General features: G+C 41.4%; 1 non-coding gene and 1 pseudogene across 1 annotated transcript; both read left to right on the top strand.

The window, feature by feature from the left end:
- The first annotated feature begins 36,203 nt into the window (after positions 1 to 36,203).
- Positions 36,204 to 126,943, top strand: LOC101672203 (annotated as a pseudogene).
- A 7,442-nt stretch (positions 126,944 to 134,385) lies between these two features.
- On the top strand, positions 134,386 to 134,528 carry LOC123391069. The gene has a single exon (XR_006605698.1). It is a non-coding gene; the product is annotated as a U4 spliceosomal RNA (small nuclear RNA).
- The last annotated feature ends 9,651 nt before the right edge of the window (positions 134,529 to 144,179 follow it).

The raw sequence follows: 144,179 nt of genomic DNA, 5'->3' as shown, positions 1-144,179 counted from the left end.
AATGTTAGAATTTTGAGTTAAATATGGATTGAGTCTCTATTTCACTAGACTTAGCTAATGCCCCTGGTCAGAGTCAACGAGTAAACACAAAACAACCACACACAAAGCTGTTTTCATATCCAGAAAGCTGGGAGCCAGGGATTCAAGTCCACACGAAGCCCACAAAGGTGGTCACTACAAAGCCACAAGGGATGAGAGATAAGAGGCACTAAAGGTCAGAAGCTGCAGAATTCCAGTTCCATAGCATGACCACCTGCGCAGGGGTGAGAATTCTGTCTCCACTAGACCCCTTGGTTCAGATCTGGTTCCTCCTTTCCTCCTTTCTTCCCTTCCTTCCTTCCTTCCAATTTTATTTATTTAAAAGAGAGAGTAAGAGGGAGAGCAAGCAGGGAGAGGGAGAGGGAGAAGCAGGCTTTGCACTGAGTGAAGAGCCCAATGCGGGGCTTGATTCTCAGGACTCCAAGATCATGACCTGAGCTGAAATCACGAGTCGGACACTTGACCGGTGGAGCCATCCAGGCACCCCTCAGATCTGGTTTCTTTCTCTCAGGTCAGCATGTCCCAGTTTCAGCTGAGAGCAGAGGAGCACTTAGGCCCTGTGTTTGTTACGGGAGAGCGGCTGGGTTGGCTCCAGGCTCGGCTCCAGGCTCGCCGGAGCGCAGTATTTCTAGGCACCCATCAGCATTCTTTCAGTCTTGCCTTTTACCTGTAAGACTAGGTAGGAAGAATTACCACTGAAGCTTTGTTTGAACTTGACCTTTATGGGAAATGCAAAGAGAGAAGAAATTCGAAGCTGGGCTTTGGAGGAAAGGAGTGGATGATTCCATTGTCTATGCTCTTAGCTTATAATATCCCTATGACACAACAGTTTCAAATCTATGTATAGAGCAGCCCATTCAAAGCCATTTAGAATATAGGATAACAATGCCAAAATAATTTCAGTGTAAGTCTTTGATCTCCTCATTATAATGCCATTACCATACCATTATTAGCTAAGATTACAATGACAAATCAATTTTAATTGAAGTCTTTGGAGATGCCATTTATAATGCTATTATCATGTGAATTTGCAATAGAAAAGTTACTTGAGTAAGCTTGTTGAAACAGAGCTATAATGCCACTATAATGGAAAATTTTGATGGTGAAATTATTCCAAGTCCCTAGGGACTGGTGATTATCATATAAAACCACTAACCATGAAAATATCCCCCCTCCCCCCAATAATAAATCATGCTATGGATAGTATCTACTGATCAAAGAATATCTTTCTCATAGAATGAGTTCCCCCAAATCATACAATCTTAAAGCAGATAAAAGGCTTTCATTTTATAAATGAGAAAACCAGACATAGAGGGAAGAGACATGAGACGCCCAGGGCTAAGCAGTGAGTACTAGAGCCTGGACTCCTCTGCGGGCTTTTGGCTTCCAGTCTTCAAGCCTTTGACTCCTAGGCAAGACTGTCCAGTTTTTGGCCACAGAGATTTTTTTCTGGTTCTATGGCTTCCTATGAGAGAACGCTTCTTTCCTGGAAGGGAAATGTGTCCCCCTCACTCCCCTCCGCAAAGAGAAATTTAAACTCTTCTGGCTTCCAGTAGAAAAAGACAGAAAAGAAAAGTGATCATATTGCACCACGGAGTTATAAAATTCAGCCAACCAAGGACTTGGTAAACAGAAAAAAATCAGTTACACTAGTTGTTTGACTGAAGGGAGTGTTTAATTTAATCACCCTGGGAAGAAACTGCCTCAAACTAGGTCCTTGTTAGAGAATCTTCCTTCCTGAGAGCCTGTCTTGGGTTGGCGCCCTTCTTTATCTTAATTTGTCCAAAGCACAGCCAGTGCTCTCTCACTGAAAAACCTTCCCCTGTTCCCTGGTCATGGCATACCTCTGCTCCCATTTTTCTCCTGTCTTGCTCACTCTTTAGTGGACTGTGTATGGGGAAGGCATTCTTTTCCCCATATGCCTTGGTCTACTCTACCGTGGGCCAGAACTCTTGGCCCCTTTGGTCTGAACTTGTTCCTTCCTTAGAATGAGCAGCTTACATTTTTGGAGGGTTCTCAGGCACGGTGCTAATGACTTCATTCAGCAAAATCTAACAGTAATTGTTACAACATATCAACCTGGAGCCTAGTAGAGCATTCTATTCAAATGGATTAGGTAGGGTACCTGGGTGGCTCAGTCATTAAGCATCTGCCTTCGGCTCAGGTCATGATCCCAGGGTTCTGGGATCGAGCCCCACATCAGGCTCCCTGCTCAGGGGCGGGATGCCTGCTTCTCCCTCTCCCACTCCCCCTGCTTGTGTTCCCTGTCTTGTTTTGTCTCTGTCAAATAAATAAATAAAATCTTAAAAAAAAAAAAAAAGAACCACAACAAACCATGCAGGTAGCCAGAGCCTTAAACTCTTAGCAACTTCCTGTCCCAGAGACAGTTTTAGCGTAGTAGGGGAGCATTCATGTCTGGACTCAAGCAACAATATTCACATCTGGGCTCTGTTATTTTCTGGCTGTGTTACATGGGGCGAACAACTTAACCTCTGCATGTGTCTGTTTCCTCATTGCAGACATAATGCTAATAATAATAACTTAGTTCAGCGTGTTGTTGTAAAGCTATCATGCACAAAACACTTTGGATAGGGTGCCTCGGTGGCTCAGTGGGTTAAGCCGCTGCCTTCGGCTCAGGTTATGGTCTCAGGGTCCTGGGATCGAGTCCCGCATCGGGCTCTCTGCTCAGCAGGGAGCCTGCTTCCTCCTCTCTCTCTCTGCCTGCCTCTCTGCCTACTTGTGATCTTTGTCTGTCAAATAAATAAATAAAATCTTAAAAAAAAAAACAAACAAAAACCACTTCGGATAGCCCCTGATGTGGGGACACAGTCTGAAGTGACAGGTTTTGACGCTTTTCTTTTCAACGACATGACTATGTTTGCCAGATTCTTTTGATTTGGGGTGAAGGACGAGAGGAGAAATGAAATCAACTGGTGATTTTACATGAATGCCATCTCCATGGCAGGTGTGGATGTAGACATTTGACTTGGATGCGTAATTTAACCTTAAGGGAGGCGACTAGCTGTTTCTGGCGGGCGGATGCCCGTTTTCAAGGGGGCAGGATTCGAAAGGATGAAATGAGTTACCATTCTGATGGATGGGAAACTGATAAAAGTCAGTTTCATAGAGTCAAGGCCAAAATGTGTGTGTGTTACCAGCTGTGGGAAAAGCCGTGTAACTAATTATCCTTGGAGGAGTGGCAGTCAGTTAAGCTTTAGGTAATCTCAGTAAAATTCCTTAGGCCTCTGTCCAGCAGGTCACAGGCTGAACAATGGCTCTGGAATGTCAGAATTCTGGGTTCTCATCCTCCCTCCGCTGCTGATCTGTTCTGCCATCACCCCCCCTTAATCCCCCCATGCCTCTACTTCCCTCCTGCCAAATGCCAGAGGTCTCCCTGGGAGATTTTGAGGGATAACCAATGAAAAGGATTAGGGACAAGAACCACCATCCAAATTGTTAATAAAAGTGGCATTTTGTACTCAATTTTTGCATCGAAACCCTTTATACTCTCTCTCTGGCATACCCCCCCCCCCTTATGCGTGGACTTTTCTCCCCACCCCCATAGAGAAGCAAAAACATGACATATATGGTACGATATCTTGCAATAAAATGGCAATCTGGGTGAAGGAGAGAATTAGCTATGCCGTGACATTTCAAGCAGTTTGCAGTCCAAGGGAGAAATTCACCTAAGGGATGCCCCAGTCCAGCAAACAAAGAAGTAATAGAAAAAAAATGCTGTAGGAGCTGTGGGTCTCGCGATGGGACTCAGATGTTGTTGTCTCTGTTAGGTTGGCCAGTGCCTGAGCAAAGGTAATGTGAAGATTCTGGATGCTGAGAAAAATAATAAAATTGCCAATGTGTTGGAAATTAACTGCATGAGCATAAATAATGAACACAACATTGATTGGAATAAATGATGTACTCTGCTTTAGAAATGTTATTTGAATAACTGATATTGTACTTTGTCGGGCTATGGTTTCAAATGCATTCGATTATACATTTTAATGTTTCCCCCCAAACAGTCTTTCAAATCAGTATAAATTGCTGTATGTAGCAGGCATGTCTTGATCTTTAGCTGCCATGACAACGGGATACAGAGAAATGCATTTTCATAACAATTGCTAGCAATGTTTAGTATCACTGTTACTTTGTGTCAGGGAAAGGCTGGCTTTGGGAAGAAAGCGGTATTGTTTTCTTTAAGTTGAAAGCTTCTCTTGTAATAATTGAAAAAATAGGTAGAAAAATTGCTGTTTAGGGGAGATGTAGGTAGATGGAAATAAAGCCTGGAGTGGGAGGTGGGGAGAAGCAGGGAGAGAGAGAAAGAGAAAGAGAGAAAGAGAGAGAGAGATCCTTGTCTGGAAAGACGGCTACATCCATGGGTGCATAGTGTAAAGCTACCTAGCGAGTAACTGGGTAATCAAATTAGCAAATGGAGTCAAATGATGTGATTTTCAGTGATTTCACAAACTTGGAGAAATATACATGTATTTCCTTCCCCTACCTGTGTGTTTTAACCCAAATCTTCTCAAATAGCTCAGAGAGAACGAATCTGAGGATTTGTAGTAAATAACATGTTTGTTTGGACAACGGACATTTAAAAAAATTGCAGATACACATGTTCCACAAAAAAGGCAGTGGAGGTGTTTTTTCTCCAGGTCGTCTGAAATCCATGACGTCTCCTGCCTAGAGGCGCCTTCTCACTTCTAGGGTAAGGAAGAAGGCTGCATGGAGAGTATCAGGAGGTAAGTTTAGCCCCGGGGCAGGTAGAACTGGGATGATACTCTGGCTCTGCCCTTCCCCAGCTGGAGAGGTTATTTAACCCCTCCAGATCTCTTTATTTTAAAATTAAAGTTACTAAGCTCCTTGTGTTTGGGGAGGGTAAAGAAGATGAGGCAGAAAAAGGCTTAGCAAAGTGCCTGTCACAGAGTGAACCTTCAAAATGTGTTAGCCAGGGGCGCCTGGGTGGTTCAGTGGTTTGGGCTGCTGCCTTTGGCTCGGGTCATGGTCTCAGGGTCCTGGGATCGAGCCCCGCATCGGGCTCTCTGCTCCGCAGGAAGCCTGCTTCCCTCTCTCTCTCTCTCTGCCTGCCTCTCTGCCTACTTGTGATCTCTATCTGTCAAATAAATAAATAAAATCTTTAAAAAAAATGTGTTAGCCATCCCTGATATTGCTGTGAGATAATTTCATGGATAAAGAAAGTCTGGATCATTCTGTTATTTTCTACATCAGGTTCTTAATGTTTCTTAAGGTAGCTTTTAGAGATATTAGAGGAATTCTCAGATGACTGGTGTCTTAGAGCTCTTGGATCAGTCATGGCTCTGGCAGGAAACAGAATTTCCTCCAAATGATTTAACTAGAGAGAGTTCAGTGAAAGGACTGTGTACAGGAGCGTGAGCAGAGGTAAGGGACCAATAAAGGACCGTGGGATCTCTAGAGACCCCACCCAGTGGGGAGCCCGAAGTGGCAAAGGGAAAGCAAGTGGCCAGAGCCCAGGGGCGCCAGAGTCATAGAAGGGAGGCGGCTTCTAGAAGCACAGGTACAGCAGGAAAGGTGGGGAAGAAGTGCCCTGGCCCTTCTCTCCTCTCACCTGCTGACCTCCTGCTGGTGCTTTGGCTTGGTTGCTTCTCACTGGAATCTAGAGAGCAATGGATTGGGGTGAGGTCAACCCCAGGGGTTAGCTCCTTGGGGGCACAGAGCATGGAGAGAGGGGCAAAGAATAGATTCTTGGAGGCAAATCGAAAGGAGAGCAACCAGCCAGGGTTTATCTTAGTGTGATTTTTAGTAACTAGGGTCAGCTTTTTAAAAATTGCTATAGAACTGGGCGCCTGGGTGGCTCAGTGGGTTGGGCCACTGTCTTCGGCTCAGGTCATGATGTCAGGGTCCTGGGATCGAGTCCCGCATCGGGCTCTCTGCTCAGCAGGGAGCCTGCTTCCCTCTCTCTCTCTGCCTGCCTCTCCGTCTACTTGTGATTTCTCTCTGTCAAATAAATAAATAAAATCTTAAAAAAAATTGCTATAGAACTGTTTCCTTTTATTGTCTTGTGTGCTATTCACCCACCTCTCCGGTGAAATTATAAGTTCACTGAAGGCAAAGACTGTGGTGTATTCCTCTTCTCGTTACCACCAAAGGCAAAAGGCAAAACAACAAACAAACAAACAAAAAACAACCAATGCTGGCCATAAATAACCATAAACCTAACTGACGGGAATGCAATAGGAACAATTATTCTTAGTATAGCAGAAACTTACATAATATCTACTATGTCCCAGCTATTAATCTAAATATGTACTTTGTATATTTTAACTGATTTAATTCCCACAGCAACCCTGTGGGAGGCTCTATTATTATTGTCATTTTGCCAATGAAGAAATCAAGGTCCAGAGTGGCGGAGGAGGCAATGAATCACCCTTCTGTGCAATGTCTGTGTCTGCAGAGATCAGAGACATCCAAGATGGAGGATACTACAGAAACTCAAGGGCAGTGAGGTGGGTAGATTTTTGGAAACTCCTTTTTGCTAGGGGCAAGGATTCCTAGACTTCCTTTTTAAAAAAAAGATTTATTTTATTTATTTACTTCAGGGTCAGGGGAAAGGACAGAGGGGCAGAGGAGGAGAGAGAATCCAACTGAGCATGGAGTTCAATGGGGGGCTCAATCCCAGGACCCTGAGATCATGACCTGAGCTGAAACCAAGAGTAGGACGTTTCACTGACTGAGAGATCCGGGCATACCACTCTCCCTGTCCCCCAGCCAAATTTTAAGAGTGCTGTGTGAATGCTAGAGCTTGGGAAATATTTGCTTTAGGGAAAGAGACTGAGTGGATGAACTGTATCATAAAGTCTGGGCCCCTCCAGCCTGATGAACACTGCTTGGGGATAAGTTGCAAGTTTCTTTTCACCATTTTTGGGTCATTCTTACTTACTTCCTAGATGGTTTAAAGTAGGAATGAATAAATTCTTTCTGTCCTAAATCCTGAGGGCCATATCAGAATTCCCAGACATCTCAAAAACTTTTGTCACAGCCTTTTGTAGACTGCAATAATGGCCCCCAAAGCTATTGGGTCCCTGGAGCCTGTAAACATCACCCTATATGGCAAAGATTTCAAAGATATGATTACATTAGAGACTCTGAGATGGGTAGAACATCCTGGATTATCTGTGTGTGCCCTAAATACAGGCACAGTGTTATTTTTTTAAATTAATTTATTTATTTGAGAGAGAGAGTGAGAGCACATGAGCAGGAGTGGCAGAAGAAGAGGGAGAGAGACTCTCAAACAGAACCTGACATGGGGCTCAATCTCACGACCCTGAGATCACAACCCGAGGTGAAACCAAGAATCAGACACGAACCCGACTGTCCCAGCTAGGCATCCCTGGACACAGCGTTCTTAGGAGAGAGAGAGGCAGAGGGAGATTTGCTACACACAGGGGAGAAGGTAAGGTGACAATGTGTCAGAGAGAGCTTTGATGATGCTGGCCTTGAAGACTACCGTGATAGTGGCCACAAGCCAAGGAGTGTCGGTCACCACCAGGAGCTGGAAGCAGCAAGAAACCAGATTCTTCCCCACAGCCCCTGGAGCAGGCACAGCTCTGTGGACACCTTGATTTTGGCCAAGTGATACAGATTTCAGTGTTTTGACTTCTAGAACTGTGAAGGAATAAACGCCTGCTGTGTTAAGCCCCCCAGTTTGTGTAACCTGTTATCCTAGGAAACTACACCTATTGCCCTAGGAAAATCAAACAAATCTTGCTGCAGGAGCAGAGTGGTCAAGATTCCTTGGATACAGTGGTAACTGACTTCTATCCCACTTTTCCACCTTTTCCTGATGCTCTCAAGATGAAGTCCCAAGTGTGAATGATGGGCGGGACTGAGCGTAGGTCCTAGGCCTGCCCTGCTCCCTCATCCCCACCATCCTGGGATAAGGAAGGAAGGAACTGGAAATTTTTGTTTAAGCAATCATCCAGAGTTACACTTTCTTATAGGGATTATTTCTATTATATAACTATTCTTACATAAACTATAAGCAACAGAAGATGGTAGGGGCTGGGACGAATAATGTCAGGATTAGAACAGGTAAGAAAAGCTTCACAAAGGTGCCACTTGAGGTCTGGGTCCTGAGCCACGAGCTGAGTTCATAGGGTAGAGGCAGGAGAGGAAATGAGCTCAGTCACAAAAAGGTGACCAAGAACTTGGAAGACAGGCACTCTGTGTCTTACAAGTTTCAGCCACAATACACATCCCATGGGTCTCTATATTTGCCTTCTGAATACTCTTTTCCCCAGAGGTGGTAAAAATAATACTGAATGTTTAAAGTGTACTTTTTTCTCCCTCTCTTCTTTTGCCTGTCTCCCTCGTGGCATTCAGAAGTGGACCGAAAAATGAAAAGATATAAAAATTAAGGGAGAAACTTCTTTGCTGTCAAGGTTTTCAAAAAATCAAGATGATAAAAGGGAGAGAAAATCTGATAGATTGATAGGCCAGTCCTTACATTTTGGTTTCTCTTTCCTCTACAAAAGAGATGATCTAAGATTGCATGATGTCCAGTGTTAAGTGACGAACAGAATTAGGAGTCAAACAGACATATCCCTGTTCACCTAAAGGGCTTTTACAAAAGATATAGAGCTTCACTGCTTTTTGGGGCCACCTGCACTACGAAGGGGAAAATTCTAGAAAAGCAGTGTTATATTAGGCCTCAAGTTTGCCCAACTTTAGTGATTTAAGGACCACCATCAAGTGTTTTGAGATACCCCATATCACTCAAGCAATTCATTTCTTAAAATATTAAAAAAAAATAATCAACTTTTCTTCTTTGGTATGGAAATCCATCATGTTTTTGATATTATGGCACATTTTCTATGCCTTGAAAGGAATTTTTAACATTTATTTTATTTCTTGATGAATATCAAGAAATATTATTTTTGAAATATAATATTGAATTATTGAAGTCTAATATAGATATTATTAAAATATAATATGGATATTTAAAAATGTATACAAATCATCTATGTAGAGCTTGATGGCTTTTTACCAAGTAAATGCACCCATGTAACCAGTGCCAGACAGGCAATAGAACAGGACCAGCTCCCTAGAAAGCTTTCCTCCCACCCCCTCTGCTCCTCTAAAAGAAAACACTTTTCTAATTCTATCTTCTCAATCCATTTTTTAAAAAAGATTTTATTTATTTACAGACAGAGATCACAAGTAGGCAGAGAGGCAGGCAGCGAAAGAGGGGGGGGCGCAAGCTCCCTGCTGAGCAGAGAACCCAATTTGGGGCTAGATCCCAAGACCCTGGGACCATGACCCAAGCCGAAGACAGAGGCTTTAACCCACTGAGCCACCCAGGCACCCCCCTATCTATCCATTTTGACAATATTCTGAATTTTATATAAATGGGATCTTACAGTATGTACTCACTTGGGCCTAGCTTCTTGCATTTGGTATTATGTTGTACTGTATTATAGTCTTTCTTTGCTGCATAATGTCTATGATGGAGGTACACCAGTCAAAGCTCCTTGAAGGAAGAACTTTTTGCTAGGAATGTGGTCTGTGAACAGCTTTCTGTCCTCAGATTCTTCAGGATTTGCCTCAGCTGCAGAAACCATTGGCATGCCATTCCCAAGGTGGCCAACGTTCCATGACTATCATGGCAGGATATGAAGGTCCAGCCACTTTGGCTCACCAGGGGACAATTTGGACACATGTGGTATATATTGTCCGGGCTTCAATGAGCCTATATTGTGGTTCAACCTATTCCTCTACTTCTTCCCCCTCCCTTCTACACAGTTCCTTCCTAATGAATATTCTGCATATCAAACTCTATTTCTGTGTCTGCTTCCAGGAACCCAACATGTGCCGGTTGGTCTGAGAAAGTCTGAGAAGGCAGGCAGTATGATGGAATCTGGGAATTAGGTCACTTGCCATTTGGCTGGCAGTGAGGACTTTGTCACCGGTGGTCACTGGAGCCCAGGTAGCCTGTGGAACAAGGTGGGAGGTCCTACTGTGAAAACTCTTACCAGTGATGAATTAGGAAGGATGACAAAGGAAATCTACTACCTTGTGTCATGCATCAGGTGTTTGGAAAGTGCTGGAAATCAAAACTATAACAACAATGCAGTTGGATGACTATTTCCCGTGCCAAGTGGATACAATTGTCATAGACAGTAGCAGGTTTGGCGTGCTGGCAGAGAAGCGACTATGGGAGTTGGGGGGATGGCAAATAAAACATGGCATTCCTACAGACTGAATCAAAAATATGCAGAATCAAAATATGCAGCCAACACAAGTACCATTCAGCTTGTATCAACCACCAGAAGAAATCATAGATGGGTGATCAGAAGGAGGCTGAGGTAGAAATAATGATTTCTTGCTTTGTTTCCAGATTGGAGCCAGTTTTTTGTCTCAGTATTCACTGACTAAAGAATATGTGAGGTCTCCAAAAAGAAATAACACTAGGGCAAATATACTTAGGAAGGATTCTCCCAGTCTTCCTCCAAATGGATGTATAGCCACCAACTAGGGTGACTGCACGTTGGGGAAAAGGGAACACCCAAACATTTTGATTAATGCTGCATGTAGGATCTAAGTTGACCTTGTTATCCAGAGACCTATGTCACCATCTTGGTCCTCCTTTTAGAGTGGGGGCATGTGAAAACCTGGTAAGGGAAATCCATTGCTTCAGCCAACCCACCCAGTGGTTATTTTTCTGGTCCTTGGATGTATGACTGAGACTGATATACTTGGTAGTTGGGTCCTTAATCTGTGGGGTATGTGGGGCAGGCCAAGTGGAAACGGCTCCCTTTTCCATCCCCGGCCAAGATGGCAAATAAACAACAATATGACATCTCAGGATAAGGGGGAGGGTGGGAATTCATGTCACCCTTCAAGATCTAAAGTTTGGAGATTCTATCATATTTCCATTCAGTTCATCAGTCTGACCCCTGTGGAAACAAGATGCATCCTTGGGGATAACAGTAGACTTCCACGAAAATAACCAAGGGCTCCTCCTGGTTGCAGTTACCATGTCAAAGTTTTATCTTTGCTGAAACCAAATATCCTGGTTTCAGATATGCAAACTGCAGCCGTTAATTTGGTGAATGTGTCCCGTTTCTGATGAGAAATACAGGGCATTAAAAAACAATAGGCAATGATACACACTTGGAGTTTTGCCCCAGGGCTATTTAAACTCTCCTGTCCTCTGTCATAATAGACCCTGGAAAGATCTGATCATTTGGACATCCTACAGAATATCACATTAATCCACTATTGATGATTGGGATGATATTGATGACATTATGCTAATCAGGCTGGATGAGCTGAATGTTGGAGGATCTGTTCCAGAGCATAAGAAACCAGACCTATGAAGATTCAATAAGGGCCGGCGGGGGGGGGGGGTGGTGGTTCTAGGGACTTGTGAATAAGGGGAAATGCCAGGAAGTTCCGCCAAAGCAAAAAGATACATTTTTGCCTCCTATCATGAAGGAGGAAGCCCAGGTCCTGGTAAACCCCTTTAAATCTGGAGGAAGCTTATTCCTGCTATGGCCCATATAACAGGTGTCACAAAAGGCTTCCAGCTCTGAGTGGTGCCCAGAACAGGCAATGGCTCTGCAGCTAAGTCCAGGCTGTGGTGCAATCAGCCATGTGACCATACAACATGGCCACCCCCATCCTTGATGTCAGAAAAAAATGACACAGCAGGAGTCCCATCGAACTGTAAGCTATAGCAGCTGCCGGAGAACTTTAAGGCTCCTTGTGTTCTAGAGAATGTTGTGGCAAGGAAAGGAGTCACCATTTGGGGAAGAGTAATGGACCTCAGTATCAGGAGAAGGTAGGGTTGCTTCTTCCACACTAGGCAGGAAGGAACAAGTGTGGCACCGGGCCACCCACTTGATGCCTCTTGCTACTCCCCTGCTTATGTTAAAGGGTCAAGGGCAACAGCCCTGGCCTGAGAAGGGCATGGTGACCAGAAGCTCATATCCCTCAGCATTGAGGGTCTGCATTCTGCCACCAGGTGGGTCACAGAGACCAGTGGAGGTGTTAGTTGGGCGTGAGGGCAATCTAGGATGGATAGTGGTGGAGGGAGAGGGTCAGTATCAGTGTGGCTCTGAGACCAGCTGTCGGGGAGGGTGGAGTCTGTATTCCATCCACTAATCTTCATCTCTGAGGTCCCCCGGGAGGCCCATTGGAATCCTGGAGGAACAGCATCTTGAACAAAACCAAAGGAGTGGAACGGAGCAGCGTCATATGTGGTAGGTGGTGAATACTGACATTTCCTGCCGAGGGACCCCTTCCCCCTTTCAGAGGACTTGTTTCCCCGGTCCTCAGAGTGGTGGCATCTAACTGCAGACAGCATCTAACTGCCAGCTCTGTCAACAGCAGAGAGCCACCTCACTTTTCCCGGGGCAGCCTGCACCCAGTGACAGGGGACGGCAGGTGTATAAAGCATTTCAGCTCACTGTGGGACCACACTGAGCGGCCATACACTCTCCAGGGCTCCCCACACCCTTGGCCCAGACTCTGATAGGTCTGCCCTGCACTGTGCTCCCCCATCTCCTCAGTCCTCATGGATGTTGATCCCTGAGGCTCTTTGCAAGATACAGAAGTTTCCAGGGGAGCCATCCTGATGAGGCATTTCTCACCAGTGACCGAACCCCACTTCAGACAAAATTTGGGAGAGGAGGTCAGCTGATTGGCATCCCAACTGGGATTTGTGCTCAGCGAGATGTTGATATAGGAGACACTTATCCTTAGCGCCCAGTAGACAATTTGACTGCATTTAGTGTTCTGTGAATGCACAGCGAGCTCAGACGAAAGACAATGGAGCTGGACACGGGTTTACATCCTGACTCCTGGGCCAGTGACTTGAATTTTCTACCTCAGCTTCCTCATTCGTGAAATGGGTAAATGAAATCTTTAGACAGTTGTAGGAATTAGAGAGTACAAACAGCCCCTAGGGTATGTGGTAAGGAATTAGCTGTCAAAAAATGATCATTTTAAAATTTTATATTTTTAGCCCCTCCCTTTCATTTTTGTGTGGCCAGCCCATCATTTTAGGCAAGAAAACAGTTAGTTGTGGTGTGTGTGTGTGTGTGTGTGTGTGTGTATGTGTGTGTTTAAATTTCTATTTAAATTCAGTTAGGTGGGGCCCCTGAGTGGCTCAGTAGTTAAGCATCTGCCTTTGGCTCAGGTTGTAATCCCAGGGTCCTGGAATCAAGCCCCACATCAGGCTCCCTGCTCAGCAGGAAGCCTGCTTCTCCCTTTCCCACTCCCCCCGCTTGTGTTCTCTCTCCCGCTATGTCTTTCTCTGTCAAATAAATGAAGAAAATCTTAAAAAAAAAATAAAGTCAATTAGGTAACATATAGTGTAGTATTAGTTTCAGGGGTAGAATTTAGTAATTTATTAGTTGCCTATAACACCCAGTACGTGCCCTTCTTCTTCTTCTTCTTTTTTTTTTTTTTAAAGATTTTATTTATTTATTTAAAGAGGTCACAAGTAGGCAGAGAGGCAGGCAGAGAGAGAGAGGAGGAAACAGGCTCTCCACGGAGCAGAGAGCCCGATGTGGGGCTCGATCCCAGGACCCTGGGATCATGACCCGAGCCGAAGGCAGAGGCTTTAACCCACTGAGCCACCCAGATGCCCCAGTACGTGCCCTTCTTAATGCCCATCACCCACGAACCCCATCCCCTCACCAGTGTCCCTCAGTTTGATTAATGCTTGTTCATTAAGATTTTAGGGGTTTAATATATCTCATCTTCCCCGGGAAATTGCACTTTTAAAAAGGAGCTGTGAGGTCTAAGTAAAGGAATGACGGGCCGAAGGGTCGGCATTTGGGGAGACAGGAGCCCTTCATTTGGTCTTGTAGAGGAGAAGCTCTTTTTGCCTGTACAAGGCAGACTCTCCCCACTTGCAATGAAGAGGAAAGGGAAAACTTTCCACTTCGGGAAGACCGCCCCCTCCCCTGCCATGATCTGTGTGGAGAAGGGTTTGCCTACATCTTGCTTTTTCAAGTGGGACAACTAAAATATCTTCTAGCTATTTGTTCCAGTAGTTCAATATATATTCTTGGTTATATCAAATATTTGATATTTTAGGAAATCAGCCTTGTTAAATTAAAGTGGATAAGATGGCATTTTAAGGTCACCTTGCTATGATCAAACATGATGCTGACATTTACAATCCATTTCCATTCCTCCTCGCATGTTTCCTTGTCAGTTAAATCCAGACTCTTCAAACTTAAAGGAGTTTCAAATCTAATAACGCAATTATAAATACTGTACCCGAGTTGCTAACTGCCCACCGATCTCGAGGCAAGTTAGAAAATCTTCATACGTCCTTTCTCTTCATTTAAAAATTTTTCAAACTGAAAGTGGCTTTACTATGCTACCTGCCCAAGTATAAATCAGTATATATATAAAATATTTATAGATTCGTTCAGTGATTGACTTGTGTCCATATAACAATCAAAATAGATTGTCACATTAATTAGAAAGGAAACCACAAATTAAATGATGTTCCATGAACCCATGAATTCAAGGTGGTAGAGAACACAGTTTCACAGAAAACACATTGTCACACATAGAATGAATTTGGGCCACACTGCTGTGGGTAGGTTTTTTCCCCTCCCAACCATCTGCTTTTATGCCGACAGTATTTTTTGAGAATGAAGTCTGCCTCTACCCTTTCCTTGATAGATCACTATTATCATAATGCCTAAATGTCAACTTAGGCACATAAATAGTGTGGAAACAGGTAGGTCAAATGTGGTTATCTTGGTGACCGAGACGAAACCTGCTTACAAAACACAATTTAAAATATCGTAGAGATATTTAAAGGCTGAGAATATATCCACAGTCGTCTTCAGGAATCCATACAGCTTGTTTAAGAAATACTCATTTAGGGGCGCCTGGGTGGTTCAGTGGGTTAAAGCCTCTGCCTTCGGCTCAGGTAATGATCCCAGGGTCCTGGGATTGAGTCCCGCATCGGGCTCTCTGCTCTGTGGAGATCCTGCTTCCTCCTCTCTCTGTCTGCCTCTCTGCCTACTTGTGGTCTCTGTCTGTCAAATAAATAAATAAAATCTTAAAAAAAAGAGAAATGCTCATGTATAATGCAGAGGAAACAAAACACAATAATATAACTCTCAATGGGATATGCTGTGAGAAAAATATGGGACTGGCCACTGTGATTAGGAAAGGAATCTGTGGGAACTGATGGAAATGTTTTCAGAATTTAGTCACTAAAATTGTTTTTACATTGGTAAAATATATAATGCAAAATTTATAATTTTAACCATTTTAAGTGTTCACTTCTGTAGCACTACGTATACATGGTTGTGCAACCATTATACCATTATCACCATCCATCTCCAGAATCCTTTCATTGTCCCCAAATGGAATTCTGTCTCCATGAAACACTGACTCCTCCTTTCTCCTTCCTCTCGGTCCCTGGCAGCCACCATACCACTTCCTGTCTCTATGAAGTTGACTACTCTAAGAAAATCATAGAGGAGGAAGGAAAATATTTGTCCTTTTGTGACTAACGTACTTTATATTGTCTTCAAGGTTTATCCGCATTGTATCTTAGATCAGAATCTCTTTCCTTTCTAAGGCTGAGTAATAGTCCATGGGGTGTCTATTCCACATTTTGTTGGTCCACTCATTCACTGATGGACACTTGGGTGGCTTCCACCTTTTGGCTCTTGTGAACGATGCTGCTACGAACATGGGTGTCCAGAGATTCTTTTCCAGTGTCTGCTTTTACTTGTCTTGGATGCTTATCCAGAAATGGAATTACTGGATCCTATGGTAATTCTCTGCTTAATTTTTTTGAGGAATCACCATACTGTTTTCCCACAGCCAATGTATCATTTTACATTCCCACCCACAATGTGCAAGGTTTCCGATTTCCTACATCCTTGCCAACACTTGTTGTTTTCTTATTTTTTATTTTCTTGCTTTATAATAACAGCCTCCTAATGGGTGTGAGGTGGTATCCTGTGGTTTTGATTTGCATTTCCCTAATGACTAGTGATATTGAGCATATTTACATATTGGCCATTCATATATCTTCTTGAAGAAACATCTATTCCAGTCCAGATTCATTTTTGAATTGAATTTTTATTGTTGAGTTGTGGGAGTACTTATATGTTCTGGATATCAATCCCTTATTAGATATATGATTTTGAATATTTTCTCCCATCCTGTTTCTTTTTTACTTTGTTGAGAGTGTATACAAAGTGTTTAATTTGGATGAAGTCCAACTTATCTATTCCTTCTTTTGTTGCTTGTACTTTTGCTATCAGATCAAAGAATTCTGTGCCAAAGCCAATGTTATGAACATTTCTCTGGTTTTCTTCTAAGAGTTTTATCATTTTAGTTCCTATGTTTGGGTGTTCATACATTATGAATTACTTTTTGGTGTGATACAAGGTAAGGGTCCAGCTTTAACTTCTGCATGTGGATGTCCAATGTTCCCAACACAATTTGTTGAAAAGACTGTCCTTTCCCTATTGAATGGTCTTGGCACCCTTGTCAAAAGTTATTTGACCATGTGTGTGAGAGTTTATTTCTGGGCTTTCTATTCTCTTTCATTGGTCTATAAGTCTGTCTCTATGTCAGCACCATACTGTTTCAATTACCATGGCTTTATTGTAAGTCTTAAAATCAAGAAGTGTGATTTCTGGCTTTGCTTTTTTTTCTCCCAAGATCATTTCAGCTATTCAAGGTCCCTGTATATTCCATATGAATTTTAGGATGAAAGTATAGAGTTCCCATATACCTCCTGCTCCCTGCCATAGAACTCTTTCCACTATCAACATCTACCAGAGTAGGACATTTGTTACAGTCAATGAACATACATCCATGCCATCCAAATTCCATAGTTTATGGTAGCATTCTTGGTGTTGCATGTTTTATGGGTTTTGACAAAAGTGTAATGGTAAATATTCATCATTATGGTAGCATATAGAATAATTTCCATGCCTTAAAAATTCTCTATATTCAGTCTACTCACTCCTCCTTCCCTTCCCCTTAATCCTTGGCAATTACTGATCTTATTGTTTCCATATTTTGGTCTTTTCTAGAATGTCTAATATTTGGAATCATACTGCATGTGGCATTTTTAGATTGGCTTCTTTCATGTAATAATATGCATTTAAGATTCTGCCACATCTTTTCATGACTTAATAGCTCATTTCTTTTTAGCCATTGTCTGGATGTACCACAGTTATCCACTTATTTACTGAAAGACATCTTGGTTGCTTCCAAGTTTCAGTGATTGTGAATAAATCTGCTATAAATATTCATTTAGAGGTTTTTGTGTGGACTTGTTTTCAATTCCTTTGGGCAACTACCAAGGAATGGGATTGCTGGATAAGATAAATAAGAGTGTGTTTAGTTTTTAAGAAGTTGCCACATTGTCTTCCAAAGTGGAGCTAGCATTTTGTATTCCCACAAGCAATGAATGAGAGTTCCTGTTGCTCCACATCCTCACCAGCTTTTGGCATTGTCAATGTTCCAGATTTTAACCATTCTAATAGGTATGCAGTGACATCACATAGTTTTAATTTGAGATTCCTTAATGACATACAATACAAAATGTATTTTTATATGCTTATATGCCATCTCCATATTTTCTTTGGTGAGGTTCTGTTCCTATCTTGTGCCCATTTTTTTCTGATTAATTTTTAAAATTTTAACATAATTAATGTACAGTGTTATATTAGCTTCAGGTTACAATATAGCGATTCAAAAATTCTGTACATGGGCGCCTGGGTGGATCAGTGGGTTAAGCCTCTGCCTTCAGCTCAGGTCATGATCCCAGAGTCCTGGGATCAAGCCCCACATTGGGCTCTCTGCTCAGCGGGGAGCCTGCTTCCTCCTCTCTCTCTGCCTGCCTCTCTGCCTACTGTGATCTCTCTCTGTCAAATAAATAAATAAAATCTTTAAAAAAAAGAAAAAAAATTCTGTACATTGCGGGGCACCTGGGTGGCTCAGTGGGTTAAAGCCTCTGCCTTCAGCTCAGGTCATGTTCCTAGGTTCCTGGGATCAAGCCCCACATTGGCCTCTCTGCTCAAAAGGGAGCCTGCTTCCTCCTCTCTCTCTTTGCCTACCTCTCCATCTACTTGTGATCTCTGTCAAATAAATAAATAAAATTAAAAAAAAATTCTGTACAGTGCTCATTACAATAGGTATACTCTTAATCCACTCTTTTGCCCAATTTTTTAAAAAAGACTTTATTTATTTTTCAGAGAGAGAGAGAGAGAGAGTGAGTGCACAAGCAGGCAGAGTGGCAGGCAGAGGCAGAGAGAAGCAGGCTCCCTGCCAAGCAAGGAACCTGATGCAGGACTTGATCCCAGGACTCTGGGATCATGATCTGAGCCAAAGGCAGAGGCTTAACCGACTGAGCCACCCAGAGATATCTCTTTTGCCCAATTTTTAATCAGGTTGTTTGTTTTCTTAGAGTTTTAATACTTCTTTGCAAATCTTGGATAAAATCCTTTATTAGATGTCTTTACAAATATTTTCCCCCAGTCTGTGGCTTGTCTTCTCATTCTTTCTATATATAGGCTATATATGTATACATATGTGTGTGTGTATGTATGTATGTATATATATATATATGTTCAAGAAATATATACATATATATATATATTTCTTGAAAGAGATGCCCAAAGCAGGAAAAAATAAGAGTTGGCATATAACCTTAGCCCGTGTTTCCTCATCTGTAAAGTTCAGACAAAGGTTTAGATAATTTTCATATAGTATTTAGCTTTTCCTCTTCCTATATCCCTATTCCCATACTGGAATTTCATGCACATAGTATGATCTAACTTTTTTCAACAGCTATTACAGTGCTAGATTTAGATAAAGATTCTTTATCCCCAAGAATAATCTGAGTATATATGGAAAGGGACATGTTAATCCACATTTCAATGAGATAGATGGGCCCAAAGGAGAAACCAGGCTAAGATCCAGGAGAAATAAATTCAAGGCCAACCCGACATTTCGCTTTTTGTGTTGCTCTGTTAAAAAAAGAGCAAAATATCTACTCCTCCAGCACTTGGCTAACATACTGATGACTCACTCAAGTACATTTGTGAGGTTCTTTGAGCTCTTTGGAGGTTAGATAGGCCCCAAGTAATAGATCTGGAGTAAGGCCTCATGAAGAGCCGAAGGCAGTGGCTTAACCGACTGAGCACTTGAAACAGTTATGGTTTCTGCTAGTTTTAACATCAGTTGTCCTTTTGCTCTTCTGTAATTCTTTCTCTTACAGCAGAGTCTTTTGTATCTCAAACATTTAATGTGCTGTTTATTGCATTTGTTGTACATATGTAATATAGTTGAAGCAACATTGGCTTGAACTTTGAGGTGTAGTAATACATGAATTTTTTTTTATAATACAGGACTATAAATATATTTTCTCTTCATTATGATTTTTTTAAACAAGATTTTATTTATTTATTTGAGAGAGAGGGAGAGAATGAGAGAGAGAGAGAGAATGAAAGGGGGGAGGGTCAGAGGGAGAAGCAGACTCCCTCACACCCTTGGCTCCATGACTCATATCCCTATGTGTCTGAAAAACATCAAAATTTCCTGAGTGACAAAATTCCGGAGACCTAATGTAAAGCATGGTGATTATAGTTAATGACACCTATATTTTGAGATCTTAAGTTTTCTGACCACACACACACACACACACACAATGATGACTGATAGTTATGTTAATTAGCTTGATTGTGGTAATCATTTCACAATGGATACATATATCAAAATCACATTGTACAACTTAAATATATACAACTTTTATTTGTTAAAAAAAGTAGAACTTAGAGGACATAGTCCTCTATGTATTTTGATTAACTAATTAATGTAATTCTAATCTGTCCATTCTCAGCACCCAGGCATTGATGTGACCTCTGCTGCCCGCAGACCACAAAGGTTGACAGTAGCAGAACCGGGAATCCTCATAAAAAATTTGTATTTCCTGTATTTAATGTTCTCCACAAAACAATATTCATACATTCTGTTATGCATGTATAGAGTGGAGACAGCTGGCCATCACTCAGCTTGGTGTATCAAATAGGTACTTTTGAAAATACACAAGCTCTGAAAATTTTTATTCTTCAGACAACTTTGGCTTTGAAAACTCTGTATATCTTAAAAGAAGTTTCATAATGTCAGTAGTTTTCTGTGATTGATAGTCACAGCACACTGAGCTCATGGAGACATTAAAAATGTGGCATAGAAAAAGGGAAACAAGTACTTTCCAATATTGGATTCTGTAACAGTAAGTAATCTGCTCTTGGCTTTCCCTCCCTTAACTGAAAGATTTTTTTTTCCCCCTCTGCTTCTGAAAGGTCTGTGTTTTATTACATTCTAGTTTTGGACATCCTAATAAAAAAATATATTTTTTGATGCTTGCCAGAATCCTATTTCTCAACATAGAGGGAATTATTGCCTAAGTGCTGTAATTCTGTCTCTCTTTGGAATGCTGAGACTCCAAATTAAAAACAAAACCAAAAAATTGCCAATAAGCAGAGACGCCAGGTAGAACAGTGACATTGGCAGGTCTCTCCTGGGGTGATGGGGATGCTTGTATGCTACATTCTCACAAAGGCGGAGGTGTTTCCATTACTGGGTGTGGTGGCTGAATGCCAGGGTTAAGTGATACAGAGAAGCAGTGAGTCAATGTAGGGACAATTCTGAGAAGCACAAGTGAGGTTATCCTTTCTGAATGTGGAGGGATGTTATTATGTTTCCTAACTAGAGTGTCCTATGAATAAATGATAGTGGGATAGCTGCTGTAACAAATACATTTGGAAATGGAATGGCTCATTATGGAAGCATATTTCTTGCTCCGTAATTAGTTTTCTGGGAATTGGTGTTCATGTTGGCAGAGTGGCTTCCTTTGACCAACTCACTTAGGAACACAGACTCCTTCCATCTTGTGGCTCTGCCATTCCTTAGAACAGCGCTTAGCATTTTTTTTTCCCCAAGAACATGATAGTAAATATTTTAGGCTCTGCATACTGTACAGTCTCTGTCACAGTTATTCAATGCTGCCATTGTACCATGAAAGCAGCCATAGTCAATAAACAAGTTAATGGGGTGGCTGGTTCCAATAAAACATTATTTAGAAAAAAAAAGGTGGTGAATTGGATCTGGCCCTGGGGCATAGTTTGCTTATTCCTGCACCAGAGTCTGGTCATTCTCTTCTGTATCTAGTAGAGAAAGGGTAGGAGCATAGAGAAGCAAATGTGGAAGTTTTCCACAGGGCAGACCTGGAAGTAAAACACATCATTTCCCCTCATGTCCATTGGCTAGAAATCAGGTTTTTGATAACACTCAATTACCAGTGAGGTTGGAAAATAACAGTCGTGCGCCCAGAAAGAAGAAGAAACACATCGGTGAATGGGTGGCAGTCTTTCCTACATCTAGCGTAAGAGAAAATCTGAGAATGGAACTCAAGGTCCATTCTTTAAGTATTCTACCATGTTCTCAAATATGGGGATCACAGAGCATGGTTTTGCAATTAGACAGACCTGGACTTGAATCCTAGCTAGGCTGCTTTTTTGCTGTGTACACTTGGGTAATTTATTTAACCAATCTGTGTCCCAGTCCTCATCTGGAAAATAGCAGTAATGATACTCTAACCATCACTGGAAGTATTAAATAAAAGTGATGATGATCACTTCATATATGTTTAATAAATAGTAGCTATTATCATTATTATTCAAATAATGACTCTTCCTCCTAGTAAAGTGTAATTTAATGCTTTGCTGCTGGACTTGAATCCCTACTCCACTGTTTACTTGTTGTGTAATCTTAGACAAATTATTTACCCTCTCTGTGCCTCAATTTCTTCATTTGTAAAATTACAATAATAATAATTCCCATCTCCTAGGACTAGTGTAATGCCTAAGTGAACACATATGAAATCATAGATGCCTAGACTTAACAGCGCCCAACATGTGTTATCTATTACCTTGATATGCTGATCCCTGGCATCCAAAGAAGATACTAATGATAAAAGTCATCACCACCACATCCATATATTAATTTCTTCAGCAAATATTGAACACTTAAGGGCCAAATTTTGTGCTAATCCCCGAGGCCCTAGATGGTGACTAAGCCTGACATGGTTCTGGTCTTCATGAAGCGTACAATGAGTTTGCTAATAGTATTTCCTTTTTTTGAGCACTCCTTGCAGTGATCTCTTTTAGCATGTTATTTAATTTTATCCTTTGCCGTCACTCTGAGAAATGGGATATTGTTGTCTTTATTTTACAGACAAGGTAGTAGGTTTACAGAACTTAAATAATTTGAGTAAGGTCACGGATCTGATAAATGGAGGAGATGGTATTTGAAACTACGTCCCTCAAATTCAAATGCCAATGGTTCTAACAGTCACACTGGGCAGTCAGATCTGGCCACGTAAAAAGATTTGTCTGGAAAAATATATACTGTTTAATGGGAATGTGGGTTGGAGGTGGGGGAAGGGAGGGGCTGTAATGGTGAGGGTGGCCTCTTGGTCTGTCTGGGAATTCAGTTCCATCTCCAGACCATTTATGACAGCAAATGCTCTCTCTCCTTGGATGATTTCAAACATCCCACAGGATTAGAAACATGTAATCTTATCAACCAGGTTTGGTTCCCATCTGCAGGAGAGCTGGGCTTTTCAATTTAACCACTGGCTTAAAAAAATGAAAAAAAAAAAAAGGTAACACAAAGAAATCTACTGTCTCTACCCTTCTTTAAAATGATGAATGCTTTTTTAAGGCAAATCCATCATTGGTCACTTGAGGGAGGAAATGTCAAGAAAAGTTATGGTTTGTTAGCTTTTACTTCTTGACATTATACAAGAAAGTAATTGAAGTACAAGAAATGCCATGTTGTTTTACCTCATCTATTTATATAGCGACCTGACAAGATGAATATATATGTTACTGCGGATTTGGAAAAAAAAGTGACACAGGCTCTATGATTCGTTCTGTTGTCTTATCAGGGCTGATCAGATGCTCTTTCCTTCAAGAAACCACATGGCCGAGGATTTGGTATTCTTTCATGTGGATTCCTGGATATTAAACCCTTGAACTCATTTTACACTCTCAGCCCCATTAGGTTCTTATCTCAAGTTCTGAGAGCTTTAACACGGATGTATAATAAAACGTGCACAAATTCAATTCAATACAACAAATATTTATTTAGCACTCACTGTGCAAGAGATACTATGCCAAACAGAGATGCCATTAAGTCACAATCTATGATAATTCCAGTGCAGCCTGGGCTAAATGTTACCATTATGCCGTTTACGGGGCGGGGGGGGCGGGGGGGAGAAGGAATCTGCTAAGCAAATCAACAAGGTAGATCTCACTATATATTGCACGATGCTCCTGAAAACTCGTATGTAAATCAGATTTTGAATGCACTAGGAGAGCTTGCTGTTCAAAGAATTTTATACTAATGTTTCTGGAGAATATATAATCACTGAGAAATGAGGATTTTTAAGTTAGATATTTAAAAGGTGAGTGGCCACTTTATTGAGGGATATTAGGTGACTAGTATTATGAGAAATTCCAAGGCTTGTTTCTATGACAGCCCAATCTCTTTGTGGTTGGGTAGTCTGGTTGTCAGGGAACTTAAATAGAAGAGACATGTTAAATTATTTTTCTTTTTCTTCTGAAAGGTGTCAGCCACAAAACAAAGGTACAGAGCTGTTTATTCTGGGGTAAAGATCTCTTTAGTTTTCCACATAGATTGCAGGGGAAGAAAAGAGATAATAAAACTATACCTAATAGGAAGAGGCAAGGTAAGCTCTCAGTGTGTCTTAACCTTTTTATTTTGCTGAAATTGCCTTAGAAAACCAGCTGGGATCTCAAGTGAGTTACTCAGGGATATAGTATTAAGAATCATGAAACAATATCTACTATGGAAAGAATATAGTAAGATAATGGTACTTTGCATTTTGGTTACTCTGTTTTTTTTTTTTTTTTTAAATAGCACCTTTATCAAAACTGGTCCCTTTATCAAAACTGGTTCCTGTCCATATGTAAGTGGTCGATAGGTTGGACTCCAGAGAGTCTGAATTAAGAACCATCATTTATATGTCTGTACTCTGTAGTAAAGAATGTGGCCATGTCCAAAGAGATGTTGGGCTTTGCCCTCAGCTTCTGGGAGGTAATCTTCGTCATATATGATTGGAGTGTCTTTGTTTAGGTGGAGGCTGGCCACACTGGGTCTTAGCGTGAGACCAGCCATACCGATAGTCTTGGGGTCCGGGCTGGCCATACTAGAGAGATTTGTTTTGGGAATCCCTCAAACTTGTAATTGATGTCATAAGTGAAAGGAGTCTTGGGGATGATTTTCCCTTACCATTGCACTTTGGATAACTACAGTTAAGTACCAACCAAAAGGGGTCTATGGACATGCAAATGTGTCCCATTATATACAGCAATGATATCTGGTCTCAAAAGTCCTTCAAAAGAAGAAAATTTACTTGGAGGTACTTGTAAAATAGTCTAAATCTGACAAGTTTAGGAAAATCAGCATTAGGCAGACATCTTTTTTATGCATCCATTTGAAATTAGAACGATCTTAATGGGTTTGAGTGATTTCAGGGGTTGCAAAAAAATACCTTATGGGCCCAGGTAGATAAGCTAAGTGTAGCGCTAGGTAAGATCTGTGGTGGACTGAGGAACATATGCTTAGTCTAAAGAAAATGTAAAACACTATAAGGACGATTAAGAAACATCTGTAACAGGAGCTGACCCAGAGACCACCAGTTTGTTTTTTTCTCTACAATCTGGGCTGAAGACTCCAGTTACAGATTGGTCTTTTTTTTTTTTTAAGGATTTTATTCATTTATTTGACAGAGAGAGACAGTGGGAGAGGGAACACAAGCAAGGGGAGTAGGAGAGGGAGAAGCAGGCTTCCCGCTGAGCAGGGAGCCCGATGGGGGGCTGGATCCCAGGACCCTGGGATCATGACCTGAGCCAAAGGCAGACATTTAATGACTGAGCCACCCAGGTGCTCCAGATTGGTCATTTTTTTAAGTGAATGTTTTGAGATCATTCAACTTTTCTATTTCCCTCTCTTCTTAATTTTTTTTTTTTTTTTAGAATTTATTCATTCAACTAAATTTATTTCAAACTTACTGGCATAAAGTTGTTGGTCAGACCTTCTTATGACATACAATGTTTACAGAATCTGTGGTGATGCCTCATTTTAAATTTCTGACTTTGATTATTTGTGCCTTGTATCTACTTTTCCTGGTGTTTTATCATGGGTTTATTAATTTTGGTAGTTCCTCCCAAAAATAAATCTTGTTGGTTTCTTTTATTGATGTTTGTTTACTATTTTATTAGTTTATGTTCCTATATATATATTTTAAGCCCAGTGGAATGATTAGACTTATTTATTTATTTATTTTTAGGATTTTATTTATTTCTTTGACAGAGAGAAAGAGAGAGAACATGCACAAGCAGAAGGAGCAGGAGAGGGTGAAGCAATCTCCCCACTGAGCAGGGAGCCTGATGTAGGGCTCCATCCCAGGACCCTTGGGCTCATGACCTAGGCTGAAGGCAGACACTTAACAGACTGAGCCACCCAGGTGCCCCATCTTCCTATGTTTCTTTACCTGTCCTTTGTTTTTCTACCTTATTGACAAGTATGTTTAGCTATTTGTCCATCTTTTTCTTTTTCTTAAAAAACTATTTTTTCTTAAAGTATGGGTTTATCTGCTGCTCATAAATTTATGTCTATATATAAATATAATCTATTAGGTTTATTATCATTTGGTTAAAATATATGTGAATTACGACAGTAGTTTTTTGATTTACAGGTTATTTAGGAGTATATTTTGAAATGTTCAAACTTACAAGTTTTTTTAGCCTTTGTTTTGTAACTGATTTCTTGCTTCATTGTATTAGGGCCAGAAAACATAGTCTGGTGGTTTAAATCATTAGAAATTTTTTGAGACTTGGTTTATGGACCAGAAATACTTACAAATATTACATATATTCTTGGAAAGAATATGTGTTTTCTGTAGTCACTAGAATACGTGTTTTCTGTTGTCACTAGTTAGTCACTAGTTTCCTGTAGTCGATAGCTGTCCATTAAGACAACTTTGTAATTGTATTATTTAAATAGATCTTCACTGATTTTTACTTATTCTGTAAGCTATCACTGAAATCTCCCACTATGATAGTACTTTTATCTCTTTTGTATCTCGTCAATTTCTGCTCTATGTATTTTGAGGCTATTTTAGGTACACACATGTCTTGTTACTCTATCTCCAGGAGGAACTGAAAATTTCATCATTAAGGTTTTTGCTTTGTCTGATAATACAGGTATACCAGGTTTTAAAAATTTAATGCTTAGGTAGTATATTTTTCTTGCCCTTTTATTTGTAACTTTTTGCATCCTTACATTTTAGGTGTCTTCTTGTAAACAACTTGTAATTTAAAAATATTTGGCTGAAATTCTTTGTCTTTTAATTGGAATTATTGGTCCATCTACATTACTGATATATTTGAGTTTAAATCTACAATCTGAATGACACTTTCAGAGGTGCTCAGAGCCATTTAAGAGTAAACTGTCCTGAGGGCTCCAAGATGGCGGGGGCCTAGGAAACCTAATCTTGTCTGGTCTCAGGAATTCAGCTAGATAGTTATCAAACCATTCTGAACACCTGCAAACTCAATAGGAGGTCCAAGAAAAGAATAGCAGCAACTCTATGAACAGAGAAACAACCATCTTCTGGAAGGTAGGACATACAGAGACTTGAATCAGAGGCGATATACAGGAAGATGGGGGCGGGCACAGGAGCGGGAAGGGAGTCTCCAACAGCCATTTACCAGCAAGCGAGAGAGCAGTGGAGCACAAAATCGAAGTTTTTAGAAGTCTGCTGAACAGAGGGACGTTTCTCCAGTGACTAAGTGGGGGTCGGGTGGAATCCTAGTGGGGACAGTGTGGTCCCAGAACCCACAGCATCACAGAAAACCCCGGGGGTGTCTGAGTGCAGCAGAGCTCCCAGGTATCAGAGCTGGGACGCTGGCTGCAGAGATGGTGTCAAGGAGGTCTCTCAGCTCAGGGTTGCCATAAACTGTGATCTGAGGCACAGTTAGGCCACTACTATTTCAGCTGGGACACAACAAGCGGCTGGTTTGGGGAACTTCTCTTCCTCCCCTGGGAGAAGTGGTGTGGGAGCACGGGGCAGGAATCTGCTGGGTTTGGAGACTCCAGAGATGACAATGCTTGGTCACAGATCAGATGAGCTCAGAGCACAGCGGGAGACCAGGGAGAGAGGAGGGATTGACTGATTTTCTCTGAGGGTGCACTGAGGAGTGGGGCCCCATGCTCTCAGCTCCTTTGGGCGGAAGACTGGGAGGCTGCCATTTTCATTCCCATCCTCCAAAGCTCTAGAGAATGCTTTCAGGGAACAAAATCTCCTGAGAGCAAACTGAGCAGATTGCTTAGCTGGGCCCCCTGGCAAAGGCGGTGCAATTCCGCCTCAGGAAAAGACTTGATACTCATTGCAACAGGCCCCTCCCCCAGAAGATCAGTAAGATCCAGCCGAGACGAAGATTACAATCAATGAGAACTTCAAAACTCCAGCGCTAGGGAAATAGTCACAAAGAATTCATGGCTTTCCCCCCATGATTCCTTAGTCTTTCAAAGTTAATTTTTAAAATTTTCTTTCTTTTTTTCTTGAATTTTTCTTCTTCCCTTTTTCAACTGACTTATCAGTTTCTTTTAAAAAATCTTTAATTTTCATTTTCATAGTCATATTCTATCCCTTCAGTGTATATAACCTTGTTTTTGGTAAATATATGCCTTTCTTTCTTTAAAATTTTGGAAGGCAGGTTCTTCTAACAGACCAAATATACCCTAAATCTAGTGTATGGCTTTGTTCTGTTCACCCACCTGACCACATTCTCTCTCTCTCTCTTTTTTTTTTTACTTTTTCTTCTTACTTTTTTCAACAAACTTCTCAATTCCTTTTAAAAAATCTTTTTTAATTTTCATGTTTACAGTCACATTCCATCCTTTCATTGTATTTACCCTTCTCTCTCTCTCTCTCTCTGTGTGTGTGTGTGTACTTTTCTTTCTTTAAACTTTTGGGAAACAATTTCTTCTAACAAACCAAAATACACCCAAAAGTGTATAAAATACACCAAAAAGTGTGTGGTTCTGTTCTATTCACCAGCCTGATCATATTCTTCTCACCCCTACCCTGCCACTGGTTTCAGGTCTCTTCTGATTTGTTTAGTATATATTTTTCTGGGGTTCTTGTTACCCTTTAAGCATTTTGTTCCCTAATTCATCTATTCTTCTTTGGACAAAATGACAAAAAAAAAAAAAAAAAAAAGGCAGTAACAACTGCCAGGGAGCTAGTCAACAAACATGGACATTAGTAAAATATCAGAACTAGAGTTCAGAATAGCATTTATAAAGATACTAGCTGGGCTTGAAAAAAGCATGGAAGATACTAGAGAATCCCGTTTTGGAGAAATCTATCAAAGTCAAAATAAAAAAGGCTATTAATGAGATACAACAAAAAGTGGAGGCTCTAACTGCTAGGATAAATGAGGCAGAAGTGAGAATTAGTGATATAGAAGACAAAATGATGGAGAATAAAGAAGCTGAGAAAAATAGAGATAAACAGCTATTGGATCATGAGGGGAGAATGGGAGAGATAAGTGATACCAGAAAGCAAAACAAATTAGAATAACTGGGATCCCAGAAGAAGAAGAAAGAGAGAGTAGGGCAGAAGGTATAATGGAGCAAGTTATGGCAGAGAACTTTCCTAATTTGGGGAAGGAAACAGGCATCAAGATCCAAGAGGCACAGAGAAACCCCCTCAAAACCAATAGAAATAGATCAACACCCTGACATCTAACAGTAAAGCTTACAAATCTCAGAAACAAAGAGAAAATCCTCAAAGCAGCTTGGGACAAGAGTCTGTAACCTGCAATAGTAGAAACATTAGATTGTCAACAGACCTTTCCACAGAGACCTGGCAGGCCATAAAGGACTGGCATGATATATTCAGAATAGTAAATGAGAAAAGTATGCAGCTCAGAATACTATATCTAGCTAGGCTGTCATTGAAAATAGAGGGAGAGATAAAAAGCTTCCAGGACAAATAGAAACTAAAAGAATTTGCAATCACCAAACCATCCCTACAAGAAATATTTAAAGGGGTTCTCTGAGCAAAGAGAGAGCTTAAAAGTAACATAGACCAGAAAGGAACAGAGACAATACACAGTAACAGTGATCTTAGAGGCAATACAATGGGTATCAGAATGGATTAAAAAACAAAGACCCATTAATATGCTGTCTGCAAGAAACTCATTTTAGACCCAAAGACACCTCCAGACTTAAAGTGAGGAGGTGAAAAGCCATTTACCATGCTAATGGACATCAAAAGAAAGCTGGAGTGGCAATCCTTATATCAGACAAATTAGATTTTAAACCAAAGACTGTAATAAGAGACTATATCATACTTAAAGGGTCTGTCTAACAAGAAGACCTAACAATTCTAAATATTTATGCCTGTAACATGGAGCAAGCCAATTTTATAAGCAAATAACAAAATCAAAGAAACACATTGACAAATAATACAATAATGGTAGGGGACTTTAACACCTCCCTCACTGAAATTGACAGATTACCTAAGCAAAAGATCAACAAGGAAATAAGGGCTTTAAATGACACACTGGACCAGGTGGATATCACAGATATATTCAGAACATTCCATCTCAAAGCAACAGAATACACATTCTTCTCTAGTGCACATGGAACATTCTCCAGAATAGATCATATCCAGGTCTCAACTGGTATGAGAAGATTGGGATCATTCCTTGCATATTTCTAGACCATAATACTTTGAAACTCAAACTCAATCAAAGAGGAAAGTTGGAAAGAACTCAAATACATGGAGGCTAAAGAGCACCCTACTGAAGAATGAATGAGTCAACCAGGAAATTAAAGAAGAACTAAAAAAAAATTCACAGAGCAAATGAAAATGGAAACACCACTGTTCAAAATCTTGGGGATGCATCAAAGGTGGTCCTAAGAGGAAAGTATATAGCAACATGGCCTTTCTCAAGAGACAAGAAAGGTCTCGAGTATACAACCTAACCCTTACACCTAAAGGAGCTGGAGAAAGTACAGCAAATAAAGCCTAAGACCATCAGGAGAAGAGAAATAATAAAGATTAGAGCAGAAATCAATGAAATAGAAACCAAAAGAACAGAAGAACAGAGCAATGAAACTAGGAGTTGGTTCTTTGAAAGAGTTAATAAGATTGATAATTCCCTGGCCAGATGTATGAAAAAGAAAAGAGAAAGGACCCAAATAAATAAAATCATGAATGAAAGAGGAGAGATCACAACAAACCTCAAGGAAATACAAACAATTATAAGAACATATTATGAACAACTATATGCCAACAAATTAGACAATCTGCAAGAAATGGATGCATTCCTAGAGACATATAAATGATCAAAACTGAAAGAGGAAGAAATAGAAAAGCTGAATAGACCCATAATCAGCAAGGAAATTGAGGCAGTAATCAAAAATTTCCCAACAAACAAGAGCCCAGGGCCAGATGGCTTCCCAGGGGAGTTCTTAATACCTATTCTTCTGAAACTGTTCCAAAAAATAGAAATGTAAGAAGGACTTCCAAACTCATTTAATGAGGCCAGCATTACCTTGATCCTAAAACCAAAGACCCCATCAAAAAGAATTACAGACCAATATCCCTGATGAACACAGATGTAAAAATTCTCACCAAAATACTAGCTAATAGGATCCAACAGTACATTAAAAGGATTATTCACCACAACCAAGTGGAATTTATTCCTGGGCTACAAGGTTGGTTCAACATCTGCACATCAATCAATGTGATGCACTACATTAATAATAAATAGTACAAGAATCATATTATACTCTCAATAGATGCAGAAAAACCATTTGACAAAGTAAAGTATCCTTCCTTGATTGAAACTATTCACAGTGTAGGGATAGAAGCTACACACCTCAATATCATAAAAACCATCTATGAAAATGCCACAGTGAATATCATTCTCTTCCTCTAAAATCAGGAACACGGCAAGGATGTCCACTATCACTACTGCTATTCAACATAGTACTGGAAGTCCTACTTCAATAATCAGACCACAAAAAGTTATAAAAAGTATCCAAATCAGCAAAGAAGAAGTCAAACTCCTACTCTTTGCAGATGATATGATACTTTATGTGGAAAACCCAAAAGGCTTCACTCCCAAACTGCTGGAACTGATATAGGAATTCAATAAAGTGTTAGGATATAAAATCAATGCACAGAAATCAGCTGCATTTTTTATGCACCAACAACAAGACAGAAGAAAGAGAAATTAAGGAGTTGATTCCATTTACAATCGCATCCAAAACCATAAGATACCTAGAAATAAACCTAACCAATGAGGCAAAGAATCTGTACTCAGAAGACTATCGAACACTCATGAAAGAATGGAGGAAGACACATAGAAACAGAAATATGTTCCATGCTCATGGATTGAAGAATAAATATTGTTAAAATATTTATGCTACCAAGAGCAATCTACACATTTAGTACAATCCCTATCAAAATGCCATCAACTTTTTTCAAAGAAATGGAACAAATAATTCTAAAATTTATATGGAACCAGAAAGGATATTAAATAGCTAGAGGAATATTGAAAAAGAAAAACCAATGTTGGCAGCATCACAATTCCAGACTTCAAGCTCTATGACAAAGCTTGTAATCATGAAGACAGTATGGTACTGGTACAAAAACAGACACATAGATCAATGGAACAGAATAGAGAGCCCAGAAATGGACCCTCAGCTCTATGGTCAGCTAATCTTTGACAAAGCAGGAAAGAATGTCCAATGGAAAAAAGACAGTCTCTTCAACAAATTGTGTTGAGAAAGTTGGACAGCCACATGCAGAAGAATGAAACTGGATCATTTCCTTATACCACACACAAAAATAGACTGAAATGGATGAAAGACCTAAATGTGAGACAGGAATCCATCAAAATCTTTGAGAAGAACACAGATAGCAACTCTTCAACCTCAGCCACAGCAACTTCTTCCTAGAAACATTGCCAAAGGCAAGGGAAGCAAGGGCAAAAATGAACTATTTGGACTTTGTCACAGCAAAGGAAACAGTCAGCAAAACAAAAAGACAACTGAGAGAGTGGGAGAAGATATTTGCAAGTGGCATATCATATAAAGGACTGGTATCCAAAATCTAGAAATAACTTATTAAACTCAACACCTGGGGTGCTTGGGTGGCTCAGTGGGTCAAAGCCTCTGCCTTTGGCTCAGGTCATAATCCCAGGGTCCTGGGATCAAGCCCCGCATTGGGCTCTCTGCTTGGTAGGGATCCTGTTTCCTCCTCTCTCTGCCTGCTTTTCTGCCTACTTGTAATCTCTGTCTGTCAAATAAATAAATAAAATCTTTTAAAAAAAAAACAACAAACAATTCAACACTTTAAGAACAAATAATCCAGTCAAGAAATGGGCAGAAGACATGAACAGACATTTCTGCAAAGAAGACATTCAAATGGCCAAGAGACACATGAAAAAGTGCTCAACATCATTGAGCATCAGGGAAATACATACCAAGACCCCAATGAAGTACCACCTCACACTGGTCAGAATGGCTAAAATTAACAAGTCAGGAAATGACAGATGTTGGAGAGGATACAGACAAAGGGGAACCCTCCTACACTGTTGATGGGAATGCAAGCTGGTGCATCCACTCTGGAAAACAGTATGGAGTTTCCTCAGAAAGTTGAAAATAGAGCTACCCTATGACCCAGAAATCACATTACTGGGTATTTACCTCAAAGATACAAATGTAGTGATCTGAAGGGGCATGTGCTCCCCCATGTTTATAGCAGCAATGTCCATAATAGCCAAACTAGATGGACAAACTAGATGTCCTTTGACAGATGAATGGATAAAGAAGATGTGATATACATCTTAGACATCTTGAACATCAGTGGACATCTAGGATATATATATATATATATATAATCTAAATCTAGGATATATATATATAATCTAAATCTATAATATATATAGATTATATATAGATTATATATATTATATTATATATATAATCTATATATATATATATAGATTATATATATAATGTATAATATATATACCACAAAAAAACAACTTGCCATTTGCGATGATGTGGATGGAACTAGAGGGTATTATGCTAAGTGAAATAAGTCAATCAGAGAAAGACAGTTATCATATGATCTCTCCGATATGTGAAATTTGAGAAACAAGGCAGAGGATCATTGGGGAAGAGAGAAAAAATGTAACAAGATGAAACCAGAGAGGGAGACAGATCATAGGAGACTCTTAATCTCAGGAAACAAACTGAGGTTTGCTGGAATGGAGGAGGATGGAGGGGAGAGGGTGGCTGGGTGATGGACATTGGGGAGGGGATGTGCTGTGGTGAGCCCTGTGAGTTGTGTAAGACTGATGAATCACAGACCTGTAACCCGGAAACAAATAATTCATTGTATTAGTAAAATAAGAAAAAAATAAAATAAATATATCCTCAGTCTTACTATGTAACTTATTCTACATGTTTTATGTTTATTTCTATCTATCTCCATTCTTATATTCTTTTGGATTGATAATTTATTATTTTCTCTCCTCCTTTTATTAGTTTGGAAGTTACACATTATGTTATATGTTATAGAGATAATATTTGCAATGTCAATATCTAGAATATACAAGAAGCTCTTTTTAATGAAAAAGAAAATGATGGGGAACACAAAAGAAGGCTAGGCAAAGATTTTGAACAGGCAATTTCCAGATGGGAAAGTATGTGAACTAATACATGGCTTCATTTGAAATCAGAGAAACACAGATTAAGATGACAAGGAGATATCACTTTATACTCATAAAATTTGTAAACATTAAAACATGTATTTGGATAATACCAAATGTTGGCAAGCCTGTGGAGAATTGGCAAATTATATGTTCTACTTGTGAATATTTAAACATATTCAGCTGTTCTTAAGCACAGACTGCAGTATTTAGTAAAATTAAGCATTGTACAACCCAGCAATCCCATTATTGAGTAAAAGCCTTAGAAACGCTGGTTTATCAGTGTACCAGGAGAATGCATAAAGATGCTCATCATAGTGTTGAGAAGTGGGAAGGAAGTGGAAGCACCAGAGATGTTCATCAACATGGGTCTAGATTAAAACAAACAAACAAACAAATGTGGTAGATGCATATTGTAGGATATTGTGCAGCAGTTAGAGGAAATGAACGTAAATAAATCATAAGAACAGCATTGAGTGAAAAAAGTAAAAACCAGAATGGAATCTAGCAGAACAGATTTGCTATACAAAACAATGCTATTTATTTTTCAGAAGCACAAACAAATCTGAGCGTATTTAACAAAAACATCATAAGGTTGTTGTTCTGGGGTGAAAGGGAACCAAAAAGGGGTTTGGACTAAGAGGTAAGAAATCCAGAGGGCACCTGGCTGTTTTTGGTCAGCTGAGCATCCGACTCTTGGTTTTGACTGAGGTCATGATCTCAAGGTCATGAGATCGCGCCCACACTGGCCCTACATTGGGTCCTCAGCTCAGCACAGAATCTGCTAAAGTTTTCTCTTTTCCTTCCGCTCCCCCTCTGCTTTTCCCCTTGCTTGCTTACAAATGTGCACATGCTCTCTCTCTCTCTCAAAAAAATACATGAAATCTTAAAAAAAAAAAAAGGGCAAGATATCCAGAAGTAAAAATTAACAAGATGAGGGTCTGTGTGGTCTTCTGATAACCGAGTGATACCAAAGATCATCATTAACTCATCTCAAAGGGAGAGTTGCGTTTGGGATTCCAAAGACCAAATTATGTATATTAGAACCTTTGCTTTATGTGGAGAACATCTAGACAGTGTACTTAATATCCTTTTAAAATAGTTCCATTGAAAACACAGATATTTTATTTAAAAAGGAAGCTTTATATCACGACCATCAATGGAAAACTCTGACCTTTTCCTGGTAAATACAAGGGAAGTGTAAAAGTAGTTACATGAAAACCAACCAATGGTCAGAACTTCAGCTGGATACTGTGGCTGAGTGTGAGGTTGGGTCTCTGTGGAAATGTCTTGAAAGTCACTGAAAAGAAAAAAAAATGAATACAAAGGAAAGCCACTAAAGATATAGTAACACCAGCCTATGCTATTCCTTTTCTTTTAAAAGCAGAAGAGGGAAAGGAAATTAAGAAGGAAATATAACTTTATACGATGTGCTTCAGAAATGTTTAATGCCTTTAACTGGCATTTAGCACAACCCCTGAAATTAATTTGAGGCCCATCAGCGTTCTATTTCCCACACTTTGGGAAACCCAGGAGTGAATGACTGCTAATGTTTTTTCCAGCTCTAACGTTCTGAAATTGCATGATTAGGAAAGGCAAAATCTTGCTGTGAACGAGGAAAGATTCTTGGTACTAAAAACACCAAATAACAGGATGTGTTTCCAGTTGAGGAATTAGGGCTAAAAGGCTACTTGGAGGGTTGAATCGAATCTTCGAGATTGTTCCCATTTCAGAGCGCTCTGCAAAGGTTACTTAAACCCTGGGGATGATCCCGGTGAAGCTCGTTGAAACGGGGCAGGGGGGCGGGGGTGGATGCTTGGTTGATGAGTTTCTTTTCTTTCTTTCTTTAAAAAAAAGGGGGGGGGCATATGGAGAGAGAGAATCTGAAGGAGACTCTCTGCTGAGTGGGGAGCCAGACAAGGGCTTGGATCTCTGGACCCTGAGATCATGACCTAAACTTAAATCAAGAGTCAGCTGCTTAACCCACTGAGCCACACAGGTGCCCCTGCTTGATGAGTTCTAATGGGTTGTAACAATTCAGCTTCTGAGCTGTCAGCAAGCTTTGGAGCTGTCCTGAGGATTTACAAAGGTAAATACAAAGGCAAGAGTCCCCAGAACTTGTAGTTCCATTGGTCTATGACGTCTTTAGCAGTTTCCAGGATTACAAATAATTTGATTGATGGAGGGAATAGATGTTATTTACCATGATTTCTTCCAGACATGGTGAAGATTGGGCTTCAAGTGATGTAAACCTATCAAGTGAAAAGGAGACACAAAGTTACCAGTATGGTTTGCTCCTTCTTCAGATTGGCTGTCTCCATATCACCAACCCCAGTGGCTTCAGGCTTCCATCTTTCCAGCTTCCGCGCCTTGAGAAGGAGAGCTTCCAATGGATTCCAAGAGTTGCTGGAGCCTGTTGTTTGCCAGAATGGAGCTCTGTACCCACTGCAGAACCATTACCACAGGTAAGAGGATTTCTTAAAGTATGGATTCAAGCTCTGTGCTGGATGTGGGGGTGGGACCAGTCCTGTCCAGAGCCAAGGGCTGAGAATGGGGAAAGTAAATGCATGCTGGGATGGCAAAGTCAACAGAGACTCATTGCTTCTTTGAAGTTAGACCAGGGATCAGCAAGCTTTTCCTTTAAAGGAGAAAGAGTATTCAATATTTAATCCTTTGGGGCCATTCAGGGTCTGTATCACACTTTGCTCTCTCTTTCTATTCTGATCCTTTATTTTTATTTATTTACTTGAGAGGTGGGGGGAGAGGGAGAGAGAGAATCTTAAGCAGGCTTCATGCCCAGCGCAGATCCCAATGTGGGGCTCAGTCTCACGACCCTGAGATCATGCCTTGAGCATAAATCAAGAGTCAGACGCTCAACTGACTGAGCCACCCAGGGGTCCCTCTGTTACAACTCCTTAAAAAGGTTGAAACCTTCTTAGCTTGTGGGTTACAAAACTGGCTGCAAGCTGGATTTGGTAGGTAAGAGCCCTTTCTCAAAGTCCCACCAGCAAAGACTGGCCTTTCAGAGGCTTAGAAGAAAAGAAAATCGTTCTCTTTGGTGTTTTGCTGGGCTACACTGCTGGGTGATGCCAGGAAGGTGGGTCGTGGTTGGTAGAAAGAAAACCATGTAAGGAAGCAAGAAACCAAAGTTTTAGTTCTAGCTTTGTCACAGCTTTGTGACTTTGGACAAGTCATTGATCTTCCTTGGCTCTTTTTGCTTCTTCACTTGGAAAATAAAATGATTGGATTAGGGAGTGGCTAAAGTTTTCTGTAGCTCAAGTTTTCACAGCACAAAGGGAAACATTTTGCAACAGGGACAGGGTCAAGGAGAAGGGGAAACTGTGCTTTTATTGTGGGCTGATTTTGGAAATTGATTTTCAGGAGTTTTGGCTTTCTGAAGAAATGCTAATGACCAAAACTGACCTATAAATGCAGCTATAGTAGAAGGGGAGTTTGTCAGGGGCACCTGTGTGGCTCAGTCAATTAAGTGTCCAACTTTTAGTTTTCGCTCAGGTCATGATCTCAGGGTCATGGGATCGAGCCCTGCATTGGGTTCTGAGCTCGGCAGGGAGTCTGCTTGTCCCTCTCCCTCTACTCCTACCCCCTGCATGTGTTCTCTCTCTCTCTCTCTCAAATAAGTAAATAAAATCTTTAAAAAGAGGGAATTTAAAATGTTCTTTTCAATTGAAGGCAGGAATATTTCTAATATTTTTCCCAAAGGATGAAGCTTTGCAATATGTTCAGAAGCTTACCTTTCACTCCACACACAGCAGACATTTGTAGCTGGAGAAATTATCCTCTATGTAAATATTGTCCAGTAAATTAATCAAACTTCTACTGAGAACTGATTAAATATCAGGTGCTTAGTTAGATGCCTCAAAGATGGAGAACAGATGGTTCCTTCCCTAAGGGAGTTTTAATCTGGAGATGTTGAATGGAGAATCACTTAGGTCTGACCAGGAAAACAGAAACACCTCTAAGTATTTCAAATGAGGGAATTTAATGCAGAAAGTAGTTACACAGATGATGGAATTGTTGAGAAGCCAACAGCGGAGGAGGCAGTGACCCAGGAGATGATGCGGACCTGCTGCTAGGATGTTTTTAGAGGTATGGAAAAAGAAATGGCCCGTGATAAATGAGGTGGAAATGCCAGAATTTCCACAGAAGGTGATGGAAATGGATTGAAAGGCTCAGAAGAAGGCCAGAGAACCCACCAGGTGCTTGTGTGCCATGGAAAGGCTTGGAGAAGGTATGTTTGTAAAGAGATGAGGAATGTGTGGGTGAGTGAGTGGGACAGTAGCATCCCTTGGAAGCCTGGTGGGGCTTAGCCAAGGCTAACTCTAGGATACATGGTGACAGGACTAGGCTTACCAACAGCAACAGGGAAGCTCACACTAGGAAACAGAGGCCAGATGGTGACACTGAGCATCAGGTGGACAATTACTGTAATGAATTGAAAGGTCAGAGCTGCAGCCAGGAAGGCCCTTCTTACAGAGCATTATGAAGATGCTTAAAGGAAAATGACATCTCCAAGGGTGAAAGATGGGGAGCCAACAAGAGTACTACTAAATGTGTATGATTAAAAGAGATCAAGGGTGGCCGATCAGGAGGTTGACAGCAATCACTCCTAATAAAAGGACACAGCACATTGCTCGTTTTTGCCAGACCTGGGCCCGTTTTGGAACCTGAAACTCAGTGAGAGGACAGTTCTCCACAAGGAAGACCCTTGCCCCATAAGTAGACCCGTTAATGATTCTTCCAGGCTTTCCCCAAAGGGATGCATAGCCATTTAATTGAGTAACTGTACACTGGGAAAAGGCTAATGGCCAAACACTTCTAGGACTGGTGGACACAGGATCCCAACTGGAATTGACACCTAGAGGTCAAAGCATGGTCATGACCCCTCTATTAGAGCATAGGAGACAGATTTGAGGTCCTTGACTATAGTCCAGCTCCACAATGTACGAGGTCTGTGGACTCAGCCAGTCGTCCTGCCCCAGGTTTTGAAAGTATTACTGGGATAGACATAATCCATAGTTGGTTTCATCCACACTATCTTTGGTCTACAGAGTAGGGGTTACCATAGTGAGGAAGGGCAAGTCAAAGGCTCTACCCCCTACTTCCCAATGCTGGCAGAGATAGTCAATGCTTAGTATCTCATCTAAGGGAGATAACAGAGATTAATGCTGGCAAAGTCCTAAAGAGTTCAGAGGCAGTGGTCCTCATCCTATCCCCATTCAGTTCATTAGCCTGGCTCCTGGAAAAATCAAGTGGCCTCCAGAATAGACAGTGGAGACCAAGTAGTACCCATCCCACCTCCAACCAGTGCAGCTACTTATGTCGTCTGTAGTCTCTTTCCTAGAGCAGATTAACAAAGCCACAATGTTCTAAAATATAGTATTAGTAGTAGAACATTTGAGGTTCGGTCAGGTCAAGAGCTCAGGATGGTCACTATTGGAAAGACACTTTGTTAGTCACAGTTCCCAAGAAAAGCAGGCATACCAAATGCCAGAAGGGGTGGGGGGCACCAGTGTTGTCAGGAGATGGGGGGGAGGGGAAATGCCTTTGCTGTGGTTTTCTTCAGGAAGGAATGGGTGAAGCAGGGCAAGTAGGTTTAGAATTGGCCGGTTTGCATGATTTCAGTGGGCTCTAGGCCACAGGGGCTCTCCCTAGTTGTCTGACACCTGGCCTGGGATGATTAGGCCAGGATGGTAGAGGCCCAGAGTGTGAGGGCCCAAAAAAAGAGGTGGTTGAGGGTATGGCCAACTGGATTGGTTGGTTTGCATTTGAAAATTGTGCTAGTGGGTGGGTTGTTTACTTCCACTAGGAATTGGCTAGTTGGGAGGGACAGTCCCTCCAGGGTTAGCAAGGGCTCTGATGTCACAGCATCAGAATACAGAAAAGACATGGCTGATATAGGTGCATAGTATGTGGTCACTGATCTGGTGAAAGTGCCCTTTTCGTTTATCAGAAGATGAGAAACAGCCTGCTCGTCACATGGAATGGCCAACAATATGTGTTTATAGTTTTGTTCCAGGACTATGTTAACTCGCTCCCTTCTATCATAATATATTCGGAGTAGACTGTCCGGGCCTTCCACAGACTATAATACTGCTCCATTATATTGATAAAACTGTGATAATCCAACTAGATTTGCAAGAAGTGACCAGCATGTTAGAGGCGTTACTCTGATAATTGTACTCTAGAGGGTGAGAGAGAAAAACTTATGAAGAACTAAGGGCATGTCCTATCAACAGCATTTCTCATGGCTCAACTTGTTTGGAGGTTTGACTATTTAAAGATGGAGGTAACAAGTCTTTCTTGCCTCAGGTATGGAGAGTCTTGTAGGGTATGCCCACCTTTAGGACTCCCTACAGAGTTGCTGAAATTTCTTTTGAGATCTCATCAGAGCTTGACCTCTCCCCTGAACCAAACTTGTTTTCTTCCTTTCTTTTCTCTGGTGTTGACCCCAAGGATAATTCCTTTTATATGTGTGTGTGTGTGTGTGTGTGTGTGTGTATACATATATATATATGTATGTATATACATATATATATAGTTTATTTGACAAAGAAAGCATAAGCAGGGGGAGTGGGAGAGGGAAAGCAGGGGGGAGAGGCTCCCCACTGAGCAGAGAGGCCAATATGGGACTTGATCCTAGGACCCTGGTATTGTGACCCAAGCCGAAGGCAGACACTTAACCGACTGAGCCACCCAGGCACCCCCCCGCCCCACCCCACTGATAATTTTTTTTTTTTTAAAGATTTTATTTATTTGACAGACAGAGATCACAAGTAGGCAGAGAGAGAGGAGGAAGCAGGCTCCCTGCTGAGCACAGAGCCCAATGTGGGGCTCGATCCCAGGACCTTGAGATCACGACCTGAGCTGAGGGCAGAGGCTTTAACCCACTGAGCCATCCAGGTGCCCCCCCCCCCCGATAATTCTTAATCAGCCTCCCATTCCCTAACCTCTATCTCAGAATCCACGTTCTGGGAAATCCAATCCGTGATAAAAGTCTTTTCCATTACCATTCAAGCAACAAACAGAAGAGGTCTATGAGGACAGACAGGAAGGAAACCTTGCAAAAACAAATGTTGGTCACTGCTTTCTCTGCCCATACCCTTACCTCTAGCCCTAGAAAGACAATGGCAGTGGCGTATTTGTACCACGTGACCCAATTCGTCTTACTAGGTCAATTTTACTAATGGTAGGTACCTGATTCAAGGGTAGTTCATCCACCGGCTGGCCAGGGCTAAGTGGTTTGGTGATGGAGTGTGGAAACATGGTGCATTTGGGTCCATGCGATTGTCCACTCAGGAATCTGAAATGAGACAGAAACTGAGCAGGTTAGCTGTTGTGCACAGTGAGGGGGAAAGAGGTAGGTTAGGAATAGTTTGGGAGTGGATATCTGTGCAGGAAAACGCAGCTTGGTAAGAGAGTAGGGTATAGAATAAAGAGTGATTTAAGGACAGGGGGAGGAGCCTTGATTCTTCCTGGCTTCCCATTTTCAGTTCCTACGGGGCCTACCTGTGCTTTGGTTCTTACCTTTGAGTTCCAAGGAGACACTATTGAGACTAGTCCTTGGTTGAGCTAGATTGAGTGAATCTCTTTCTTACAACCAAAAAACCAGCTTAGAATTAAACCCTAAGGTGCATCACTTGCTGCGTGATTTATCATGTCGCTTTCTTTGTTATGTTATTAGTTACCCGCTATGTATTGTTTCTTTCTCTCCATTTACACTGTGAGCTTTTTGAGGTCAGTGTTCTGTATATTTTAGGGAAGGTTAATCATGATAATAATAATGTTATTATTAATAATATTAGGTCACATTAACTCAGCTTTCCCTACGTATCAGATGCTGAGCTAGGTGCTTTTCCAGGCACCACCTTTCGTAGTAAATGCTCAACTGTGAGTTCTTCTTATCATCATTATTAGTAATTACCTTCATCTACTTACTGCGAGGGTAAAACCGGAGGAAATGAACTTACAATACAGCTGGAGGGAGGAAAGGAGGAATTTATTATTTTTCTTGATTTCTTTTCTTTCTTAACAAAAGTGAGATGTGTCCATGAGAGAAAATTTGGAAAATACACAAGACCACAAGGAGGAAAAATTAAAAAAATCACCCCATTCTCACCACAAGAGATAACCACTGCTAATATTTTGATGCACAGCCTTCCCTTCTACATGCATGCAAATAGGCGCACATGCTATTTTGTCATTTTCCCCCATACAGTCTGTGTGAACGCTGGATGCCATTCCATATGCTGCCAGGACATGATTTTTAAAGATCTGTGCTGCAATCCTCTATGTGAGAAGTGTCAGGCAGGGAATGGAACAAAGGACCCTGGCAGATCGTCCCCGGGGTGGGGGCTGTGAGCTCTCTTGCCTAATCCTGTGGGTTCCAGGTACATTTTTGCCTGACACAGGGGGAAGGATTGTATGACCTCTGGAGGGCACTATGTTTCCAAAATTCTTCTGAAACCAAACTCTTGCATCTTTTTCCTATCCTTTTTCTTTTGGCTTCCTTCATCTCACGTTGTTTTTGAAATTTTTTTTTTGCTCTTCGATGCCTTGAGGCTCCCGAGAACTGGTGCCTCAGGGTCGTTTGCACAAGATCTGGGTTCTTGGGGCAGCCGCGGATGGCCTGGGTCTCCTGGAAGGGCTTGAATTTTCGGCGGCGTCCCCGCGACCAGTTCATTCCCCTGCACTATACCAGGAGCTGCCAGCAGATGGAGCTGTGAGCAAGTGCGTCTGCCTAGGTGTGATTTACACAAGCCCTTGAAGGCTTTAAATATTTATCCACAAAATTCAATAAAGCTGTTCATCAAATCTAATGCTTGGAATTTGGGCAGCCCATGAAAATATTATAATATTTTGCCCGAGGTTCCAGAATCCTCCTCTGTAGGGTGTGTTTGTATATTCAGACTCTTGATATTTGTTTATCACTAGCAGGAAGGAATTCATGTTTTCATATTGGAAATTTTGCATGAGATCAGGCCTGGGAAAGCTTCCTAATTTTTTCTCTAGGTATTGCAGGAAGCACGAGCTCCTTACCTGGCTGAGAGGTCATCCAGGTGAGGTACAAATGTAACCATCCATGTATTCTCCGTACCCAGCAAGTGTGTCAGAGAGGGAGCACCCCATAAACAATTTAATTTAGGGAGGGGGAAGCTGGGTAAGGTTTTTATTTTTTATTTTAATTTTTATTTTTGAAGGAGTGTGTGTGTGTGTGTGTGTGTGTGTGTGTACATCCTTTATAGGGGAGGGGATTAGCAGTTAATGACAATCATCAATTAACCTGACGTGTGCCAGGTGCTGCCCCCCTGAGGAGAATTTGGAAATACATCTGGTTGGCACAATGGGTGGGTGGATGTGGGTGAGGGGGTTCCCACCGGCAATGGTGGGCAGGGGCCAAGGATGCCCGAAGACCAGGAACCAGTTCAGCACAAAGAATTGTCCAAAATGCCACTCGCTCCCCCTTTAAGAAGCCTTGTATGCCTTCTTTCTAACTGGGGGTGTTATGCAAACCACCTAACTTCTCTGAGCATCAGTTTTTCTCATCCTATAAAATGGAGATTTAAGCCTTCATCTGGATTACCTCATAGAAATGTGGGTATCAAATAAGTAATGTATATTAATGCACTTTCCACAAATTATAAAGCCCTGTAGGACACAGCAACCTTCTTGGGCCCACAGGAAAATTTCACCTGTAAGCCTGGTCTGGTTGGCTGTGGAGTGTGATCAGCTGAGACCCACAGGTGGGACTCAGACCTATTTCCACCTGAATTCCCAATATGTCAGTCACTGGCTCCTCTCTCCTCTCGGTTGTTTAAGCCCCAATCAGAGTCATCTTTGATTCCTTGTTATCTGTTGCCCCCAAAGTCCAATCTCTCAGCATTCATATCCATTCCACATAAAAACTTTGCTCAAACCTGGGTCTTCTCTTCAGCTTTCCTGCCTTCACTGCAGACCAGCTATGGCCTTTGACCTCCTGGGGGAGCCGGTGAGGCTCTGGGTCTCAGGGCTTCTATCTGGCCCCTCCCGTGATGCTCCTCTGCCCAGGGCAAAGCTGCATATCAGACTGTCAACTCCCCAGCTTCAAACCTTCTGTCGACTTCCCTTGGAATCACAGACCCTCCTTCCACTGGTTTCCAGGGCCCTCCAAGTTCTGCTGTCTTCCAGCACCCTTTTGAACCCCGTCTCCACGTTCTGCACAGCACCCTGGCATTCCTATTCCCAAGCTTCCCAAACTCTTTCCTCCCTTAGCCATTGTGCCCTTGCTGTTTCCTCTATCTAAGACATTCTTCTTATTCTTCTTCTTCTCCTTTTTTTTTTTTAAGATTTTATTTATTTATTTGAGAGAGAGAGAGTGGGAGAGCTCAGAGGGAGAGTGAGAGGGAGAACCAGACTCCCAGTGGAGCAGAGAACCCAGTGTGGGACTCAGTCCTAGGACCCAGACCTAACTGAGTCATCCAGGCGTCCCTATCCAGAACATTCTTTTCTGAATCTTTTATTTCTTCAAATTTCAGTTCAGATATCACCCCTCAGCAGAAGCTGGCCTCCCCAGATAGACCAGTCCTACCAGGCATTTTCCACCCTATTACCCTGTTTCATTTCTTTTGCAACGCTTCTCATCTTCTGAAATGGGCCTGATTGCTCTTATCCATTCCTTGATTTACAGTGTTAGAATGCCATTGTCATGAAAGCAGGTGCTCTCTTGGACTCGTGCCTGCTGCATTCCTAGAACCTAGAACACTGCCAGGCATGTAGCTGGTGCTCAGTCAATGCTTGCTGATGAACAAAAGGGGGTAGCTCTGGCTCAGGATTTCCCATTGGGTAGCAGTTGGGCTGTTGGCCAGGCCGTTGTCCTCTAAGGCTGGTAGGAAGCTGGAGGAGCCCCTTTGAGGGAGGTGAGTCACTCACGGATGGGTAGGAAGCCTCAGTGCCTGGTCATGGGAACCTCTCTGTGGAGTTCTCCATGACATTGAAACTAGCTTCACCCAGAACAAGTGATCTAAGAGAGAGCAAGGGGAAAGCTTGAGGTCTTCTATGATCTCAGCACCCATGGTCACTTCGGCCTTATTGTATGTGTTTGAAGACTCACTGAGCCCTGGACACACTCTGGAGGGAGGTGTGTTGAAGAACTGTTGGACAGCTTTTAAAACCACCACGCCCAAGTCATCAACCAGAGTCTGGGGCTCATTCTTTGGGGGCCATATAGCTCTCCACCAGCTTCATCGACCGCTTCAAAGTATGTCATTGGTGGCAAGAGGCAGAACATGGAGGCAGTCAAACACAGCTAGCCCCAGCTTCTGAACCAAGAGAAACCCCACCTCATGCCATGGGACCGGCAGCATTCTGTGTGTGCAGAGGACGGCCCAGGAAATGCTCGCACAGGCAACGCCATGCCTCCTCCCTCTTCCCACTGCACTTCTTAACGTTGGTGTTTGGTGGTAAGTGGCATAAACGCTCGCTTGGCCCTTAAGCTACAAAAAATGAGGCCCCAGTGATAACAACAGAGAAAATCCAAAGCTAAGGGAAACTAGTCTCTGAGAATCCTTGTTAATTGAAGTAATTAAATCAGCAGGAAGCCATCTGAACAATTATCACACTACAAGGGAAAACTCATTTTAAGGCCTTAGAATAAACATTCTAATAAACAGCTATCGGTTTATATTTGTAAATACCATCGGCCTATCAGGAAATTTGCTAATAGATTTTTAATTAAGGGGAACATTTATTGTAGAGCTGTACAGCCTTGCGCTCAACATCCTTCCCCTGGTCTGGACATGGGGCTTTGGACTCACTTCCAGAAATAGAGAAATTGGCTTGATCTCTCTTGGCCAAAGTTGCTGACTTTTTTTTTTTTTTTTAAATTTCTTCCCATTGAAAGCTGATGGTAATTTTTTTTTTTCAAATCCAAATTTTTAAAAAAATTTTATTTCCTTAAAAAATTTTTTTTTATTAACATGTAATGTATTATTTACCCCAGGGGTACAGGTCTATGAACTGTCAGGCTTACACACTTCACAGCACTCACCAGCTGATGGTAATTTTTAAAGGAAGTATGAATAGCTTACTTCTTCTTCTTCTTCTTTTTTTTTTAAATTTTTTATTTTTTATAAACATATATTTTTATCCCCAGGGGCACAGGTCTGTGAATCACCAGGTTTACACACTTCACAGCACTCACCAAAGCACATACCCTCCCCAATGTCCATAACCCCACCCCCCTTCTCTCAACCCCCCTTCCCCCAGCAACCCTCAGTTTGTTTTGTGAGATTAAGTCACTTATGGTTTGTCTCCCTCCCAATCCCAACTTGTTTCATTGATTCTTCTCCTACCCACTTAAGCCCCCATGTTGCATCACCACTTCCTCATATCAGGGAGATCATATGATAGTTGATCTTCTTTTTTTTTTTTTTTAAAGGATTTCTCCTTTTTGAGGTTCCTTCCAACACATCATTTGATTAATCCTCACCCAAACCTCCTGGAGTACATAACACAGATATAATTATCCTCATTGCCTGGATGAAGTAACTGAGGCAGATGTGATTTAATGTTATGTGGCCAGTCAAAGACAGAGTTGGACTAGACCCTGGGTTTTGCAGTATTTCCTGGTCTCTCTCTGCCTTGATGTTTCCCAGTCTTCCTTTAATGCAGTGGTGCCTACCTATGTGGGGCTCACCTTTAAGAATCTGTAGACCTTGGATACCTGGGTGGCTTGGTTGGTTGGCTGCCTTTGGCTCAGGTCATGATCCCAGGGTCCTGGGATAGAGTCCTACATTGGGCTCCCAGCTCTGTGAGGAGCCTGCTTCTCCCACTACCTGCTGCTCCCCCCCACCCCCCGCTTGTGCTCGCTCACTCTTTGTCTCTCTCTGAAAAATAAATAAATCTTTAAAAAAAAAGACTCTTCAGACCTTTTCCAAAAAAAAAAAAAAAAATCCACCTGCATACACAATTTTAGGTACAATTTCACTCCCTGAAAATCAATGGTGGACTGCCCATGGGTTTATTTAATCCAAGAGGAGAAGCTTTGCCATTTACCCAGCCCCAAGGTGTTAGCCACATGGAGGTTTAGACCTCATGTGAGAAGCAGAGATCTGACTCTTCTGGTTCACAGATTCCCTTGCCCATCGCTTCCCTTCAAGTCTTGTGTTTGTCGGGGGGACCTGAGTGGCTCAGTGAGTTAAACTTATGCCTTCGGCTCAGGTCATGATCTCAGGGTCCTGGGATCGAGCCCCACATTGGGCTCCTATGCTCAGTGGGGAGCCTGCTTCCCGACCCCTGCCTGCCTCTCTGCCTACTTGTGATCTCTGTCTGTCAAATAAATAAAATAAAATCTTAAAAAAAAAGTCTGTTGTTTGTCAATAATTAGGGCAAAGGGGGACCAGATTGAAGGTGCCCAATTCACAAGGTTTTATCCTGTTACGTTAATTATTATTTTTCTTTGATATCTATCGGGATTAAAGGTTCTGGAATCAGATATCCTAACACACTCTCTCACCCCTTTCTCCAGCTCAAGGTCCAGCTGGAGGGTTTTGCTTGGAGTTGGCATGAACTGGCCTTGTTTTATGGGCACACCCATGTTTCGCCTCTTCTTTGAAATATCCGTGGCAGAGTAATATGATAAAGTTCTTACTTGACACACTGAGTAGTCTGTAATATGCTAACATTTCTGTATCATGTTAGTATTGCATTAAGCTAATATGACACTAATTCAAGATGACAGGAAAAATGACTAATACAATAAAACCTTCGTCTACTTCTCTAGGGCTGCCGCACGCGTCTGATTTAATTCACCTGAAACCTCCCATGGCTAGGCAGGGTTAAGGTGCAGGAGGGCCATGAAAACGAAAGTCCCTGAAAACCCAAACCACTGGACAGTTCCTGCCTGCCTTTCCTGCCTCCTTCTCCACCTCCACATCCCAATTCCTGGGAGACAAAATAGAAAGGTGTGTCAAACTGGTGGAGTGGTTCGTTAAATGCACTAAGGTTGGAACGAAGACAGACCTGGATTCAAGTCTAAGCTCTGCAAAACATTGATCTTGGGCAAGTTAATTAACTCGTTTGAATTTCAGTTTCCTGTAGAATAACGTCCATCCAGCAACCTCATGGGGCTATTTTGGGGATTAAATAAGTCAACATATGCTTAGTAAGAACTCAGAAATGATGATGATGATAATGATGACCAACATGGTATCTCACTGGACCTAGAAACAGAATTCCTTGGAAAACCCTTGGGTGTGGAGATTAATTTATTTTTTATTTTTTAAAGATTTTATTTTTAAGTAATTTTTGTACCCAGTGTGGGGCCTGAAACCACAGCCGTAAGATCAAGAGCTACATGCTCCACTGACTGAGCCAGCCAGGTGCCCCAAGATCAACTAAAAAAAAAAAAAAATACATATATATATATATATTTATATATTTATTTATTTCTTTATTTGAGAGAAAGAGAGAGCATGATCATGGGAGTGTGTGCAAGTGGTGGAGAGAGGCAGAGGGAGAGGGAGAGAGAGAATCTCAAGCAGACTCCCCACTGAGCAGGGAGCCTGTTTTGGGACTCCATCTCAAGACCCTGAGCTCATGACCTGAGCTGAAACCAAGAGTCAGATACTCAATGACTGAGCCCCCCAGGCGCACCCCCCCCACCAAGATCAGCTTTTTAAAACACTGTTTTACTGTGGTACAAAGTGCATATATAAAATTCACCGCCTTAACCACCTTTGAGTGTACATTCAATGGTGTTAAGGATATTCACATTGCTGTGAGATGGCTTTCCAGAACTTTCTCATCTTGTCTGTCTGCAGCTCTACCTATAAAAAAGTCTGATTTCCCTCTCCTCCCTAGTTCTGGGCAGCCACCGTTCTTTCTGTTGCTATGAATTTGGGACTAAGTGCCCTAAGTGCCTCATTGAAGTGTTTGTCCTTTTGTGACTTGTGTTTGTTTGTTTTTACTTTGCAACATGTCCTCAAGGCTTACCCATGTTATAACATGTGTCAGAATTTCGTTTTTTAAAAAAGATTGATTTATAGCAGAATTATCCATAACAGCCAAATTATGAAAGCCCAAGTGTCCATTGGCTGAGGAATGGATAAAGAAAATATGGTGTATATATATATATATATATATATATATATATATATATAGGAATATTATGCGGCCATTAAAAAAAGTAATCTTGCCATTGGCAATAACATGGATATATACTAGAAAGTATAATGGTAAATGAAATAAATCGGAGAAAGACATACCATATGATTTCACTCATATGTAGAATTTAAGAAACAAAACAACTGAGTAAAGGGGAGAAAAAAAGAGAGAGCTTGGTAAACCAAGAAATAGCCTCTTAACTATGGAGAACAAACTGATGGTTACCAGAGGGGAGGTGAGTGGGTGGGGGTTGGGTAAAAAATATAGTATTCCTCTGCATATGTAGAATAAACCATATTTTGTTTATCCATTCATCTGTTGATGGACATTGGGTTTGCTTGCACCTCTTGGCTATTGTGAATAGTACTGCTATGAACAGGGGTGCGCAGATGTGTGTTTGAGAATCTGCTTTCAGTTCTTTTGGGTAGATACCTGGAAATGGAATTGCTGGGTCATATGAAAATTCTATTTTTAATTTTTTGAGGAACCACTGCACTGTTTTCCAATGATTAGTGATGTTGAGCATCTTTGCAGATGCTTGCTCTGGAAGTCATTTCTCTGTCATCTTAGCAGAAATGTCCATTCAAGTCTTTGTCTGTTTTTTAAATTGAATTATTTGCTTTTTTATTATTGAGTTGTAAGAGTTTATTATATATTCTAAATAATAACTCCTTATCAAATATATGACTTGCACATATCTTTTCACATTCTGGAGGTTACCTTTTCACTCTGTTGATTATGTCCTTAGATGTACAGAAATCTTATTTCTTGTCCAATTTGTCTATTTTTCCTTTTATTTCCTGGGCTTTTTCATATCTAGGAAATCCTTCCCAAATCCAATGTCATTAAGCTTTTCCCTTATGTTTTCTTCTAAGTGTTTTACAGTTTTCCTTCTTACACTTAGGTCTTTGATCCATTTTAGGTGATTTTCATATATGGTGTGAGGTAAGGGTCCAACTTCAATATTTTGCACATGGACATCCACTTTTCTTAACACAATCTAGTGAAAGAGTCTTCCCATTTGATGGTCTTGGCCACCTTATCAAAAGTCATTTAACCATATATGTGAGAGTTTGTTTCTGGGTTTTGAATTCTTTCTCATTGTTCCATAAGTCTATCTTTATGTCAGTGCCACACTTTTTGATTACTGTAGCTTCATAGTAAGTTTTGAATTCAAGAACTGTGAGGATTCTAACTTCTTTTTCTAGATTGTTTTAGCTATGCAGGGTCTCTTTAAATTCTATATGAATTTTAGGATGAAGGTTTTTATTTCTGCAGAACAGTCGTTGGGATTTTAAGAAAGATTGTATTAAATCTGTAGATTGAATTAGATAGTACTGACATCTTCAGCTTTCAAATCCATAAACATGGGGATTTTAAAATTTATCTGTATCTTCTTTAATTTCATTCAACAATGTTTTGTTGTTTTCAGGGTACTACTCTTTGCTTCTTTGGTTAAATTTATTCCTAAGGCTTTTTTTTGTTGTTGTTGTGTTGGTGGTGCTGTTGTAAATGGAATTATTTTCTTGATTTTTTTTTTTGATTGTTCAAGGAGATTTCTCGTTATTTATTTTCTTGAAGTGTGTACTTTTTCCGTGTCATGTGGGCACGCAGTAAAACATTCACACAACATTAGCACATGTGCAATGCAAAATAAGTCTCCCTCCATATCTGGCCTCTAGGTCCAAGCTCCCCATCCCAGAATGCATCATCCTTGCTAGTTGCTTGTGATGCCTTGTGGAGATATGCTGTATTGACATGGCTACTGTATGAACAGATGGGGTGTATAATATACACTGTTCTGGACCTCACTTTTTTCTTTTAAACCCACTACATGTTGGCAGTAGTTTCATATTAGCACACCAGGAGATACCTCATTCTTTGTAAAAGCTACCTACATGTTACTTTTTTGTTTTTTTTTTTTACTTTACTTTTTTTAAAAACCATTTCCATAGTGAAAGACATTTAGATTGTTTGCAGTTTTTGCTATTAGAAAGACTGCTTCAATGGACGTCTTTGTACAAACATCTTGGAGCACATATGTGAATAACCTGTTAGAATAAATTCTTAAATATGTTTCTAGAACAACAATTGCTGGGCCAAGATTATGTACCCAGGAAATTTTTGGAGATTGTATGAGCTTCTACTAATGAATACATGTTGCTGTAGCTTTTAAGGATGTAAGTTTTTGTCATATCTGTAGGAGAACTTTGGTTTTTGCCAATCTGATAGGTTAAAATAATGGCACATTTTTTTAACGGTCTAATTTACATTTCCATAATTATGAGTAATGTTCAATATATTTTTTAAAAGCATTTTTTTCTAACCCTGTGAACCACACTGCATCTTTCATGCTCATTTACTTATTGGGCTGTTGAACTTTTCTCATTAACTTATAAAAAACTTCTTAGACAAAACTGGCTCTTTGCCAGATATGTCCCAAATACTTTTTCCCAGTTTTTTTTTTTTTTGTTTGTTTGTTTCCTTTGTTTATGGTGACTATTTCATTGTGCAGACATCTTACTTTTTTATGGAATTAAACTATAAATTAAAAAAAATGTAAAACTTTTCTCTGTGGCTTTGGGTTTTACATCATGATTCAAATGGTCTTTTCTATTCCAAAATTTAAAAAAATTCCCTTGTGTTTCTCTTACTGTTCTTATGTTATTTTTCATGGTTAGATGTTTGATCTACTTGTCATTTATTTTGGGGTAAGATGTGAATTAGGGAATCTGTCTCTTCCATCCCTCCCTCCCCGATGGCTAGCTAGTTGTCATTATACCTTTTATTGAAAAGGTTCTATTTTTTTCTCCACCAACCGAAGTGCCACCTTTGGTGCATAATACATTTTCAAAGGTACTTAGATTTATTTCTAGACTCACTGTTCTTTTCTATTGGTTTTATACACCTGCACCAAATTATTTTAATTACTGTAGCTTTCTAGTTCTGTAGAATAAGATTTACTCATCCAAGAAATAGTCTATTGATATAGTATTGAGATTACATAAAATTTATGGGTTGATTTAGGGTGAAGGGACATCTTTACAAATAATACTCAACCTTCCTTCCAAGAACAGGGTTGTTTTTCCATTCATTTGAGTTTTGTTTCATGTTCCTTAGGGGTGCCTTCATGTTTTCTTTTTACAAAGATTCCGCACATTTTACAAGGATGCCTACAGTTTAAAGTGTATTCCTGAATATTTTATCTTTTAAAATTTCTGTTTATAAATGAGACTTTTCCTTCCATGATGGGTTCTCATTGGGATATCTATATAGAGAAAGCTAGTGTTATTCATATATAAAACTTACTCACTTGTCTGAGTTCTTGTTTTTTTCCTAATAGCTTTTTAGAGGATCTTCTTGAGTTTTCTAGGTACTATATAAAATCCCATAATGTACAAATAATCCTTGTCTTGCCTTCCCCTATCTAGTTTTAACTACCATATTTTCATGGCTTGCTAAGCATCCAGAACAATGTTAAACTGTTTTGGTGTGGTGTCTTATTTCATTCCAGACTTGAGTGGGAATGATTTGTTAATTCACTACTATACATGATGATGACTTTTTCTTTATATATATGTTTAAAAAATCATATTAAAGATGTATCTATTTCCTTATATTTTCATAAGGAGTTTATTTTTGTCAACTAAGACTGCATGTTATTTTTTATCCAATACCTTTACCAGTATTTTTGAAGATGATTATATCATTTTTCTTCGTTGATATGTGACTATAGTGAGTCCCTAATGTTGGACTATCTTTGCATTTTAAATCTTGGTATATTATTCTTTTAGTGTGCTGCCAGATCCTAAGTGCTGATATTTTATTCAGGATTTTTGCATTACTATTCATAAGGGCGATTTACTCTGTATTTTTTTTTTTTATTATGCTATCTTTGTCCTATTTTGGTATCAAAGTTTCCCTGGTGTTATAAAAAGAGGATGGAAATGATCTTTGAAGACTCTGAAATGTTTTGAAGTGGCATTAGAAGTCATCCATTCTGTGAGGTTTTGGTAGTTTTCCCTTGTGAAGCCATCTGGGTCTTCTACATTTTAGGTGGTTAGTTCTTTGATTCCTTTCTAAATTACTTCTAAAATTAGTATATCTAAAAACGGAAAAAGTGTAGTTGTATGTGTTTACACTTGTGATGTAAAAGTGTTACAATAAATTAATAAATCTCTACAAAATTAGTGTATTTGGGTTCTTAGCTCTTCCTGGGTCTGCTGTGACGATGTTTTCTTAGGAAATTACCTATTTATCACAGTCTCAACTTCATATGAAATTAAAGTCTTCTTGGTGATACTTTGAATGAGCTCTTTTATTCTTTCCTCCTCATCCCTTGATATTTTGTACCTATTCTGGTTTCTTGTTCCTTTTTTTTTTTTTTTAAGGATTTTATTTATTTATTTGAGAGAGAGTGAGCATGAAAAGGAGGAACAGCAGGCAGAGGGAGAGAGAGAAGCAAGCTCCCTGCTGAGCTGAAAGCCCAATGTATTCAGCTTTCTTTGTTTTAGAAACTTACACAAATAGACTATGACTCTCTCATATCTGCTGCTTTCACTCAGCCTAGTATTTGAGATTCATTTATGTTGTTGTGTGCCCATTTTATTTCTGAGTAGTTTTCCATTGGCTGGATATACCCCAAAATGTTATTATCCACTTAACCTGCTGGGGGATAGTTGGGTTATTTCTAGCCTGGAACTATTATGAAGAAAACTGCCTCAGATATTCATGTACAAATCTTTTTGTGGTTGTATGTTTATTCTAAGTTGAATATCTAGGAATAGAATGAGTGGGTCCTAGAGTAGAAAGCAATGCTTAATTTTTTAATGGAATTGTTTTTCAAAGTAGTTGTATCATTTTACATTCCCACCAACAAGGTATGAGAGTTCCGGTTGCTCCATATCCTCACTAATGCTTGGTACTTGTTTGTCTTTTGAACTTTAGCCACTGGAGTGGCGTGTGGTGATATCTCTCTATGATTTCAGTTTTGCCATATCCCAATGATTAATGATGATGAACACATTTTATGGGTTTATATAGGCCATTGGTTTCTTTTTTCCCAATCTTCTGCCTGAGTTTTTGTTTTTTCCTAGCAGATCATTACAACTTGATAAAGCAGACTTAGCCCTCCTTCAATGCCATTCCCCGAGATTGGAATCTATGTTACTATTCATAATTTTTCTATGGGGCTAATTAAAAATTGATTTTTAAAAATTAATAGATTTTCTTACATTCTTTGAGCAGTTTTAGATTTACAGAAAAAAAATTGAGGGAAAAGTACAGAGAGTTTCCTTATCCTTCAGCAGCCCCCCATTTTACCTATACTAATTTCCCTAATAGTACTCATATTGCTCTGTATTTAGATTTTCCTCAATAACTATAAAGAACATCATCACATGCAAATCATTTTTTTGTGTGTGTATTTTGTTCAAAGTTTTTATTTGTGAATGCCAGAGGGTTAATCTGATATAAATTACTCCAACATATACGAAGTTGGAAATCCAATGTGAATTAAATTAAATTAAATTAAATTAAATGTGATCTCGATTTGGGGTTTTGTAGTTCAAAAGTTACTTCTGTTAAAAGCCAGACACTCATTATCTGAGTAAAGACACATTAAGTTCTCTTGATTCTACCTCTTAAATATATGTACATTTATGTATTTCTTTGTATCATAATTCCTATCCTCTTTCTCCAAGACAGCATCAGTCAATGCTTGGTGGGACTGCCACCATAGCTCCCAAATGGTTGCTCTATGTTCATTCACTCCTGCTCTCTTGGGATGGACATTTATTCCTATTTTCTTGGTTATAACACCATGATGTGTGTGTGTGTGTGTGTGTGTGTGTGTGTGGTTATCCAGTTCCTTTGGGTACAGTCTTACTGCTCTCCACTGCTTCCAGCCCACTCATTTGGCCCAAGGTAGGCATGTGACCCATTTTTGGCATGCAGATCCTCTGTCCCCAGAATTTGGATTTTGAGCAGAATGTGGTAAACACTGACAGTGACTGCAGTTATCCATCCTGTTGACCATGCCAAAATACACTACTCATGAACTTTTGCTTCTGAGCCAGGGTCTTTAGATTTTCCAGTGATTCTGGGCCCTGACCCATAGCCTTCCAGTAAACTGCTCTTTTAAGCTTATGTTAACCTGAGTTTCTGTTGCTTACAACCAAAGAATTTTACTCAACGTTCACAGATTAAATAGGATATAGACTAAGATGCTATAACTAAGATTCCAAAAGTGTCTCAAGTGACATCTAATTTTCTTTTTTAAAGATTTATTTATTTAGTTAAATAAATACTTAATTATCTGAATAAAGATTTGTTTATTTATGTGAGAGAGGGTGCATGTGCAGGGGGAGAGGCAGAGGGAGAGAGAGAATCCTGAAGCAGACTCCATGCTGCGTGTGGAGCTTGATGCGGGGCTTGATCTCATGACCCTGAGATCATGACCTGAGCCAAAATCAAGAGGCAGCTGCTTAACCAACTGAGCTACCCAGAGGCCCCTGTTTCTTTCTCTTGTGCAGGAGTCCAAAGTGGATGAGTGGGTCTGTGGGCTCAGGTAGCTTTCCCCTCTTGCTCTGCCATTACCAAGGGTGCTGTCCTTGTCCTCTTGGTTGATGGGGGGTTACGGCCACATCCACATTCCAGCCCACAGGAAAGGTGCTCATGTGGTATGGCAATTCTTTATTTTCTCCTGCTATACCTGGGTGAAGTGGGTTGGGGTATAGAGGCCCTTGTTGGGTGAAATGTGCCCAGAAAAAAGGGAAGAAGGATTTGGAGACACTTGGTGATTTGCCACGTGACATCACACACACACACACACACACGCACACGTGTAAATAGGTCATCCTCCTCCTGAAAAGCCTTCCATAGCCTCCCCTGTGGTTGGATTAAAACCACGACCCTCACATGGCCTGAGGCCTTCATGCTGGGTGGTGCTCCCCCCCCAATCTACTTGCCCTCTCTATTGCCCTTACATGATCTTAATTTGTTGTACAAATTACATTTTAGTGTTTATTGTTTTTATAAGTTTTTATTTAAATTCCAATTAGTTAACATACCGTGTAATACTAGTTTCAGGTGTACAATATAATGATTCTCCACTTCCATACAATACCCAGTGGTCATCACAAGTGCACTCCTTAAACCCCATCTCATATTTCTCCCACCCCCACCCCCCACCCTCCCCTCTGGTAACCATCACTTTGTTCTCTAGATTTAAGAACATATCACCGTCTGTTTTCTTTGCTTGGAACATTCTTCACTTCTCCTGATTTACCTTCCTTTTTTAGGTCACCATCATTGTTTTCAAGGAAGCTTTCATAGCCCCCCAGATTAGGTCACAATCCCCTGAAGCACCCTCTTGTAGCATCCTGTACTTTAATTTTCAATCATTTACTGAGCTTAAGTAATCATGCGACTGATTAATATTATTCTCCCCTGCCAGAATGTCAGTCCCATGGGGACAGGAAACCCACCCACCCTGCCTTCTTGGGATGCTTAGCTCCCAGCATAGTGTTTGGCATAGAAAAGACCCTTAAAAAATCCCAAATGAATCCTTGAATGAAAGAAGGATGAGAGAAGACGGTGTTATGGCATAGGTGGGATGAAACGTTTTTGGCTTTAAGAAACTGGAGTAGATCCTAGGTGTGTTCATGAATATCCTGATGCCGGATTCTCAGAGAGGTGGGGTGCAGGCCGAGGAGGGAGAGAAACCCCATAGACAATGACCACTATTTGAGATTTTAATGGGGCACCCTCTGTGCCTGGACATTCTTCAGTTCTGAATCCCAGCTGGGCCAAGTAAGACCTATGGAAAACACTGTTTTCTTTGGCCAAGACGTCAACAAAGAGAAACGGAGGAAGAATGGGGAGAAAGAAAGGAAAAAGAAGAAGGGAGAAGAAATGAACGACATATTGGATAAAGTTCCATGGGTCACAGCCCAGGTGTTCATGCTGGTTAATAAGGACGTCCATCATTCTTTACGTGTGTCTGGGCATCCTCGTTCATGAGGTGCGTTCATGGATGTGATTCATTTTCTTCTCCCACCAGCCCTTTGAGTGGGCAAGGTGGTACTTACTGTCTTGACTTCAAAATAAAGCTTTGATTGCTTTCCTTTCTCGTTGCAAAAAAAGATGCCTGTTTCCTATATAAATGTTCCCAAACACAGGTCAACAAAAAGAATTTTTAAAAGTCTTATCTCTCCGAGATAGAAGCTCTTAACCCCTTGATGTGTATCTTTCTTCATCTTTCCCTAACTCACGCTCTCATTCTACTAAAATGAGAATTTGACGAAAGGGGAAGACAAGGCTCGGGGAGGGAGTTCACGTATCTATTTCTTTCTTTATTCATGTAATGATTTCTTTCTAACAAGCTCTGTACAAAGAGGATCGGAGGCGTGGGGTGGTCACAGCCAGTGAGGAACCGACCGAGAGCGGGGTGGCCCCCATTTTGAGACTCTTATTTTGAATTCATGTGACTGTTTCCACTTCTCCAGCCAATGGAACCTCATGAATAAGAATTTGTTTTCCCCCTAGGAGAGGGTTGGCATAAGTGCCAAGAGACATGGGGGTTGGTTCTGGAGAGAATGGTAAGAAGGCAGGTTGTGGATGGGAAGCATAAGGAAGCCTGGTAGAGCCCAGGACAGATGGACAGATTTTCTGATGCCACATTCTGATGCCCAACCTAACAGATGACAATTAGCAGCCACCAGCTGTAAAGTGACTGTAAATGCTGCTTTGAATAAAATGAGTCTTTTATTTTTGACGCATTTAGCAAAACATTTTAAAATCCAACAATGAATGTTTGTTGGCAGCCCAGAGGCTATGTGGCACGGGGGAGGGCTGGTTATTTGCCACGGATGAGGGCTTCTGTGGGTATCCTCTCTCCAGCTAGAGCAGGAGGCTCTCCTCTTGAAAGGAGGGAAGTGGGCTCGTTCACAGAGTTGTCACTGTCTAGCTGCCGGATCCTGAACAAGTTCCTTCTCTCTTTTGTCATCAGTTTTCCATCTGTAACTGGTCTCTCTGCTTCCCTTTGTGTCCCCTCCAGTTCCCACCCTGTGCCTCTTCTATACATCATCTCCAGGAGTGGTTTTTAAACATTTGAGGGCGCCTGCTTGGCTCAGTAAGTTGAGCGATGACTCTTGGTTTTGGTTCAGGTCATGGTCTCCTGGGAGGGAGACAGAACCCCATGTCAGGCTCTGTGCTCAGCAGGGAGTCTGCTTCCCACCCCCCTCGCTGCCCCTCCCCCTGCTAAAATAAATAAATAAGTAAATCTTAAAAATTAAAAAAAGTTAAAAATGCACATTCATTTGAATCACTCTCCTGTTTACAAATCCTGTGTCAGCCTGTAATAATGGGCGTAAACTCTATGGGATCCTTATGGGATGGAGAACCACACAGTAAGGATCTATGTCATTTGGCTCCCACCTACCTCTCTGGCTACATCTTTTTTTTTTTTTAAAGATTTTATGTATTTATTTGTTTGAGAGAGAGAGAGAGAAAGAGAGAGAGTGTGTGAATTTGATGAAACATGCTTTTGGTGTTCTGCTAATGATTGTTCCCTGGGGATTTGTATCACCTTTGGCTAAGCTGGGGCTACATTTCCTTGCGTGGTCCTAGATTAGGCTTGGCCGTGAGAGAAGCCTCTTTGAGATTTGGAAGGAGTGAAAGGGCTGCCTTGTTCTGAAGGAAGGTGGTGTGGGGTCAGGTGCTGTTGCCCTCACACTGGATGCTGGGTCAACCAGGCATACGGTTGGTGTGGACCCGCAGCAGGGCCCATGGCTTCCTCCCTCCCACTGGCTTTTCCCTCAGCTTCTCTGAACCCTGGGTCAGGGTCATGTGTGGATCCCTAGCAGGTCACATGTATCAATGGTGTTGTAGGCGGGGAGGTGGCTAGAGACAGCACGGGTTCTTACGAGAGCCAGACACTCCTTCTAGTTCCTCCTCCCAGTTGCAGAATGTTCTTCTGGCTGCGTTATGGCCGTATCCTCCTCATAGCATGTCCCTCTTCCTTTTGCAATGGCTGACCCTGCTGACTTCAGGATCAGACACAGGCCAGCAGACCTTCACAGACTGCTACCCAGTTCCTGGGATCACTGGTGACCTAAACCTTCTAACAGAGCTGGTCTGTCACTCATGGTGTCTTTGCTCCTCTGATGAAAACCTAAATTCTAGGTTTTCTGCAAATTGCAGAATTGGAGTTAGAATTGCAGGGGCTCCGCAACCACCCCCGCAGCCCCTTCACCCCAGCACACCCCCCCCCCCCCGTCTTCAGGTTCATCCTAATTGAGAAATTGCACATGCAAAGATTGCTCGAAAGGGCTCTGATAAAAGCATTTTAATGCAGCTTTTGGTGTTTTGCTGTTTATTGCTCCCTAGGAACCAAGCAAGGAAAGAAAACCCATCCGTTGCCCCCCCCCCCTTTAAAAAAAAATCCACTGTAGCTATTACCCTAGGGTATCAAAAGCCCTTAATATTGACTCAACAGAATTGCACGGTAGAGGAATCAAGAGAGGATTCATCACCGGGCAGGATCCCCTCCCCCCACCCCCAACTCAGGCCGAGTCTCTGAAAACTCAACATTTGGACGTGTCCATTTCATTTCAGGGTGTGCGTCCTCTTCCCCCCACAATTTACTCAGTGCCGTGTCCTTCTCCTTGCGCCGACGCCTCATCGCCCGGCACGCAAGGGGTTAATTTACCCAACCGCCCGTGGACTCTATGGGTTATTCCATATTTATTTCAATTATATAAGTATCCTGGGCCAGTGTATTTATTTTAAATCACATTATCTACAGCTTCCCAAGCATGTGTCAACAAAAAGAACGGTTTCAATTTAGTAGACTTTGAAATGGTGTGCAGTTTATCCTCACTTCAATTATACTCTCTACAGTAAGTCATGGGCAGCTTCAGGATTATTCAGGGCCAGGTAATGCTATCTGAAAGCATTGATTTTTCCCCCTTCTCTTCAAGAACAGTTCACTGAAGGATGCACTGGAGTCTCCTTTAAGGAAACATAAAAATACATTTCTCAGCTGGAACTTCTGAGAAATCTTGGTCTTGGGGGCTCTGGATGAGACTGCTGGAGAAGTTTCTAGCCTTTAAAAGAAGCTGTGCAAAGCTGGTTGCCAAGGTGTGACCATAGCAGGAACCGTGTTTCTTGGCTTGAAGTGATGGGAATTGGGTGGGCAAAGGAAGAAAAGGGTTCCGGAGAGTTCCTGCGCTCTGTCTGCTCATAGATAAATTCATATTGACGGGGCACCTACTGTGTACCAGGCCCTGTGCTGGGAGCTGGGGATACAGTGATGAATGATAAAGGTCAGAGCTTCATGGGCGTGAGAATCATGGGATTCCCCCAAGGCCACAGGCTTAGGAGCCTTCCAGACTTGGCTCATGCCTCTATTGTTGCTGTCTTGAAGTTCTTACTAACTTTCAGCCAAAAGGCGCCATGGTTTCCTTTTGCACTGGGCCCTGCAAAATATGTAGCCTATTCTGATAAATACACAATCATTTCTGCCCTCATGGAGCTTAGAGACTAGCAGGGCCTAATGACAACCTAGTGACGTCATGACCTAATGACGGAAATTAATTGCAGAAGCTAATTCCACTTGGGATGAGGGTTACTTAAGAGCAGGTACAGGTGTGCGTAGAGGGTATGTAATAGAGACAGAGGGATCTAGTCATTTGCAGGAAGTGAAGCCACCAGAAGAAGAGCCACTGAACTAGACAGTGAAAGACAGCTCATACTAACATGCAGAGTTCTCCAGGGAGATCACTCTGGGTGGAAGGAACACCACGTGTAAAGGGCCCCAGGTAGGAAGGAACCTGGTCTATCAGAATCAGAGAGGCCAGTGGGAATAGGTCATAGTGAACATAGGGGCAGGACACGATTCTCTCTTTGGCAAAGCTACCAAGATCTGAATGCACTGTGGTTGGATTTATAGATTTTCCCAGTTGGTAACTGGAGGTGACCCATAGACTTCTTTCTGTTGCTGTCCATTACTGCGGTGTTGGTCCATGAATTAATCCAGCCTTCCTTAATACTGAAGCTCCTTGGAAGGGGGGGAATGTCACACAGATACCTCAGTCTCTCAAAATATTATTCATTCTAAGTTACTTAAACTTAAATGACACATACTTAACAATCACTGAGTAGCTATTGAAGAACCCAGAATGACGATGTCATTTAGAAATTTACCCGAAGCCTTGGCAGTATTTACACACAGAGTCTGAACAATGTAAATTCATTATACCACTGCATGTTGAATTATTTTATTCCTGTGGGTTCTTTACCTACCTCTTCGACACAGAAAAAGCACGCGTTCCCTTGACTTTGGCCTTCCGGAATTTGGTGAGTATCCCTCTGCAGACTCATACGGGTTGGGGTTTTATTACTGTTTCATCTCTCCTCTTTCAAAGCTGAAGAGAACTGTTCTGTTGAAGTCTCTTTACAGGTGAGCGGGGAACTCCACGCTATATGCAATGGGAACAAAATTGAAATCCGTCGTACATTAGAAAGTTTACTTGTCTGAAACATTTGCAATTTGAAGTCTTGGGGACTAGTGAGAAAGAGGGGCTGGGGGGAAGAAAAAGAGCCTCCAGAGATGAGTACTTACATAGTCCCATAAATCACATTTGAAAAGACAGTTCGTATGTTTACTGAATTGATTTGCCTGGACAAACGGAAGAATAATGTAAAAGAGAAGAATAGAAAACTCTACAAATGACCCTCATCTGGTGCCATTTTTAAAAAAAATATTTATTCAGTTGAGAGAGAGACAGAGAAGGCACAAGCAGGGGGAGAGGCAGAGGGAGAAGCAGGCTCCCCGCTGAGCAGAGAGCCCGATGCAGGACTTGATCCCAGGACCTTGGGATCATGACCTGAGCTGAAGGCAGAGGCTTATCCATCTGAACCACCCAAGGCGCCTCTGGTTCCATTTTTATTATGGTGTCCTCTTGATGCCTCGCTTTATGGTTGGGTTAAAAACTTCAAGCAGACTTGACTGGGAGTTATTAGCCTAGGAAATAACTCTGGGGTCAGTGGCAGTAGCAGGACTTAAACAATGTTTTATCTCTTTTCGTCTATTAAAATTAGTTCCATTTATGGATTGTCTTTTCCATTTTTTTTAAAAGATTTTATTTATTTATTTGACAGACAGAGATCACAAATAGGCAGAGAGGCAGGCAGAGAGAGAGGAGGAAGCAGGCTCCCTGCCGAGCAGAGAGCCCGATGTGGGGTTCAATCCCAGGACCCTGGGATCATGACCTGAGCTGAAGGCAGAGGCTTTAACCCATTGAGCCAACCAGTGTCCCCCATTTATGGATTTTATAATATGAAACCAACCATTCCTGTACTTCTGGGATTTATCCAGTTGGGTCGTGGCTGTGTGTGAACATGTGTGCTCTAACCATGAAAACCACATTCGAGAGTAAAAGACAGGGACATTAGGTATGTTCACAATGTTGTGCAACTGTTTCCAGAACTTTTTTTTTTTTTTTTTTTTAAATCACCCCAAGCAGAAACTCTGGTTCTCTTAGACAGTAACTCTCCATTCAAACCCCCTTTTAACTTAGGCTCTTCTTTCGGGCTCTCTATAAATGTGCCTATTCTAAGAACCCAACTCCTGCAAAATGTGTCTTCTTGTGTCTGGCTTACTTCACTCAGCATGATGGTTTCAGAGTTTTACTCATGTCGTAGCCTGTGCCAGAAGTTCATTTTCATTGCTGCTTCTTCGTTTAACGACTGTGGGGGCTGTGGTAGGAATCATTGATTTTTCAGAAAGTCATAGTTTTTGGAAAAGGAAACTTTCCTCTCAAAAAGTAATTATGGAAATGTCATAAAGAGGTGAAAGATTTTCGAGGAGAGTCAGACATAAAAATTACATTTTGCAAATTGGACTTGAAAAGAATTATTTTAATTGAGGTAGCTATTCCCAAGCCCAGATCCCCTTCTCTCCTATAACCTCAGAAGGCTCAGTTCCTCCCTATCAACTGCTTGCTTCTCTGAGACAACCTAAATGTGCCATGTAAGGAAGAACTCCTTGATGGGAGCTACTTGGGGACTATGCATGGGAACCCTGAGAAACTGATCTGTAGAGAATTCGGTAACCGTGGCAGGCCAGCAGGCAGGTGATTTTCAGACCCATGAAATCTTTTGCTCTTCTGTCTTTGTCTTTCCTGAGAGGAAAATATCTCTCTCGCATGCTTGAAGGCGGTCTTAGGAGTTGGCTTGATTCATTTATTCAACCATTCGCTCCTCAAATATTTATGAAATGCCTGCAATGTGTCAGACACGGTGGGACTAGGGACATTTTGGTGATCGTGCTGACACAGTCCCTACAAAGTAAGAGCATATGCTATTTTTTAATTAATTATTATTTTTTTTAACATATAATGTATTATTTGCCCCAAGGATACAGGTCTGTGAATCATCAGGCTTACACACTTCACAGCACTCACCATAGCATGTACGAGAGCATATATTATTGCAGGGAAAGATAGGCTTTGAATGGGTGATTATGGGGGTGAATCATGTCATAAAAGAAGTGAGGGGCACTGTGGAAACATGATCCAACACTGTGAGTAAGAAATGAGGGTGACCAGAAACTTCTACTCCGGTTGTTTGGAAGGATGAGTCATGGACAGGTGGTTCTCGGTGTTACCAAATTAGAATAGACAAAGAATTAATGCAGGCTGTGTCTGGGATGCTGACCCTCTCAGAATATTCTTCAGACACTCACACTCTCAGAATATCCTCTCTCTGAAGAGAAATAACCGATGTGTCTATTTTGACATTCAAAATATGACCATAGTGTGAGTAAAGTTGATGGGACTTTTAAGACATGTAAGGAAATCCATTTTACTTCTGGGAGGCCATGACGGGACGCTCATTTAGGAGGCTGCTGTGACAGGCGTCAGGCCACGGGCCTAGAAGAGCCACCATGGCCATGGAGAAAAACACGATGCTGTAACATTTTTAAAGTATTAGCCGCGCGTTTGTGGATTCTTGCTTGTCTCCAGCTCTTGCCACGCCTCCATTCTGCCAGCCAGGCTCTCCATCTTCACTGTCTTAGCAGAAATTCAGAAGAGCCATGTCCCTTCTTGGATTTGAGTTTCAAAAGCCCAAGGCCTCAGAGGAACAGGAAGAATTTGAGTTGCGTTGGAAGAAAACTTCTGGCTTCTAATGCTAGAAAAGGGTCCCAAGGTGTGTGGGTCATTGCCCGCTCTCTCTGAGACCCTGTTCTTGCCTTTCTGTTGCTCTGCTTTGCATCTCAGCATTGACCCTGGTACACCGCACTCCCAGGCTATCTAGTGCACATGGCCTCTGGGTAGGTTTGTCTATGGTGGCCTGGCCCAGACCTTGTGTCTAAGGTGAGAGGAGGGAGAACCAGGGCATATCTCCCTCTTTTGTCTCTGCTTCCGGTGGCATCTGTAATGGCAGCTGTATTTCCTCTCCAGTTCCAGCCTGTGGGGGAGGATCTGGGCTCTGTGAACACTACTTCTTCTCTTTGTCTTTTTCTTTCCCCAACTCTTGAGGTTGCCACAGTGTCTCTTGGTAACACCTGTCAGCCTTTCTAGCACTTTGGTAAACTGGTTCTCCACATTGCATGCCCTCAGTGTGGCCTCAATTCTGTTACCCTGACTGAATGCTGATTGACACCCCGAAGTTGTCAGGAGGGCCCACCCAAAAAGAAGAGAAATGGATGGGTCCTGGACTGAAGGCAGAAGATTTGAAACACTTATATGGACCAGACAGAAGTTTCTCTTACACATTGGCTGGCCTCTATGTGAGCTCCTATTTGAGTGAGCACAATGGATCTCAGCACCCACTGCTATGGGAATTAACACTCTTAGACTAGAGTTGTCCTTACCTTTGGGAACTGGCAAAGTCTCTTCTTGGCTAGTAGCTGGGGTGCTCTTGTTTGTGTCCCCTAAACTTGGCTCTGGGTAGATAACCCTCATTCTAGACCTTGAGAACACCCTGAAATCCCAGGACAGAGGATGTGGTCCTAACATTTAGAGTATCTTATAACCCAGGCCCCATACAGTAAGAACATTTGCATCTCATTTTGCTTTCTACTCAAGAACTAAGCAAGTTAGAGCTGGAAATTCCCTTAGAGGTTGCAGATAAGGATATTGAGAATGGAAGAAGAGATTTTGGCTATGCGAGAACTTCTAGCTCATCCTGTGTCTACTCCATTTTGGTGACTATTAGCCCTTTAATGGAGAACCGCCACTGGGACTTTCTACATACCACAGAATCACCTATATTCTAAATTTTCAGTTCTTTTGTGTTTGACAGCAGAGAGCAGCTACTGAAAAGAAATATGCACATACCTATATCTGTACCCGTTCATGCATATTCGGTAATACAAAATGTCAACCATTTACCTTAGGGTTCTGCAAAAGATAGCTCTTTCTGGAATGACACTCGAACTGCGCAATATCATCTCAAATCTCATTTTGGTGGCTCTAACCTTCTAAAAGCTTGGCAGAAGACTAAAGTGGATTAAGGTTGAAATTTTCCAGAGGCTTTGTCTCACATCAGCGAAGTACTTCTAATCACTTCCCATCATTGTCTAAAACAGAACGGCTTCTGAATCTCATGGACCACCCTCATGGTTCAGAGGAACTGCATACCATGGCTGAGAGAAGAAATGTTGACCAGAATGCTGGTTAGCAAAACAAATCTAGAAGGAAAACAAACAAACAAAAAGATATCTGTGTCCTTGACCTTACTAGACCTTGACTTTACCAGATCATCTTTTTCAGGAGGGTAGTGGCTCCTAATTACTTTGTATTTCCTCCCTCTAGTTTTCTAAGAGGGAGAATAAAGCCAGTGTTGAAGGCTTCAACTGTTTTGTATTTAGGATCCTAAGCACTAGTGTCTGAATGTTTGGAAGACACATACATTTTGCAACACCCCCAACCCCCACCACAGGAAAGAATTCTTCATCTTTAATAAGATGATCTGTCCAGGCCCAGGTAGATCCTCTGTGAGATAATTTGGCAAGTAAGTGCAAAACCGAGACCATCTCTGTTCCATTCCTTGTAAACTTCCAGGCAGCATGACTGAGGACTCAGGCATAAAAGTTTAGAATCTGTGTCTTTGCCTGAATTTAATCATCTCCATCAGAATCCTTAAGGAATTACAATAACAGTGATTCATTCATAATTCACAATTTCCATTATCTTCTTTCTCCATCTAGCGTGGGGGGTAAAATTTATGGCTTCATTTACATTGTGTTCTATGAATAATAGAAGAAATATAGTAAAGACCCATGGAAATGTTCTCGCTACAGACGCACTTTGGAGCACATCTGCATGACAATAGCTTTCGTACAGTGCAAGATCCACGGAGCCTGCAGCTGCGAAGGAAGCATTTCAAAGGGGCCATTCTCATTATACAGAGTCCTCTCTTTTCTTTGAACTTCAAAGCAGGACGAGGAGACCTTAAATGATATGGGGTGGGCAAGTGATGAAACTGCAACTTCAGGTATAAAATACCTTCAATTATGTGTATGGGGAAACACAGCCATTCAACGGAGCAAATATGTTTGCTCAGAATGATCATCTGGCTGGCAGGCAGGAACAAATTTCATCTTAAGATTTCTCTGAGCTCTTGGGGCCTTAATGATAATCTAGCCCAAAGCCCTCCTTTGGTGAATGGGGCAAACCAAGGCATAGAGAAAGAAAATGACTTGCTTGGGGTCACGTGATGAAAGGACGGTCAGGACACAGGTGGACTCCTCCCTCCCTGTCCAGGGCTCCTTCCAGTACACCATACACCGCCTTTACTTTTGTTTTAAACACAAAGAACTGGTTTTGTGACACACCGGTGAGGCTAGAAGCAATCCTCTTGGAGAGGGATTTTTTCAAACATGGAGCAGAGACCTTTTCAAGGATTTCCCCCTAAATACTAATCTCTCTCAATGGAAAATCTTCACTGAAAACTATTTTGAGATTTGAAGAAAAAAATTTGCCATACTTCTGCGATTAAGGAAATCTCATTTTTCTTCTCCCAAGGAATGACAATAAAGCTGATGAAAGACCATATGACATTTGGATTTCTACCCTGGTGTCCAGCAGTAGCCCAGTGCAGTATTTTATTACAACTCCATCCACAGAAGAATAAAAACCAACCCAAATAATATTTAAAGAATGGCCTATCCTCTGAATCAATGGCTTTCCAGAGACCATATGGAGCATGACCTAGCCAAGCCAAACCCCCTTCTCATAGTAGAGATTCAATGCATTTTGTTGAAAAGATTTAATTCAGAATGTACTTTCACTTGTATTTTGTTGTGGGCTATGAAGAGTTGTTTCTAAAACCTCGTATGTTCATCAACTCCCCCCTCGCCCTTCCTGTGCTGTGGTTCCTACTTCCCCATCTTTTCCTATTTTGTGTTTGAAGAAAACACAAATCACAGAAAATCACAATATTGAAAGGCTTTGGGAACGGTCTCTCATTTCTTACAGAGAAGTCAACGTAGCATGCCCTGTCTCTAATTTTATTAAAGTAATTCAGATATCATGTTCGTAGGGAGGCCTTTTGTAGCTGGAAAGGGCAACTGATATTAGTAGGCAAAACACATCCAAATTCCACAGCACTGTGATTCACAGATCCATATTCTCTGATCCAACATGTCTAACACATTTAGTCATGCACAATAAAAACCAAACAAAAGAAGCAACCACTGGCCTTTCACTGCCTGCTTCCCACCCCAAGCTTTAAGGAATTCCTCTAGTTATGCACACCCACAACAAAATAATGTGTCTTCCCCATCCTCCTAAGTATGTAGGAAAGCTCGGAGTGCCTTCCCTCCAGGCAGGAAGACAAGAAAATATCACTTGGTTTACCTTCTTGTGATAAGTGCTGACACCATTCTATTCCGGAAGTGATCTCATCATATAAAGAGGATTCCCGTATGTACCAACAGAGAAGGGTCAAGCCAACAACAGTAATAAACTTTAGGTTCCACAGCTCACCAAGTAACTGAGATCCAGTCTGTTACCCATTTCAAAAGTCTGCCACCTAAACTAAATTCAGCCTGATGAAGATAACTTTTTTGGTAAAAACTGCACCACCAGTCTTATTTCTCAGTGTATGCTTTTTACACACTGGGCTGATCTTCATTCAGTTAAAAATAAGAATAAGATTTGCTTATGAAGCAGACGACAAGACCAGATTTTTAATTTGGACTTGTAAGACTCCTGAAGATTCTAAGAACCCGATAGTCTGCCAGATCGCTTTCCTTCCCATAAACTTTTTTCCCCCTCCTGCCCCACCATAATGGCACAGGAAATGTGGTTGGTGGGGAATTATACTTACACCTGCTTTGTTTCTGGACCCTGGTTCTTTTGTATCTGGTCATAGAGACTCAGGTTTTGTCTGTTTAATTTTACTCTGACAGTTCTCTTCTGAAAGAGACATGGAAGCAAGATAAAGCTATTGACTTTATTTTATAAGAGCAAAGAGAGAGAGTTTCTGTTTTGTGGGCCACAATGCAATCTTGGTTTTTCTCTGGGTGATTGCCATTTTATTTTAGGTAGGTATTTATTTTAGGCAATGTAGTTAAGAGCAAGCAAGAACAGCCTTGTAGCTGGTGCCTGAGAAGTCTGGGCAAGATTGGCAAACTAGTGGTAGAAGGGTAGACCTAGAACATCCAGCCTGCAAGCCCAGGAATCATGCTGTTGTAGGTCAGTGGTTTTCAAATGGAGGTGATTTTGCCCCCCTAAGGAACATTTGGCAATGTCTGGAGACATATTTGATTGTCAAAAACTAGAAGTCAGGGACTCTGCTACACATTCTACCATGTGTAGGACAGCCCCCGCAATGAAGAATTATCCTACCCCAAATGCCAGTGGTGCTGTATTGGAGAAAGCTGCTCCAGATAAAGTCTTACCTGGAATATTGTGTGTTCAATTCTGAGTTTAACACTTGAATAAAAATCCAGCCACTTCGGAGCTTGTCCCATCAGGGTGGCTAGGAAGTGGAGGTACTTGAAATGGTATGAAACAAGATACCGGGAAAGGGGCAAAGCTGTTCAATCTAGAGAAAAGGAGATGCAGGAGACATGGAAGTTTTTCTGCTCCATCAGAGACTGAACTGAAAGTCACAAAGAGAGATATTTTGGCTTAAATAAGGAGGCCAGTCTATTTATGTATGTAGGTATGTATACGTGAGAGCAAGGTGGGGGAGGTAGGAACAGAGGGGGAGGGATAAGGAGAGGGAGGCAGGAATCTTAGCAGATTCCCTGCTGAGCATGGAGCCCCACTCTGGGCTCGATCCCTTGACCCCTGAGATCATGACCTGAGCCCAAACCAAGAGTCCAGTGCTTAACTGACTGAGCCACCCAAGTATCCCAAGGAAGCCATTTCTAACAAGGAAAGTTACTGGGAGTAGAATAGGCTTCCTTGGAAGTAATGAGCTCCCTGCTACTGGTTAAGTTGAAGTGGACCCCACGAGAACATAAATTCCCTAAGAGTAACCAAAGTGCCTGTTTTCTTCCCCACTGCATCCACCAGGGACTGGCACAGAACTCAAGATGTAGTTGGGTATTATGGAGGGCACATATTGCATGGAGCACTGGGTATGGTACATAAAAAATGAATTTTGGAACACTGAAAAAAATTAAATTAAATTAAAAAAAAGATGTAATAAGATACCTAGTGAATGGCTATTGCATGAACAGTATTTTGATTCTCTATCAAAGATACCATGGAGGACATTCAAGTTTAGAAAGACTCCAATTTTTACTTTTGGTTTGGCCTTATATTTCCTTAGGAAATATTTTGTCTAAATTTTAAGGCAACGGTAAATAGAACTGAGAGCTAGCAGAGCTCAATATAATAATTTTAAGTTACATTTGGCTAATTTATTTTTGAAGAGTCTGAATTCATGTATAATGATGCATTGACCCAAAAGGTGTGTCCCACTTTCAACAACCCCCATGTTGTCAATAATCTGTAAAATATGTATTTTTAACATTTTATTAAATTATTACATTTAAACAGTGAAGTGCCCCCAAAACAAGTCTACAATATTTTGAACTTATTTAAAGTTTTCCCAGCTTTATTGAGATACATTTGATACACATGTATATTGCAAAATGATGGTCATTATAAAGGTAGTTAACACATTTATTACCTCATGTAAGTACACATTTTTTCCTATGGTCATATCATGTAAGATATATTCTCTAAGCAACTTTCAAGTATGTAAGACAGTATTATTAACCATAATCATCATGCTGAATATTAGATCTGAAGCCTTATTCATCTTGTTAACTGGAAGTGTATACCCTTTGATTGTACCGATTGTTGAACCTTTACAAACTGAACGTACCCATGCCTCTGCTACCCAGATTGAGAAACTGAACACTTCTTGCTCTCCAGACTTCCATTTGTGTTCCCTCCTGGTCACCCAAGGGAAGCTGCTATTCTGGTTTCTAACAGCATTGAATATTTGCACCTATTTTTGTACTTTATATGAAAGCATCACTGTGTGTTCGCTTTGTTTCTGTCTTCTTTCATTCAACTCTATGTTTGTGAGATCCATCCAAATTCTTCTGTGTCCTTGTAGATTAGATTGTTCATGGTCGTTATTGAATCATGTCCTATTGTGTGACTATACTGCAAGTTATTTACCCATTCATTGGTGATGGACATTTGAGTTGTTGGTGATGGGCGTTTGAGTGGTTTCCAGTTTTTGGACTATTATGAAGAGGGCTGATATTCTAGAACATGTTTGTATCTACTACATAGTGCTGTGTACAAAGCCACAAAAACAAACCGACAATGCTGTGTTATTTCACATGATTCTGTGGGTTGGCTTGGCAGTTCCTTTAGAGGTTATTTCTGGGCTCACCATGCTACCTGTATTCAGTCGGACTAGAAGGTTCAAGATGGCCTCACCCCCCACCCCATGTGGCAGCTGGTGTTGGCTGCCAGCTGAGGCATCTCACATCTCTTTCACATGGCTCTCCTTCTCCAGCAGGCTGGACTGGCTTTCTCACATGGAAGTCTCAGGGCAGGGTTCCAAGAGGGTGAAAGGAAAAGCTGTAGGACATCTTGAGGTCTCAGCTATGGAACTGGCCCACTGTCATGTCTACCGTGTGGCCAACCCATATTCAAGAGGTTAGGACATAGACATCACATTTGGGAGGAGCTGCTGGGTATTGTGGCCATCTTCCAAAGTTGATCACAGTATCTTCTGGTGACTATGTTCCACATTTCCCTTATTGCTGAGTCACAGGTTGGTAGTTATGACCAAATACTTTCTAAAGTTGCCCAAGTTCTATTTCCACCAGCACGTACCTGTTTGCTGGTACTTGGTGTTGTAGGAGCCCATTTTATTTTATAAAGATTCTTTTCTAATTGAATCAATGTGAAAGAACATCCAAATAGTCAGCTACCTTCATACACAAATTTGAATTTCATTTTCAAAAATGTATTTTGGATGCAGTTAAAAATTTAAAAACCTCTCCTAGACCTTCCATCCTCTTCCTTTTCTTTTTTTTTTTTTTTTTTGCTGGTTAAAGCAAAGGACCCACATGTTTCTCCTCTGTGGGGTTAAAGGACACTCCACTCACAATTTTTTTCCTATTCTAATAATAAGCATTACTGTCTCTTCCATCCCTGGAAAGATCCTAGACACCTTGGGCTACTCTTTTAGTGTAGGTGTAATTTGTGAAACATTCCAAAGTCTCTATCTTGCAGTCAATCAATCAATCAATCAGAAAGGTAGGCAGGCAGGAAAGAAAAAGGGCTTTGAGACTAAAGTACCAGTGGTCCATACCACCAGTCTCTGTGTGTAGCCAGGCATGAATTTTGGTCCACAACTCTGATAGGTGGGAAGTATAGACTCATTTTTTATCATAATCAAACTTGATTTGCTTCTTGAACTTCCATTCTGAGAAGGAAGGTTGGCATTGGGGAAGGTGGAACAGAATCTCAATCAGTCCAGGGTAGAGTCCCCTCATCCCTAAACATTTCTCTTAGAGCTATCTAGTTTGTGGGACCCCCTACTCATGTCACAGTTCTGTAGAGAAAGATATTGAGTCCTGGACCCTCAAAGCTCACTGTTGTCATCTGCTGGGAGGGTCCCATCTGGCCCAGGTCATTGATCCAGGCTGCCGTGTTGTCCTTCAGTTCCAGAAGCCCAGCCTTTCCTGTTTTGATCTTCATCAGCTCTTTCTGCACCCTATTTGGGAACATAATCAACATTTGATTGCTCTCGGGTTCCTTGCTCCAAGTGTAGTCTGCTGGGTTTGTTCAACCATCATTAGGTAGAACCTTCTTTTATTCCCACATTTCTTTGACCTGTAGGCAGCCTCACTTGGGATACTTCTTTGTCATAGGAGATACTTCTCTTGGCATTCTCTTGTTGACCACCTCTCTTGGCATCCATCCTTCCTTGAACCCACTGGGTTCGGCTTGGAATTAGGGGAAAGACAGGGTGTGTTTGAGGGATTGCATTGGACTCTATCCTTTCTTGCATACTGAGTTCCAAACACACTGAGAAGGGTAAGCGGTTGGAGAGCATTGTTTATGCATTTATTCAAATAAGTGTTTCTTGAGCAACTACTACATGCCAAGAAAAGCTGGTATTTGAGAATATGACTTAGGTCTGAGTGAACAATGAGCTTGCAACATGGAGATGGTAATTTTTATGTATCCACCTATTCAGTTATTCAGTCAAACACTAATCTAGGTGTTGCTGTGAAAGTATTTTGTGGGTGTGATTAATATCTACAACCAGTAGGCTTTATGTAAAGGAGATGAACCTGGATAATCTGGGTGGGTCTGATCTGATCAGTTGAAAGGACTTAAGAGCAAAACCAAGGTTTCCCTGAGGAAGAAGAGGTTAAGCCTGTGGACTGCAGTGTCATCCCCTGCCCGAGAGTTTCCAGCATGCCTGGACAGCCTGTTCTACGAATACAGGCCTCTCCGTTAGTTCCCACAACTGCATAAGCCAAGTCCTTGCAGGGAGATCTCTGGTGGAACCTTGACTGATTCACATACTTACACACTGGTCACAGGCAGTCCTGGTCCCTAGGAGAGATATTTCCAGAAGATGGCCATCATATAAAAAGGAAACAGAGAGGAAGAGTGGGAACTAGATATTAACCATCTCTTTTTTTCCCATCTCCCCTTCATCTGGGGCTAGAGATAGAGCAGCAGAGAGAGACCGGGGTATTATGTGGAATAGATCCCTCCTCCTAGAAGAAAGAATCTTCTCTCACTTCTTCTCAACATATCTGAGAAGAAAGAATCTTCTCTCACTTCCTCAAACACTTGAAGAAAAGCAAAGATGGTCAGGGACTGTAAGAGAAAATTTAAGTTTACATGCTCAAATTATAAAAAGTTTGAATATTAGATCTGCTTTATTTTACCAGCTGAAGTACCTCTGATGAAATTATTTCCTGTGATCAAAATGCTCACTGAAAGAGCTCGCATTTCCGTCTTCTTTCCTCTATAGTGTTTTATATAGAATATTAACCATGATATTATAATCTAATAAGATGCCAATTATAATCTGAACTTTCAAACAATTGTTCAACTAAGTCCAAGACATCATACTATAAATACTTGTGTGATGCACTTAAACTCAAATCCAGTCGAGTCTTCATAGAATGTGTGCTGTCAAGGGGACACTAGATTATCGGGTCAAGAGTCACAACCATTTGCTTTTCTCCTTAAGTCTATATTATTTCTGTGTGTTGACCATCAGTATGGCAATTAAAAGTGAGGCTCTGGAGTCAACCAGATCTGATTTTAAATCCCAGTTGTGTTTCCTATTGGTTGTGTGTCCTTGGATAAATTAATCTCTCTGAGCTTTGGTTTGCACATCTGTGAAATGGGGATCATAACTGTACCTTACTTAAAGTGGGTTTGTGAGGAGTAAATGAATAATAGATGCAAAGTGCTTAGTGGGACATCTGAGTAAGGCAATATTTGGAATTTGTTCATTTTACCTATCTACTTTCGTCTTCTCTTCAACACCACTGATATTATACTAAAAAAAAGTATTTCACTTTGTTTTGAATAAATGAATGGGAGGGGAGACTGTGGCAAAAAATGATTGGAAACCATTAACAGAGAAATAGAATGGTAAGTGACTTAGCATGCCTGAAAGAACAGAATCCCAAGACTTGTAGTGTGAAAAGCTAAAAATCAACCTGATTTAAACCACAGACCCAAAGGCTTGTGATCAGGAACACAAGATGGGGTTAGGCAGAGGATCAGAGTCCAGGAGGATTAGTTGAAAACCTATATGAGAACTGTTCTAACCTCCTATTCCCTCCCCACCAGCATCCAGACAGAACATTGTCCTTCTTTCATCCCAGTAGAAGACCAGAAGTTTATTCTTTGGTGAGGTTAAAACAGAAGGTCTCTGGATTGGGTGACCCCAGTCATACCTGAAGATGGGGTTACCCTACCGAAAACAAACAAACAAACAACAACAACAACAAGAACAACAACAACAAAAAACAGGGTTTAAGTGAATGAATGCATTCTGGTTGCTAAGACCCCCAGCGTTTCCTTTCCTCAGCTTCCAGAAGTGACATTCAGGCCTCATTCCTTCCTAGGAGATGAAAGGAGTCTTTTGGAGGGGAATCTGACATGGTCTGTGGATGTTTTTTCAAGGGAGCAGCCTAGACAGAGCACCTAGTGAAGTTCACAGTCATTGTGTCTTGCTCAGAGCAAATCTGTTTTTTAGTCCCTCACTTTTAAATACAACAGAAAACTGGACTACCAGACACAAGAGAAAACTTAAACATTGAAAGATAGCAATAAAAATAGGCAATGACACTAGCAAAATAATCTGGTTAAAAAAAAAAAAAAAGGAAACCATGCAGGGCAAAGAAACTAAGAAAAAAAAAATCCTCTTATTATTGTATACATAAATCAAGAACAGGATGCTTTAAAAAAGGAACATTTAGAAAACAAAATGGAACCCTTGATAATTAAAAATGAAAGCAGAAATGAGAAATTCAGTAGGAGAGCTTGAAGTTGAAGCTGAAGAAAAGATTAAGCCAAGAAAAGTTCCTGGAAGATAGAGTAAAAAGATGATAGAGAGTAAGAAAATTTAGAGAACCAGTCCAGGAAGTATAATATCTAAACAATGGGGGTTCCAGAAAGAGAACGTGGACAGTTTATTGAATTGAAGAACATTTCTCAGAAGTGGAGGGGGAATTCTCAGGTAAGAGCCACTGAATTATGAGCTCAGTGGTTAGAAATAGACCTACACTGGACCCACATATCTCAGAACACTGGGGCCAAAAAGAGAGAGAAAAATAGTCACCCACTAAGGGCCAGGAATCAGAATGGTATCAACCTTCTTAACAGCTATACTGAATGTTGGAAGACAATGGAGAGATGCCTTTAGAATTTGAAGAAACATTGTGCCTACTTGGAATTTTATACAGAGCCAATCTATGAATCAAGTATGAGAGTGGAATATAGATGTTTTGTGGTAAGCAATGTTTAAGCAATTTATCTCCCACATTTCTTTTCTTAGGAAGCTGCTAGAAGGTAGGCTTCACCCAAACGTGGGAATAAACCAATGAGAAGGAAGCCATGGGACTCCAGAAAGAGATGGGGGTCTAACACACAAGAGAGGCAAGGGGAATTCATATGAAGATGTTGAAGGGGGATCCCAGGATAGGAGCTCTACACCAGGCCTAGAAGGAAACTGATTCTGGTGGGAATGTATCAGAGGCCCCTTGGAAAGATTTCTCCAAGAATAACAAATTGGTAGAATATCTGATCATCTAAATATTTTGAAAAAAGACTTAGACAAAAGACAGAGAATTTGGAGTTGAATTAGTGTTAAGTTCACAGAAAACAAAAAAAAAATAAGGAAACAAGACAATTGTTTGCAGGGAAACAAATTTATACAGGAAGGAAACACAATTATTAGTTTGCTCATGACTCAGCTGTGAATAGCATTTGCGTAGTCTTAATGTCAACATTGAATATTGATTCAGTGAAATTACAAAATAGTTATATTGGGAAGTTGGGGGAATGGAAAGTTTTACTGGGAAGTGTGTGGTGAGAGCCCAGGGAGTGAATAAAATCTCAGTTGTCATCATGCAAAGAAGGGGGTTGATTGATAGACAATGTCAAACACTGAAAAATAAAAATGTGATCCAAAGTATGTTATTTAGAGATATGAAGATACATATCCAAATAATCTCTTCAGAGAGTTGGAAATGGTAGCATCCACAAAAAGCATGTGGGGCAAAAAGTAAGGAGTTGCTGAGTTTTGCATTAAGTTATACAACTCTTTGACTCTTTCAATATATGCATTTATATCTTTGATAAACATGAAATTTTAAATAGCCTCAGCACAGTGCTGGTTGTGTAATGAGTCTTCAAAAATTAGCTCTTATCATTAGTTTTATTGCGCCTAGTGTATCAACCCTGAGCAGATGTGAAAGGAAGCAAGGAGGAACTTCCTTGATGCAGAACAATTCAATCTCCGCGTGAGGTCTCAGCAAATTTCTTCATGCTGATCTCATTATTGGATTTTGGGAAGTTAAAGGTAGGGTAAAATCAGAATCATTGGGTGTCAACTCTGTGCACGGAATGGTGCCCCTCCTGTACGTGGTCATTTACCCTGAAGGCCACCCTCTATGTATATCAAGTTCTAAGTACTACATGTCCATTTGACAGTTGAGGATGGTCAGTACCAGAAAATTGAAACGGAATTGCTTCTCACCACACAGTGAAGGTTGGATTAGCTCTGGGAGTTGAGCCCAACTTTGGAACCTAAATCCATGCTACTCTGTCATCATTGCCTTTCACGGCCTCTAGAAGGCAAAATCTTGGGTGTCAGTTTCATAATAGATTCATGAAGGGAGTCCGGGTGTTTGGAGGACAGGTGTAGCCAGCAAGGTCTAACTACGTCAGCGTTCTCTTGCCAAAAGTAGACCTCTAGGCCCAATGCCCTGGAAACTGACCAAGCAGGCTGGCCGCCTGTTCTTGTGGCTTGCAGAGTGCCCCGTCCTGCCAGTTCTAGACCCACAGAACCAGTCCACTGTTTGCTTAATCTTTTAGATCCCTCCTGACAGAACAACTTGTTCTCCTTCCCTTCCAAGGAGATAGGTGAAGACTGAAGGTAAACAGAGCCTTTCTCTTTCCTGTTTAGAATGCACATGTAGTCCAAGCCAAGGACTTGAGTTACAAGGGTGGCAATAGACTAACTACCTTCCTGGGGCACAGGACAGGGTCCTACATTGTCACTCTTTGGCTTAAACTCCAGTCAATCCAAGTGATCAGTGCTGGTGGAATTGAAGTTTGGGACTACAAGTAACCCTAGGTAAACTTGGAGTTGGACAGGGATAGATCTTATTTTTGAAAATTTAGGGGATGCCTGGGGGCGGGAGGAGCTACAACAGTTAAGCATTTGCCTTTGGCTCAGATCATAATCCTGAGGTCCTGGGATTGAGTCCTGGGTTGGGCTCTTTGCTCAGGGGAGAGTCTATTTCTCCCTCTGGGTATCCCCCCATGCTCGCTCTCTGTCTGACACATGAGTAAAAGTAATGAAATCTTTAAAAAAGAAGAGAATTTAGAATATATGGCAAAGTACCGCATGAGTCAAAGTGCATGCTGGAAAGAGGAGACACACTCACCGAGGCTCAGAGGGTGCATTTACTGCGTGGACTTCTTGCAAAGGTGTGGGTAGGATTAAGTAAACCTGACAAAGAATGTTGAAGTTCCCAGGCTGGTAACAGAAAGGAGTTTTGAAGGCGTTTTGGAAGGGAGCATTCACTAGACCCTAGAGAGTTATGGGTAGAAGAGACAGTTGTCTGGCAGATCTAAGATTATAGGTTGAGAGATATAATCCCTTCCAACATATACCAGAAAGGAGTAAGCACCGGAAATAAACACTTCAATGTTTCTCCTCCTACCCTGATTCCCTACTTATGTCTTAACCTTGGTTGGACCCACTTAGAAGCCAGAGGGCAAGGGAGGGTGTTAACATTACAGTCCCTGAAAGTCAGCCTCCCAGGGTACAGCATGGTGAAGATAGGTGGAGAATGCAACCGGAAGGAACAGAAAGAGATGATCCAAACAGATATAAAAAATAAAACAAAGAGTCGCCCACGATCTCTGGCTTGTATAATATCAGTGTCTGCCCTCTTCACTGTGTCTTGGTGATTGTTTTGATTTTCCTCCTGCCTTCGTGCGTCTTGGCCACACTGTAGATCCAGAGCTCCAAATGGTGCCGACTCTTCTCAAGGAGACGAGCTCTCATAGCAAGTATATTTTTACTGTGAAGACATCTGCACCTTCTTGGCAGCCAAAAATAACATATGGAAACGTTTCCCACATTTTCACCAGGGGGCACTCACTCCTTTCCCATGGATGGCTAGGAATGTTTTTTTGGAAGTATTTGCTGGCCAAAATAGAATCCTTTTTGTAGCCACAGTGAATGTTGGAATCAGCTCTGTCCCGAAGTAATTTCTGGCCAAACAGTGTTTCTGTTTAAAATAATATGACTGGACTCAAAGTATGCCTTCTTGGTAAATGTTTAAAATCCAACTTGCATGTTCCATTTGGAAAATGTTTTAGGTCTAAACACTGCCTTACCCTTCTGCCACTGAAATGAACAAAACGAAGGAGACTTTGAGAAGATAATCTACGTGCTTCATTTGCAGGTATGTTTTCAGAGCCGAGAGCCCAACCAATCAAAGCAGAGGAGCAAATCGTCTTTCGTGGGCTGCCTTGTAACCCATCCCCATGATTCATTCTGATAGATAAATGGAGCTTCCTAGAGGAAACATGGTTTCTCAAGTATAAATTCTCCTGAACAGAAAGGCATTTGTTTGGTATCATATCAATCCTATTTAGCTATTAGGTATGAGAGTGACACACTGTCAAAGGAACCATGCAAACAGCTGAGTAATAAAGCAATGTATGGGGAGTGAGGGGGAGGCCTCAGACGCATATTTCTAAGCATTCTCTTAAAAGTGTGGATTGTGTTTGAGACTTGATGAAAATAATTATAGATCTCCGATTCCTCTTACATGAGCATTGTATTATAGCTACAGGGAAATAGAAATATAATGAAAATATTCAAAGCAAAAAATTGGGAAAAATTGGTTCCTAGTATCCTATTAGAGTCTTGTTATAGAGACTAGTTGGTCTACCAGTAAATGGATCGATCAAAGGGATAGAATCAAATTTGTTTGTTTTGATAAAAACCCTTGTCCTTAAGTCTGGAGACTACATGATGTAATGAATAAGAGCAAAAGTTTTGGCACAAGATCAGTCTGGGTTCGAATCTCGGCTACATCTTTTCTTATTTTTGTGACCTTGGGAACATCATTCAACCCCTAGAACCTTAGTTTTCTGACATATAAAATGGGAGAAATTATAGCACCTACTTAAATAAGGTTGATGTCGGGGTGCCTGGGTGGCTCAGTGGGTTAAACCTCTTCTTTCGGCTCAGGTCATGATCTCAGGGTCCTGGGATGGAGCCCCGCATAGGGCTCTCTGCTCAGCAGGGAGCCTGCTTCCTCCTCCCTCTCTCTCTGCCTGCCTCTCTGCCTACTTGTGATCTCTCTCTCTGTCAAATAAATAAATAAAATCTTAAAAAAAAAAAAAGGGGTTGATGTCAAGGTTGAGAATACCACCCAAGTGGCTGGCAAGTAAAAACACTCAATGCTTGGGGCACCTGGGTGGCTCAGTGGGTTAAGCCGCTGCCTTCGGCTCAGGTCATGATCTCAGGGTCCTGGGATCGAGTCCCGCATCAGGCTCTCTGCTCAGCAGGGAGCCTGCTTCCTCCTCTCTCTTTCTTTGCCTGCCTCTGCCTACTTGTGATCTCTCTCTGTCAAATAAATAAATAAAATCTTTAAAAAAAAAAACACTCAATGCTTAATGGATATTGTCATTTTTATAGTAAAACAAGTTCATCAAAAATTTACAGATAATATGTTATAAAGAAATCATCACATGCATTGAAATAATTCATTGCTGTGTTGGTTTTTTTTTTCTCCCAATTAACTTTAGTAGCCAGCTATGGTAGTGCTAATTAGTTATTTAAAAAACAACAGCTGTTTGAGTGAATTTACTGTCATAAAACATAGGATCCCGGAGCCGGGAGGACTAACAGATTCATCTCATCCAAACTTCTTTTAAGATGAAGGGAATGTTTCTAAAAATCTTTTAAGTCAAGCAGTTTGTCTACATAGCCACAAATTGCAAGTACGGGTAAATGACTGCAGTTCCTCATTGATTCAAAAATTGTAATTTATACATGACCTCTTTCCTTACAAATAAGTGAGTGAGAGGGAGTGTGATTTCTTTTTATTTTCTGCATTCTGGCTGACTGTTGCATTTACTGTCACTGCTTTCTGTGGAATTTAGAAACATGGCAGCCAGTCTCTTCTTTCAGGTTTTCATGGACAATTAAAAATGAAATTTGATTACAGGGTTCTTTCATAACACGTGGGGCAAAATTATCTTGTAGAGCACAAGCAAAGAAGAGAGAAGTAATAAGGGCCATCGATTGTGGCAGGTCTGTCTGCTTAAAGGGTGTTTATTCATTTGAACATACTCTTCTCCTATGGCATGGGGAGCATTGAGAAGAATGAGGCTTTTTGGGGTTTGCTCAGTTGATGGTCATGCATTTTCATGCCTCTCTATGGGGTAGGGAAGAGCACCACTAGCCCAGATGGTCCCATCTTAAATAGATATGAAGCCTGGTCCAGCTTATTTTTTATATTAGCAAAAGCAAAAAGACTTTTGCTGATAGGCTAATAGAGTAATTAGAATTTTGTTTAATAGACTGGTGCAAGGCAGATTTCTTTCTTTCAATATGCTCTGCTATGTCTGAGGTTTCATATACTCTAATCTTGTTTGACCTTCTAATTTGGCCACTTGGCCATTTTACATTTCAGGGATCCTATTCGCAGAAAATATGTTGACTACTCCCATGCAGCATCTGTTGTGCTAAATGCCAAGGAATGGACAGAGTTGAGATTCCAGCATAATGTATTTGTAATTATAATTAAAAATGATAATTTGTAATTTTTAATTTTTAAGAAGAGATTTTCAGGAGAGAGAGAGAGCGAGCAAGCGAGCGAGCATGAGCGGGAGGGGCAGAGGGAGAGGGAGAATCCCAAGCAGACTTCATGCCCAGCACCAAACCCAACAGGAGGCTCTTTCCCATGACCCTGAGATCATGACCTGAGCCAAAACCGAGAGTCAGGCACTTAACTGACTGTGCTACCCAGGCACCCCTGTCATTATAATTTCTTAATAAACATGGTTTTATAACAGAGTAATAAAACATGAGTATATTCTTGTCTAAAACCTTCAAAAAATATGGATGTCAATGAGAAAACAGACAGTGTCTTCCAATTTTATGACTTTCTGCACAGGCCATCACTCTTCAAGTATGGGGCATAACCCTCATGCATTTTTCTATGCATTCATGCTAAAGGTTGCACCCCAGCTGTCTGCTGGGGCCTGGCAGTAACACAAATGGGTGAGGAAAGCTGGCTGCAAGGCGGTGGGGCAGGGTGAAAACCTGGGCAACTGGAGAGGCAGGGGCAGCGCTACCAAACCGCCCCTGCCGGTTATCGCCATGGGCGAAGATAGGTCTAGCGTGGCATAGGGCTTATTTTCAAGAGAAGACCGAAATGTTAATTTTGAAGTAAAATTTCCTAATTTTTAAATGCTGGCAGCTAATGAAACTATTTTACAGTCACTGTTCAAGTTCAATCAAACCTCTCTGCAGGACAGATGTGGCCAGATGATAGCTGATTTGTGCCTTTTGATTTACCTTCTTCCTTGCTATTTGCATGTTATTTGCATTATCTGTACTATTGCATATACTATTTGCATTATCTTTCTAGGCTAATTACTTTTTTTTTTTTTTTTTAGGCAGAAAGCACGCACATATGAGTGTGTGTGTGTGGGGGGGGGGGCGGCAGAGGAGGAAGGACAGAGAGAACCTTAAGCAGGCTCTAGGTCCTGCATGTAGCCGGACGTGGGGCTCGATCCCATGACCCTGAGATCATGACCTGAGCTGAAATCAAGAGTTGGACGCTTAGCTGACTGAGCCACGCAGGCACCCTGGCTAATTACTTTTTTAAAAAAAGACAAGGTACTTTTCTTACTCCTTTTGTATTCATTCCATTGGACCCCAGTAGACAAATAATACAGCTAACTCCAAGCCTCAGTTTCCATTTACAAAGTGTTCCCAAGATGATCCCAAGATGGAAACTAATGAAAAAGGTGAGAGTAAAACCTAAATCCAGACAATAGGAATAGGAAAACAGTAAGAATAAACAACAGCAACAAAGTCAACCTAGAAAAAAAGCATAACTGAGGCATTGGTGATCAAAATCAGCCCCAAAAGATGTCTCTAACAATGGCCAATGTTGGGACACTGAGAGTTGTATCGCTTCGGTTCTTCTACCGAGGTTCTCTACCTCCATGCCACCATCTGGTCTATCTGATGGGCTGGCAGCAGGATCTCTCACTGGTCACTCAACTGGCCAATAGCTGGAACTGATGGACAGGGTTGGGAAGGCACAGTCAATGCTTGTGCTCTGATCTCTGAGGTAAATGGAAGATTGAAAAAAAATTGCAGTGCACAGAGGTTGATTTAATTGTCCTTCTGAGATCACTTCACTTTGATATACACATGGCCAAGGAAAACAGAATCTGTAATTCACTTTGAATTTCATCCAGTACATCCAGGAATGACCTTATCTCTAATTACTTAAGCTTGGAAATTGAGCTACAGAGACAAGATTTCTAGTTTTTTTTCTTCTTTAATACAGTTTCCAAGTATGTTCTGAACCCACCTTACTGCCCATCCATGATTGAATGGTTTGCATCAAGGTGGATATGAGGAATTGAGGACAGGGCAGGTGGAAGATATTTAACCCAGAAACACTTCAACAACCCCTGACATGTCTCCCCTACTCCACCCTTGTTCCTGACGGACTAGAAGGATCCTCTTTGCTGAAAATCCATCATGTCACTCCCCTGGGTCAAATCGTCAGTGGTTCTATTGCACCTTAGATTAAAGTTTACACTGTAGCCTATACTCTCAACCTCACCTAGAAGATGCTACATTTTGGGCTCTTGTTTTCTGGTCCATTCTCCACTCTGGGCCTCCCCAAATGTCAGTCCTTCCCTCTGGTTGCCGGCTAACTTATTCTTATCCCACACATCTCCATTTAAAGAACGTTTTCCCTAGGAGGTCATTCCTGACCCTCTAGCACAGCACTGTCCGGTAGAAATATAATGTGAGCCACATGTGTCATTTTGAATTTCCCAGTAGACATTTATAAAGAATAGGAGAAATGAATTTGATTTCATTAATCTAAGAAATGTATTTTATTGAACTCAACATGTCTAAAATATTTTCATTTCAATACGAACACAGTATAAAAATTATTGAGATACTTTCTTTTTCTTACATATATTTATCTATTTTGGTAATAAGTCTTTGAAATTTGGTATGGATTTTGGACTTACAGCACATTTCAGGGAAGCCTATCCACATGCACATGGGTGCTTCTGTATTGGACAGTGGGGCTATGGACTCAGATGATGGCCCTCCTGTGTGCATCTTGTCTCTCATCTCCAGCCACAGACCCTCTGTCTGTCCTTTAGGTGGATCATGCTCTTTCTCACCATGGGGGTCTTAGAACAGGTTATTCCCTCTGTCTGGAATATCTTCCCTACCCCTCCTATATCTGGCTAGCTCCTATGTAATTTTCAGGTCTGAGCTTCCTCCAGAAAACCTTCTGTGACTTCCCAAACCCAGGTTAGATGTCTATCTTGTGTCTTCCTACATTTCTTAAGCATTATCGCAGCATAGGGGTGCCTTGGTGGCTCAGCTGGTTTAAGCATCTGCCTTTAGCAGGTCATGATCTCAGAGTCCTGGGACTGAGCCCTGAATTGGGCTCCCTGGTCAGCAGGGAGTCTGCTTGTCCCTCTCCCTCTACCCCTCTTCCTGCTTGTGCACATTTTCTCTCTCAAATAGACAAATAAAATCTTAAAAAAATAAATAAAAGGAATTATCACAGCATGTTTCCTACAGTGTTAGCAATGCCCATTTCCTGGTTCTTCCTTCTGCCCTGTGAGCTGGAGGAAGGGACTGTTGGTTTCTCTGACTCACCAGTCCAGTGCCTAATACATACTAGATGCTGATTAAGGCAATGCTTTCTGATTTTCAGACATCAAAAGTAAACTTTCATATTCACTTTTGCTGACTGAGTTAACATATGGAGTTAATTGCCTCAAATTTTTCAGTTAGAAACTCAACATTGACTTGATTTATTTCATAAAACCTGTGGACCCACATCCCATAGATACCCCGAATACTCAGAGAATACTATTTACAAGTAAACGGTACAACCTGGGTTAATAGTATGGTACCAAGGTCAGTTTTCTTGTTTTGACAGCATACTATGGTTATTTATAAACTATAATCATTGGGGAAAATTGGGTGAAGGGTATAGGGGCACACCCTACTATTTTTGTGACCTCATGTGAGTTTTAAATTATTTCAAAATAAAACGTTGTTTTGAAAAAGTATCTTCTCAACTTAAATAATTGTAGGTAATCATGAAATTCCAAAGTGCCTTTGCTTAGTGTTATGAAAATGCTATGTCCAAGGAGGCAAAACACGAGAGTGGAAAATCAGTGGGAAAATCAGTGGAATCAGTGGTTCCCAGACTTTGTGGATTCATGGCACACTTTTGCATATCAGAATTTTGGCAGACCTCTTGGAGTGTTTAGGAGACTAGAAACAACATTTAAACAAATTAGGAATAATTACAATGCAATCATCACCACGGAGGAACAATGTCTCCCAGTGTTTACAAAGCAGTTAGTGGTCACCCTTTTGCACCACTCCATTACTGGAGTAGAATTGCTACTGCCCTGACTGTACTCCCTTAAATGCTCAAAAGCTCTTGACCATTTGACCTCACACTGTAATCCTGTTCACAGCAGGTTGGACCATGTTTATGTCTTCCTGCCTGCTCAACGAAACTGTCCATCAGGCAGATACAGCTGCAATGTGTTTTTCCAATTGTGCATCCATTCAAAGAAAAAATGTTACGTTGAGCAAAATTGGGCTATGCCCCTGTGCCAGGGTAATGGTTCAATATGAACTTTGTGGTTGGGAGCAGAGATCCAGATATTCGAGATGGAAATTCTACTTATGTAGAATGGCCAATGCAAATTATTTTTGAAAGAGCTCAGAGCTCAGTGAAAACCCTATGATTGTTTGTTTGTTTGTTTTGCCACTTCAGACTCTGCTGAACTTCTTCCTCCTCCTTTAATTCAGTCTACACTGTGTATGCCAAGATGGGATTTACAAACTATTATGTCATTTTGTGAGTCTTCTTTAAATGTATGTTTTCTCATTCTAGTGAGAACCTGTAAGCTCCATGAAGATAGGGGAACCATCTGCCACCTCTTCTGTGTCACCTGTCCCATGGCTCCTGAGTGAGTTCAATTTCATTCTATCTGTAGGTTCTAAAAATAACCATTAGTTTGATTTATCGAGATTAGATGATTTAAACAAAGACAAGGACACTTTAATCATGCCTGTGTCGAAGTTGTGATTGAAAAATTTTGCCAACTGCTGTGCAAAAGACACTGTCAAAAGAAGAAAAAGACAAGCCACAGACTGGGGGAAAAATATATTTGCAAAAGACACATCTGAAAAAGGACTGTTATCCAAAATGCACAGAGAACTCTTAAAATGAAGCAAGAAGAAAACAGACAAGCTGACTAAAAAATGGGCAGAAGACATTGCAAGACACCTCATCAAAGAAGATAAACAGATGGCAAACGAGCATATGAAAAGATGTTTCACATTGTATAGTATCAGGGAAAAGCAAATTAAAACGACAAGATACCACTACACACCTATCAAAATGGCCCCAATCCAGAACACCCTCAGCACCAAATGCTGGTGAGGCATGTGCGGCAACAGGAGCACTCATTCATTGCTGCTGGAAATGCAAAATGGCGCAGCCACAATGGAAGACAGTTTGGTGTTTTTCTTTCTTTTTTTTTTTTTTTTCAATTTTTCTCAAAACTTAAGAAACTCTTAATGTATAGTCTAGCAATCATGCTTCTTGGTGTTTACCCAAAGGAATTGAAAACTTAGGTTCACACAAAAACCTACACGTGGGGGTGTTTATAGCAGCATTATTCATAGTTGCAAAAACTTAGAAGCACCCGAGTTGTCTTTAAGTAGGTGAATGGATCATCTATGGGTAGCACACCTGGACAATGGAATATTTTTCAGTGCTCGAAAGCAATAAGCTATCTGATAGCAAAGAGACATGGAGGAAAGTTAAATGCATGTTAAGTGAAAGAAGGTAATCAGAAAAGGACACCTACTATATGTTTCCAATTAGAAGACATTCTAGAAAAGATATGGAGACAGTGAAAACTATAGAGACAGGGGGAAAATCAGTGGTTTCCAGGAATTAAGGAGGAGGGAGGGATGAAGAGTCTGAATATAGAGGATTTTTTAAGGGCAGTGAAATTACTTGTATGATGCTCGGATGGTAGATACATGTCATTATACACTTGTCCAAACCCTGACTGCATGTCACCAAGAGTGAACTGGTGGGGAGGTTGTGAATCACGGAAGGCTCTGCCGGTGTGGGGGGTGAGAGGCATTCAGGAAATTATTCTTAATTTGGCTGTGAATCTAAAACTGCTCCAAAAAAGTCTTAAAATACCAAGAACCCCCCCTTATATTTTTCCAAAAACCAATTCTATATTTATAAAACTCACTTACTCATTTCAGTAGCTATCTACAGATCATGAATTATGTGCTCACTGTTGAGCAGGCTCTGAAGACACAAAAGAAGTCAGACTCTGGCATCCTTGTCTGCATGAAGCTTACACCGGATCCCCCTCCCTCGTGGGCCCCTAACACCCAATACATCCCAGTCTTGTAAATGTGAGCGGTCATACACAAATGGCTGCAGGACATATAGGCTTCTGAAGGGAAACCCAGCCCTGTAGGTCTTGAGGCAGGGGCATAATAATGTCTGGGACCATAGACAATACCAAACTCAGAATCTTTAGGACACACTCCTCGGCGGGCTTATCCATGCTTCTCATTTTCTTCATTTCAGATATATACCCCCCCCCACCGTACATGCACATAATACATCTGTTCCTTCCTGTGACTATATAGTGAAATGGTATTTAGTCGCACATGTTGTTTATTCACCTGCTTTTGAAAAACCTGATGTATCGTGGACCTGTTTCCAAGTCAACAGATCGGTAGGTTTACATACACAGCGGAGTCAGAAAGCAGAGCGTTCAGGCCCTAAAATCTTCCTGCCTAGGTTCAAATCATAGCTCCAGGATCACTAGATCTGTAGATCTGGAGGAATTTGCTCACCTTCTCTTTGTGCCTCTATTTATTAATTTGCCAAATGAGGAATCATAATAGGACCCACCTCATTGCACTGGCACAAGAAGTAAATGACAATGGCCATAAAGCATTTCAAGCCCTCTATCATGTTTGAGATCTTGCAATGCCAATTGTTCTCACACTAGTTTAAGGCGGTGCAACCCTGTTAAAAAAGTATTTTGCAGAGCCCTAAGTAAAGAAACACACACACACACACACACACACACACACACGAGTGACGCTTCTCTGGGTGAGTCTAGGATGGGGATCCGGATGCTTTGATGCCTTACCTAGAAAACTGGATAAAAACATGGAGGTCTTATTCTATCTTAGTGAGCCCAGGGCCTTCACCTACTTTATTAGTCCCCCAAGTGATTCTGGTGCACACAGGAAATCGACAGCCACAGTTCTGCAGTTCTCTGCAAGCTTCCAAGCCATTGACCCACATCATACTTTTTAAGAGCCACACAAACTTCATGGAATGAACACACACAATGTATTTAAGCTCTCTGCTACTGATGGATATTTACACTGTTTCTTTTTCTTGCCATCTCTGCCTCCCCGCCCCAGTTGCTGCAGGACATGTTCCTACACAAAAATATTCTTCTGTGGGTGTGTGAATGTCTACAGGATAGATTTCTGGGTGTCACAGTGAGTTAAGCCTCTGCCTTCAGCTCAGGTCATGATCTCAGAGTCCTGGGATCGAGCCCTGCATTTGGGCTCTCTGCTCAGTGGGGAGCCTGCTCCTCTTCCCCCACTTGTGATCTAGCTCTGTCAAATAAATAAAATCTTAAAAAAAAAGAAACAAAATTGCTGGGTCTGGAATATGCATGCCTTAAGTTCTGATAAATATTGCCAAATTGCCCTCTGAAAGGTTATATCAACTTACTCTCCAGTTAACAGTGGTTGAAGAGGGGTATCCCTCTCCCCCACTCTGTTATTTTTCTCTTAAGTCGGGTTTTAACACTGTTTATTTTAGGGCATTGATGAAAGCCACCTCTGTGATAGATGGGTCCGTAAGCACCTCACTGATTATCTTTCAGAAACAAATTCAGCAACCCCATTGATACTTCAGAAATCATTTTCTTATCAGTGACCTCCTCTGCCACACAGCCCAGGCTGCCACTAAAATGTATGCTCATCTTTGTATCTCTGGCGTCTTTAAAAAAATATAAGAAATGTTGCTGTTTCTCATGATTTCAGGCTGAGTTTTCTATTCTTTATGAAAGAGGTTATTATTTATAGTCAAGAAATTCTGAAGTCAAAAAATATAACTCTCCCATTGTTGAGTTCCTGGATGCCTTTCTCCGATCAGAGCCGTATCTCTGAGTAACACATCACAGGAGTGACAGCTCTCTGGTGATTTAGGAGCCTGCCAGATCATTAGAGCATTACCAATGTAAGGATGTATTAGTATAACACATCATCAGTGTGTTATCGCTCTGTGATGAATTGTTCCAAATCAGAACAATGGCCTCAAGAAACTATGAATTCTTTTAGAGTTAGAAATGAAATCCTGGGGTTTTTTTTTGAATAAGGAATAAATAAACATGAATGTTCTTCTTTCACAGTGGAGAGAGGTTTAAATCACACATTTTTGATCTTTTGATTATCCCTTGGTTGTTGTCTGGTTTGAGCTAGAGATGGGGTCTTCAGTCTGGATAGGCTGGAGGTTTTCTAGCTATAAAAATTAATTACTTATGCCAAGGGAAGACCAGCATTCAGGAAAAAAGAAGTCTTCTTCACTTGGATCCTGGTGGTATGTTTCCCTCTAAGTGGGGGTGGCATTCATAAATGGGGGAGCGTTTTCATTTCTGCATTTGTTTTGAAATGAGAACTCCTTGAGAGCAGAGACCAGGTGGTGGTTTGGTTTTTTTTTTTTTTTTTTTTAGGGGCCAGCTTTTTAATAATTTGGTCTATCACCACAGTGCCTGAACCACATGGGTTGAAGTCTTGGTGATGGAGAGGAGAATGTGTTCCTCCAAAGCCAGAAGTCCCCACCCTTAGGGTTATTCCTGCTCCTAATGATAGTGCCTTTTGAATGGGCTCCTTGAAAGGGGAACTGTGCCACCTGGAGTGGTGAGAGGTGCTGTATTAGCTTCCCCCTGCCCCTGACTAGTAGGAGCAACAAGGACCCTATGGGGAAGGAACAGAATGTGGGGACCACCATCTTGGATTTTCCCTAAGGACTGCTTAAAACCTTTGGCTGTGCAATGAGACTGACTTGGCTTTCAATTTGTGCTCAGTCACCTCCTAGTTTGAGCAGGTTGCTTGAGCTCTCTGAGCCAGTTTCTTCATCTGTAAAATGGGGATGCAGCTAATAATGGCTGGACAAGAATGTTCTGGTGATTAGCTGAGCTGTCTCACGGAAAAAGCCTTAGTATAGTGCCTGGCACACAGTGAGTGCCTTATAAATGTTACTAATGGTGGTTGTTGTCTGAAAAGCCAGTGTTCAGATTTGCTGCCCATAAGAGAAAAAGCCTTGATGTTTTGCCAGCTCTGAGGCACCTTAGGGGTGCACTTTTATTTTTGGGTCTAGAGCATTTACATTTTGTGTTTCCTCACTGAGTGTTTTATTTTCTCTGAATTAAGATACTGAGGTGGTCACTTTGAAAGACATAACTTTCAAATAGGACATTTTAAGAAACTCTGGGTACCTGCAGAGAATTGTCTTACAACCAAGACCCAGACCTGATGAGACCATTTGGAACTGGCTATTGGATTAGCAAGTGGCAGGTGACAGATAAAAACCTCTGTATGTGTAGGAGATAACCGCTGGGAGCTTCTGCTATTGTTAGTGTGAACCAGGCCCTGCGTGAAGTGTATTGCATTTGATCCCCTCAATGATGGTATGAAGTAGGCTTGACTCCAACTTAGCAGGTGAGGAAAGCCACAGCTCAAAGAGCTCCATGTACTTGTCCAAGGACACACCACAAGATACAGGTGGAACCAGATCTCCATTCAAAGCTTCCTGATTCTGGAGCCCAAGATGTAACTATTACACATTTCTGGAAAACACACATTGCACATTCGCGGGGTAGTTCTACGTATTTTGAGGTATGTGGCATTCCTTGAAATAGATACAAGTGGGTAAATACATCAGAAAATCACCATTAGCATCTCGGGGGACAAGGGAGCATCGAGGAGCCCTGATTACCCCATGGTCTGACAGTCAGCGTGGGCTGAGTTCACCTAATCCAGGAGAGCCTTGCAAGAGAGGCATTCTGGGGCTGGACTTGATTTCCATCCACCCTCTGCAGTCACTTCTCATTGTCCTCAGCCTGTGCAGGCATGGCATGCTTGCTGTAGATAAGCGAAGATGGAATGTAAAAACCCTCCTCCCGTTCCTACCCCCTCCCTCCTCATTCCCCCTTCAAAGCAAATTGCGAAGAACAGTTCTGTTCTGATCAGGCATTAAAATGTCATCATAGCACAGAGTTCTGATCAACTTAATCCTGCAGCTTGCTGCCGAAGGCTGCATCAGCATGTCAAACTTTGGGTTATGGGAGAACAATGATCTTCTGTGGCTACCATTTTTTTTTTTTTTTAAAGCACGTTCGAATGGAATAAACACATCAGTGCCAGAGACAATATTATAAATTATATCAGTGAACTCTTAATTTCAGTGGGTAGATGGAAAGTAAGTTTGTTGAAATGAGTTTTCCTTGGTCTGCAGGAGTCCTGTTTTCTTTGGAATGGTTTTGGGAGGCTAAGGAGGCTACTATTTCCCTTGATTTTTTAGTTTTATTTTTTTATTTTTTTTTTTGCAGTTGTTTTGGAGAACAATTTTCTCTGACATGTAGCTGGTTGTTTTATGGCTTTAAGAAATATATTGGTTTATTCATCTGTTGCAACTATAATAATATTGCCATTGGAGTCCAACTCAGTAATAAATCAGGCCATTCTTTTCCACTCTATACAAATAATTAAAATAAAAATCGACTGTGCCAGTGAATTTGTTCTACAAGCTGAATAGAATTGTGTGCTATAAGTCTAGATATTTTGGTTGACACAGGACTGTATATCTTAAAAATAAGAAAGCAAAAGGTGGGAAAATAAGACCTTATTTCATTACATGCAATTTATAACATTTATCTTGAAGATAAAGTTGCCTTCCTCTGCTGCCTATTAACTAGGAGCCAGAATTCGAAGACTGTGTTCAAGGCATCACCTCCCGCCCAACCCCCTCTCCCTTCCCTTCCCTTTTTTTTACCTTTCCTCCTGTCCTTGCATCATTAAAAAGCAAGTTGAGGTTCATTATCATAGCTCTGGAAATAAGGGCCTGTTATTTATGCATGCCTGCGTGGATGTCATATATATTTTTATTCACGTGCTACCTTTCTCCTGAAAAGAATTAAGGCAGTTTGCAAAAATACATAACTCAAGATAAAATAAAAGCAAATGAGTCAGAAAAATTATTGGGATGGGGGAGATCAGTTCTGAAGACTAAGCGAGGGCATGGGGTTGATGCATAAGCGGACACTACGAGGTCAGGCACCTGGTAAGAGGAGAGTCAGGCATTTGGCTTAGAGGATCCTTGTAGGATTAATGCCATACTTCCCAGTAGCCCCTAGATTAGAGACATGTAAATGACTCAGGAGAAGCCAAACTGCACTTGGTAATGACACTGGAGAGAATTTCCCCTCTAGGTCCTCAGCAAGAGAACACTGTAACTGAAGGACAAAGGTCTTTGGCAATATTCTTAAGAAATACAATCGATTAGTTGGACCTTTCCTTATACTTGTAGCCCCCTGAAGACCAATGGCACAGCATCAGGCAGCAAAAGCATTTCTAAGGAGCCAAATGTGTGGCCTAGGCAGTTCTTTCTTTGCCTCACCTAAGCCAAGAAGAGATGATAGCCTGTCTGTGCAGTGGTTCTCAAAGCACTGTGCATAAGATTTACCCAACAGTTTGTTGAAAGTCCAAGCTGTCAGGCCTTACTGCTTCCATCACATGTGAGGATAAGCCAGGTTATACTTCAGAAACAAACAGCTCCAATATCTCAGGGGCTTAAAACAACAAAGGCGTATTTCTTGCTCATGCTTCATAACCATGGTGGGTCAGCTGGGGAAGTGGATGGGGGCTGGGAGTGGGGCATCTCTGCTCTATGGCTTCTGTACCAGGGGTCCAGACTAAGGAAGGCTCAGTCTTTGTGCCTTCACAATTGCCAGGACAGAAAATAGATGGGGACAAATTGCAGATTTTCTTCTAAAGCTGCCACCTGGAAGACAGGCATGTTAATTCCCAAGCCCATTTCATTGTCAAAGCAAGTCACCTGGTCATGCTAGACTTCAAAGGAGACAGGAAAATGCACCCCACCTGAAGCCTGGAAGAAGAGAATCTGTATTTGTATGGGAACCCCAGTTGCTTCCAGTGCAGATAGTCTCTGGACAATATTCTGAAAAGCACTGGTTTAGAGAAAGGGCCAGATTCTATAACCCTCAGGAAACCTTCCTAAACATTTCCCTGAATTGGGATTTAGATATGTGCTGAGTAACACATATTAGATATGTGCTGAGTAACCACAATGAGGTAATAATGTGATAAGGACCAGCTTCGTAGCTGTGCTGTGAAAATGGCAAGTCCAAACCCATAATATGTCTAATAGTCATGAATTCTCATGGGCAGAGCTGAGTATTTTAATTAGGAGATGTCTGATTTTAAGATGGTGTCTGTTCCAAGGGAAAGTGGATGTCTTACCTATAGGATACCTATAGGTTGGGCCAAGATTTTTCTCAATAGATCATTTTGGCTCTGTTTTAACACTTGCTATGAGGTCCCAGAGTTCTACACCAGAATTTCTATGATCTGAAGTTCTTTGCTGGTTGTGAGACAGAATCACCATGAATCTTTGGGGAAAAAAAAAAATGACATGCTTAACACATCTAGACTGGTTCCTGGGCTTAAGCATTTATACTAAAGCTCCACAGGTGTTTCTGAAGCATCCTCCTGGTTAAGAGGCATAGGCACTAAATTGAAAGAGGAGGAGGAGGAGGAGGAGCAGCAGCAGCAGCAGCAGCAGCAGCAGCAGCAGGAGGAGGGGGAGGGAGAGGAGGGGGAGGAGGAGGGACAAGGGGAGGAGGAGAAAGAGGTGGAGGAGAAGGAGAAGAAGAAATTGCAAACAACTCCATCTCTAAAATGTCTCAATGAAGTCTCCCTGACATGCTTAATTATTATTTTGCTGTCTCCTAGATTTTAAAAATTTAAGTGCTGAATGAACATAGTTAAAGATAATTTAGATTCTACTGAAAAGGCTTAACATGAAAATTGTCATCCCTGCTTCTAGAGGCACTCATGTTTAATGGTTTCAACCATTTCTTCTGATATTTGCCCCCGTATCTGTAAAGTACTCATACTATTATTTATTTGTGTGGACAGAGGTGACTTAGATTGGTGATATCCAATAGAAATATAATGAAACCTATGTGTGTAATTTAACTTAGCTAGTAGCCACATTGTTAAAAAGTAAAAAGAAACCAGTGAAATTAATGTTAATGTATTTGATATAATTTAATATTTTTTGTTGAACCCAATATATTCCAATGTTATCATTTCAATATGTTATCAATATCCAAATTATTAATGAGATGTTTTTACTTTCTTTGTACCAAGTCTTTGGAATCTCTTATGTGTTTTACTCCTAGAGCATTTCTCAGTCCTCACTGGTCACATTTCAGGGGCTTCATAGCCCACATGTGGCTGGCGGACACTCTGAAAGCCCTGACCCAGAGGCGTCCTATTAGGCAGATGGAGATTTAGCTGTTATGCAGGTCAAGAACAGGATAATCTGGGGTGCCGGGTGGCTCAGTTCATTGACGTTCAACTCTTGGTTTTGGCTCAGACCATGATCTTGGGCTCCTGAGAGCCCTGTGTTGGGCTCCCCATTCAGTGGGGTCTCTGCTGGAGATTCTCTCTCTCCCTCTGCCCCTTCTTCCATTCTCTCTCTTTCTCTCTCAAATAAATAGATCTTTTTAAAAAAGAGAACATGATAGCCTTTAATTTTGAATGGTTTTTGCAATGCAGTGCTAAAAGGTATGATAGTAAACAAGAGGGAAATCACTATGGTGAAATCAGACACTTCACTCTAGATTACAGGACTGGGACACTTAGTCTGGGAATTTGCCAAAGGAAATGGGTATATATTTGGTTTTCTGAGACTGATTATTCTTTTGTTTGTGGGAATAAGGATTAACATTTAGAAGAAAAATAGGAAGTTGATGGTACTTTGCTGTCCTTTTTGATAAGACTATAGCCATGGAAATGATAAAGAACAACAAATTGGAAGATCAAGTTCTGGAGACTTTATCTCCTCTTCAGGTTCTGTGTTATCTAAGGACTTTTAGCCAAGTGTTAATATGCAAACCAGTCAGAAAGCTACTTACATCTTCGAAATCCTGGGGAATTCCTCTTTGTCCTGGTGACTTGTCACTTCAGCCTCCCAATATCCATTTTCCCTGCAAGTAAAAGTACCCCAAATTCCCCTTTGATACTCACCCTGAACTCTAATCTCAGCTCTGTGCTTTGGGAAGTATTTATTCTATGATGAATTGCAGTGGTAAAGGTACATGAATTTTGGTCCTCAGCTCGCAATGATTGGGTCAGGGGTCAGGGATCAGGAGGTGGGTGTAAGTCAAGCTAATTAGGCTCAATCAGAGACATCTTGGGGTCTTTGCTCGAGCAAGTGAGAAGCATTCACTTCCCTGATCTTGAACATAGAAGGCTCTAGAGCAGCGAGGGTCACCCGGTAAAGCCTGGAAATGCAGTCCACATGATGGTTGGAGATGTGCAGACATGAGAGGAACTGAATTCTGATTGCTGTGTTTCAGCTCCAGAATTCAGCTGTGCTTAAAACCAGAGATCCATTCTCAATGAGAATAAATCTCCCTGGTTTTTCTCTTTTGGCACACCAGTTTGTGTTGATACATTTATAGTATTTCCCCCCATTTTGATGCATTCATCTTTCTCTATAACAATATTTTCCAGCGTGCATTTCTCAGGTTCGTAGTCCTGCAATATTGCTTGAAGAAAAGTGTTTTCATGGTCAAATGAATTTGCTAAATTCTCTGGACTAGATCCTTCCACTTGGTGATTCTCAATGCATTTTAGCACATTAACATCTCTCACAATTTCTGAAGTTGAGAAATTTGGCTAGCTTTGCTTTCCAACACTTACTTGGCCATGGCATTGGTTTTTTGGCTAACACCTGTTAGTCTACTAGGAAGATGCTTTGCCAGCTTCTGCTCTAGGAAGGAAGTAATGCTCTCATGTTTCAGGTGATCAGGCTGGGGCCACCTCTAGTCACAGTACCCTTGGAGATGTTTATGTCTGCCATATTGTAAAGGACCATCCATGGGGAGCCATCTGTGAAATAGACATTATGTATCTGGCAGGAAAAATGTAAGTATTTTAGACACACATTTAGATTGCTAGGCAACCAAATTAAGATAAACCTGATATTTAAACCAGGAAGATTGGTTTAACTATTTATTCATGCATTCCATTATTTATTCATGAACTCAACAAATGTTTATTGAGTCGCTACTTTGTGATAGCTCCTAACCTTAAGGAAATAAGCATACAGAGATCATGGTATGTGAATCAAACTTGCAATACTCTGATGATTGCTCTTCTGGCCTTTTTCTAACCTTAATGACCATTTCTGCTGATCTGGCTTGGGCTGACACTTAAATGCACCCTCAGAGCTAAACGTGAAAAGTAGATAGCATTTTCATGGAATCTACATTGACACAGCATTTGAAGGCTTGACTCCTTTCAAAGATACCATCTTACTTAACTTGAGTTAAGTAAAAACTGTAGGTGAGAGATATAATAGCGATTGTTACCCAGGGAGTAAGAGCAGTCTAGAAGGGTTAATCTCCTGCCCATTCAAAATCACACAAGAGGCCTACTCTCTTTTTTCCCTTTTGCCCCTCCCTAGTGCCATCGATCACTTGCTCAAAGTACTTCAATCCTTAGGATGTGAAAGGTAGGCTACGTCAGACTTGTGTCACGATACACAGTAGTCACTAGCCACGCGTGGCTATTTAACACTTGAAATGTGGCTGTGGCAGCTAAGGAACTAAAATTGCAATTTATTTAATTTTAATTAATTGAAGCAAAATTTGAATACTCAATTTAAGTATTGAAAACCCCTTAAGCATGTTTGAAATAATAGGGGTATGTGAACCTGTTTATTCCAACCATGAATTTTATGATACTAAATATAGATTGTGTATTTTTTGATGAAATCTTAGTGTCTAAATGAAGACAGTCTCTAAGGGTAAAAATACTCATCAGATTTAACAGATGTGGCATGTAAAGTACCTCAGTAATATTTTCATACTAGGTATGTGTCAAACCTATAATATGGATATATTGTCTTAAGTAAAACTGTATTATTAAAATTAATTTCACTTATCTCTCTTCACCTTTTTGGATGGGGCTCCTTAGAAAACGCATAGTCACAGGGTGCCTGGGCGGCTCAGACGGTTAAGCATCTGACTTTTGATTTCAGCTCAGGTCATGATCTCATGGGTCATGGGATGGAAATCCATGTTGGGCTCCACGCTCAGTGGAAGTCTGGTTCAGATTCTCTCTCCCTCTCCCTCTGCCCATCGCCACCCCCAGCCCAATCTTAACAAAAAAAAAAAAAAAAAATGAAGCCACAATACATGGTTTGCCCTCTATTTCTGTTGGACAGCCCTGATATAGATTGTGTCTATCTATAAAATTCAAATCTTAAGCAAAATGGGTGGAGAAGAATCATAGAACCAGAATTCAGAGCGTGGTTTCAGAATCACTCATGTTTGGGTATGTGTTCTGGCTCTAGGACCTTCTAACTGGGCAAGTTACTTGACCTCTTGAAGACTGTCTCTTTACCTGTGGATTAGGGATAATGTTGATATCCATTTCATTGAATTTCTCAAGGGCTCAACAAGCTAATGTGTGCATAACCCGTAGACTAGTATTAGCAAGGCTTAAGTGCTCATTACTTTGTTAGTAATAATACTAATTATAATAATACTCTAATAATAAAAATACAAAATGCAGATAGAATCCCCAGCCTTAGTTAAATGGTGGTATTTTTTTTTTCCTGAACTTCATTTTTTTTTTTTTTTTGAGGTGTCATCTTCTGCTGCAATTCATTGCACTGGACTGCATTAATCATACCCTGTTTTGTTCTTCCTGACAGTAATGAATAGTAACTGATACAAACCAGCCTGCTAGGTCACTGATGAGGTGGCTACAAATGCTCTTTTCCAAGGCAGTTCTTAATTACCTTTTGTGTGTGAAATGCCATATGCTGGAGTTCCTCTAGCTGGAAGGCTGCTCTGGGTTACGATGCCATGTTGGTTTTTAAACCATGTCTCTGGTTGATTTCTCTTCTAAATCTCCAGGAGAAGTTTGATGTAGCTGTTGTTCCTTGTAGTTTTATTTTATTTTTTTTAACTGGCAGACTTCCTGCTTCTCTCTTTTCTACCTCATTTTCCCGTTATTATTAAAGTCAGTGAGTCCAGCTGTGCTTTAAGGGTCTAGTTCCTTGAGGAGTCAGAACCTGAAGGACAGTGATATTTATATACCTCGCTTGAAGCCTATAGATGAAACTCTATTATGCACAAAGGCTCTTTTTAGGACATTGTAAACTACCATCAAACATAATGTGTATATACATATATACAAATATATATATATATATATATACATATATATACACATACATATGTATAAACATAAAAATTGTATAACTTTTAAGAGTCTGGCAACTACTTCTAAATTTGAAGGTCAGGGTTTTTTTTTTTTTTGCCTTTTCAACCGCCCAGGGCACATCTGGAAACATGGTTGTAAATGAAAAAGGTCTTTCAGCTGCTAAGAACACAGTTGTTGGCAAGCACAGCATTTTGTCGAGAAGGAGAGGGTGAGATTTTTCCAAAAGACACCGACTTATCCATGAATCTAAAGCAGGGGCTGGCAAACTTTTTTTTTTTTTTTTTTTTTTTTGTAAAAAACAGATCATAAATATTTTAGGCTTTGCAGGCTATGTGGTCTCAAATCACAGCTACTTAACTTGACCTGTTGTAGAATGAAAGCAGCCACAGACAATGCAGAAAGGAAGGAGCATGGCTGTCTTCCAGCAAAACTTTATTTACAAAACAAGCTCTTTGGATTTGGCCCACAGGCTGTAAGGTTGCCCACCCTGGTCTGAAACGCAGCGGCAGATTACAAGCAACAGGGCTTGGGGAGGATAGAGGGAAGGAAGAGCTGTTAAATAGAAGCAAGGGTGAAACAATCTCTTCGAGGCAGACGGAACCTTACAGAAAGTACACCCATCCGGAGCCCTTCCGTGAGGGAAGAAAGGGTTCTGCGAGCATAACAATATGATTGATGGTCAGATGTGATAACTGAGATTTGCCGTGGTGACCCGACAACCTCCAGGAACAATTACACTGTCTCCTGTATGTTCTGATTACAAAGACAGAGAATTAGGGGACATATTTGGGAGAGCTACCCCAAATAGGTGAAAATGAAAAAGGAACTCTGGTATACTTAAGGTGGTAGACATCAGGTATCTGAAAAGCTCTTTTATTATTCTCCATTTTTCATAATCTGTGGCTCTTGAAATGCAACCAAATTTTTCTTCCCCGTTTTACTGAGAAATCATTGGCATACAGCACTGTATAGGTTTAAGGCTTACAGTATGATGACTTAATGTGCACATGGTGGAAAGGATGAATGCACTATGTTCAGCTAACATCCATCCTCTCATATAGATATACACACACAAAAAAAGAAAGAAAAAGGACAATGATTTTTCTTTGTGATGAGAACTCTTAGGATCTATGCCCTTGACAATTTTCTGGTGTATTGTCCACTGGTGATGGCTATGGTCATCATGTGGTACCTTACATCATTAGTACTTCTCGTATAACTGGAAATTTGCACGTGTGACCACCTTCCTCCAATCCCCCTCTTCCCCACCCTCTGCCTCTGGTTATCCTGAGTCTCATCTCTTTTGCTGAGTTTTTTGTTGTTGCTATTGTTTTATTTTAGAGTTCACACAGAAGGGAGATCATATAGTATTTATCAGTCTCTGACTTATTTCACTTAGCATGACACCTTCAAGATTCCTCTGTGTGGTCACAGATGGTAGGATTTCCGCATTCATCATGGCTGAGTAATATTCTGTTATGTATATCTCACCACTTCTTTATTCATCTATCTATTGATGGATACTTGGGTTATTTCCATGTCTTGGCTCTTGTAAATTACCCTGTTATGAACATGGGAGTGCATGTATCTTTTTGAGTTCTTGTTCTCATTTTCTTTGCCTATAATCCCAAAGGAGAATTGCTGGATCTTATAGTAGATCATATATCAGACCATGTATCTGACAGTGGGTTAATATCCCAAATCTACAAATAACTTCTACAACCCAATAGCAGTAAAACAAATAACCCAATTAAAAGAAAATGAGCAAAGGAATTGAATTGACATCTCTCCAAGGAAGATACACCAAAGGCCACCAGGTACCGGAAAAGATGTGCCATGTCACTAGTCATTAGGGAAATGCAAATGAAAGCCACGTGCCTGTTAGAGTGACTGTCATCAGAAAGACAAGACTTAACAAATGCTTGTGGGGATATGGAGAAGAGGCCACCCTTCTGCACGGTTGGTGGGATTATAAATTGGTCCAGCCACTATGGAAGATGTATGAAGGATCTTCAAAAAATTAAAAATAGTGCTGCTATATTTTTTATCTTTGATTCTTTAAACTTTAAATTTGAGACTAGCTAACAAAACCAGCTTACATGGAGCTTTGAACAGAATCTCTGTGGGGCTTACGAGAACATTCAAAATCTACATAACCCCCTGTTTTTAAAGCAATCTATGTGAAATGATAAAATGTACTTTATGTACTCACAATTCATGCTGATGGTTGAAAATTGTGTTCTCCTAGGGAAAAAAAAAAAAAGAATATCTTGGACTACTCTTGCTAAACTTGGGGGGAAATTGGTTGTTTCCAGCTTGGGACCCTGGGAATACATCCCTCTCAACAGTCAGGCTGCTGCTGAGTTGATGCCTTTGAAGGATTTTTTTCCAGTACATTCTCCGGGACCTTTTTAAAGGAAGGAAATTCTATGACTTGCCATTCAACAGATTCTAGCTCTTTCTCCCCTTTGCTCTGAATCATTCTATATTTATCATTATTGATAAGGAACATCAATAATGGTTGGGATTTATTCTATTTTTCCCTCAGATATAGTTTATGTTCACATCATAAAATATGAATTTGTACAGACGGCTTTGAAATTTTCCCAGGTTATTTATAAAACCTCTCAGGTTTTGACCATTAGGGGTTGACCATCAAGGAAAAGTAAGGATAAAAAATGATTTTAAAAGACATTCTGGCTCTATCCTCTGCAAAAGTGTTTCTTTCTGACCTATGAGTGTTTTTCTTTTCTTTTTTTTTTTAAACAACTTTGTAGGAATAGTGCAGAGTATTACATGAGGTTAATACTGGGAGTCTCAGGGCCAGACTCCACAGTTGCAAATCCTGGTTTCATGGGCCATGGCTGTGTGACGTTGGGCAAATCTCTTACCACCTCCAGATCTGTTTCTTTATTTGTGCTATGGAACCAGTAATTCTATAGTTTTCAGAGTCTTTGGGAGGGGATTAAATAAGATAACACACATGGAATGCTTAGCACAAGGTAGGGCTGCCAAGTACAGCCATGCAAGTTGTGTACAACCCAAGAGGGTGCTGGTCACATACACTATAATGCAGTGTGGCAGCTCTGGTACCAAGTCAGTGCTTGATAGATGAAGCTATTATTTTATTATTATTATTGTTGTTGATGAGAAACTCAAGGCACACAAATGCCATGAAACCTGTCTAATTATATGCCTTCTGTGAAAAACCCATCATCATGGGGCAACTATTAGGCACACATCGTTATCAGCAATTCTGGTGTACTATTAGATTTCAATTATTAGAGTAAGATAACCAATAATGGCCTAGTAAAAGCTTGGGCTAGAATTTTGTTTTTCTGTGGATTTGATTAATCTGTAACCTCATTCTAGAATTTTCTTCAAGATGACTCTTTAACCAGTTTATCCTCTGCTTAGCCCCGTAGTATTCTCAGGAAAATGAAGTTTTGCCCACTCATTCCTTCCTGCCCATTCATTCATTCAGGAAATACTACTAAGTACCAATTTGTATGTGACACAGAGCTTTGAAGACATCTAACATGGTTTCTGGAGGGGCCCACAGACTCATGGGGGTGATGACTGGTGGGCAGGCAGTTCCTCAGAGCAGGAGGAGAATGCCCTGAGAGAGTGAGTTGTTAATCCATTGACTGACTGAATGTTCATTAAGGAACAGGTGCATTGTACTGACTCTGAACTAGGCACTGAGGTTGTAGCCGGATACTAAGAGTAGTAAGACTCGGTATCTTCCCTAGATGAGCTTAGGGCAGGTTTTCTGGAGTGGATGAGGCTGGAACCAACTCTTGCAGGCCAAATAGATGAAGGGTGCTGGGCAGATGAGGATGGGAATGGTGTTGCAGTCAGTGTAAGGAAAATCCCAGTGCACTGGGCAGGGCTGAGAACTTGGTGTTAGTCCCAGGTTGGTGATCCTGTCCAAACATACCATTTATGACCCCTATAATCTTGGCCAATCCTCTTTTTACCTCTGAATTTCAACTTCTTCAAATGCCCAAGTGAGCAAAATAGCCTTCTCTCCATTAACAACACTGATGCTTTTGAAGAGATCCAAATGAGGGGAATTTGTGATATTTCTTTGGAAATTGGGAGAAGTCAAGTATTAAGTAAAATAGAGGAGGGGACCATTTTTAGGTCCCGTAGGTAAACCCCAGCGAATGGTTTCTAGATTAGGTTACTGTGAGAGACCAAGATAAAGCTCTGGGGACATATTCTACTAGGACAGTGGGGGTAGGGAACAAGGAAGGAGGAAAAATCAACATACGTGTGTCATTGAGGTTACTGTCTGGCCAATGGAGGTTTGCTTCCATCAGGATCTCCCAAAATAGCCCACCCAAAGGATAGGAGGTGAGGGGTATTTACCCGTGGATTCCTGTCCTACTGAAGAGCTGGATTAGCAGTGGTCAAAAGGCACAGTTACCCAGGGCATGTCCACAGTATTCAGATATCTGAATACTTTAAAGTATTCAGTATTCAGATATCTGAATACTTTATAGTAGAGCTTTAAGCTCTACTATACCTGGTAGTTATAGGGACATAGTTTCCTTACTCATTTTTTTCTCCTCTAACTCTTATTAATAAAATACGTGCTGGGTAAGATCCACACAAATTAGTGCTATGAATTTGTCAAAAGTGCTACGAATTTGTTAAAAGGCTTCTTTCTCCCCATTGAGTTTTGATGTTGCTTCTTTTGAGATAATCTTCCTCACCCTGAACATTCCCACAGAGCGTTGTTCTGGCCAAGAAGTACATCCATAATCAAAATTGAATCTCCTGTAACCAAAGTATGATTAGACATCCAAACAATTTTTTGAGTTCAAATAATTCCCTTATTAAATAGGAGACAATACGATGGCTTTAGGTGGACTGTGCCTGGAATTCTAAATTCTGAAAGTCCTTTGAGGGCTCGGTAAATGTGCACTTTATCATAGTAAAACATGCTAAGAGCAATGTAGAACTTTATAAATATATATATGCCTCCTACTGGGCCTTGAACATCCAGCAAGCCTAATCTATCAAAAGGTTGCTAAAAATAGTCGCATCCACAAAGAGGTTCTGAAGTGTAGCTTCTGATAAAACCACTGTCATAATGCCCCGCTGTAATTTGGTATCTTCCATATCAACGGAATCTCGTTTTTCATCATTTCTGATGAAGTTTGTCTCTGTAACAAAAGGACAATATGTTTGCATTTTAAGGATTTCCATGAGAACGCATCCGTTCACAATTCTGTGTGAGATGCCTTTTTATCAACCAAGGTCCTGCTATCCCCAAGTTAGTAGCTTTGAAGGTGAATATAGGAAGTTAGGAAATTTAGGCCAAACGTGTGACCTAATTATTTGAGTTTCTGGACGTGGCCGCTGTTCATGACTTGAGCTGTTTCAACTGAAACAATTAGCCACAAGTCCTCATTCCTGACTCCTCAGCATCCCTGAGTAGCTGCTATCCCCACTAATTAGTTGAGTGATCTTTGGCAAGCTACTTTATAGATGGGAAATTGAAGGTCAGAGTGGAAAAAGTCGAAAGCAATGCTGCAAAGCACCTAGCATGATCCTTCACATGTAGTGTGCACTCATTCAGGATGTATTTTGAGCATCTGCTTTGTGCCTGGCACTGTTCCAGGGGCCGAGGTTACCATGGTGCTCTGGCAGACAAAAGCTTATGTTCTGTTGGAAGAAGGCAGACAAAGCAATTTAAGAAATAAGGATTCCAGGTGGTGGGGGCCAGGGATCACTCCTAGACTGACAATCCAGGGATGTCTCTCTGTAAAGGGGACACAGGGACCAGACTCCTGGAAGACAAAGGATCTGTCCTGGAAATATCTGTGGGCAGAGGGAATGCCAACCCGAGATCCTCAGTTAGGTATGAGCTTGGCATCTCTGGAGGAGGGCAAGGAGCCCTGGTGTGTGCTGACCGAGGGAGTGGTAAGCAGTGAATTATGGCAGGGCCTAGATTGTGAAGGGCCTGGAAGCTGGGAAAACCATCTTAATATTCAAACCATCTTGAGCTGGGAGACCAGCATAACATCTTAAGCAAGGAAGGGACTGGATCTGATCTAAGGTTTTATAAGACCACAGTGGATGCCTTGTGGTGAATAGAGCCCTGGTGGAGAGGAGAAGCAGGGAGACCAGCTGGACGGCTGTTACCGTAGCCGGGACAAACGTGGTGGGTGGTAGGACTCGAGAAGGAAATGGAAACAAATGGGGAGGCAGATAGAAAGAAGCTCTGAGCTAGGGACTGGAGCATTATTCAGTTATCATGGAGGTGATCCCAGGAAACACTGATGCAAGAGGAGGGGGGTGAGGCAGGAGGGGAAGGCAGCCGACTGGGGACACAGGATCAAGCAAGTTACCAACCTTGGCAAGTCCCCTTGGAGAACCCTGGGGGGTCAGTTGCAGAACTTGTACCTCATTGTTATTCCACCCAAGTGGTGAGGAAGCTGGGTTTCGTAATCTGTCAGTTTCCAACAGCCATTGATTGAGGGCTGTTCCTGGGGGAGAAAGAGTTTCCTGGCACCTCCGCTGCTATGTGGGCAGATGGAGCGGCCCCTAGACACTGGAGAGAGCAGGGGCTGGCATCCGGCAGTATGTCACGCAAGGGATGTGACCAGGAACTGCCACAATAACCAATGGGCAGATGGATCACGTCTGTAGCTCAGGTGAGACATCGGGACTTCTCTGCATATAGGGACTGCTTAAAGCCATGGGACTGGGCGGGGAGGATCACCTGTGGAGAGTTTGTGGGTGGAGAACAGAAAGCCTCAGAGTTTAAAGTCCACCAGGCAGCAATGTTTAGAGATGGCCTTGAGGAAAAATCGAAAAGAGTAGCCATTAAGATTGGAGGCAAGTTAGGCAAATGTGGGGCCATTGGAGCCAAGAGAAGGTTTCCAACACAGTGGGCATAATGAACCATGTCAGAAGCCTCTGAGGGTAGAGAAATTGCAGAGAGAGAGAGAGAGAACATTGGATCCCACAACTCCCTGGTGCCATTTCTAGCAGACACTCAATTCCTGAGGTGGTTATTATGATTATTAGATTCTCCAAGATCACATTAAGATTCTTTTCTTTTCTTGTGAGCTGCCTTTTGGAACCTTATGTAACGGGATTTCCACACATATCCCTAGAAACTGTAGAATTCATTCCCTTAAATTTTTAGTAAAGGACTCCATAAATCTTGGTTGACTGTATTTTGATGAATTTTCCCTTCAGCATTAGGACTTTTCTTGCAGCAGGACATTTCTGGACAGTGGGTAGACAAGATTGTCTCAGTAAAACACCTGCTTTGTATCTTTGAAATTCTAGCAGCAGCTTTGTTCTGGAAACATACCTTCCTGTGTAATACTTGTAACAGTGACTATTCTAGAATGTGTATTTCTAAGTTAGCTCTATGTAAAAGTCTCTCAGAGAATAAAGTGACTTGGATTTCTTAAAGACTTATCAAGGCAATGCTCCTCCTGGGAGCTTCTATACTCTTAGGTTTTAAAGGCACACAAGTCAGGAATATCAGGTGTTTGAGATTCCGCTGTACCTAGGAATATACACTGGCTTGCCTTCCTTTAGATGTTTACCTGCAAAATGAGATCAGAGGAAAGACTTCTTCCCCAAGACTGAGAGTTTGTTTAGGTCATACAGAAAAAATGTTAATATTGTAGAAGCGAAGGGATCCATTGAGCAGGACCCATCCCCGACCCCTCTCAAATTAGCTACTTCGGCTGTACAATAAAACTGTATGACTTCCTCTTAGTCTTAGAGAATGTTCTAGGCAGACTCTCTGAGCCATTTTAATGCCTTTTCTTCACTGTAGTCTTTCAAGAAATGTCATAATCACATTCCTGTCTTCAGATGAGAAACTGAAGCCAAATGGAGAGCTGATTGTTAAGACCCGTTTGTCACTTTGGGGAAACAGTTGTTGAGGTAGCCAAAGGGAGTTATTAAACAATTATTTAATGCTAAGAACTGAAATCCCTCAGTGCTATCCAGGATTTAATTTTTATCAGTTCAGTGAGTTCTGACTGATGCTTTTGCTATTTCTTTCAGCTTTCGTATTTCCCAAGAATCCAACATCCTATCCCATGCTTTTATAGTTGTGACTTTGCCCTTAGCTCTTTTGTGATAAAGATTCAGCAGGAAGAGCTGTGTGTGTGTGTGTGCGCACGTGCGCACATACATGCAAGAAGACACATCATGTGTGTTGCATATGCACACATATACATATGCAACACACATGATGTGTCTTCTTGCATGCATGTTACATGAATTTTTGTATGTTGGCCCATACACACTTTTTGTCTGTTTTAGAAATTGTGTTGCAGTTTGATTAAAAACTTTCAAGAGTGCTGACCATTTTCAATATTTGGAGTAGTGTATGAAGCCAAAACTACCCTCTCCCTAATACCTTCCATGACTCCCAGCCCTCTTTGCTCTCCATACCTGTTTCCGAAGCTATTCTCATGAAAACATCTGTCATGCTGTGTTATGCGTTGGTTTTTGATGTCTCTGAATGGATGGGGAGAAGGAAGGTGACAAAGACAAGGTTAGAGCTCTAGTTTAGGAGTTGTGGGGTGGAAAAATGGGCCATTGCTTTTCTGTCAGTTCAGCTCTTGGGTTAAGCAGTTGGGCCATAGATAGTGAAGGAGAATATATTTTTCATAGCTTCTTTGGAGCTAACCTCTTTTGATTCAGAGACTATGTATGTCTTTCTAAATCAGTCACACTTAATGATACAGCAAGAGTCAGGTCACTCTGTCACTGGGTCTGTAGTCTCCCTGCCCCCCAGTCTTTGGTTTCCAATGTTATGGACACTCTAGGCCTTTTGTACATCTTTCTGGGCATTTTACTGGGAAGTTTGGAGTATGAATATCGGTTAACCCCCATGCCAAATTGAAGTCCACGGAGGGAAAGTAAAACCTTCTGAGAGGGTATACATGATGTTCCCTTCTATCCCAGACACAGCTACAGAGAAAACTGTGCTGGGAAATCAAAATCTAAATGAAATAAATATTGCATTTGTCCTACTTAGTGAGAAACTTCGCTTGCTGAGACAGTTTCCTTCTTGTAGTTCAACATTGTGTTAACTAAAAGGTTGAATTATAAATATCTGTAACTTCTTTCAAATGTCTCTGATTTTTAAGGACTCTCCTGATTGTTCATTCAGATTTTTTTTTTCCTTTTTTTGTATCTCTCTATCTGCAGAGTTCCTCATTAAAAATCAGGATATGAGAAATGATAGGAGAGCTTAAAAGTTTAAAGTACATTCAAAAGTGCTCAAATATTTCACATTCTGAGTCTTTATTTCTCCCCATTTCTAAAGGCGCTTCTCTAATTGTGGCCCTTTTTTCCCCTTGTGTTTTTTGTTCAAGGAATACCCCCCATATGCCAAGCCCTTGAGGCCTGCCCCTGGCTTGCACTGAAGAGGCTCTCCCATGCTGGCGATCTGTGGGCGCTCCAGGGGGAAGGCGCGATACGAAATGATCAATCACAAAACCATTTTTCTGTCATTAAAACCTCTTTGTGAGTGATCACTGTTCTTTCTTCACATGAGATAAAAATTAAAGACAAGTTGAATAAAAAAATAATTGCTCTTCATTTCCAAAGAGGCAATATCTCTGAGGAAAAAGAGGGAAGAAAACTTTCTCAAAAAAATTCAACCTTTCATTGAAAAGCACTTTAATTTTCCTCAGCTATCCCAACACGTTATTATCCCCACAGGATGGGATGAGTTGAACCAAGCACAAAATTTAGAGTGTTTCCACTCAAGGCCTTGTTTTCCTGATAAGGCAGACTGCTCTGTGTTTTTCCATCTGCCTGGGAATGTGCATAGGCCACGTCATGGTGAGATGTGGCAAAGGCAGGTTCCAGACTTTTCTCATTTAAACAGGGGGTCCAAACATGTGATACCATCACACAGCCCCTTGACCCAGGAGTGGGCCTCCAAAAAAAAAAAAAGTTGACCTCAAAAAAGTGGGCTTTGGAGGCCATGTTAGTTCTCTTATAAATTAAGAATTATGATTATCTCCTTAAAGCTAATCTTGCAGCTGAGTTTGGGATTCTCTGGGAAACCAATAGCAAGGGATCATGAAAAAATTTGATTACACCTGATGAAGTGAAATCTAGATTTTAATTTTTTTTTTCCTTTGAAAGACTTACAGATTTGTACCCTGAGAGAGGATTTGCCTTGAAAGGAGTTATTGGGTTGAGAAGTGAGGAAGCCCAAAGAAGAAGTGTCTTTCTTGGCCTCAGGTAAGGAACTCTGGGATCTCAGTTTGTCCACCTGGGAATTGGAAGGATTGGAGCACGTGACCCTTACTTTGACTGTTTTGACCAGGGTTGATGCTAAATATGATTTCTCGACATCATGTTATAAATAGCTCTACAGCCAAAAGGAAGGCAGCCTTCAATGAGATACAGTATTAAAATTTCTTCATTATGAATTTAAGTAGATGCATTGCAAATAAGACTGGAAAACAGAAAAAAGGTGGGTGAGCATACCTGTGCCATTTCACCACCACAGAACAGCTATTGGTGGTATTATAATCTATTTCTACCTGAACTTTCCCTATATATCAGTTGTATGTAGTTGTATGCTCTTGTGTCTGGATATTTGACATCTCAGGTTTTCTCTTAGCATTGTAATGATTTTCCTTTGTTATCTTTACGCATTTTCACCCCCACCTCCCTTTTAAATTGCCAAGCAAATACATTTCATTATTCCCCATTGCTGGAAAATTCCTTCCAATTTTTACTCTTTTACAAATAATATTATAATAAATATCTTTATTCCTGTGAAAGCTGGTCTCCCTCCACATCAATCTCACTTTGAAAAAATAAAATAAAATTATTTGGTTGGTTCATCCTCCAGAACTCTGGCTGATCCCATGGTATACAAACTGTGTTTTATCTTCATGTTTACAGTTACTCATGGTGATGTTTGTAAAATGCTTATGGATTTGTTTGCACCTCCAACCCCAAATTAGGTCTGCTGGTCATTTGAAAGAGCTGAGTGGGTACAGTTGGATTGGAGAGGCTTGTTGTAGAATTGTGCCTGAAAAGAGGAATGTGGAATATGCCATGTACCATAATCCTCATGTTGTAGGGAGGAAAACTGTTTCCCCCTAGGGAGGTATGGCACCTGCTTTCTCTCATTCCCACTCTCCCCAGTGGCAAACTGATTGTCACCCCCTAGAATGCAGGTTCCTCACTGGTAGTAGAGGAGATAACAAATGACCAGTCCACCAGCACAATCTTTCATGCTTCTCTCCAGTCTGCAACAGTTACTTGCCAATAATATAACCACTGAAGAGTGTTAAATTTCTTAGTGCTGTGAAAATTGGTATTAAAAGAAGTACTTTAAAAAAGAAATGGGAGCTTAAGAGCTATAATAAAAGAATAACCCTTAAAGCAAGTCAATTGGAAAGCATAATGAAGTTGATAGTGGTCTTTTTAGTTTAGTCATGAATTTGTTAGAGGAAAAAAATGACTTTTCTGAAAACCACCATCTGGGCCATAAGTAGATCCATTAACGCTGCTAAAGACACCAAGAAGGTTATGCTTGCTGCCACGGCAGGTCACCCCCATTGCATTTTAATTTTACTGCATTCACTGCCCAGATTTTCCCCAAGTCTCATCCACTTGGCCGAGCCAGAAGGCTCTCGTTACTCCCTAATGGATTGTAATCTTCAGGGTGAACTTGGCCTCTTGAAACACGAGTCCCCTGTGTTACTCAGACCTCTAAGTGTTGACAGGCCTGGAGAGGGGCTGGAGGCTTTGACAATTTCATTTGCTTAGTGCTGCTGCCTGTCAACTTCCATCCTACAGGCTTCTAAGGGGCAGAGCCAAGTTTTGGGGTGGAGTTATGTTTTGGCATGTCAAGTTCAGGTTTATCCTCACTTACTGTAGATGTGATCTTCTCCTTCTGCATGAAGAAAAATCTATTTTTAAACATGGCTGGCTCTGGAAGTCTTTTTTCTCAAGTTAGATATATTCGTGTTCGGAACACAAATAATCACACTGCAATTGATTCATTGGAGTAACATCTGCAGAACTGAAACCTATGGTAATCTTCTGCATCGTAGAAATTCATAGTAGTTGCAAAATAAATATTCATCTTCTTTTCAGCATTCTGAATTTCTTTTTTATTTTTTTAAAGATTTTATTTATTTATTTGACAGACAGAGATCACAAGTAGGCAGAGAGGCAGGCAGAGTGGGGGGTGAAGCAGGATCTTGCTGAGCAGAGAGCCCGATGCAGGACTCGATCCCAGGACCCTGAGATCATGACCTGAGCCGAAGGCAGAGGCTTAACCCACTGAGCCACCCGGGCACCCTTTCATTCTGAATTTCTAAGGTTTTAGTTTGTATAACAGTATGGACATGTGTGTTATCCCTCATTCAATCAACAAGTGTTTATAAAACCCCTACTTTGTACATGACACCGGCACAGTGCTAGGCATGTGATTATAGCACTCTTGGACATATTGTCTAGGGATTTCAAGTTTCTTGAAGGGACCGTCTTTGACTTCCTTTTTTAGACCCCAAAGAAAGCGTGCGAGGAACTTGGCAGGTGCTAAATGAAAGAATGAAAAAACGATACAATCAGATTCAATTTATATTGCTTAAGAAAATTGGCTTATCACATGGGAATTGGAATTCTTTTGATGAATGCTATTGGGATGAAATGGGATGTTTCTGTTCTTTCCTTTGCTTAGAGTCCTTTCAGCCCAATGGCTGAAGGCAGTACTAGCAGATGGCAGGGAATAAAGACTAAGGACTGTTTAAAGTTCTTGAGATGTGGGAAAAACTATTTCTACATAGGCTCTGTTTCAACCTCTGCTTTAGAGGTAACAGATGAAGCTGGGTGAGCGTAAGAGACTGGCTCCAACCTGCCCAGCATCTTTGTGGCAGTGGCAGTGCCAGGAGTGGAACCCTGGATTTGGAATTCTCAATTCTTTTCTGCCATGTCTTACTTTTTATTCAACACTGGTAATCCTACTTCTGCCTTGTCTGGGTTCTTAGGTTATAAGCAACAGAACCTGGTTCTGACCAAATTTAAGCAAAAAAGGAACATCTTGGAAGGATATGGGTGGCTTACAAAAACACAGGAAGACTTGAAGAACCAGATCTCTGGAAGGGCTGGCCTCACAGTGGCTCTTTGCCTTTGGAGGGCAGAAAGGCAGAGGCAGTGTCTTCTGGGAGCCACCATCAGAATGAATCAGCCCCACGAGTGTTCAGGCTTTGTGTTGCTGCACTTACGATTCAGATTTTAAGGAGGAACCTCTGATGGGTCTAGCTTAGGTCACCTGCCCATGCCTTAGTGTGTGTGGGGAGGATGGCTCACCCTGATTGACAGTCCCAATACAACTGTATCCATTGAGGGTTCCAAATCAAAGCCAGGTGCTATTATCATATGAGGGGGAAAGGATGCACATTAGACAAAACCTACAGAGCTCCAGGACACAAATGACTATTTGCTTATGAAAGCAAGTCTCGTAAGTACACAAGCATTGCCTTCTCCCAATATTTACCACTCAGTTCATGCCTGTAATTCTATCCCTGAGCCCTGTACTCCCAGCATACTTCTACTTTACAGGGAGGATGAGGATGTCTAAAGAGAAATCCCTTATGGCTCCTCTGTTCTCCCTGAACATTTCTCCTCCATTTAAAAAGTGTCTTTCTCTTCTAAGACTCTAACTCTTCCTATACACTCCAGGTCTGATCATCATCCACCTCCTTTGGGGTCTTGCTGCAAAAATTCCTTCTTTAACCTACATCCCCATAAATCTGTGATTTGGGTGCTGTTCCATTTTTACCGCCAGGGTAGAACGTGAGGCCCTCAGCTTTATCTTAAATTCTAGTGTCTCTTTTCAGCATTGACCTAGGGATTTCTCTTCGAAAAAAGGAGAATCCTTTTTTATCCTCAGGGATATCCTCAGGGATAACTGAGACCTAGGAGAGAAACCAAAAGGTGGGCAGGTGATGATCAGATAGGAAAGCGAAGCAAAGAGGGATTGAAATTGCCAATTAGAGAAAGAAATGCAGAATGATGTCCTGTATCATGGAGAAAATAGTATGGGACTAGTTCCAGAGCCCTTTGAAGAATCCTTACCAGATTGGTTTAGATTTATTAGATGTGGTGGCTTATGCCCTCTGATTATTAATGGTACCCCTCAGGGTCTGATGCCTCCATCTAGATGACCCACCTTAAACTCAGTATGACTACATATCATCTTCTCTAGTTGCCTCATACTTACATCAAACCTTTTTCTCACTCAGTTTCTCATCATTGTTTGTCCAACTACAACCAATGGACCTTCCTTCTCTTTGTAAAGCTAAACCACTCCATGCCTCAATTTTCCCACTTGTAAAATGGGGATAATCATCACACACATCTAATAGGATTATTGTGTGAAGAAACAAAGCAGAGTAATCAAAAAGAGTCAACCATAGTCAACTCACAGACATTTTATTCTTAATATTTACTCTTGAGCACCTTGAGAAGAATTTCTCCATCCTGACTTATGCCCTAAATGAACTACATCCTCTTGAACCTGTGACTCAGCTACTAGGAGTAGTTTATGATCTTTTCTTTTTTCTTCAGCTCAATTTGGCATGTCAGCTTCTTAGTTGTCCCCACTTGCTTAAAGGAAAGTTTTGAATGAAATATCCAATCGGCAGGTGACCAATGACCTATCAACTGGTATCCATGGCTTCTTCCTGGAGAAATTGGAATTTACCAGATGTGAGACCTTTGTGGAACCATCATCATTCCAGTCATATGAGGAAGAATGTATTGGTCAGAGGGCATTTGGTTGTAAGTAATAAGATACCCAGTAAGTCGGCAAGGTAACAGATTTATTGTAAAGATGCACTAAAGTCTCAAAGAAACAAAGAACCAGGCTTCTTGGGAAAGGCTAGGTCTTCAGTGTGACCTTCTCTCCATCAGCTTTTTCCTTTCTGGCTGCATGCTCTTTCATTGCTGAGAAGGGTCCTCTTCCTTGATCTCTTCATACTTTTCCTAACAGCAAGCTTGTGTGTGGTTTGGGGCTATTATGGCCTTGGAGACTCCGCTCTGATTCTATCTGAATTTTATATCTCTAACCTGACATCCCTCCTTCAAATGCTTGAGTGAGACAACTGGTGATCTCAGAGTCATTTGGTACAACTGTGGTCCCCGGCCCTTCTTGTCTGCAGGTCTGGTTGAAGGTGTGGGGGGCATCCAAGGGGAGGGTTGTGGTCCAGGATGCTCCTAACATGTGTGCTCAAATCCTCCCTGGTCAGGGTGTCACTCTTCCTTTATCCCGTATCTTGCCTTTAGTTAACCAGTACTGAACTCCAACAATGTAACTGTGATACACCAAACCTCTACTGGACACCTCCACTGGGGGCATCCAACACACCTGGCCTTGTAGAAATGGAAGACTTAGCACCCGCAAACCAAGGGGAAAAGACTCTCAGGAAGTCTGTGTCTGTCTCTGTAAGACATAGCGCTGGAAACCAATGAAGATCCATTGCTGAAACCCGACAGCAAGATACTTAACATAGTTACTAGCTGTGCTAACTGATTTAATGAACAGGCAACATAACAAATGAGCATGTTTACCAAGTTAACTTGTGAAAATGAATATCTGTAATTAAAGCGGCTCACAACTGACAGGCAAACAGGAAATTATTGTTATTATTATACACAAATCATCTTAAAATACCAGAACTTAATAAATGGGGGAAAAAACAAACTGGCTAAAACTGTCTGCTAAATAAAAAGTAATGACGAACACCTGTGGTCTTTTTATAGGACTCCAGCGGAGATTTTTTTTTTGAAGACCTAATTACGTTTTTGTAATGGTACCATTTCATTATTTCTCTGTAGCATTATTAAAAGAAAATGTCCATATTTTCTCTGTGTAAAAGGTCTGGCACATAGATCCGGGCGTGGAGTTTCTTTAAGGCTGCAGACATCCTGACAGTTCTAGCTACTTACTGGCAAAGAAGATAGGCCTTGGCAAGGCTGGACTTTTCTCTTTGGTAATATCAGAACCTGGACAGGGCGTAAGGGTGATGTAGACCCCTTCAGACAGATTCTGTCAGCAGCTAAGTGAGAACCAATATAGCCAAATGGGTAAGAGAGCAAGCTCTTCAATTACCCTCCCTAGTCTTGAATCCTAGCTTTGTCCCTTCTTAGCCATATATCCTCTGGCAAGCTACTAAACCATTCCATGCCTCAATTTTCCCACTTGTAAAATGGGGATAATCATTACACACATCTAATAGGATTATTGTGTGAACTAAGTCCTGAAAAGAGCATATTGGTCTTGGTACATTAGTTACAATTATTATCTTCAGGTTACCATTCTATGTGTTTTTTAACCAAGAGGTTTCTAGGAATGAGGTCCCAGGATGCCCCGGCCATGTTGTCGGGGAGGAGTCCATGGTGAGTCCATGGCAACATGAGTGGTCCAGATCTATAGAGTTGGGAGTTTATTTTCTTTGCAGCACGAATGCCATTTGAAAGTATCTTGCTTGCCTATGGTCTGCCTCCTATCAGTAGAATGTAGGGTCAGAGGAGGGAGGATATTCCAGGACTGACAATTACACAATTCCAGCAGGGGCTGTCCACATTGTCATATTATGCATCTGTAATTCACACTAGAGTGCAGGGTACCCCTGGAGTTGTGCATCCTATAGGTTTTGGATGTCCCAGAGGGGCCTCAAATTGAGTTCAAGGTTGGCCTCACTCCCTCCCAAAACTTCTCTCCACCATGATTCACCATTCTCTGGGTGGCTGCACCACATGTCCAATCATCCCAAGTAGGAACCTTGGGGAGCCAATGGTTGAATATAACAAGTATCTCAACTTTCTTCTTCCACATCCATTCCCTCATGACACTCTCTCCATGTAGAAGCCAGAGTGTTCTGTTAAACCTAAATCAGGTCACAGCACTCCCCTGAGCATGTCCTCCAGGGGCTTCCCCTTGCACATACCATAACATGCACATTTTTTATTATGGCCCAAAGGGTCTTATCCTGTGCCACACTCTCTTGATCACACAGGTACATGAGTTTCAAAGGTGTGGTCCCTGCCCTATTAGGATCATTGAGAGCTTGTTAGAGATATAATGCTTAGACCTGCACCAGATCAATCAATTAAGAAACTCTGGGGGTTGAGGTCCAGCAATCTGTGTTTTAACAAGCCTTCTAGGTGATTTTGATGTGACACTGGCATCTTTCTCTTCCTCGGACACCATTAACATCCTTCTGATGGAAACACTCTTACCCTGATCTCCATGCAATTTGTAAGATACCCTTTGCTTTGTTATTCATTTCAATTCAAAAGTCAACTCTTCAGAAAGGCCTTCCCAACCATGCCACCAAAGGTGACTACTCCCCTCTCTCTGTTGCTGACATTATCCTATCATATGCCTGGGTTTTATTCTTTTCACCATCCTGAGCACAATTTGAAATGATCTTTTTCAATTTGTCTCTGTTCTTCTGCCAGAATTTTAGCTCTGTACAGATAGGCACCGTCTCTGATTTTGCTTCCTGCTATCTCCACAGAGCTTAGAGGAGTGCTTGGTGGACGTAGTAGGTTCTCAGTAAGAAAGAGTCAAGTGAGTGGCTCTGCCCACATTCTAATAGGTATGTGTGACAGATTGAGTCATTGACCTCAAATCTTCGCCCATCCCTGAATCTTTGTTCTTTACCATTTGATGCTACATCTCTTTGCACTGGAGAAAGAGTTTCCTTCTGTGGAGTCAGTCCAAGCAGTGCTTAGACAGAGTAGATTTGGACTCAACACGCAGTGTGGAGCTGAGCCCAGCCTAGATCAGCTGGCTCCCAGCCAACTCCCTGCTTTGTGAGCAAGAAAAAATTGTTGTTGTTTGAAGTCACAGAGGTTTGGGTTGGACATTAACAGGCTTTTGTGCCAATAGCTCATAGTCCGCAGGTATTCTGTATGTACTACTTACCATTCGAATCTAAAAGAAGAGGTAATCAATTTCATTTGCAGAACAAGGGTAAGATTACTGAGCAAGTCTTTTTGCAAACAAAATAATTGATTGCCTGATACGTAATGGGTAAGACAGGGAAGAGTATTTAGGCCAAAGGAATTATATGAGCAAAGGCCTTAGTTAAAGTGCATGAAACCTCTGGAAGGGGAGACGTGGGAGAGTAATTTGAGATGAGTTTTTAAAAAAATAGTAATTATACCTTACATTTGTAAAGAACACTGCAGCCCAACTAATATTTTCACATATATTCTCTTACTTTGTGCTTGGATGCCCCTGGGGCAGTGCTCTGTAGAGTCTTGGAGAAGCTTGTTCTGAATCTTAGCATCATGGCCTTGGAAGGGGTACTTTGAACATCTCTCGTCCTCTGCTTTGTCATCCATAAAGTGGTGTTACTCTCAGGACTGAAAGAGACAAAGTAGGTACAGTGAGTGCCTGATGTGCACTAGGTACTTCAAGTCTCTCCCCTCCTTCATCCCATTTTACATCTAGAGAAACTGAGGCTTGGTTAAGCTACTTGTCCATAGGTCACATTGTTAAGAAGTAACAAGTTTGGGGCCGCAATTCCCATGTTAGGCCCTCCCCTTGGTGCCATGGCTTCATCTGGCAGAAGCTGAGAGGTGACCCAGACTCATTGGGGAGGTGGAAAGATGAGAAACCATGTTTTTGTTGTTTTTTTGTTCCCCATCAGCCACCATGGAAGCCATGTCCCAGGGAAATGCAGAATCTAAACCACATGGACCATAAGTGTTAGTTAATCATCTAAAAGGTGATAAAACAAAAATGTTTTAAATATTTTATTTTAAACTGTTTTGTGATAAAACAAAACAAAAAAAAAACCCCAAGATATCACCTTCCATTTCTCCCCTATACCACCCCCCCCCCATCCCTCTCTCTCTCTCCCCTACAGGTGGATCTATCTTGGATCTATCTGCTTCTCTCCAGCAGCCCCCATGCTACTTCTCACTATCTTGTCCTGCAACATTTCCCTTCCTCCCCCACCCCCCACCCCTCCACCCCGCCACATAGTCTGGTTTTGACTATTTCTCCAGTCTCCTCTTGTACCACTCTGCCTTTCTGGAAGGCTTTGGTTGCACAACTTCTTTTCTGACCCTTGGGTGTACCCTTCCTATCCACCTTGAGTGCTTTTGCACTTGCTCTCTGCCTGGAATGATTTTCCCAAGCTCTTCACTTGCTAGAAAGGAAACAAATAAGGCAAATGACAATGGTCACGATCTGGACTCATCTTTTGTTTATTGTCTTTTTTTCTCCAGTGGAATATAAAGGCCACTCCCTTATCTGTCATATCCCTTCTATACCTCCAGTGTCTGGCATCTGATAGGTGCTCGAGCAGTCCTTGTAGACTGATTATATTCAGGAATAAGACCAAGGACAGAACCTGCTAGACCCTGCCAAGAGAGCAGGTGTGAGGGAAAGTTCTGAGGAACAGCAGTCATTGTGGATTCTTATGGGCTACCTATGGCTGTGGGTGGGGCTGGGTCAGAGTCATTAGACCCAGCCAGGAAGAGGATTCCAGTGTGGCTAGCCTGGTGTGGGTGGCACCCCATGCACAGTCTGCTTTTGTTCCCGACTTGTGTCAAATTCTGTTCATCTTCTATTTCATTCTCTTGGTCCTATTCTTGGTTTTCTATAATATTGAAGTAAAAGTGGCAGCAAAGAATGGTGGGAGTATAAACTGTTACAACCACTTTGGAAAATAATTTGGTCCTGTTTTATAGAATTGAGTGTTTGCATGCTCTCTGATTTAGCATTTCTCTCCTTGGTAGGTGTCTCCGAAATATCCTTGGATGTATTTAGCAGGAGACATGTAAAGGAATGCTTGGGAGGAACCCAAATGGGAAATGGTCCAAATATCCATCGCATGAAAATGGTTAAATCAATTAGGGTGTTGTCACAGAACGAAATATTATGTAGCAAAGACAATAAATGAAATACCATAATGTAGATCAGCTGTAAATGAATCTTATAAATCTAAAATTTAATGGAAAAGCAGGCCATTGGAGACATCATCTAGTATTTTTATAAAGTTCAAAGACTAGCAAAATTAAACAATATATTTAAGAAGACATACACATAAAAACTAAAGGGTAAAAAAAAAAAAAAACCCCAAAACAGTGAAAAATCTTGCCTCTAAGGTTGGCACTGAGCTGGGATAGGGAAGATACCCAGGAGGAGACATAACAATAGTGGTTAGCACACACTGGGTCATGGGCTCACTGGTGTTCGTCTTATTATATCCCTCATGATTTACATACAAAATAATACTTGTAAAATATATTAAACATTACATAATAGATTAATAGACGTTTCCTGGCCTGAGAGTCAAGAGGATTATTTGGTTTTAATTTTAAATTGCCATGGATTAGAAAGAGTATCATCTATTTAATAAAAAAAGCTTTTTGGGAAAGAGGGAGAAGAAATGCTGTTTAGAATCAAGAAACTAGATTTAATGGATCTCTTTCTGGGAGTTAAATCCTCAACCTTTCCTAAAATAGTGCAAACCTAAGAGTAGTGTTATGGTGGGGGAAAGCGGGACACCTGGGATAGCTTTTGGGACAGATGAGTCTGTGAGCATGCTTTTGGTTTTTTGTTTTTTGTGGTTTTTTTTTAGATTTTATTTATTTATTTGAGAAAGAAAACCCAGAAGGAGAGTGAGAGGGAGAAGCAGACTCCCCCCTACCATGGGGACGTGATCCCAGGGCCCTGGGATCATGACCTGAGCAGAAGGCAGACACTTAACCAGCTGAGCCACCCAGGCGTCCCTCTGTGGGCATGTTTTATTTCACCACTGTCCTGTCCTTTGTCCTGGAAAGTCAATATAAATTTGGGGGAAAATAGAATTACAGAAAATACAAATTTTTTTTTTTTAAGTTTTAAGAGTAGAGACAGGTGAGATCAAAGACCAGAAGTTTGGACACTCTTGTGAAGATTTCTCCCCACCCCCCTTTTTTAAAGAAGGAACTTAAGTTTCCATTTCTCTTATGACTTTATTTTACTTCTTGGTCTGATCCTAGAGCTCAGCTCAATTACATATAATGCTTGTCTAAGAGATAAGTGTGGAAAAACAGGGGTCTAGAATTTAAAGGAATTGACTCAGCCTGTTGAAGCAGTTGTTCAAAAAAATTTTTTTTGTGCTTTACTAAAATGGATCATGGGAAGGTCATTCTTCCTTCTTACTAATTTCTGTCAGACCCCTTAAAGGCAAAGAATTTAAAGGAGTTCATGTGCTGTAAAGTGTTCTACATACTCCTTGAGCTATTGTCCCTGAAGGAAAGGGCCAACTAGAAACCATTTTTTCATGTCCTGTGATTCCCTTTGGGCTTTGGTCACATTGTACAAAAGAGAAATTGAAGTCGGGATGAATAAAAGAGAAGGAGTGATCAAGAAGTGGCAGGAGACAGTCCACTGAGTAACCAGCCTTGGTGACTTTCAAGCAGCTCTTGTTCTCTAAATTAAAGGAGGAATTGAAGCCATGATCGTAAATATAAGACAAAAGTCAATGACAATGCAATAAAAATCTAACCGTTGTGCTCATAGAAACAGCCCCCTGGTGCTTGAGTTAAATAAAGGAAGGCAGGAGATAACTATCGTGTACATACTATTGTACGAATGTTATCCTCTCAAAGAACAGAGTGTATAGCAGAAGGAGTAAACCCACACTGCATATGGAAAACAGAATGCTAAAAAGGGCAAGGTAGACCCTATGGGACTCCATGGCTTTGAGCTTCCATGAAAGGTAAGGGAAGGTTGGATTAAGGAATTTTGTAACCAGGGCTGTTGAGGGGGCATTTTTGCTTTTATGGGTACTGATGAAAAGAGGTCCTTTTGGACCCAGAACAATTGGAAGAGAAGGTTCTAGAATTCTTGAGTCAGCCCTAGGGAGAAAGATGCCAGCTGTGTGGCTAGGAAGAAATAGTTGAATAATCTTAGAAGGCAACAGCTTTGAAGTCAGACATAAGTTCAAGTCTCCTCTCTGGAATATAATTTCTGTGTATAGTTGGGGAAGCTATGTACATCACATAAGCTACAATTTTCCTCTTTCTGCAATGAAGCTAGCAGTCCCCACCTTATAGAATTGTTGGTCAGATTAAATAAGATAATGAAGAGGAAACAGCATGATGGTCATTCAGTCTATGGAGCTGGCACCACACAAGCAGTGTGAAATGGTAGAGGTGGTAAGAAATCATATTGATAGAGACAACACACTGTCTCCAGGCAATTTAGTTCCTCAATCCTTTTCCACTCGAAAAGGAGACTTTCTTTCCTAATTTATTCTGACCCAAAGAATTACACCCTTTTATGTAGACAAAGTGTTATGTAGAGATTTCCAATATGTCACCTTGATTTTACTGTGTACATAGATGAAAAGTGGCTTGTGTAGATTTTCTTTTTGATATACTATGATCTCTCAACATTTAATAAAAAAGACTTATTTTGACCGAGACAGCCTGTCAATTCAGTCAAACATCTAATTTGGCAGATTCTCCCCTCCCTTGACCAGAGTGACAGGCTGTTTGCCAACTTGATCTGATGGATTAAATGTTTTGGTGCTTTGTCGATACAGACTCAGTGATTTTTTTTTTTTTTTTGTCTTTGTTATTTGCATGGACAAGGGTACTGCATTTGAAGAAAATGGATGATCCTGGTGAATTTAAACCATTTTTTTTTTAAAGATTTTATTCATTTATTTGACAGACAGAAATCACAAGTAGGTGGAGAGGCAGGCAGAGAGAGAGAGAGGAGGAAGCAGGCTCCCCACTGAGCAGAGCACCTGATGCGGGGCTTGATCCTAGAACCCTGGGATCATGACCTGAGCCGAAGGCAGAGGCTTCAACCTACTGAGCCACCCAGGCGCCCTTAAACCATTTGGTTTTGTATTTGCTTTTTAACTTGGTCCTCTGAGGGCTTACGATCCAAAGGGTTTAGGGAGGACCTAGAAGAAGAGATTGGAAAATGAATCTGGAATGGATACCCGATAATTAGTTATCATGCTCAGGGGTTGAGGGTTTTAGAATGGGAAGTGTGGACAGCTTAAACGTTACATAGAGCTTGGTCTAGAGGACCCATTTCTAGGTTATGAGACAACCTGCTGTGGTTGTAAGGAAATACTTTCTGTCTCCAATTTCTCCCTTCTTCCATTAGTACAGTAGAAATTAAATTCTCTTCCCTCCCAGCTTTTATTCCTCATTTTCTTTAAGAGGTAATTCCATAACTTCCTTTTGGGGAATTATCTGTTTCCAGCCCAGTATGAGTTTGCTTTGTTATACTTAATCAGTCTGGCCTTCTGTCCTCTTCCTTGGTCAAAAGCTAGGTCCCTCTTCTCCTGGGGCTCAGAATCATTGGCATTTTTATGGCAGGAAATGTATTAGGAGCACATACATTGGAATGGGAAAGCTATGAGAAGTTTATGTCATTCCTGCTATCCAGAACCCCAGCCCACCCTGCTTTCTGTAATTTTTCCAAGCTTGCATCTCTAGCCTTCCCACCAATTCCCTAATCCTAACCCCTTCCTCCTAAGGCTTCCTCTAAGACTCCCCTTCTGACTAAATTAGTCAGAATCAATTTATGTGACTTGCAGAGAAAGATGGCGCTGTCACCGCAGGCTGCCCAAAATGTCAACAGACATTCTCCTCTCTATATTGTATGCTCATAGGTCTGCCTTGCACAACAGAGGCTAATTATATATTCACTTCGTGGCATCTCTTGAAGTTAGGTACAGGTGGCTGTATTTGTTAGCCATGGCTGCTGTAACAAAGTACAGAACTTAGGTAGTACATTTTATTGTTTCAGTTCTAGAAGCTGGAAGTCCAAGATCAAGATGTCAGCAGGGCTGGTTCTTTCTGAGGGCTGTGAGGGAAGGATTTGTTCCAAACTTCTCTTGGCTTATAGATGGCTGCCTTCCTTCTCCCTGTGTCTTTACATCATCTTTCCTCTGGGTCCAAATCTCCTCCTCCTCTTCTTCTTCTTCTTCTTCTTTTTTTTTTTTTTTAAGATTTTCTTTATTTATTTGACAGAGATTACAAGTAGGCAGAGAGGCAGGCAGAGAGAGAGAGAGAGAGAGAGAGAAGCAGGCTCCCTGCTGAGCAGAGAACCCGATGCAGGGCACGATCCCAGGACCTGAAATCGTGACCTGAGCTGAAGACAGAGGCTTAACCCACTGACCCACCCAGGCACCCCCAAATCTCTTCTTCTTATAAGAACACTGGTGGTTGAGACCCATCTTAAAGACTTCACCTAACTTGTTACCTCTTATAAAGACTTTGTCTTCAAATAAGGTCACACTCTGAGGACCTGGGGGTTAGGGCTTCAAAGCATAAATTTTGGTGAGGCACAATTTGACCCTCACAAGTGGCCAAGTGACTCGTCCTAATCAAAGAGACATAGAGGGACTGTTATTTATGGAAGGAGTTTTCCTGCATGGTGACAGAAAGAGGTGTATAAAGAAAGGGCTTGTTCTCTCCTTCCTTGCTTTGGATGCTGCAGTATTAGGATATAATACCCAGGGTGATGGCAGCCATCTTGTGATCATGAAGTAATAAGCTAGTGAATATCTACATGTGGAGGGTGGTGGAGTAAAAGAACGAAAGATAGAAAATAATATGGATCCTGGATGCAATGCTGAACCAATGCAGGAACACCGAGCTCCATACTTAGATATGTGAAATAACTGATTGCCTTTTTTTTTTTTAAAGATTTATTTATTTATTTATTTGACAGAGAGAGAGAGAGATCACAAGTAGGCAGAGAGGCAGGCAGAGAGAGAGAGAGAGAGGAAGGGAAGCAGGCTCCCTGCTGAGCAGAGAGCCCGATGCGGGACTCGATCCCAGGACCCTGAGATCATGACCTGAGCTGAAGGTAGCAGCTTAACCCACTGAGCCACCCAGGCACCCCACTGATTGCCTTTTTAAAACTACTATCTCTTGCTATCATTTCTCCTTAAGATAGAAACCTCCCCAGATCCAATAAAATCCTAAGTGGCTTATCTCCTCACACCTTTTCCTTACTTCCTCCATATTCACAGACTATTACCTTAACCAGAATGTAAATATCTGATACCATATCTGATCATAAAATTTCAAGGTCATCCACCTGGGTCCCTTCTTCTACCTTATCTGGTGCACCCAGGTCAATGGCAGAATAAGCCCACAACTAAAACTCCATTGCATTAGGTCACCCTACCCCAGGAAGTACTATCCACCATACCCTGGGAAATACTATCTTTGTCATTTTTTCCTCACAGTTTACTGGAGGCGTGGTGGATGATGACAGGAGGTCATGAAGAAGTGTGGGCAGGAGATGGGCTCACAGAGCAGGTAGCTTCTAAATGAATTACTTTTCCTTTAGTGTTTTATTTAATTTTGATTATTTTTTATTTATTTTATTTAATTTTGATTATTTATTTATTCAAATCAATCTCTTACAGGGAAGCCTGGATCAAAGTCCGTAGTTGCACCAGGGAGGGAAGAGATGAATAAAACAATTAAAATCCTTCCAGGGAGGGGCGCCTGGGTGGCTCAGTGGGTTAAGCCTCTGCCTTCGGCTCAGGTCATGGTCTCAGGGTCCTGAGATGGAGCCCCGCATAGTGCTCTGCATCGGGCTCTCTGCTCGGCGGGGAGCCTGCTTCCCCCTCTCTTTCTGCCTGCCTCTCTGCCTACTTGTGATCTCTCTGTCAAACAAATAAATGAAATCTTTAAAAATAAATAAATAAATAAAATCCTTCCAGGGAGAGTCAAAGACTTACCTCACAGGGTTGTTAGTATTAAATGAATTCATACTACTTATAATGTGCATAGTACAGTGCTAGGCTGGGTAAGAATTACTATTACCAATTAATGTACAGTTTATCAGTTTATCACACTGTGGATTGTTTATGAACTTAAGGGAGGCTGGGACATTTCTGTAGAATCTACAATAGCCTGGGATAGTGGTTCCCAAATTGGGCCATGTATTAAAACCAACACTACCCAAGGTGAGGCCCCTCTGAATCAGAACTCTGGAGCTGAGGCTCCCAAAATCTGCATTTTTAGACTGTTCCACACATGGCTGTGATGAAGCCAGCCTCACACTGTTAGTGGAGATTATTGACAGTCCAAGGGCAGCAGCTCCTTTTTGCTCATCAGACTTTAGCTATAGTGACAATGGACCAAGTGTCATGGAAAAACCTGTAAAAATCATTTAATCTAGCCCGTCATTTTGTCAACGGGGGGGTTGAAGTCCAGAGTGGTGGAATGATGCCTGAAGCCGCATAGCTAGTTTGTGGCAGAGATGGGGCCCAGCCTCCCACCTGGAGCCTTTTCTTTGAGCTTCTTTGCTACCCTCTTATCCTCCACTAAGCTATACGCTCATAAATGGCAAGATGGGGCTATGTTGTTTGTGTTTCTCCTGTTATCATGGTGTCTAGAGAGGACTCTGATATCTATGTTTAATGGCGAACTAATTGTACTGAAGCCATCTTCTTCTACCTCTCTGACTCATGTGCCCAGGAGAGCTCAGTTTTACAGCAAGTGGGGAGTTTTGAGCTTTGCACCAATGGGGTTCAGTCAGACAGAGAAGAGGAGAGGTTGTATCCTCTGTTATGTGCAGACCGATTCCTCAGGACTATTGGCATTCTCATGGATGGAAACTTTTCCTTGCTACCTCCTGACAGTAAGACCTTCCCCTAGAACTTCATCTCAGTCAAGATACTTTCAGTTCAAGGTTAAAAAAGCCAACTTGAGATTACTTAAGTAGGAGGGGGGATTTATTGAAAGGAGACTATCCCGTGGAGCTTATCCCCACAGCTTATTCTGTGGAGCACAAGAGCCTCAGGGTAGACCATGTTCAGGGAGTAGAAAACCGTGATGGGCTCAGGCTGCCATGTCTTCTCCTCTTGCATCTCTACTTTTCTGACTCTGTAGATACTCTCTCTTTGCTTCTCTAACTGCAAGGCACAAGATGATCAAGCCATAATTTCTAGGATCCCCCCCCCTTCACAAATCTTCCCTCTTATTTATAGACCTAAGTAAATCTCTCTAGCTGTCTTCAGGTCACAATTCCATATTTCTTGGGATAAGCTTTTATTTGCTCACATGGGGCCAAGTGTCCATTTGTGCTTGGCTTAATTATGGTTAGGGCCTCCGGGATTCCTAGTATTAGTATTATAGAGCACTAACATGAGTGTCAGAGTCGTTGTGGGCCAAGTGTAGTTCTTGTAGACAGTCTGGAGGGAGATGTGTATGCATGTGTGTGTGAGCTGGCAGACTCTCTAAACAGTATCTATGAGAGGTATGTTTGTCAACTTTACTATGAAAACAAACAACCCCCCAATCTCAATGACTTATGACAATAAACATTTACATCTCACATTACATGTGCTGTGGCTCTGTGCCATGTGTCTTCTCAGCCAGGACTCAGGTGGAAGGAGAAGCCCTTATATGGGAAATGTCTTACTTGTCACAAAGAGAAAAGAACAAGAGGCTGAGCCAAACTATGCACCTGCTCCCAAAGCTTCCCCTTGAAAGTGGCTTGGCTGGAGTCTGCTCGCCGTCCATTGGCCAAAGACATTCCAGGGCCAAGCCTAACAATGAGGCATGAAGTGCACACCACCTCCAGGAAGGCTGGGCAGGTCACTTGTCAGGGAGTGGGAACCCCTACCAGGGCAGCGCACAACAAAGTGTGAACAATAACAGTGGGCCACAGCAGGGTTTAATAACAGCAAAAATAGTTGACCTTTAACAAACGTTTAAAATGAGCTAGATACTGTGCTAAGATGTTTATGCAAATTACTTCATTTAATTATCCCAATAACCTTATGAAGTAACCACTTTTGCCCTCCCTTTATTGACTAGAAAGTGCCAATGTGCAGAGGTCAAACAACTTGCTTCCTGCTACAGCCTGTAAAGTGGGACTGCCCAGATCCCACTGGGGTGCTCCCGGGGGATGCCTCCTATATCAGTTTCCTGTGGCTATTGTAACAGATTGCCACAAACACAGTGGCTTCAAACAATGCACACCTAGCTCTTTTCCAGTGATTGTGGCACATGACACCTCAAGCAGCAAAGTCTCCCATGACACCCTGCACAAGGCCGTGTGGGGAGTCAGGCACGGGAATGAGCTCAAGTGCCAGAAGTTTTTGGAGACAGTGGAGCTTCAGATCAGCTTGAAGAATGATGACCCCCAGAAGGACAAATGCTTTTGGGGCACCATCAGGCTTAAGTCCACTCCCGGCCTCAAGTTCTCTGTACATGTTTTGGGGGACCAGCATCATTGTGATGAGGCCAAGGCTGTGGCTATTCCCTACCTGGGCAGTGAGGCACTGAAGAAACTCAACAAGAATGAAAAATGAGTTCAGAAGCTGGCCGAGAAGTATGATATCTTTTTGGCTTCAGAATCTCTGATCAAGCAGATTCCATGAATACTGGGCTCAGGCCTGAATAAGGCAGGCAAGTTTCCTTCCTTGCTGATCCTCAATGAGAACATGGTGGCTAGGGAGATGAAGTGAAGTCCATGATCAAATTCCAGATGAAGAAGGTGCTGTGTCTGACAGTGGCCGTTGACCACATGAAGATGACAGATGATGAGCTCATGTGGATATTTTCATGTAGTTGTTAATTTCCTGGTGTCATTGCTCTAGAAGAATTGGCAGAACATCCAGGCTTTATACTTCAAGAACATCATAGGCAATTTCCAGCACCTGTACCAAGGCACAGCTTAATAACCCTTGGCTCTACCAAAATAAATAAATAAATAAATAAATAAATAAATAAATAAATAACAAGAACAACAAAACAAAACAAAATAAAACCCACATCTGTTATCATACAGTTCTGAAGTCTGACCTGGGTCTCACACAGGGTTGCAACCATTTTCAGAGTTTTTAGGGGAGAATCCATTTCCTTCCATTTTCCAACTTCTAGAAGATGCCCCTATTCCTTGATGATGTCCCTTTCCTCCATCCCCAAGGTCCATAATGGTGGGATGAGTCCTTCTCCAATATTACTCCAACCCTCTTCCATTGTCATATCTACTTGCCTGACTTTCTCCTCTCCCTCTCTTCTACTTTTAAGGACCCTTGCAGTTACATTGAGCCCACCCAGATAATCCAGGATTACCTCTCTATTTCTAGGTCCTTAATCACACCTGCAAAGTCTCTTTTGCCATGTATGGTGACATATTCATAAGTTCTAGAGATTAGGATGTGGACATCTTTGGGAGACCATTATTCTACCTACCACACACACCCTTTCTTTGCTGCTGTATGTGGACTCCAAGAAACCCCTTAGAAAATGGACAAAGAAAACTATCCCTCCCACTCTCGTTAACACTGATTTTTTTCTGTAAATCAAGAGCAATGATGCTTATGCACAAATAAAGAGAGAGAAAGAATAATTCAGGGAAATGATGTAGAGCTCAAAGAGCTCAAAGCTGACCATCTATTTGTTAGCTGTATAAGAGTGGGAGCCTACTGCTGGCTCTTAAAGTAGAAAAACCAAATTATTTCATTACTAGTGTTCCTGGCATGATGCCATAATTAATATATGGTAACAATATTACTAAGAACGAAAACATACAATTATGCCCTTAAAAATGTCAACATGAAAAGTAAACTTAATAAAAGATAGGCACAGAAACATATATAACAGAGATTATCTTGAATAATGAAATTATTTATGATCAAACATTTATACTTAATTTCAGTTCAATTCTAAAATAGTCACAGTAATGTCATGATTAAATATTAATGCTAGCAGAAACAACCTAATTGGGAGGTTATTAAAGCTTCAAATTAAGTTTCTTTTTCTTTTCCTAACTAAAAACTTCTGCCTAAAAGGGCATCAGGGGATTTGCAGCACATGTGTTTCATTCGCATTGATTTGCTGGACTGAGAGAGGGACTTTGTCAGCAGAGGTTAAGCCCAAAGTTCCAGGCAATATAATGAGACATTTTCTGTACTCAAAAGAGTAGCCAAAGGAGTAGTTACTACCTTTGCCTTTCTTGGTGCAGAGCTGGCCAGTGCTTTGGGTATAACAAATGATCGATTGCTGCCTAGTACACCATCCCAAAACTTAAAACAACCATTTTATTGTACACAATTCTGTGGGTCAGCAGTCTGGGCTGGGCTTTAGCCCATCTCTTCTGGGGTCACTTCTGGTTGCTTGTCTGGAGCTGGGTGTCTATGATGGCCTAACTCACATTTCTGGTGATTGATACTTGGCTGTCACTGAGGTCATGTGTCTCTAGGAGGGTAGCCTAGGCTTCTTTGTATGGTGGCTGGGTTCTAAAAGCAGCAAGAGAGAAAGAGAGAAAAAGCCCTAATTCCCAAGTGCCTTTTGAGCCTCTATCCAGAACATGTTTGCTGACCATCCTATTGGCAAAGAAGGTCACATGACCAAGACAACAGTCCCACTGGGATGACCTATACATGGGCATAGATAGAGGGAGACACGATTCACTGGGGACCACGAGTGTACCCATGTACCACATGGGGATTTATCTAGCATGTATTTAGCATTCTCTAGGATAAATCATACAGAAAAGGGAGTATGAATGTTTTGTGCCCCCTGTGTCCTCATAAAGTTGTTGTTCCCAAGGAAGAGGCCACACACATTTCAACCATTTAAGCAGAAGCTCCCCACACAGTTTCTTCTCAGCTTCTCAATACTTTGGGCAGAAGTGAAGAGCCCATTATCAATGACGCATGAATTGTTTCAATCTTATCATAAGCTGAGAAGCATATGATACCCATTTCACTTGACAAGACCCTAGACCAAGCAGCACCTTGGGATTCTATGTCATTACTTTTCAGTGGCAAAGCCCAGATTCAAATTGGGCTTCTCCAAAGAGTTGTGTACATGCATTGCTGTGCATCTGGATGTACTCTCGCCGATTTTCTCTGTCTGTTGCTGAGAGGGGATTGTTGACATCTCCAGTAGTAACTATAGATTTGTCTATTTTTCTTTTTAGTCTGTTGGCTTTTACTTCAGAGACTTTGAAGCTCTGTTATCGGACATATCTGTTTAGAATTGTTAGAGTTTCTTGATGATTTAAACTTATGTCATTAGACATGAGATACTATAATACTATAATGTCAGCAATGTCATTAGCAGATTCTGGGTAATTTCCTTGTTCTGATGTCTACTTTGTCTAATATTAGTAAAGTCACTTCACCTTCCACTTAATTAGCATTTGCATGTCTTTTTCTTATTCTTTTATTTTTAACCTATCTATATTCCTTTTCTCTGGCTGCTTTGGAGTTTTGTTTTTTTTTTTGTTTTTTTTTTTTTTTTAATCATTGACTTTCAGCAACTGGATGATGGGATTTTGGTGCAGTTCTCTTTAAGCGCATTTCCCTTCTGGTTCATTGAGCTTCCTGGATCTGTTGGCGTATGGATCTCTGGATGAATTTTCTTTCTTTGTCAATCTTTTTAGCTTCTTTTATTGATTATTGACAGGTAAATCAGAAACAAATTTTGATTGTGCCAAGACACAAAAGAACAGAATATTCACTTACTAAATATGGTTGGGACAGAAACAACTGGTTTGGTAAAACCAAGAAGAGGAAATTCATCTAGGAATCAGAATTGTCTATTGAGAGTCAGGATAGCTGGTTCTTGTCTATACCTGCCAGTTGTATGCTGGGTAATCTTGGGAGAGCACCTCACTTTTCCTGTCTTCAAAATGAGGGATTTGGGTCTTCTAAAGCCCCTTCCAGCCCTTATATTTCAGTATTCCATGAGTTAAGGCAGCCTTTTCAAAGCATGCTTAAGAAAGCATGAATCTAATGTAATGATTTAGGAAAAAGGGGGCCTCCCCATTCAAAGATATTTGGGAAACTTTGCCTACTATTGTATTTCATAGAATCTAAAATGCCATTAAATAAAGACATACCATTACTTTGTGCTCAGCCAAGAGAGACAAATTGCTGCCAACTAAACCATGAAATAACTTTTCCTAGCACTTGGAATTTTTATTTTCTGCTTATTGAAAGAGTTCTATAATATTTATGTAGATATATGTATTTTATCATAATCACTCTTGAGTATTAAAGAAGAAAATGTAAACAAAGTTAGTTGTTTAGGCTCCTCTCATGTTGAACTGAACCCTTCTGATCATTTGTTTGACTCCAAGTCATTGAAGTTTGTCTTTTTTTTTTTTTTTTTTACAAAGTATCTTCTCCTCCTCTCTCTGCAGAGTTTGGATACTGCAACATTTCTTAAAAACATGCTCCACTATTGTTTCTGGGATTTTCTTCCAAGCCGCTGACAGCCACTTTGAAAATTTTAATGCATATGTTCGGGCACAGCTGTTTTCTGGCTGACTACAACTGTAAGATGCATTTTGATTTCAGAAATGTTAAAATGTGGGGAAAAAAAAGTGCATTTTGGACAGAAGGAAATATGGCATAATCCCTTCTAGGATATGCATAATGCATGATGCATATTTAAGGCTCTGAGATATCCTGCATTAAAAAAAAAAAAAAAAAGTCTGTTTAACTATTTATCCCAGTGTTTCCCAAACTTAACTGACCCTGTAATCTGGGCCCAATCCTAATATGAAATTTTCAGAGCCCTGAGAGTGTAAACAGAAGCCTATACAACAACATCTCAATATTCTAAGTTATAAGTTAACAAAATATTATGCAATATATACAGTATCTTGTTATCTTGACAAATATTCTTTACTAATTACCTGGAAATCCAGGTTTGAACTCAGAATTCTTGGATAACTTGGACTTCTGTATGGGGAGAGCTTGGCCCTCAGCTCATGGTCTCTTCTGTCTTCTGTACCCATCCCTTGTCCCATAGTACAAGGAGCCCTTGCCAGACGTGTGTGAACCCCCAGTTGTGCATCCACATCCAAGCTCCTTCCCCTATGAGCATGAGAGCTCTCTGGATATGCAGAGTATAAGCTAGCGGGACCAGAGTATGTTCTGAATAGACAAGTCCCTTTGGATCTGTGGACTCCTTGTCCCAAAGGGCACAGCTTAGGGAGGATGAGGGTAGGCCTCTGCCTGTTAAGTCCCAGGTCAGGGGCCCCTCTGGTCTGGCCCAAGGATGGGATTGCTGGAATGTTTTTTATCACATAACACCTACCAATATCACATGAAATTGACAACAGTTTCCAAGAACTCCTCTGATGGTGGGTGGTTCTATTGATGAGTATGCTTATACTTTCTTTCCCTGTCTTTTTCTCTCTTCTTCCCTCCTCCACTGTTTTTTTTTTTTTTAAAGATTTATTTATATATTGTAGGGAGAGAGATAGAGAGAGATGGGCATGGGGGGAAGGGTAGAAGGAGAGAGAGAATCCCAAACAGACTCCCCACTGAGTATAGAGCTCAATGCAGCACTCGATCTCATTACCCTGAGATCATGACCTGAGCCCAAACTAAGGGTCAGTTGCTCAACCGACTGAGCCACCCGAGGCGTACCCACTGTTGTTTGTTTTAAACCTCTTCTTTAGCTGATTAATAGCATCCAATTTTTGTAAATACCTTTCCCCCTTCCAAAGACATTCCTATTCTTTCTTCTCTATCACATCCTTGGGAGGAACAGGGGGCATTAATGAGTACCCCTTTTTGGCCAAAACGGAGTGGCCCATACCACTAAAGGCAGTAACTGCGTTAGGCTTGACCTCCTGACTCTGCTTTAACCCTGCGCAAGAGAAGAAGTCAGTGATACCATATCTGTTGAGAGTGTGATCGCGTGCATTTGTGGATGTCCAAGAGAAGTCCCTAATTGTAATGTCTGTGCAGGGAGAGGTGTGTAGCAGGATGCAGAGGTTTGAAGCCAAAGAAGAGCAGGCATCTGGAAATAACACATGTAGATAAACAAAATCCCCTAACTCAGTCACCTCTGTGTCCAAATCTATTGCACAAAAATCTTGATACCAATTCAAGTTAAATGAAGGGAATTTATTTTACCATCTGGAACAGTCTCTTGGCCCTCTGAGATGTGTGAAAAGAGGAACTCTACTAATGGAACGGAGACAAAATTCTGTAAATTTGGGCCATTACTCTATAGAGAGTGGCTAGAACAGGTGTGTGTGCATGTAGGTTTCACAAGTATGAACAATAAGCAACTATTTACAGGTACAACCCTCACCCCACCCCATGGCAAGCTCTCAATTCTATAAATAAAAGGAGAGATACCTCCTCTCTTCTAGAAGACTGCATTCTAGAAGTCTTGTCTTCTAGGTGAGCAGAAGCTGGCCTTTGGAAGTCCTTGTAACTCTCCTGTTTGGTGCTTGACCATAGAAGTGAACATTCCTGGGCCAAGCGCCCTGCTCTCGTCAACCCAATTGTGCAAGTTCACCCAGACTGACAACACTGGTAAGGTCCTTCTGGTTTTTTTTTTTTTTTTGGAAAGCAAGACTCCCCTTTCAGAGGCTTTATGTACCTCCAACCACAGTTGTGCTTGTTGGCCAGCTCCTTACACCCCCGATACGACAGGAGACTGAAGAATGCTAATTTCTTTTCTGTGTAGTACTTAAAATTCTAACTCTGAGCCAGTTCACACCACAACCGGACTAGTTATTAGGCTGGTGTCAGTAACACCTCAGGTCCCATCGTGTCTCTCTGAACTGTGGTATATTAATTGGGGTTTCTAACGCTGTTGTTGGTGAGAATTCTAAAGCACAATTAGTATTAATAGCCGCTGTAATTGACAAGAGCACTTTTGTGGCTTCTCTAAAATGCTTTGTGCCTTCCATTGAAAGCCACCACACATGTATGCGTAATCAGGAAACCTGTGGAGGACAGAAGACTAGTGTAATTAGAGTGACAGGTGACAGATTTAGCCTTTCAGATTAAGACCTAGAGTTAACACTGCTTTTATCCCCCAGCCCCTAATCTAGCGGCATTATTTGCATGACTATAACCCTCTCCAAGATTATGCAGATGTTCTATAGGACTGATATTTACTTTAAATATATGTCAAATATCAAAGAGCTGAAAGAGAAATTCAAATGCAATTTGTACTTACCAAGAGGTGGGTGGTTAAGGCCAGAGATAGTATTTATCTTTTGATTTTTGCTCTCCTCTTATGACTCTTTGGGAAAATGCTATCCATAGGGGAAAAGTCAATAGTAAGCATGTGTTTGATGCCGTAGGAACCCCTGTTTTCTCCTTGCACCTTCTGAAGGAATGAGTCAGTGGTGATTTTCTGGTATGACCCAGCTGCACTCAAATGCTCCATGAAATGGTTTCATAACCTAAAGGAATTTTTCTCACTGATTTTTAAGCCTCCCCATTGCCTTGCTCTATGATTTATGGAGTAACGCTCTTGAGATAAATGGTATGTCCCACCTGAATAAAATAACAGTTCTTGGAATAGAAGGAAGATAGAGAAGTTTGGGGGAATGTAAGAGAATTCAAGTCAAGAGCAGAGACTGGAAGAGAAGAATTCTGGAAAGGTGATTACTCACAAGGTGGGATGGAGAAGAGAAAGAACCCTGAAAGAAACAAGACTTCCTTTGGGGCACTAATGCTTTTCTGCACCCGCACAGCAAAACTGGAGCATCCAAGAAACATTTTAGGCCATCACCCTGAGGGTTTTACTTTTGTTTGCTTATTTGCTTGTTGACCTGATTATTTCAATGAAAACCCTATCCAAGGTGGTTTTTGTATGTTTATTTCTTTGCTGCTCTAGCAATGAGTTCATAGCCAATGAAACTCCAAAGTCAAATAGACTGCTTTGTGATTTTTAAGACACCTAGAGAAGACAGCAGAAATGAGAGTCATATCTTAGATGAATATAGCGGTCCTTTCTAAATATTTGCAGCTCTCTATCTTGTAGGCACATGGTAGGATTATGCTTTCTGTTCCTCTAATGGTTGGATGGAGCCATGCACCAGCTCAGGCCAATGAGGGGTAAGTGAAAGCAATGTTTGTCTTTTCTAGTCTGGAATGTCTCATTCGTGGTGCAAGACTGCCCAGAGCTTCCTTTGGCCCTGGCACCATGGCAAACCAGATTTGGGGGAAATGGGAGTGACTGCTCCATCTGCCTACATCCCTGAATGACTGCAGTGACAAATGACACGAACTCCTTTATTGACCTAGGATGGGTGTGCATTGTGAATGACCTCTATGGCTCGAAGTCCCCGAGCTTTCAGAATTGCTTACTAGAGCACATTTTAGCCTATTCTGATATATGTAATCAGAGCTTTGTGCAGTGGCAGTATTGTAGCCAATGAGGTTTATCTAAGGTGCGATTATTGCTAATTGATATATGTAATCAGTTTGAGACCTAGTTTGATAGTTTGATGCACAAACTGCAAGGATTGTTCTGGCTACAGAAGTCTGTCTTAGTCAGGGTTTTCCAGGGAAACTGATTACACTGTATGTGTGTGTGTGTGTGTGTGTGTGTGTGTGTAAAGAGATTTATTATAAGAATTTGGCTCACATGATTATGGAGGCTGAAAAATCTTAAAAATCTACGGCCACCAAGCTGGTGACCCAGGAGATCCAAAGATATCATTCTAGTTTGAGTCCAAAAGCTTGAGAACCAGGAATGCCAATGGTGTAAATTCTGGTCTAAAAGCCAGCAGGTTTGAGATCCAAGAAGAGCCAATATGTTGATTTAGTCTGAAAGCAGGAAAAGACCCAAGTCCCAGCTCAAGGTCTCAGGCAGAAGGTCCCATTCATTCAGCCTTTTTGTTTTTGTTTTTTTTCAGGCCTTCAACTGATTGGGTGAGACCCCTCTGCATCAGGGAAGGCAATGTGCTTTATTCCATTTACCAATTCAAATGTTAATCTCACCCTAAAACACCCTAACAGACACACTAAAAAAAAAAAAAAAAAAGTTTGACTAACTATCTGGGCACTTATGGCCCAGGTGAGGTGAGACATAAGATTGACTGTCATGAGATGCATTTGAGGCATGGCAGGAAATAAATTAATTCTATGATGAACAAATCTAGGAGCCAAGACAGAGTGATGGAATCAGGTGTTAAAATCAGTCCATTTAGCCAATGAGACTCCAAAGACCATTACAGCGCAGGAGGGACAAATGCCCTTGGCTTATAAGTAAAAGTCTCACTACATAACTGTCCCTATTCTGATGCCAGTGTGTGTTTCCAGCTTGTACGTTCCCAGGGTACACAGCGTTTACCTAGCTCTGATCTTGGATTTGTTCTCTCCTGTGTTCTTTTTGAAGGATGGGAAAGGTCTTTATCTCCCTCTTGGAAAGTCTGGCTCTTTGGATCTTAAAGTTGACTTTCTGGCAAAATGTTGTCAAGAGGACACTTCCCTGGGAAAACAGATCAACCCAACTGTACACTGGAGTGTCCATCTCACAGATCACTACACCTATCAGCTATGGTTATTCTCACTTTCCTTACACATAATCCCACTAGTCTCCAAAGAGAGGCTGGCTTTCTGCGAACCTGAATGTCAAAAGAAGGGTTAACTCTGAAGACTCATGTTGGGCTCCAAAGCCATAAGGCAAGACGTGTGTGGAATCAAAAATTTCATCGAAAAATATTTTAAACTCACTGGGACATATAGCAAATCTGGTTTGGGGCTTATTGTAGGAGACCTTAACGAGTCCAGAATGTCCATATTCTCCTTGAAGTGTTGGACTCATAGTTTCTTGAGTTGAACAGATCTTGAATTTCTTGAGAAATAGTTGGCTTATGTGTAGGGACCACATTATATTAAAATTTTTATTTTATATTTTTTTGCTCCCTGAGCACATTCAATGGACTGTGTGGAAACTGCATGTTTGTAGGTGGGGATTCTACTGGTCTGCCTGTTATGTATGGCCGCATTAGCATAAAAGAAGATCAATTTAGAAGCCAGTGTGGACCAGCACATGAAATTTCAAAATTCTTGGCATTCTTGGGTAGACTTCTGCCCATCTTAGATGTCCTGGAAGGTCACCAGAGCAGCAACCTCAAGGAACCACTCCAGTGGCAGATTTTCAATGATTAGCTTTGAGCTCAGCTTCTTGTTAAGTGAAAGTGATTAAAAAGGATTTCAAGCATGCAGCCCATGACGGCTGAAAGTGGCAGATGGTGTGAGCTAGTACATTATGTCAAGGAATCCATGTACATTTTTGCAACCATTTACAGCTCTTGGTACATATTAATACTCCCAGAACGCTGTCATCACAGGAGCCTGGCCAGCTGACCCTTGTCAAATGTGCCATTTCTTTTTCATTTCCAAAAGGCTTCGTTTCAGTTGTATTTTTTTTTATCCTCTTCTAGGAGAATCTTGTTTGGAGGTTTATTATTTTTTATTTTTACTTATTTTTAAAATATATATATATATATTTTTAAGAATTCAAGGCATTCAGAATTATTCTTGTTTTACCTATGTCTCATTTGTCTGGGGTAGATGTTGGGGGCTGGGGAAATTTTACTGCCTGGCTGTTCTATCTATCATAAGTGACACCCCCCTTCCCCCCAAATAAGACCTCAGGGAAGACAGAGGCAATGTGGGTTTGTGAATTTCATTTTATCAGCCCTATAGCCACCATAGTAGTGGAAGCACACACATTTTGGTAGAACAGGTAGTTCTAATCAAACTGCCTAATCTGGGTGGGTCCTAGTGTGCTGCTGTATTTGCAGATGAAAAGGTCTAAAGCCTGAGCTTGTCTTGACCCAGTGAAAAGATCCAAGCCAAGCTGCTGCTTACTCACACGATCATTTTTGGAGCAATAGCCTTCATTTGCAAAATGTCTGGCAATACTGTAAAAATGTCCCCACCTTGGTCTAACATCTACCTCATCTCTTAATTCACACAAAGCTGTTTTGCTGTTTGGGGCAGTTTTGCCAATGGACTTCCTTGAGTGTGACCACCCTTTCTCATACTTGACAAACCAGGAAGCCTGAGCCAATCAGCAGAGCCTGCTCTCTCTCCGTGGTTGGGGTACAAGCAGGGCATTGGTGATGGTAATCAATTTCCAAGGCATTTCTTTGGATTTCTTGAGCTGTTCAGGTTCTAGCTATAGGACTACTGTGGCCATGGTAGGGGGGAAGGGCTTCTGGGCAACCAAGAGAAGAAGATGAAGCTGTCGTGCTTTCAGAGTGACACTAGAGAGTCACTCTCTGCTGGAAGGTGGCAGTGGGCGACCTCAAGGGGGCTCATTCGCAGGTTGGTTAAGCAACCATGAGGATCCGTCATAATATTTGGGGAGAAACCCCCAAGGAAAGGCTGGACTTCAAATAACACAAGCATATAGGGACTTGGATTCACTGTAGTTTGCATACGAAAAGAAAAATAATTTTCTTTTCTGGCTGGTACCAGGTCCTTCTACCTTTCTCCGCAGCTTCTATCTGGTCCAGAACTCATTCTCATGTCTTCTCTCTTCGAGCTCATCTCATTTTAACAATAGTCATCTGTAGTCTCTGGAAGGGTCTACATAGCAGAACAAATTAGTCATGAATAAGACCGGACAGCCCAGACCTTGTGAAATGTACCAATGGCTGGCTCTTCTGTGGCTGTCTTTTGAAACCTGGGTGACAGGATGACACCCAGTGGGTGGAAAGAGCGTTTTTCTCTGAAGGAAATGAATGTTCCCACTGTCAATCATCCAGGGAAGTGATTAATCTCGGGCAGAAAGTGAGAAAGCTTTGTATGCCATGGCAATAATGAAGGTTGTAAAGTTACAGTGCTCATCAGGGGTATTACTGTTGTAACTGTGTTACCTGGCAGGTCCCATGGGAAACGGATCAGGGCAGTCCTATTTAGCTAGTGCATTGGGAGAGGGCGGAGCCCTGAGAAGTGGAGGTAAATCATGAGCCCTCAGGGCAAATCCAAGATAGAAAAGAAAGACTTGGCTGACAAACAGCAGAGTCTCCTCCAGTTTGCAGTCGGCCAGCCCTGACAATGAGCAGATAAGCACTTGAGCACTCTGTTCGGCAGATACCTGTTGGATTATCTGTTCCTTAACTCTCACTTCCACCTGGCAATTCTAATGACCAGAGAACCTGACAGCAGCTCCCTACCTGGTTTTACCTGGAAAGCAAATGGAGCTCATTGGAAAACAGGTCACCTTTCTTCCTCCACTCTCTAGGGAGTCCAGATCCCACTTCTGAGTGTCCAGGGCCTGCGTCACTCACAGATGAGTAAGGTGACTTCATGCCCATGCATGAAGATTTCAGCCTTACTGCAAAGCCCTGCTCTAAGCAAAATTATCTTCCCTCTATTATTAGTTGCCTAGAACCCCTATGTTATTTCTATGGGTTAAGCATTATGTTTCCAAGAATCCCCTATAAAAATGAAAATATCTACAAATGGGTAGGATACTCAAGTGTTGTCAGCTGTGCACGCAGTGCTGGGAATAAGTTTAACCCTGCGTTTCCCCACACCGGCCCTGGTGGTGCAGAAGATGGTTGTAGGGGGTACCCACGCAGTCTAACCCAGGATCCTGTTTTATTTTATGTTGTTTTTTCCTGGCAGTCACTTTTTGTTTAAGGCAAGTAGGCCTACTGGTCAATGGTACAGATACAAAATTCATTTTAAATAAATTTAGGTATCTAATGTAAATAGAGTTTAAATTTTTAGAAAGGCAACTTGAAGAAAATGATTAAGTACATTGCAGAGAGGTGGACATGGGCATGGAAAGTAGTCTGAGTGATTCAAAGTTTGGGGGAATTCTGGTGTACCCCCATCTTATTTCCATAGATGCACCCCCATAATGAGGGTGCGTGAGGCAGAAGCAAGGTTGTGAGTTCTTGGCATTGACAAATTGAATAACTGAGCGATGATGGGTGCTGGGAACAGCTGGAGGGGGCGTAGGAAAGGAACTGGTTTATCAGGGGGGCCGGGTGGACTAGTGGGTGAGACTCCAGTTCTCACTCTGGCTCTGTCAGGACTGACAAGCAGGGGACAAGGTCCTAGGTGACCATTGTTTCATCCCCCTCTCTAACGGGTGAAAGCCCAGAGCATGGGGCTGGGCAGAGCAGTGTTTGTCCTTAGGCTTCCTCGCCACGGGCAAAGAACTTACAGTGAAGCAAAAGACCATCCCTTGGGATGTCCTTCCAGAAAAAGAGCCTAAGAATGACAGATGACATTGGAGGCTAACACAGAGGCCAGACCTGAGGCAGGGTCATGCTCCCAAGAAAGGACTGAGAAATTCCCAGAAGGCCTGGGGATATGACCAAGGGTGTTTTGATCTTAACTATGACTGGGAAGGCCCTTGAAATGGCTCTCCTGACCTTGGAGGATAGCGACCCTGGGTTTTTCAGAACTTGATTCCCTCAAGGACCAGTTAGTGGCTTTAAAGAGCTGGATGGTCTGTTGCATGAGAGCAGGCACTGGCTCATCTTGCTCACCAGCCTCCTGAAGCCCATGGGTACAGAGTTGGATCCCAGCAAGCATTTTCTGATGAATGAATGAGTGAATGAATGAATGAAAATATATCGATCTAAGCTGAGTTACATGATCTTGAGGAGATAGTCCCCTTCTCCGAGCCTCCATGTTTTCATTTGTAAAGTAAAATTACACAGTTGGCTAAATCATACCCTCAGTTTGGTTTGCCTCGTAAGGCTCTTGTGTGATCAGATTAAACACCACTGATAATAATAGTTTATTTAGGGAGGGCATACGGCATGCCAGGAACTGAGCTGAGATCTTTCTATGCATTCATCTATCCCAGTTACCCCTACAAGGGCAGCACTCTCTTTAGGACAGCTACAACATTAGTAGGGCCCAGTGCAAAAAGAAAATGTGAGACTCTTTGTTTAAAAATTACTAAGCATTTCAAGATAGGGACAACAGAGCGCTACACCATGTATAAGCCCCCTTAAACATGGGGTTCTATGCAACTGCAGATGTCCCCCATCTATGAATGAAGCTGGCCTTATTACTATTTCCCATTTGCAGATGGTTTAACCAAGGTATAAAGCAGTTCCCACTCTTACAAGGTCACTGGCTATGAAGAGGCACGTGGGATTCATTTCCTGGCAATTTGAATCAAGATGGCAGTTCTGTCTCTAGCACATTTCTGTGGAGACAATGCAAGCAGGAAAAGGAGCTAATAAAGAGTGTGATTTTCTTTTCACCAACAGGGTCAGCCCTATGAATAAAGACCCTAAGACCTGTGAGATGAAGAAGTTCTGGGGATCTAATATATAGCATGGTATGATAGTGAATTATACTGTACTGTACACAGGAAATTTTCTAAGAGAGTAGATCTGAAGTGTTCTTACCACACATGGAGCCAAAAAGATAACTATGAGGAGACGATGTGTTAAAAAACAGATTGTGTTAATCATTTCACAATGCATAGGTATATTAAATCATCACCTTGTGTGCTTTAAAAAAAAATCATGTTGGGGCGACCTGGGTGGCTCAGTCAGTTAAGTGTCTGACTCTTGGTCATAGCTCAGGTGTTGATCTCAGGGTTATGAGTTCGAGCCATGCGTTGGGCTCCAAGCCACTGGGCATGAGCCTACTTTAAAAAAAAAAAATCATGTTGTTCAACTTAAATATATATAGCTTTTATCTGTCAATCATACCTCAAAAAATCTGGCAGTGGGGGAATAAGGAAATTTCTGGAAACTACTTTCTGTCAGAAGCATTAGCTGCCACCAGTGGGCCTGGCCTGGAAGGGCTCCTAATGCCCACACAAAGCACTCTCTCCTCACACTGTCTTCCACCCTCATTTAGGGACCATAAACATTGCGACAGGTACTGATTGGTTTGAGGCCATCAACATGAGTTTACAAAAGAGGAGGTCATGCCTAATCAGCATGATTAATATCGCCTGTGATGTGTGCTCGCAGCCGTGTGCAGGAACGAAGGCACTAGAATCCACTTGGGCTCTGAGGAAGGCTCTCGGTCCAGAAGACAGGCAAAGTGGTGGGGATAAAATTGGGAACTGCCTGCGTTCTACTGAGGACAGAGCCAGCCTGTCAAAGGCTCCTGTGAAGCCAGTAGATGAGAAGTCCCGATTCACCTTTCATGGAGAATTCTTCAATCACTCACTCCACCGGCTCCCAGGGGAATGCAGACCACCCCTCCAATTCTCTTGCACTTTGTTTGGGAAAGGGGAGCACTGTATTCAGAGAAATCAAATCCCAAGTGTGGTTACAACAGATGTCTAGAACCTAACTCCTACCCCAAGACTCCTTTGAAGTCAGTGAACAATGCCATTAATCCAAAATGAGAACAGCAAAGGTTTACTATCACAGCCGAATGGTGACTACCCTACAGGCAGGCGGTGTAGGTTAGATTTCTTCATGTCTCTCCTTACAGTGAGAGGTATTTGGTCAATTATCTTAAAGGCAGAGGAGGTGGGATGGACACACATCTGTGCCTAGACCAGGACTCAGTGAACTTCTGTGAAAGGCCAGATAGCAAGTATTTTAAGCTTATGGGTCATATGACCTATGTGTCAACCAGTCAGTTCTGCTGGTTCAGTGGGAAAGCAGCCACAGACAATATGTAAATGAATGAATGTGTCTGTGTTCCAATAAAACTTTATTTATATTTTATAAATATTTATTTTTGAGAGAGAGAGAGAGAGCGTGCATGCATGCATGTACAAGTGGGGGAGGGACAGAGGAAGAGAGAGAGAGAGAGAATCTCAAGTAGACTCCCTACCGAGCATGAGCCTGATGTGGGGCTTGATCCCATGACCCCAAGATCATGACTTGAACTGAGACCAAGAGTTGGATGCTCCAAGAGTGAATTGAGCCATCCAGGTGTCCCTCCAATAAAACTTCATAAGAATAGATGATGAGCTGGGTTTGACTCCTGTCCATAATTTGCCAGCCCATCGTCTAGGCTTTCCTTTGGGAGCTCTCAAGGTTGAATGCCCCTGAGGATTGCTGTAGATAGATTTGTGGAGATAACAGTGGTTTAAAGGATTTTCTAAAAATGACTTTGATTATATGTAATTTGGAAAGACTTTGTTCCCAACCCTAGTCTAACATGCTGTTACATGTGAATTTTTTTTTTTTTTTTTTTTAATGTGTGAGAGAATTGGCTACCAGGGAGGTTAGGTAATTTGTCCAAGGGCATCCTGCTAGGGATGGAGCTGGGATTTGAACTCAGTGTATTTTTGGAACTTCTCACAAACATCAAGAATTGACTGATAGAGATGACCTATCTTTCAGGACAGTGGTTCGCATAACGTACTACTCAGGTCCCTGATACAAGCTTTGGCATTTTTGTGACAGTATTAGGGGGAAGGAGTAAAGGGTGGCATTCACCAGGAGAGGCAATATTAGTCCCCGCCCCCCACTCCAATTAGTTCTTGTCTTCCTCCACCTCCCCTCATCCCCACCTCCCTGTAATATAAATCCTTTGAAATACGATACTGCTCTCAGTAGACCTGGACATTTTTATTAGATGTCAGGATCCTATTTGGCCAAAGTCATGGGACTTACATTTCTTGACCAAGTATGATGTCATTGAGAAGTTCATGTTCTTGACATTGTTCGAGAGTCCTGTTAAAAAAGCCAAATCTGTTTTTATGGGCTCTCACAGCGGGGAAGCAGCCATGGTAATGCATAGCCATATCAATTAGAAGTGGATTAATTAAGCAATAAGACAGGAGCAGCAGTGCATTTCAGAGAGGTTATTGCACGGCTCAGAGAGTGCTGCTGAGGCATCCAGCCAAAAGTCGAGTGACTTCCACTGGCCACGGCATTTCAGCCATCCAAGACGTGTAATGTTCTCCCAGAAACAGTATCCTCTGCCATCCATTTCCACTGTGAGAAAGAAAAAGACCCTCTTATTAACTAGGTGTTATTAAGCATGGGCAAATTGACAGCCATTTCATTCTTTCATAATTATGATTAATGGCCTTCCCAATGAAGTCATCGTCTGCTATCCCAAAGCCAATTGGTCCCCTTTGGGACAGTGTCACCAAGTCATGGTTAATGTTCCTAGAAGCATGGAACGTGTAGAGTTTCACAAACTCTGGGGAGGGAGGGTGAGCCCTAATTGCTTTTGGGGACTGTTTGCACAGGAAGCAAGCCTCTTCTTGGGGAAGTAAACTCTGCAGAAGCGAAGGCAGGTGGGGATGCATGGACATAGTAGTGGGAGAAGCAGAGACAAGAAGAGGCGGGTTGTCAACTGCCACTAGCCTTTACCCCATGCTTAGCTCTTTACGAGGCACATTCACATGGATCTTTCATTTGAACTCTTTAGTAATTCTTTGGAGTGACTGAATGCTGTTCTTACTATAGATGATAAAGCAGGCTCCGAGAGGTTAGACAACTGGCTTGATGTCACAGAGCTATTGACTGGCAAAGTTGGCATTCCCCCTGAGGGGTTTGGACTAGTGCCTGTCTTGTTCTGTGCTCAGAACTGTGGACCATGAGCAACAGCTATGGTGCTGGGCAAACACACGCATTTAAATAATAGGAGATCATGGAATACTTCTCCTCCTGCCCCTCTCCTTCCCCTTCCTTCTTCCTCCTCTGCTAGTCCTTAGTCCTTTTCCTCCTCCTCCTTCCTCTTCCCCTTGTCCTCTTCTTTATTTCCTCTTCTCTTCCTCCTCCTCCTCCTCCTTCTTCTCCTCCTTCTTCTTTTGTACTACATTTTCCAGAAATTCAAAGAGGAAGCATTAGATTACAGATAAAGTTATGGTCTGAACTGTGCCCCCTACCCCTACCGACTTATATGTTGAAGTCCTAACCCCCAGTATCTCAGAATGTGACATACATTCTGAAGATCCTTTGGAGAAAGTATCGTTGAAGAAGTAATTAAGCTAAAGTGAGGAAATTAGGGTCAGTTCTGACCCAGTATGACTGGAGTTCTTGTAAGAAGAGGAGATGAGGACATAGACACAGAAGAAAGATGAGACGAAGACTCAGAGAGAAAATAGCTATCTCTAAGCCAATAAGGCAGACCTCAGAAGGGACTAACCTACTGATACCTTGATCTTAGACTTCTATCCTCCAGAACCATAGGAAAAGAAAATTTTGTTATTTGAACAACCTAGTCTGTAGTACTTTATTACTGTCATCCTAGCAAACTAGAATATAGATGGAAGTGA

The sequence above is a fragment of the Mustela putorius genome, unplaced genomic scaffold, assembly GCF_011764305.1.
Source record: "Mustela putorius furo isolate JIRA1106 unplaced genomic scaffold, ASM1176430v1.1 tig00000174_pilon_pilon_pilon, whole genome shotgun sequence".
Lineage (NCBI taxonomy): Eukaryota > Metazoa > Chordata > Mammalia > Carnivora > Mustelidae > Mustela > Mustela putorius.
The sequence above is the reverse complement of the archived record's forward strand: the minus strand, read 5'-3'. Positions and strand labels throughout refer to the sequence as shown.